Here is a 144,179-nt window from a genome sequence, read left to right as displayed (position 1 = left end):
GTGCTCTCCTGTTATCGTTGAGCTTTGGTTGCTATTGGCACATCGGTAGGGGGGGGGATTGACCCTTAGGCTGATTGGCTTGGGGTTTGGCCACGTCCATAGATTTCAGGCTGCTGTGTGGGGGGCTTACCCCATTGAGTGGGATTCAATCCCATTGGCTGTGGTGCCTGTTGAGACCGCCCTTTGTGTGTGCCGCTTGTGGGGCTAATTGGGCGGGAGCTCTGCTGTGGTTTGAGGCCAACCTCCAAGTATGTTGATTCTGGGGCCTTGGCCTCTAGGGCACACCCAGGTGACTGTTTGGGAACTACCTGGTAGGAACTACAAAGTGATCTGTGGTTGTTTACTGCCTGTGTTAAACCTGGAGGCACGTCAGAGAGGCCACTTTGCAAACTGAGGACGTCTGCCACCAGTACCAGGCCTCGGGTAACTCTGCAAAATGCGAGGACACTCCAAGGCCTGCTGCCACCTGCCAGCTCCCTTAAGGTTCGCCACTAATAAAGCCTCATGTGGTATGCAAGTTAGGGGAGATAAGGTCTTAGGGATTCACTAGAGTGAGAAGAGTTGTGGTCACTAGGTTAATGTAAATTCTGGTTTGGTGCCAGTGCTAAGCCTGAAGCTTCTCAGCAAAGTCCCACAGCACACTGAGGCCAGTTGCCACCCACCTTTGGTCTATCAGACTGGGATAGTTTTCCAAGACAGAGTGCAATGCAGGTGGGCCTGGCTGCTTGCAGAGAAAGTGCCTCCGGCATTTGAGGAGTTGGTTAGGGCGGAGTCCCAGTGAGTTAGCAGATAGGAGCTGGAGAGCTCACCAGACCAATCAGATTCAGATTTGGCCATGTGGGGGTGGGCTCAACACAAGAAAGATGGAGCCCACCTGCTGGCTTCACGAGAGAAGGATCCCACACAGGGAAAATGCTGATTGTTCTCCAGACCTTCTCTCGAAGCCACACAACTCAGTCAGCTCCCCGTATGTCACAGACACCTCAGAAGTGTCCTTCCACTGGAGCACAAGGTGAGTGCCTGGAAGTGAGAGAATCTGTGTGTGGGCTGTTTAAGAGGACGTCTGGGTTTCCTGCCACCTTTTGTCCCGCCTGGATGGTCGGAATTTCTACTGTTTTTCACAGGCAGATGTAGGTGCTCCTCTTCCTGGCATGAGTACTCTGGGCTTGAGAGCCTGATGTGGAAACCTCCGCGGCCGATATCCTTCCCAGTTCTCAACCTCCACACAGACGTTTGGAGTTAGCCAGTTTTGTGTCTTCACCTCTCCTACAATTCTCAATAGGCTTTTTCTTTATATCCTTAGTTATAAAACTTCTGTTTCAGCCAGACTTCAGGTGATTATCCAGGTTGATTGTTCTATAATTTAGTTGTAATTTTAATGTGTTCATGGAAGGAAGGAAGGAAGGAAGGAAGGAAGCACAATATTTATCTATTCTGCCATCTTGAATCTCAGTCCAATTTGTACTTTTTAATCCCTTCACCTTTTTCACCCTGTCCCCCAACCTTTCTCCCATCTTCCACCCCAATGAATCTAGTACCCATCTGACTCCATACATAGTTATTACAATATTATTTACTATATTCCTTATGTTATACCCTACATCCCCATGACTACTTTGTAACAACCAATTTGTGCTTCTTAATCCCTTCACCTTTTTCACTCATTCCTAACAACCCTCCCATCTAGCAACCATCAAAATGTTCTCTGTCTCTATGAGTTTGTTTCATTTTGTTTGTTTATTTTGTTCTTTAGATTCCACATATAAGTAAAATCACATTGCATTTGTCTTTCACTGTCTGACATACCCCACTCAGCAAAGTACCCTTCAGGTCCATCCATGCCACTGCAGATGGCAAGAACACATTCCCTTCTAGGGCAGAGCAATATTCCACTGTATATATGTACCACCTACTCTTTATCCATTCAACCATCAACAGACACCCATGCTTCCTCCACATCTTGGCCATTGTAAACAATGTTGCAATGAATATATGGACGCACACATCCTCTTGAAGTAGCATTTTGAGTTTCTTCAGATAATTACCCAAAAGTGGGATTACTGGGTCCTTCTTTGTCACTTGTTATAGCCTTTGTTTTAAAGTCTACTTTGGTATAAGTATTGCTACCCCAGCTTTTTTTTTTTCTTTTTCTTCATTTTCATGAAATATCTATTTCCCATTCCTTTACTTTCAGTCTGTGTGTGTCTTTTGATTAGAAGTGAGTCTCTGGTAGGCAGCACATGTGATAGTCTTGCTTTCTTATCCATTCAACCACTATTCTTTTGATTGGAGCATTTAATCCATTTAGATTTAAAGTAATTGTTGAGATTATATATATATATGTATATATATATATATATATATATATATATATATCCATTTTATTATTCATTATTTGATCTTTTTTTGTCTTAAAGAAGTCCCTCTAACATTCCTTGTAATACTGATTTGGTGGTGAGGAACTCCTGTAGCTTTTTCTTGTCTGGGAAGCTGTTTATCTAGCCTTTGATTCTAAATGATAGCTTTGCTAGGTAGAGTAATCTTGGTTTTAGGTCCTTGCTTTTCATCACTTTGAATTTGTTGCCAATCCCTTCTGGCCTGCAAAGTTTCTGTTGAGAAATCAGCTGATAGACTTATGGAATCTCTCTTGTAGGTAAATAACTGCTTTTTCTCTTGCTCCTTTTAGGATTCTCTGTTTGTGTTTAACCTTTGGTATTTTAATTATGATGTGGCTTGGTGTGGGGCCTCTTTGAGTTCATCTTGTTTGCGACTCTCTGCACTCCCTCGATTTGTATGTCTATTTCCTTTGCTATGTTAGGGAAATTTTCAGTCATTATTTCTTCAGATAGGTTCTCAAACACTTGCTCTCTCTCTTCTCCTTCTGGTATCACTATGATGGGAATGTTTTTATATTTGATGTAGTCCCAGAGGTCCCTTAAATTATCCTCATTTTAAAAAATTTGTTTTTTCTTTTTGCTATTCTGATTGGGTGTTTTCTCCTCCCTTGTCTTCCAAATCACTGATTCCATCCTCTGCTTCATATAATCTGCTGTTGATTCCTTCTTGTGTATTTTTCATTTCAGTTATTGTATTTCTCATTTCTGAATGGTTCTTTTTTTATGGTTTCTATGTCCTTTTTTAGGACTACTTTCTCTTTGTTGAAGTTCTCACTAAGTTCCTTGATTATTCTATAATTAGTGTTTTGAACTCTATATCTGGTAAGTCACTGTACTCCATTTCATTTAGTTCTTTTATTCTGGATTTTTCCCCTGTTCTTTGGGACATGTGTCTTTGTTTTCTCATTTTGGCTGCCTTTCTGTGTCTGTTTTGTTTCTATGTATTAGGTAGTTCTACTACTTCTCCCAGTCTTGGCTGGGTGGCCTTACATAGTAGATACCCTGTGGGGCCCACTGGCACAGTATCCCTGGTCACCTGTACTGGCAGGCATGTCCTTTGTGTGGGTTGTGTGTGCCCTCTTGTAGTTGAGGCTTTCTTGCTGTTGGCATGTCAGTGGGTAGAATTGACCCTCAGGCTGTTTGGCCATACCCACAGTGTATGAGCTTCTGTGTGGGAACCGACACCATGGAGTGGGATTTGTCTCAGTGGGCTCTGGTGTCTGATGAGACCACCTTTTCGGTGTGCCACTTGTGGGGCTAATTGAGTGGTGCTCTGTTGTGGTCTCAAGCCTGCCTCTGGCTGTATTGGTTCTGGGGCCTCTTGGGAGGTACTCCTGTTCAGGCGAACATCAGCCACTGCCTGTGATTGACCTGGGGCTACCTGGTAATTGCAACAAAGTGATCCACAGCTGGTTGCTGCCTGTGCTGGACTTAGAGGCTCATGGGAGAGGCCACGCTGGGAACTCAGGCTGACTGCTACCAGTACTGGGCCTGAGACAACTCAGTAAAAGGCCCAGGGCACCCTGAGGCTTGCCTCTGCCTGCTGGCTTCCCGTACAGCTCAACTGCTTAAAGAACCTTTGCTGTATGCAAGTTGGGGGAAGCAGGGTCTCAGGGAGTCACCAGAGTGGGACAAGTGGTGTTCAGAAGGCTAATGCAGATTCGGGGTGGGTTCCAGTGCTGAGGGGCCCTCAGCAAAAGGCTCAGAGCACAATGAGCCAGCCACCACCCACATGAGACTTACAGACCCCTGAGAGTTGTCCAAGAGAGACTACATCATGGGTGGGGCTGGCTGCCTGCCAATGAAAGTGCCTCCCACAGTGTACAAGCTGAGGCCAGCTGCCTGCTTCTGAAAGAGCCTCCTGTAGTGAGTGGGGCAGGGTTGTCTGCCCACCACTGAAAGTGCCCCTGGCAGTGTGTGAATTAGGTGGGGTGAGGTCCCAGGAAGACACCAGGGTGGAGTGAGTGGTTTTCACGAGGCCAATGCAAATTTAGCTTTGGCCGTGTGCAGGAGGGCTCAACACAGGAAACTTGGTGCCCACCCATAGGCTGCATGGGAGGAGGGCTCAACAGAGGGACACCGCGGCTGTCTCTTCAGACCTTGTCCTGACGCCACACAATTTTGTCTCTCCCTGTGTGTCTCTGGCTCCTCCAAAGTTGCTGTCCCTCCGGCAGAGCCCAGGTGAGTGCCTGTAAGTGAGTGAGTCTATGTGTGAGTCCTATAAGGGACACCTGGGTTTCCAGCAGCCTTCTGTCTCACCCATTATTTTTCTCCACGGATCCCTACTGTTCTTCACAGCCAAATGTTGTGGGAGCTCCTCTTCTTGGCAATGGTGCTCCAGGCTGGGGAGCACAGTCTGGGGCTGGGGTCCCACCTTCCTCAGGGGGGACCTCTGCAACTGAAATATTCCTCCCAATTTTCAACCATCACATGTGTGTGTGGAGCTGCCCATTCTGTGTCTCCGCCCCTCCTGCCAGTAGTGGCAAGGCTTCTTCTTTATATCCTTAATGATAGGGGTTCTGTTCAGCTAGTCTTCAGTTGGCTCTCCAGGTTAATTGTTCTGTAATTGAGTTGTGTAATTTAGTTCTACAATTTGGATGTGGGCATAGAGTGAGGCAAGCAGTGTTTCCATACTCTGTCCTCTTGTCCAGGCTCTGGAATGTTCAGTTTCCTGATCCAGTGATGGCTGCACTGCAATTTTAAATCTGTGAAAATTTACTAAGTTGTATACATACAATATGTACACTTTTAATTTTCTATGTGTATGTATAAAAGAAACCTCACTTCTCATGTGTTTCTCTGTTGATGATGAACATCCAGATATCCAAAGCTGGAAAGACTTTTTATAACAGTTTATTTAAGCCCAAACTGACAGCAGTGGCCAGGAAGAAAGATCTCAAATGCTTTGGAGAATAACAGTTTTGCAGTTTCTTTTATGCATTTGAAAGTAAGGTGGGAATGTAAAGAAGATTACATGAATGGGGGAGAAGGCAAGGTGGGGATCAGATTATAGCATAGTTAAGATTATACACTCTCTTGAGGGTGATCACAGTCTTAGAAGGAGTCTAAAAAGAGGGTAAAGGGGATCCAATATGTAGTGATGGAAGGAGAACTGACTCTGGGTGGTGAACGCACAATGTGATATATAGATGATGTATTACAGAATTGTACACCTGAAATCTATGTAACTTTACTAACAATTGTCACCCCAATAAACTTTAATTTAAAAAAGAGGCATTTCAAAATTGTGTTAACCTAGATGCATAGAAACAATGGACAGGGCTTGCTTAAGGCAAAGATAAGCCTTTTACTAAAGAAGTTATATGCCTTGGGTGTGACTACCCCCCATGACCTACCCAGTTAGGAATTTATGATTTATTATAGCACCGCTTTTCATTCATAAAACTAACCCCCCATATGTGCAGCACAGGTTAAAAGCCCTTTACCAAGCTACAGAAATTGTAAATGTTTCCTCTGGCTGTGTTTACTATGTGTTTTTTTCTTATGAAAGCCAATAGTAAATAACTTGATAAAGAGCAACTCAGAAGTGAAATTTGCTTTGTGTAAAAATAATCTCACTTGTTTAGAGGGTTTAATATGCTGTATGTGGGTCTAGTTGCTGCTGAATATCACTCATCCTTTTGTCCTTCTAGCCCCCAGTGGCATTTCTTGTTCATATGTCCAATACAGTGTAAATAAGATAACATTGGGAACGGGCTGTAATTTTATCTTCCTTCTTGAAGTCTTTTATAATGTGGAGATAATTAATAGATCTGTGGTTAAACTCATTACCAGGAACAGTCAATATTTGTTTTCCTGTGGAGCATTTGGTGATTACATTAAGTGAATAGAGTTTCCTTTAACTGCAAATCTTTCAATAGATTAACAGTTTTAAGGTTAGAGATCTCTAACCTGTAAAGATGTTAAAATTATTTTTCTTTTAATGTTCCATTTCTACAAATAAACGAGAAAATTCCAACTTAAAATAGAAGATTAAATCAATTGCTCAATTACATGTTTTAAATTAACCAGATAACTCTAACAGGTGAAACTCTCTTAATACTATAAGTACATAAAGTATCAAATATGAAAATTTAATACAAAAACATTAATATGATGCAGTTTATTCTTTTCAACATTTTATGTTTAATTTAATTTAATTTTATTAATTTTATTTTTTATTAGTTTCAGGTATACAAAACAATGCAATAGACATTTCACCCCTCACAAAGTGGTAAGCCCCCTCCCCCAATCTATTGCCTCTCTGACATCCTACGTGTTTATTACAATTCCATTTACTCTATTCCTTATACTATATTCCATAGCCCATGACCATATATATATATGTATATATATATAGATGTAGAATTATATATTTATATGTAAAATTATAGTTCTATATATACAACTTATAAAATTATATACATCTTATAAAATTATAGATGTATATATAAATATATAGATGTAGAATTATATATTTATATATAAAATTATAGTTGACATACAATATCATTCAGCTTCAGCTTCGGGTGTATAGTGCAGTGGTCAAGCCTCTACACCGTCCATGAAGTGGTCTCCCTAATAAGACATGTGCCCATCTGACACCTTACAAAATGTTTACAACATTATTGATTTTGAAGGCAGCTACAGGCCAAACTGTCCTTCATATCCCCATGGCAATATTGTAGTTACCAATTTATGCTGTCTAATCCTTTCCCCTTCTCCCTCACCTCCACCCTCCTCCCATCTAGCATCCATCAGGTTTTCCTCTGTATCTCTGAGACTATTTCTGTTTAGCTTATTTATTCAGTTCTTTAGATTCCACATATAAGTGAGATCATGTGGTATTTGTCTTTTTCCGACTGACTTATTTCACTTTATGCTTAATTTTAAATATTTCTGAAGATAAAGTTGTTTTCCAACTTAAAAAAAAAGATGCCATCTCAAGTAATTTGGGGAGATATTATTTAGCCAAACAGGATTTCATAATGACCAGAGATATTAGCCGAGGCTCTGACTGTATTCTTGTCTGAGGCACCAATGAATCTTTTTACTTGGTTAAATACTTAGAAGCAAGTTTTCTGGGTTGAACGGTAAATGTGTGTTTAACTTTGCAATAAACTGTCATTTTGTTTTTCAAAGTAGCTGTACCATATTACATTCCCATCAGTGATGTATGAGTGTCTCAGTTCTGCAGCCTCATTAGTACAAGAAATTGTCAGGTTTTAAATTTTAGCCATTCTAGTAGGCATGCAGTAGTTTTAGTATGCATTTTCCTAATGAATAATGATGTTGAGAATCTTTTTATATACTTATTTATTATCTCTATATCTTTAGTTCTGTCGGTGTATATTTTTGGCCCATTTCTTCTTTAAGTTGTTTGATTTCTTAATATTAAATTTTGAAAGCTCTTATATATTCTTGATGCAAGGCTTTATCATTTATGTGATCTGAAAATATTTTATCTAGTCCATGGCTTGTCTTTTCATTTACTTAACAGTGCCTTTGGAAGAGCAGAAGTTTTAAATTTTGATTAAGTTTAATTTACCAGTTATTTTCTTTGATGGATCATGCTTTTGCTATCATCTTAAAAGTCATTGCCTAATCTAAAGTCGTCAGATTGTTCTCTTATGTTTTCTTCTAGAAGTTTGATCGTTTTAGTTTTAGATTTAGGTTTATGGTCCAGTTGAGTTAATTTTTCTCATAGAGTATGAATTATGAATCAAGATTTGTTTTTGCATACGAATATCCAATTGTTCCAGCATTACCAGTTGTAAACACTATCTTTCTCCTTAAATTTTCTTTGCATTTTTATCAAAAGTAAATTTACATATATGTGTAGGTCTGTTTTTTGTGTAGGTGTGTTCTATAATCTGTTCCCATTGATTTTTTAAGACGACCATTTCTCCAGTGCTATACTCTCTTGACTAATGTACCTCTATCTTTAATAAGTCTAGAAATCAGATAACACATTGGGTTTCACAAAAAATCCTTCTGGGATTTTGATTGGAATTGCGTTGAACCTGTGGATCAGTTTGGGGAGAATTGACATCTTAACAATATCGAGTGTTCCAATCTATCAACAATCCATTCGTTTAGGTCTTTTTTTATTTCTTTCACTAGTGTTTTGTTGCTTTCATAACTCAAAACTTGCACATATTGTATTTATTCTTAAGTATTTTGTATTTTTTATACTCTCATAATTAAAAAATATCAATTTCTAATTGTTCGTTGCTGGTATATAGAAATAGAATTGATTTTTAAAAAATTTTTTGACATTCATGAGTTTGATTATACTCCATGACTCCATTGTAGTATTCCCCATGTCTCCATGATTATACTCAGGTTGAATAATTCACTAGAAGGACTGAGAGAACTCAGCAGTGTTCACAGTTATGTTTTATTATAACAAAAGGATACAGATTAAATTCAACAACGGTAAAAGGAACATAGGGCAGGGTCCAGAGATCACGCTGAACTTCAGGTTGTCTTCTCCCACTGTTGCTGTGTGGAGAGAATTTATTTTTCCCAGACACAATGTGTGAAAATATACAGAGTATTGCCAACCAGGGAAGCTCACCCAAGCCTTGGCATTCAGAGTTTTTATTAGAAACTGGCCACAAATCCACAGCTGACCATCTGTGTGGCAGACTTTAGTCTCTAACCCCTCCAGAGGTTGAGCTGAATATTGGGTGGCCAAGACTCCCGTCATGCATCACATTGTTAACACAGACCACCAAGTATGTCTACGTAACAGGTTCCCACCCTAAGTGACACAATTAACCTAGACTATCTGGCTACTTCTTCAACCTTATTGGTCTGCTACTCTGCCTGCTTTACATAGCTCCAGCTGTTCTGTTACGTGAACACTTCAAGCTCATCTTACCTTAGAGCCTTTGCTATATCCCATACTTGGAGCAATCTCCCCTTATACTTTGGTATAACTTGGTCTCTATTACCATGTTTCCCCAAAAATAAGACCTAACTGGAAAATAAGCCCTAGCATGATTTTTAAGGAAGACATTCCCTGAACATAAGCCCTAATGCGTCTTTTGGAGCAAAAATTAATATAAGACCCGGTCTTATTTTCAAGGAAGCAGGGTAATATTTGGGCTTTGTTAAATGTCACCTCCTCATACGGGTTTTCTTGACCACATAATCTACAGGAGAGTTCAAATGTCTCTAATACACTCTGCTGTTTTTCTGTTTAGTTTCTTCATAGTACTTACCCACTGTTATATTATTTTTTCTTTACTATGTTCCTTTGTCCCGTGACCACATACTATAAGCCAAACGAGAGTAGGACCCTGATCCATATCACATACCAGCAAGAAGTGTGCCTGGCATGTAGTAAGTGCTCAAAAAATATTTGTTGAATGAATGACTGACCTTCACAGCTGAAAACACCGAGGCTCAAAGAGATAAAGCGACTTCCCCAAAAACATATCCAACAAATGCTGGAGTCAGGATTCGTCTCATGTTTGCCTGATAGGATCTTGAGAACAGAAAAAGAACATTAGGTAAAAGCTGAAAAATCTGAATAAAATGTGGATTTTAGTTAATAATTATGTATTAATATTGGTTTGTAATCCTCACAAATGAACTATAGTAATGTAAGATGTTACTAACAGAGAAAATTGAATATGGGGTATATGGGAACAATCTTAGCAAATTTTATTAGCAAATTTTCTGTGAATACTTTCTATAACTATTCTAAAATAAAAAACTTACTAAAGTAATGTGTGGCTGAATGGGAGTAAATAGTCTTGTGTTGCAACCTTGGGAAAAAGAGCAAAATTCATATAGGCCTAAGACCTGTATTCCTCTCTGGTATGGGAGGAAGGACATGGCATTTGGTAGGGAGAAGGGCTGAGCCAAGTAAGGGTGTCCAGCTTGTTTCTGCCCTACTGTCTCATGGCTCTTCCTGGAAAGAGCGATGGCTCTGTAGAGCCATGTGTACTAGAAGATAAGATTTGACCTTTCCTTGGTGTGGGGAAGGGGGTGGTGCGCAAATGACCACAGCATCCAGTTATGTGGTCTAAATGAGTAAAACAAGTTAGGTGTAAGGAACACGGAGCTCTGGGAATGATAGCAAATGGCAGAGACCAGCCTCAAGTGAAAGAACAGCTACTACTGAGTGCTGGATGATTTCTGCTGCACAGGACTGTAAGCTCAGATGCCGTATTTTCTGATATTCCAAAAGAAACTAGAAATGCAGATTTTAAAAAGTAATATGGAACAGTCTACTTTTTAAACATTGGCAATTATTTCAGAAAGCTTTTGTTAAACATTAAGCATAGCCAACCTGAATCAAAGGAGATACTTATGTGGACATGTTCCTTACATTGCCAGGTTGCAACTACTCTCTGTAAACCTGGGCTCTGCCAAGAAGGTGAGCCAATCTCGGGGAGCCAGACCTTTATGTAAAGCATGGGGTTACTCAGTGTGCCCTGGTGTATGACAGCTTCGATCTGTGAGAATAAATGTCTGAGCTCCTTCTAGAAAGTTCTGGACAATGTAGAGAAGAGAGAGGGAATCAGTGGTGAGTGGCGTGAGCAAAGATTGAGAGTTAGAACATCCCAGGATGTGTTTAGGTGACTGGATGATTAAAGTAAGGATTTACAAAGAGGAGAGTTTGTTGGGCTAGAAAGTTAGGTTGGAGCTAGATTATGACGGGCCTGGGCATGTGGACTTTATATGGTTTGTAGCAGATGACTAATCCCCAGGTTCTCTTGAAGAAACATAGGAAAGAAGTCAGGGGCTGTACTGAGAAATCTGGCATTAATCCTGGACTTACAGCCAGACAGAGAGAGGCAGAATAAGTTAATATACTGAGCCTAGTTAGAATAATTGGGTTCAGGTGAGAGTGACCATTAATGATTAGCCAAAGAGTATGTATGCATATACCTTAGTGTAGTTATTTGATGCGTACATAACTTTTCTAACTGGCCTACGTTGACTTATCTGGCCCCAGTCAAACCAGCTCCCACTGGCACCCCAGATTTACACCAGTAAGCAAACGCTATGTTCTTTCTCATTCTCATTCCTGTCTTAGTATCTCTTGACTCCCAAGGATTATAGCACTGATGCAGAGCTGCTGAAACGGAGAGACCCATGCCTGACCTGTGCACACAGCATACAGCAGTGATATTTAATGTGAGATTAGGTCACAGCCAGCTAGGAAGCTTTCTTAAGTGTAGCATACAGCCAACAAAACAAAAAATGCTTGTTTGGTGTGTGTGGAGGGTTTTTCCATCTCTTTCTGGCTGTCCCTTCTTACCCTCCTTCAGTCATCCTTTCCCCTAAATTCTAGTTCATAATTTTTATTTGAAATTTTTCTAATTCCTTTGGGCCACTAGCTAGCTGAGCATGTACCTCCCTAAACAATAATATTATATTTCAAACTCTTACTGTTGTAATGCTGGTATTTTAATAGCCCAAGAGAGACTGAGATAACTACCCCCACCTCACCACCATCACCAAGGAGATCAAATACCATTTTTAGCATTTCTGATAAGCCCCTTGTGGTGAAAACATAAAAACTAGAGACCAAAAAACTGGCAACTACATATTTTCAGTAAGATATTGCTAAGGTTGGCTGGTCCTTTCTAATAATGAATTAAAATTGGTGTTTGGAAGGTTCTCTTATATTAACTGCCTAAGAGTCCTGCTTTAAGAAGCAACAACTTTCATCTTCCTCTCAGCCATCTGCCCAGCAGCTACAAAGCAGCAACCATGCATAAGTGCATCTCCACGCACATTGGCTAGGCTGGTGTCCAGATTGGCAATGCCTGCTGGGAGCTCTTCTGCCTGGAACACTGGCATTCAGCCCCATGGCTAGCTGCCAAGTGACAAGACGATTGGGGGAGGAGATGACTCCTTCAACACCTTCTTCACAGAGACAGGCGCTGGCAAGCATATGTCCAGGGCAGTGTTTGTAGAACTAGAACCCACGGTCACTAATGAAGTTTGCACTGGCACCTATTACCAGCTATTCTACCCTGAGCAGCTCATCACAAGCAAGGAAGCGGCTGCCCGTAACTATGCCCCCAAGGGCACCACAGCATGGGAAAGGAGATCACTGACCTTGTCTTGGACCGAATTGGGAAACTGACCGACCAGTGCACAGGTCTTCAGGGCTTCATGGTTTCCCACAGTTTTGGTAGGGGAACTGGTTCATCTCCCTGCTGCATATCTCTCTGTTGATTATGGCAAGAAGTCCAAGCTGGACTTCTCCATCTACCCAGCCCGCCTGGGTTTCCACAGCTGCAGTTGAGCCCTATAGCTCCATCCTCACCACCCACACCACTCTGGAGCACTCTGATTGTGCCTTCATGGTTGACCCCAAGGCCATGTACGACATCTGTCATAGAAACCTCCATATTGAGCACCCAACCTATACTAACATGAATAGGTTCATAGGTCAAATTGCATCCTCCATCACTGCTTCTCTCAGATTTGATGGAATTTTGACCTGACCAAATTCCAGACCAACCAGGCACCCTATCTTCACATCCACTTCCCTCTGGCCACATATGCCACTGTCATCTCTGCTGAGAAAGCCTACCATGAGCAGCTTTCTGTAGCAGAGATCACCAATGCGTGCTTTGAGCCAGCCAACCAGATGGTGAAATGTGACCCTCGCCATGGTAAATATGTGGCTTACTGCCTGTGGTACCATGGTGACGTGGTTCCCAAAGATGTCAATGCCTCCATTGCCACCATCAAGACCAAGTGTACCATCCAGTTTGTGGACTGGTGCCCCCCTGGCTTCAAAGTTGGCATTAATTACCAGCCTCCCACTGTGGTACCCGGTGGAGACTTGGCCAAAGTACAGAGAGCTGTGTGTGCAGAGCAGCACCACAGCTATTGTGAGCTTGTCTGGGCCACAAGTATCACCTAATGTGTGCCAAGCATGCCTTTGTTCACTGGTATGTGGATGAGGGAATAGAGGCAGGAGTGTTTTTTGAGGCCCGTGAGGACATGGCTGACCTTGAGATGTATTATGAAGAGGTTGGTGTGAATTATGTTGAAGGAGAGGGTGAGGAAGAAGGAGAGGACTACTAAAGTTAACATGTCACAAAAGTGCTGCTTTTACAGGGAAGCTTATTCTGTTTTAAACATTGAAAAGTTGTGGTCTGATCAGTTAATTTGTATGTAGCAGTATATATACTCTAGTATATAATTACTGGCATATGCGTTAAAGCATGATACTTTGTTACAGACCCAAACTGTGCATTTCAATGATCGGTTTGAATAAAGTATTCCCTATCTTAAAAAATAAATAAAGTTGGTGTTTTCATTGTTTCCTACCATTTGTTCTACCATCTTTCCCCGAAAATAAGACCTAGCTGGACAATCAGCTCTAATGTGTCTTTTGAAGCAAAAATTAATATAAGACCCGGTCTTATTTTACTGTAATATAAGACCGGGTCTTATATAACATAACATAACATAACATAACATAACATAACATAACAACACATAACATAAAACATAACATAGCATAACACCGGGCCTTATATTAATTATTGCTCCAAAAGACACATTAGAGCTGATAGTCCAGCTAGGTCTTATTTTCGGGAAAACAGGGTAGTTCTGCCTAGTGAGGCAACTCAGAGCAGTTCTAATCTCATTTCCATTCTATGAAAGAACATTTATTAATAACAGCAACTATTAGCAAACTTGATAAAGTTGTAAATGAATAGTGTAAATCCCAAGTGGGGTCCTTTCCAATCACTTGCTAACTTCCCAAATAAGTAAACTGAGGGAGACGTCTGATTTTAATCATGATGATGTACCACTGATAACCCAAAGTTACTTATGACTTTGCCATTAGGATTTATAATGGAAACTGTTTTTTTGTTTAAAAGGTTAAAATTATCTTTTATTTTATAACCTTGAATTTTTAAAAAAATTAGTTTCAGGTGTACAAAGCAACATAATATTTAGACATTTACACCCCTTGCAAAGTGGTAACCCCTCCCTCACAATGAAAACTTTCTTATGTATGTATGATAGAAATTAAACTTTATGTGAAAATTTACATAATGAACATTTTTGATATCCAAATGAATGTTTTCTCTAACCAAGGCATGGGAAAAGGGTCCTACCCTTATTTCAAAACTGTCCAAAATATTTTGTGATAATTAAATAATTTTAAATACTTATCGAGGACTATTTGAAGTCATATGGTGAATAAAGTGGATGATAGAGACATCTGATAATCACTTCGGGGCAGTAAGCAAGGTACCAGTAAAAATTGAGAGAGTTTTTCTTTTTTTCTTTTTTTTATATATCATTGTTTTTTTATTAGTTTCAGGTGCACAAAACAATGTAATACTTAGACATTTATCATTTATATCCCTCACACAGTGACAACCTCCCTTCCCCATCTACTACCCCTCTGACATCACACACAGCTATTACATTTCCACTGTCTCTATTCCTAAGGCTGTACTCCGCTTCTTGTAGCCATATATATATATATATATTTATATATATATAAAATTGTAGTTGACATTCATTATTGTTCATCTTCAGCTTCAGATATACAGTGCAGTGATCAGGCATCTACATCATCCCTGAGGTGGTCTCCCTAATGAGACAAGGAGACAGTTTTTCTTAATGTGACTCAAAGGGTGCTTCAGAAGGCAATTCACACAGAGGAGCTCCAAAGGTGTTCTTGTAAGTGGCAGTAAAGACAATACTCACGATGATTGGTAACCAAGAAATGCTGGCTTAAAGAGTAACCTAGTTTACAATCAAGCTTCCCCCTGCTGATATAAAAGTTTCTATTTGTTTATTGTTTTGATCACCCTTAATTTGCCTCTGCAAAGAGAACCATACTTTCAGTAGGATCCATCATTTCACTCAATTATTGTTTATTGGGCACCTTCTCTATGCCAGGCATGAAGGGTAAGATGAGCACATGGACTTGATGCCTGCCTCACTGATTTATGGTCACAGTGGGGTTATGAGGTCAGAGTATGGGAAAAACAAAAAGCAGATCTTTGACGGAAACTGATTGGAAACCGCTGGCATTAGTTAAATATGCCCACATTTTGAGTTAAAGTTTTACTTTTTCCCAAACATTGTCTTGACAACATTAGAGTCCCAGGAGGTATTAGGACATGCGGTAATGAAAATATGGCAGGCCTTGTGACTTTATTAATGTTTACATTGCTCATGACCTTTGTGCATAAATGCTTTTTGCACACTTGGCAACTCAAAACGTGACCTGGTTGACGTGTTTTTCCAAAAGAACTTGGACAGAATCTTTGATGGACAAACAGAGAGACATGCCTTCATGAAGGATCTACTTACAAATGAAATGCTATAGTGTCATACTTTTAAAGCAAGAAATATGTACCAAAGTTGAAAAAACAAGCAGTAATGAGGGACTAAGTTAAGCTTTTAACTTATAGAGGAAAACGACCATATTAGGAATTTAACATTGAGTTATTTTTCTTTGATGTAATGTCATAAAAAGTTAGAATGCACTCATTCATTCAACAAGTATTTATTGACCACCTACCGTATGCCAACCACTTGCTAAGTATTGAGGTGCGATAGAAAAGAAGATAGAACTGGAATGTTATAATGCAATAAGTAACTACAAATTTTGAGGAGCTACAGAAGAAAAATGGAAGAGTGCTGTGAAAGCAGGGGACATAGAACACTAATGCAAAGTAGACAGGGAAGGCTCTATGAGGAAGTGATATCTTTAAACAGAGACCTAAAGGATGAGTAGAAAATGGTACGATCAAGATTGGGGAAGAGATTTCCAGGCAGGAGGAGCAGCGTGTGGGACAGAATATATTTTGACTTTAACAAATTTCATATTGTGAAAATTTTCCGAAGCCCGAAATAGAAATTCAGCATCCCGTGATATTTACAAAACCTCATCACTTTACTTTAGACTGGCCAGAAATGTGTCAAGAAGAAAACTTGAAAGAGGTGGATTTCATCTCTCTGGCTTGTAAACAAAATGCACAAAACACTCGAGGTCAGTTTGTAATTGCCCTTTTTCATCATCCCAGATGAATGTCCAGACTTTAGTAACCTAGTAAAACTTTTTTTTGCCTTTGTAAATAAATATGCTACTGTGAAATCTGGTTCAAAAGATCAAGCAAAGAGCAACTCTGGTCTTTAAAACATCATGTAATATGAGGTATTACCTAACATTCATTTTAAAAAAAGAAAAGAATAAAATCAATTCACCAATGGCATGCTAGTGTGAGGTAGTAAAATGAAGCAACTCAGCCCAGATGCTGCAATTCATAAACAGAGCTGTTATTTGGGAGAAAGGGCAAAGGAAGGCAGTAGCAAAAGAAGTTAACATGGACAGGGTCGTGCAGTCTTTCCTTTTCCATTTTCCTCCATTCAACTATAATAACTATGCTGCTGGGTCATTTGGCTGTGGCAAGACTGATGCCAAAGTCATTTACTTAACGATATGAAGAGTACCCATCAACCTGGGATTACAAATAGTCCTTTACCTTGCCAGACTTTTGGAAAGGCTGCACCCTGGAGCCCAGTGGGGAGTGGGTGAGATGGTGAAGGTGTCTCTGTGCACTCTCGACCCACTGCTGGTTGGTCAGCATGTTTTGTAGATGGAAGAAAGCACATTTCTTCTTATTCAAAATCTCAATTCTGAAAGATATTTAATCCCAAAACTCATCTAAGGCAGTGCAATATTCCCCGAAAGGAAATACATAAATAGACTAAGTGCCCCTAAGGACAGACGTTCACTATCTCCTGAGGCAGCTAATTCTCTTTCTGATAGCTGCCATTTAAAAAAGTTCTTGCTCTCCTTCTGTCAACATATATTTTATCCCTTTTACCCTCATCTACCATCCCTTTTCCTCTTACCCTCTGGTAACCACTAAACTATTGTCTGTGTCTATGAGTTTCTGTTTTTTCTTTTGTTTGTCTTGTTCCTTTGTTGCTTTCAGTTTTATATACCAGATATCAGTGAAACCATATGGTTCTCAACGTTTTCTGTCTGACTTATTTTGCTTAGCATAATAATCTGAAGATTCATCCATGTTGTTGCAAATGGCAGTATTTCATCTTTTCTTATGGCAGAATAGTATTCCATTGTGTATATATACCACATCTTCTTTATCCATGCATCTATCAAAGGACACTTTGGTTGTTTCCATGTCTTGGCCAGTATAAATAAATCTGCAATGAACATTGGAGCACATATATCTTTACGGATAAATGTTTTTAGATTTTGGGGTAGATACCCAGGAAAGGGATTGCTGAGTAATATGGTAATTCCATTCTAAATTTTTTGAGGAACTTCCACACTGGCTTCCATAGCGGTTGCACCAATCTGCATTCCCACCAACAGTATATGAGGGTTCCTTTTTCTCCACAGACTCTCCAACACTTGTTATTATTTGCTTGTTGGTGATAACCATTCTAACTGGGATGAGGTGATATCTCTAGATGGTGAACACACAATGTGATATATAGATGATATATTATAGAATTCTACACCTGAAACCTATGTAACTCTACTACGAGTTGGCATCCCAATAAACTTTAATTTTAAAAAAGCCTATTATGCATAAGATTCTTCCTGTACATCATCTTATTTAATCCCTCCAATAACCCCATTAAATAAACATTATCATGTCTATTAAAACAAAAAAAAGTTCTCTCTCATATCAAGATCAAGTTCATTTTTCTTTAATTTCCACAAAAAGCAGTAATAAAACTATCTCTTGAGCACTTCTATGTACTAGAGCTATGCCAAGGAGCTTTACACGGATGGTTTGTAGTGCTCCCAACAATAGTGCCAGAAAAGGATCATTGTGTGCATTTTAAGAATGAAGAAACTTATTCAAGGTCACACAACTAAGAGGGGTGGATCCAGTCTGGCTAAATCTAACATCTAGGCCTCAACACCATGCATAATTCTTTTTTTAAATTTGTGTGCTTGAAGGCATCTCTTAACCTCTTCCTCTCAGTTTCCTCATTCATATCTCATATGGCATGCTTTCCAATGCTCTCAGGATAAACTGTGACCATATTTCTATAAAAGGTATCTATAGATCAATATAAAAGTTACTGATCCCCAGAAAACTGCATACAATACTCCAATTGGAATGTGAGCATTGCAAAGAGACTTCCTTAAGTTTTTTATTGATATGGTACTTGTTTTTAAACAATAACAGTAGCATAATCGGTTAAGATATGGGTTTAGGTAGATTTCAACCCTGACAAGCTGTTGACTGTGGGTATTTTACTTGCCAAATTATTAGATTTCTCACCTATAACATGGGATGATGATGATAATGCCTACTTTTTAAAACTGTTGTGAGAATTGACATAATACATGTAAAGAAAGAACTTAGAGCACTCTGTTCAATAAATGGGATATATTATCTCTCTCTATATATGTATATATGTATGTATACATATATATATATACATATATATATATATATATATGTATATATATATATATATATATATATATATATATATAAAATTCAGCCATAAAAAAACAAGGAAATTTTGCTATTTGTGACAACATTGATGAATCTTGATGGCATTAGGAAAGACAAATACTGTATGATCTCACTTATATGTGGAATCTAAAAAGGAAAAACCCAAACTCATGGGAAATGATTTGTAGTTAGCAGAGGCAGAGGGTGGGGGTGGGAAAGGGAATTGGAGGAAGGTGGTCAAAAGGTACAAACTTCAGGTATGAGATAAGTATTAGGGATGTAATGTACAACACGATGGCTGTAGCTAACACTGCTGTAGGATATATGGGAAAGCTGTTAGGGGCATAAATCCAAAGAGCTCTCCTCACAAAAAGAAAATTATTTAATTATTTTCCTCTTTCTGTTTTTATTTTCTTTTCATTATACATATATATACATATATATATACATATATATATATGAAGATGAATGTTAGCTGAACCTATTGTGGTAATCATTCTACAATATATATAAATCAAGCTATCATACTGTACATCTTAAACTTATACAGTGATGTTTGTTAATTATTTCTCAATAAAACTGTAAAAAACTAATTATAAAAGAACACTGTGTTCTTAAAAAATTGCAGCATACCATTTACAGAGAAATTCTTCATCTAGTCCCTATCTAATGAGCTAAACAGCTAAACATTGGCAAGCGAAGTCTGTGAGCAACAATGTAGATGACACCAAGTCTATGCATTTGTCACCTGAATTCTACTCATAGACCCATACTCATCTAAAGCCTTATTATATACACATGTCTATCAGCTTGGTTCTTTCATTACCAAGTCCATAGGCAAGTACAGGAGGTAGATCAACTGAAAGTAGCAAGATGAAAAGACCAAAGGTAGGCAAATTGAAAATAGCAAGAAACAAATGATCATTTAAAAAAAAAGAGAGAGAGACTAAAGCATTACAAAAATTAGAAACTCAGAAGGTATAGAAGTGTGAGACACCAACTAGCCTTGAATAGCCAAGTAGGTTCCAAGAATATCACTGGATTATAACCTAGCACTATAATTGAGCAGTTTTCATCCTGCGCTCTTTTGGAAGCAGCACTGTGATTTTCCTTTGGAAAACTACCCTTCCCAAATTGTACTTAGTTCCAGTGGAACCATCACTTAAAGTGTCCTTTCCTCTCCCGAACAAGGTTAACACATGGTACAAACCAGCTCAGTTGCTTTCTTGTAGAAATTTGCGTGTTGAGCAGAATGACACAAAGGTGATGGGCCTGCTTCATCCTGGTGGTGGTACCCTGAATAGATATTCCATTCTTTCCTTCTATATAGACCCTTGGAACTGCATGGTCCCTAAGCTTTTCAAGAATGGTTGTCCAATTTTCCTTTCCTGTCCAATTTTCCTTGGGGGACTTCTCTAAAACACTCCAATAAAATACTTTATTTGTTTACTTAAGTTATCCAAAGGTGTTTTGGGCTGTTCACAACCTGTGATTTATAACTGACACGGATTCCATAGAGGAAAGCCTTATGTTTTTGGTTTTTTTCGGTTGTTGTTTTTTTTTGTGTTTTTTTTATATGCAGTCTTTAAAAAACTACAGGTATTTTTAATAAAAATTTAAAATAGTTCCATCTAACTTTGTTAAAATAAAATTGAAAAATTTTAGCATTACAAGGATATTTCCATGCTAAAGAATTTACTAATTTTTCTAACCACCTTAGATAAATGTGTTGTTATTGCGTACAAATCCAACAAATGATTGCATTTTACTTTTATTGCTGAAATGTGTCTTGGTTAACTCCTTCTCTCAGCGTGGCTCTGGTTAGCTCCTTATGAAAGTGACGAGTGATTTTGTAGAACCTGTTCAAGGACACATCTGAAAGAGATACCTTTTAGCTGTGGTCAAAATACTTTGTACATTCTACAAATATCTACATCTCTTTTGTGTGTCGCGCTGTGCAAAGTTTTGGGATAAAGCAGTGTGGTGGATGTAGTCCCAGCACTCGTGGAGCTCATGGTCTAATAGCCCAGGACATGTGCACGGAATGGAAGGAAAAGTTGCCTTTGCTCATGATGAGATAATTCCCCATGACCTTGACTATGCAGATCCTTTGCTTAGAAAATCCAGTGTCTGACCTTTATCCACATCCTTTACCTTTTACCATATTCCATTTCTTTTCCATGGTTCAGGTCAGATATCTTGTTCTCCGTTAAGCATCTCACAAATAATAGCATTTTTTGGAGCAGGATGCTAACCTCTTTAGTTGGATTACATCTTTCATTTCTCACAAGCCACTATGAAATATTTATGTAGGACTCAAATAATCTAACTGATGGGACTTTCAGGAAGATTGACAATATTTATAATTTGAAATATTGAATTCAATATGACCAGAATTATTGGGATCTTTTTTACCATAGAATCTAAAATATAAGTTGGGAAAGGAACAGTTTTATAGCTGACTGTGCATCAGAATTGCCTGGGGGAGCTTTTTAAAAAAATAGAGATGCTTGAGTACATTCTCAAAAATTCCAATTAATTAAAAACATACAAGCACACACATACAGAACACAGCACACAAAAAATGACCCCAAATGATATCTTCTAAAGATAATCACAAATAGCACTTGGTGAGTTTCCATTCAGTCTTTCTTGCTTTGTAGCTATAAACTTTTAAACATAATTTTGGCATAAATGTGGCCTTTTCATTGAGATCTTCCCTGACTATCTCATTTAAAACTATAACCTACCTCCATTCCCTGTCCCCATTATAGCTTAAGTTTTTCCCATAGAATTTCTCATCTTTTATTTATTAAAAATTACATTTTAATTAATTTGTTTTCTTTTCCCAGGTAAACTTGTCTTCCTCTTCACCTTCCTGCACCAAACACTCACTAGACTGTCAGCTTCAAAAGCGCAGAGCTTTTTGTCTACTTCGTTCACTGAAGCATGTATAGCTCCAAGAAGATTGTGTGACACAGAGAGGTGGCATAATACTTCTTTGCTGAATGATGAATAAACAAATGAATGAAATTGCCAAAATGCCCTCCAAATATACTGTATTAATCCCACTCCTACAAGAAGTGAAAGTCAGTATCCATTGCAGAGAAGTATTATTGACGAGTAGGACTTTGAGACATTGCTTGAATCCTAGGTTCTCTTTTGAGGGCACTGAGAGTCAGAAGCCTCGCAATAGTAAAGCAGCTCCCTGAGGTCATTTGGCTAATAGCAGGTGCTACAAATGAGGGCAATGCCATACTGAAGAGACCACCTACCCCCTAACAGGTTCAATAGGAATATTTTTAAAAACATGCCCAGCTACTAGTTTTGGAACTTGAGCACATAACTTGTCCATGCTATAAATTCTGGGACTTTTTCAGAGCTATGTCCTCTAGTGCACATATTCCTACCACCTAGATTGCCTAATTTTTGAACTTTTTAACAGCTGAGTATTGCTTTTAGGGCTATTTAGTCATTTCCCACAGCACTCTATACCTTTAGAGTAGCTTTTAAAGTTACTTGGGCCATTTGGGGTAGAGGACATTGGATGACTATTTTTGTGCCACTAAATAAATGGAAAGCTTCTTAGTATTATTAATGTTCAAAACATGCAACCCACACTTGTCTGTTATTCAACTAGAGATTGCTTTGAAGTCGTTCTTTAATTATAGAATTTCCAAATCAGAAAGTATATCTGAAAATAGAAATTTAGAACTAAATACATGGAAGGGCATGAAGGGCCCTTTATAAAAATTAAGAGGGTAGTAAAATTTAGTGGAGTAGTTCCAGGGCTAGGACTCAGGAGATTTGGATCCCATCTGCATCTCTGCCCATTATTAGCCCTGCAAGTCCCCCATTTGGTTGGGAAATGGGGCTGCTCATCCTAACTCACAAGCTTTGTTGTGTAGAACTATAAATATGTGAATCACAATGAAAACTGTAAAATTATATCAGATTGATAAAGCTGCACTAATTTTCTTAAACATTGGAGAATGACGGCAGGTTGGTAGAAAGAGGGATTTCAAAGGACTCTAGAGCTTGTACACATGTAATACATGGTTATACATAAACATGTAGTGTGGGTACCTGGCAAAAATTACGTAAGTAGTGTCAGAATATACTGTATTTCTACAAATCAATAAGACAAAGACAAACAAAACCATGAAAATGTACTCAAACTCATTAGTAATCTTGGAAATACAAATTAAAACCACAATGAGAGACCATTTCAGATAGAAGCTTAATATTAAAGATGCCAGACAGAGAGAATACGCTTGAAGTGGAACTATATTCAGTAGTTAGAAACTACTGGGGCTTAAATTCTTGATTTAAAACTGCTTGGGTTGAAATTTTAGCTCTGCCACTTGCTGTTTAACTTCTTAAACAATTAATTCCTCTAAGTCTCAATTTTCTTATCTATAAAATAGGAAAGAGTAATGAGAAAATCCATGGAAAGCAGTCAGCACGTTACCTGGCACTTAAGAGAACACTCACTGCATTGTTCATTGTTATGTAAATTTTTGTAACTAGTGAATGTTGCCTGCTTATTATGGGCCAGTCACTGCACTGGGCTGAGTGCCTTATGCATATTATTAACTCTAATCTTATGTGTTGTGATTATATCCGTTGTACAAATGAGGACACAGGTATCATAGAAATGAGGGAGCCAGGACTCAAAGCTACGTCAGGTGGACTCTGTAGTCTGCATGTAAAACTCCTGGTTTTATTGCCTCTCACTGTTGCCATGGAGAGCATTGCATCTTAGAAAGATACAGATGATCTTCAAGGTCACTTACATAAGTCCTTTATCTCCATCACATGCACACACGCACAAGCACACGCACATGCACACACATTCAGAGAGACCAGCCTATTTCTCTTTCTGGTTAGAAGTTGTGTCATTTTTCAGTATTGTTCCGAAAACAGATTAGTAACGATAGAGTCTGTCATGCTTCTATTACCAATTTTTACAGCCAGCCTATAACATTACTTATAAAAATGTTCTTTTGGAGCCCCTGTGGGTCTCTTTGAACATTTCTGCAGCATCATCTGTACAGAGAGTACATCTGGGAAGAATGAGGATGGGGAATAATATAATCAAGCCTGTTAAGAAGCCCTCTCTCTGAAGTAAACTGGAGAGTCAGATGTGGATATGATGTTTCTGAACTCCATTCTCTGCAGCTCCATTCTGGAATTTTAGAATTAAAAGAGACTTTAGCAAATACCCTAGTTTAACTTTCTCTCCCCTGCCAGATTCACTTTGACAATATTCCTTACCGCTTGACATAGCTGGGGAGGGAGGGATTTTTCATTTAACTTCTGGACTCCACTAATGCTTACATAGTTCATTCTTTCTTTCTTTCTGTAACATTCGTTCTCTGATCTGTGTTCTGCCTTCTAAAGCAGCATAGACTAAATATATACTTTACACATGACAAACCTTTGAAGTCTGAAGACGGCAATTGGGTTTCCTTTGTAAGACAGGTTTCTCTCGTGAAAAAACTGGGTCTCATTTTGTGCTCCATTATAACCATAGCCTCTAGAACAGCGTACAGTACAGTCTCGTGAAATTTCTCGGTGGGTGATTGAGTTTTCTCTTTTCTACAGTTACAGCTTCAATGTCCTGATCAATTCTTCATGAGACATGGCTTCTGAATTTCTCGTGCACTAAGTGATCCTTCTGTGAACACGGTCTAGTTTCTTCATATCTTTCATAAAGTGGCTGAAACAAAATATTTTATTCCTTTACATGTGAAACGTGAAATGTGACCATTAACTCGTCTCAGATGTGCGCCCCATGTCGTCAGGGACCACATATTATACGTAAATGGATAAATGAATGGCTGTATGAATATATGCCTAAGGGCTGCTCTGGGCAGTTATGGGTGTAACATTTGACCCCGCTGTGGTTGGCCACAACTAGTTGAACTTAGGGTAAATATCTGATTTTGGGAGGCCAATCAGAATCCTGTCCTGGGAATTTGGAATTAAGACCTATCTCTAGGGCGAAAGGAGCTTAAAGGTCCAGCACAGAGGCTAGAAGTAGAGATATAACTCGTGACAGCTTCATGGAGCAGAAGTAAGAGGCACAGGGTAGTGACAGAGAGAAACAGGAGACACACAGCCCTCAAGAGGAAAGGAGATAGACTACTTGGCTGCCTACGAAACCCATGACTTCCCAGTGCCTGGCTCCAGGTTCCATGAGGGACCAGCTGTTCTTCATTTTGTGAGCGCTCTCCTTGCAATAATCACTGTCCCACCATCCCAGATGGACAGACACACAGATATGCACACATATGCCTGTTCTGAAGCTTGCTTAGGTTAGTTCTATTTCTTGCAATCACACTATCTCTGTATAGAATAATTTATCCAACCTAAGAGAACACTAATTCTTGACTCATATTCTACACATAGATAAGTAAACTATTCAAGACTTTTCACGTGAACTGCTGTTAAACCAACCTTGTCACAGGTTTTTTTGTAAGTTTGCTCATTCAAACATTCATTCAACAACAGTATATTAAGCAACTGCTATACGTGAAAGTACTTTTTATAAACTATTTGCCTGTCAGCTGTTGCTTTTTGTTGCTAAAAGGACCATTGTCTCAATAATCTTCCCTTTCCATTTACTTATCAGCAGTGGAATGAAAAACAAATGGGTTACCAAATACTGAGCTTGTGAGCAATAACGAGTAAAATAAAAGTTCTTAAGCTCTGAGTGTGGGCATGTGCAGGGATGTTGCAGTGCATGATGTTTACATCTACTTTGGGTGCTTTGAGAACATTTTGCCTATTCTGTTTTATTCTTAGATTCTGGGTTGTTGAAGGTATAGTAAAGAAATATTGGATAACTGAAATGTTATTGTGGTTTTATGCATACATATATGCACACCTATGTCATACAACTTTCTATCTAAATATATATTCCATGTTTCCCTGAAAATAAGACCTAGCCGGACTATCAGCTCTATTGTGTCTCTTGGAGCAAAAATTAATATTAGACCTGGTCTCGTGTTATGTTACATTATATAAGACCTGGTCTTATAGTATAGTAATATAAGACTGCATCTTATATTAATTTTTGCTTCAGAAGACGCATTAGAGATGATGGTCTGGCTAGGTCTTGTTTTCAGGGAAACACAGTACATAGCGAGTGGAAAAACAGTAAGGTTTCTACCAGAATGCAACAGTGAGGAAGATTCAATCACAATTAGATAAATAAAACTGGTTGCATTTATAGACCATCAGATGTGCTTGGGACTTTTTCCTTCTGGTTATACATCTTGAATAAAACTGAAGGTTAAACTTGGCCATTCATTGGACCTTTTAATTTATCTCCTCCATCTTACTATTTACTTCAACCAAATCAGCCAACATTTAAATACCCATTTCCAAGCCGCTTTTCTGCAATCCCAATTTGTATGGGACCCCCGAGCCCTCATCACTTGTGAGTTCAGTTTTAGGGGTGAGAGGGAATATGAGAAAGAAGACACGTTTATTTTTTCATAGTCCAAATGCCAATGCAGTAGTCAAGTTTATACTTGCTCTATCGTCCATTTTCACTAGCGATAAAAGCAGAATGGCACAAAGAAAAAGGGATTTGAATTCTGGCTCTGCTACCTCTCAACCATACAACCTTTTTGCAATTCTCATAATTTCTTTGTATCTAAAATGAGGTTAATACTACCAACTTATAGGAATTGCTGTGAAGGTTAAGAGATTTAATGTCTGTAAAATACTTAGCATAGTGCCTGGCACCTGGTAAGTGTTCAACTGATAAGAGCTTTTATTGTTATTTTTATTATTGTGAGATTCTTCTGTCCATGCCTCCAAAGAGAAATATAGAAAATAACATGCAAGGTAGAGGAGTGAGGAAGCATTTTGTAAGAACAAAGTACATTTTCTGGTAGTCCTGATATTAGTTATAAACACCTTAAAAATTTGTTAGTGGTAACACAATTGTTTAGAGGCCTGTCCTGGGGATACTATGAATTTTCCTATGAGGATTATTCCAGGCTTCATTTTCTATGAGAAGAAATTCCCTTATGCTTCTTAAATTTCTATTTTCTTGGTAGAGAGTCTGTTTCCCCTAATGTACTGTGGGTTTTCTCAACTTTTCCCCTTTCAATCCTAGTAGGTTCAATCTGGGCCGCGGCAAATGGTATTTAGAAGAAACAGGCATGAGAAAAGGCCATTCTTCACAATGAATACTATGTTTTAATACCCCCAGATAATTCTACAATAATATTCATCCCTACTTAGACATTTTATGGAAAATGGCCTATCCTGTGTATTTTTAATCTTTGGATCTAAGAAAAAGTTCCTACTAGCCAGCTCCACATCTTTGAAGGCTGAAGTGCTGGTGTTTTGGTCTCCACCCTCTTGGATGACTTGTGGAAGTATCTTCTAACTTCCTTCCTGAGGGAGTTTCCTCAGACTTAAACTAAGGTTGGAAAGGACTGTGACCACGTAGTTGATTCCAGAAATGTAATTGATCGAGTTCATGGAACACTAGACCAAACTTGCAGGGGAGGCCGAAGAGTCCGAATGCCGGTTGATTTTAATAATAGGATAGAATACTATTCGGAAATCAGGGGATTGGATTAACCAAATGACCACAAAGTAGTGACTCCAAGATAAAAAACTGTTAGCTGAGCAATATACAATTGTACATATTGTTGTATAATGTACTTTCATGTCCTTACCCTAAAACGCTCCTGTTGCTGGCAGGTAGATTGGCCGGGTCTGAAAATTTTTCTGCTGTTAGTTCCGATGTGAAGTTGTTAATATTTGTCATATATTTAAGCTCTCTTTATGGTAAGTGGTAGAGGCAATTATTTTCCTATATACACAGGATGTATTGAGGGAGTCAAAGCACTCTAAGAAGAGGCTCCATTTCAAGGTAACAGATTTGTGTCTATTTGTGCTTAGATTACGAAACTTAGAAAAATCTCAAATACTTATGTGACTCTGAAGAAAGAAATGAATAACTCAGTAACTCACTACTGCTAAGAAACAAACTACTAAGCTGACCAAATATCATCCTTTCCCTGTGTTTCAGTTTAAGATTTCAGAGAGAGGTGTGGTCAGATTTATCAATATGATTCACTCTCTACCATTTTTCTCTTCTAGGAGAGAGCCCCTTTCTGCTATGATTGATTGCCTAGGGGAGCCTCAGGATATCTCTGGTGTAAAGAGCAAACATCCTTTTTAGCAAATAGCCAGATATTACAGTAGGGGGGATGTAGATTATCTTGCTTATTTTGCCATCTCTCAGCGCAGAGATGGAAACATTGTGAACTGGGAACATTGAGTTTCGTTCTACCAGTATCCTTGCCTTTTAGAAGGTACCTGTTACGAACAGTAAAAGTAAAGTGGATTGCTTCTGAAATTGTGAGATGAGCTAAGGGCAGCATTTCTATTTCATTAGCTGTTTTTTCTTTTTATATTTTCTGCTGAGAGAAAGAGTGGAACCTAAGCTCTTCATTCATTGAAGAATCCAGGTTGCTTGGAATCCTTTTAGGTAGCTACGAACACCTTACAGCCATTCCAAATAGTATAGCTAAGTAATTTGTAAATTCAATTTTGTGTCAATTATAATCCATTTATTGTGCTCCTTTCTGTACTGTGGGTATTTACCAAGCTCAGCTGTAGTTTATATCGCTAATGAAAAAGATTAACAGTAAAAAATCTTTTCTATGCACAGGTGGGGATGGAAGACTTATTATCCTCTCCCTCCACTTCCAAATCACCCAGGCTTCAAGCTTCAAAATCATATATTTTTCTTCTTCTTCTAATCTAATATTAAATCATATTGATTTTGTCTTAGTATTTTTTCCTATTCCCCATTTTTGCATTATGATTGTTTTTATTTTATTCCAGGCTTTCTTATTTCATTCATTAAGTGTTTCTTTGTTATGCATTAATTAATTCATTCAAAAAACATTTATTATTCACCTACTATGTACTAGGTATTAGCAGCTGGGAGTTTACACTCCACTCCTAATAATAATTAATACGTAATAATAATCAAGATGAAACCTCATGTTGGGTTCAATCTTACCTGTCACTACGAAAGCCTCTAATAAGTCTTTTATATATTCTCTCTCCCTATATCACATTAAAATTACTATTGCCAGGCTAATTTTGTTTAACGCTTCATTTTGGCTTCCATGATCCTAGTTGTGCGGCTCTAGTCTTTTTCCTAGGGTTATCTCACATTATTCTTTTAATTTTCCAATATTTTAGATAAATTCATCTGCTAGGTGTGTTACTATGATCCCTGGCCTTTCCCAGCTTCAGTGGTTATGCTATTCTTTTCATGTGGAAATGGTTTTTTTCCCCACCATCTCATACGACAAAAATCCACCCATCTTCGAAAGCTCACTTTAATGGTCACTTTTTTCAGGAAGATTTTCCTAATCTCCTTCCTCCTTCCTCTTTGGCAGTTCCTTGGCATATGTTCTCCAGCATTATCCCTTACTATCCAGCTATCCAGACTCTGTCCCTACACATTCTGAATTACTTGCTTAACAATCTAGCAAGGAACATTGAAATGCCTAATGCAGTTGTTGGCAATTGCTCCAGTATTTTTTCTATTTCCGGTATGCTCTCCTACGTACATGTCAGTTCTTGGATTCTGGCAGTCTTTTGCCTTTCTTTGGTCTCTTTTCTCTGCACCTCTACATCAATTTTTAAAAAATACATGTATATTTTTATTGTTCTCTTAGCATTTGATCATTGATTCTCTAAAGTGGATTTTGAACTTACTTGTGTGTTTTTTTTCTAAAGTGGAAATTCTTGGATAAGATCTTGCTTTTGTTCCATTCTCTAAAGAATTCAGTCTTGCCTGGGGCCAAACTAATGCCAACCGGTCCCTTTCTATTCTCCCAAAGGATGGGGGTGGGGGTGGGTGGCCAACCAATTATCTTTATTTATATTTAAAATTTTTTTTTAATTAAAAAAATGTAATTGTAGGAAAATACACATAAGAAAATTTACCATCTTACCATTTGAATTGGTCAGGTCAGTAGTGTTACATATTTTCACATTATTGTGCAACCAATCTCCAGAACTTTTTAAAGCATGCAATCTGTTTGTACATTTTTAAATGGTCATTTATTTGCTTGCTTTACCTTGCCTATAGACAGAAAGTTTCTTGAGGATAGGGCTGTGTTACTGATTTTTGTATCCTTAATCAAACTGGTTCACAATTGCTTCATGAAGTTGAATTAGCCCTAGTTTTTCCTATATTTTCATTTAATGTGTTCTCCACAGGATCCCTACTTTGTTAACAGACCGAGAACCTGTTATCAATGAAATAGTGTGCATCTTGAAAACATTTCCACTTACGTAAGCGAGGGAGATGAATGTCAAGAGAGTTAGTAGTTGGTCTATAGGGTTGATGGCAGCTACTTTGGAGGTTTGGGTTTTTGGCTCATTACATGGTACTTGCTGGTTTTTTGTTGTTGGGAGGTGGGACAGTGCTGTTGTATTTATTTTAAGAAGGCAGAAAGCCAGGAAAACATAATTGAAAGGAAGTTTCTGTGCTGGCATATTATGATTCTAACTGGAATGGTAACAAATGAATTGCAACTTCCTTTTATTTGAAATGGTCCATGTGAACTGGAGGTTAACATTTTATACTCATGGTATTGCCAACTGCCAAATACTTTCATGATTCTTGTTTTAATAGAGGCCTATAAATTTACACTGTACTGGTAATTTGTATCTTTACATAATAGCTTCACAGAATTACACGTACACGTTCTCCAGATTTAGGGGAAACCAATTATCTCTCCCACCCTCGTATTTCTGAAGGTTCTCAGAGGGTTTACAAAGGTTTGGGTAAGTACACTTTGATGTTTGCACAACAATGAAAGTGCCTAATGACGCATTTCTCAGAACACATCTTCGTCATTAAGTGCTACACGCCTGTATCTATGTCATTTCCTTTTTTTCCTGAAGAACTTACTTTAACATTTCTTGCACCTCCAGTTCTTCTGAAATAAATTCATTCAGTTTTGTTTGTTGGAGAAAGTCTTTATTGCTCTTTCACTTTTGAAGACTAATTCCACAGGACATAGAATTCTAGGAATTCTAGTGTTTTCTTTTTCTTTCAACAATGAAATACTTCATTCCACTCTTTTATGGCTTGCACTGTTTCTTATTAGAAGTTCTTTGCAATTTTTGTCCTTGGTCCTCTATAGTTAGTTGTTATTTTTCCCCTTTGGCTTTTTTTTTTCAAGATGTTATCTTTTTTTCTTTTGGTGACCTGCAGTTTGAATATGATATGCTTAAATTTAAAAAAATATATTCGGATTCTCTGAACTTCCATGATTTGTGGTTTAATGTCTTTCATTGATTTTCAAAATTTTTCATTCTTCATATATTTCTTCTGCTTCATTATCTTTCTGTTCCTACTTCCATTATAATTACACATACATTACCTTTTAGAAATTGTCCCACAGATCTTAGATGTTCTGCTTTCTATTTTCATTCTTTTAGTTCTTTGAATTTCAAATTCAGGAGTTTCTCTTGACCTTTCTTCCAGCTTATTCTTTTCCTGGCTTTTTCTAGTGTCTACTGATATACGCTTTGAAGGTATTCTTTATTTCTGTTACAGTTTTTTTGATTTCTAGTCTCTTTTTGATTCTTTCTTCAAGTTTTCATATCTCTAATTGTATTACCAATCTCGTGTGTTGTCTGTTTTTTCCATTATAGTCCTTAATATATTATTCAGAGTTATTTTAAATTCCCTGTCTGATAATTTTAACATTTGTGTCATATTTGAATCTGGTTCTGCTCATAGCTTTCTCTTTTTAGACTGTTTTTTTCTTGCTATTTGTCATGTCTTATAATTTTTTGTTGAAAGCTGGACATGTTATATACAGCAATAAGAACTGAAGTAAATAGGCTTTCAGGGTGAAAATTTATATTAATTTGGCTAAGGGTTGGGCTGTTTTTGGTATATGCTGTAGCAATATATATCAGAGACTTCAAATTTCTATAGTATTCTTGTTTTTGTCTCCTCTCCTGACTTTGGGCTTTCTTAACTTCTTTTCCACATAAAGAATGTGTTTCACAGCCATGTGTCTGGGAGACTAACCAGTCACTTGAAGTCAAGTTGATTATCTTGAACTTCTTTCACCCTGGAAGAAGGGAAAACAATTATATATTTACAGCAATTGACTCACCATCCAGGTATTGGTTTGCTTCTCCTACCCATAGTGTGTCAATCAGCACCATTCTGCGAGAGCTTAGAGTGTTTGATCTACTGACACAACATTTGATAAAACATTGCATTGGATTAAGATACCCATTCTACACCAAAGATGTGGCTGTGGGTACATGACCATGAGATTATTGATTCTTTGACTTATTGTACCATCCAGAAGATGCTGGCCTGATGGACTGATGAAATGGCCTTTGAGAGGGCAACTATGGTCACAGGTTAGAGATGGTGTCCTGAAAGAATGGAATGCTAGCCTCCAAGAGGCAGCACATACCCTAAACCAGCACATACCCTAAACCATAAACCTATAGTCCTGTGCCCCAATCACAGATAGAAGTACGGATTTCCCTCTTCACTATCACTCTCAGTGATCCATTTTTGTGCTTTTATAGGGCTAGAATTCCTGGATTGTAAAAGGCGAACAATCCCATTAAGCCTTATGTTTCAGTTAACAGCAGTCACTTTAACACCAGTCACTTTAGGCTCCTCATACCAAAGACATGCAGCAAAAAGGAGGTGCCATCTTGGCATGGATGATTAACTCCTGGAAGTGGTACAGTTGCTGTTACATGGTGACATCAGGGAAAAATACATTTAGCATGCAGATAATCCACTGGGTTTTCTTTTTGATACTTACCTGCCTAAGTCGATAGTAAATGTACAAGTAAAGTAGCCATGGCCTGAGAAGAAGGGCATGGTAATCAGGGACTCATATGTCTCAAGAATGTAAGTGTAGATCACCTACCAGTTAAGCTATCTAGATTAGCAGAGATGCTAGCTGAGTAAAGGGGATTTAGAATAAGTAGAGGACAGTGATGATGGAATGAACTATGATCCAGAGACCAGCCATAGTGGTGGAAGCTACAGTTTGTCTCACCAACTTTCATCTTAAAGGCTTTTCCAAGAGAAAAGACCAACCAGAATTCTGGAAGAACACTTCCCAGATGAGGTGAATTTCTTATACAAAGAAAACAGATTCAAGAAGCTCAAGAGGTGGATTGTAGGAGATGCTGTAATATGCTACTCAACTTATGCCTTATGAATTGAGAATCTTCATTTCTTCAGCTCCCACGAGTGCTGACATCTCATAGTCCAACCCTAAAAGTAGCCATTGGAGAAAGAGAGCCAACTCATTCAAGATTTCACCTCTACTCCAGGAGCAACCCACATCCTATGATTGATCATTATAGGTAGTATAAACCCTTTTTCCCTAGCCGCACTTAGGGAGACGTCATTAGGGCCATTGCAGCTTTAGAGTTCCTTGTGAAGTTGTCTTAAGCATCTGTGGAAGTTGTATTGCCTTTCTTCTTTCCCACTCTTTCTCTCACTCCCTTGCAGCTGGTATTCTATGGATCACTCCTCAATAAATGACCTGCATGCAAAGCTCCATCTCAGAACACCCAACATTTGCCACACAATGAGGAAACTTTAGAACATATAAAGATACTTCAGCTTATCTCAATTTTCTCTATGATATATGAGCTTAAACTTTAAATGGGAAGAGTGGTGGGTTGAGTTGAAGGAAAGAAAATAAAGATAGTATAGAGAAATGATTAAAAGATTGGAACCTTATATATAGTAACAGAGACAAAAGTCAAAGGACATTAATTCGTATTGGGCTTAGTAGTACACTGAGTTGTAGAAAGACATAAAATATGATGGAGACCATCCATGGAATTATTGAAGGGTTGGAAAGAAAGTAATAGTGAGGTGGTGTGTGGACTTCATTTTTGAGGAAAGAAAGAAGTTCCTGGGTCAACTTTACACCAAAACTGAACACACAAGTGCTAATCAGCCTGCAATATCTTGGTGGGTTTTTATTTCCGCTGATGTTTCAGCCTGACTTTTTTGCAATATAAAGGATTCTAAAAGGTCTAAAAAGAACTGTTCTGTCCCATCCTCCAAAGTTGGGGTTGGGAAGGGTAGACCATTTGGCAGTGAAGAGAGTAGATGAAATTTTCAGAGTTTTTGTTTTGTTTATAGGGTAGGATGATTTAACCTTTATCCATATCATACATCCTTGGAGTAAGGTAAAAAGTTGTCTTGTCAAAGTGCTAGAGTCATGCTGTCCATCCTAAAGCAGTGCTTTTCTCTGGCACATAACACTTCAAATGATAGATTCTCTGTCTCTGGGTCTCACTATCATTGTAATCAGTTTTTCCTAATCCTTGAGTCTTTGACAATACAGTGTGCTCATAGCAAATGAGGTTTATCACAAAGTTATGTTGTATGCTATTCAGGTAGACTGTGATGTTTGGGGGACAGGGACCATGTCTGTTTTGCTCATTGCTGAATGTCCAGCCCTGTGTGAGGTCTCGGCTAAGAGTAGGTGCTCAATAAATTCATTGTATGACACACTGAATTTGGGGCAAGTCACTTAATGTCTAAAATCCTCTGTTTCCACATCTATTGAAATAAAAAGAAAAATCTCACTCTACTTTCTTCATTACCTATGTGCTAGTATTTTAATACTTCAAAGAAGCAATCCCATGTGAAATTAATTGTCTTCTAAAAAACCCTAACTCAAACCATGTAGATTTGAAAGGGAGCATCTAGCCCATTCTCACATGCAGTACAGAAATCCTTTCTGTTGCATTCCTGATGAATAGTTATTCAGCTTCTGCTTAAGTCGTGACTGGCAACCCAGTATATCCTAGTGAGCCTATTGTCAGGTAACTCAAGAGCAGTGATACGTGAGATGTAGTCTGAGGACCAATAGCATCAGCACAACCTAGGGTCTTGTTAGAAATGAAGCAGCCCAGGCACCAATACAGAGCGTGAATCAGAATCTGCATTTAACAAGATGACAAGATCCCCCAGTAATTCATATGCTCATTAGTGTTGGTCTAGAGTTTTGTTTTTTTTGAAAGCTTATTCTTTATAGTATCCAGTCATTAGTCTTAATTCAGTTTCTTGCAACTTTATATAAGTCTAGTGTATTCCTTGTTCCACGCGAGAACTGTTCAAGTATTTGAAGGCAGAATCCATGCTGTTCATTGGCTTGACGCTTCCTAGATTGTTCCAGGTGGGAACCCTTTCTGTTCTGAGCATTCCCGTAGTACCTTTGTCCTGTAGGATTGTTTTAACAAGAACATCAGAGTCTGCAACTCAAGGATTTATGAAAGGAAAGGCTACCTCATCTCTTTGCCCTCACGATTGCTGGAATGGCAATAAAAGAAAGGACATTTGAGCTGATTGTTTATACACTGAAGCCTTAGGGCATATAAACAGGATGAAATCACTTATCTCACCCTTACTAATTGTTTCCTACAGATTGTGGCAGTTTCCTGCATTTGCCATCTTTTCAGGGACAGTTCTCCAAACTCAGCCTTCTCTTTTCTAAACTAAAAGCACCCTGTCCATTCAACTGTATGGCACGGTTGGAATGTGAATTTTTTTAGAGAAGAGGATAAAGTTTTACTTATGTTTGTTTTTAACTTCAAGGTAATCAGTGCTTAGCACATAACATGCTCTTAATAAGTATTTTTGAATATACAAACGAATTAATGAGTGGAGAAATATGGTTTCAAGACCTAGGTTTCCATCTTTTGAAAACACATTAGTGTGTTACTATCCTGACAAAATGTGGTATCATAAAAGGGGCAGAATACTCCATAGGTTGTATGACCATTTTAGAGCAGTGGTATTATGAGTTCTCCTAATTGAGACTTGATGCTTTGAGCTCAGCCTAATAAAGACAAAAGACAATATGACTGCCATCATTATGGTTATCTGTGTTTATAAAGCCAACATAGATCTTTACAAAGTTGAGTTAGCTTATCAACAAGGTGGAATTTGTTTTAAATGGCATTTTTAAGGTTTTTTTATTTTGGATCTGAGGGTCTTTCCAAGATTAGAAAAGCTCACTTGGCTGAACTTCTGAGGTCTTTTCTCCTCACCTCCTTTCTGTCATTCTTTGCTTCCTTATTCCTCTAACTATATCTGAAACCATTTCCCTCACCTGAAATTACCTTTTCTTTAAGTATTACTATGAAAAAGACTTTGGGGAGAATAGTAAATGCAGAGTAGATGGAAAAACATAATGATTCAAGAAAGATGATGGTAAAATATGACATTTTCTGGTGTTGGATATAATAATAGGTAGAAACGGAGGAATGGGAAAAACAGACTGGCTTCTTTTCCATGGCAACATTAAGTGCATTTATTATATAAACAGAAGGAGGAAAAGCAATTATTTGGTCTCTGTGCTTTTTTCCCTAATCCTCTGGGTCTCCTGTTTTTAGTTCAGTTTAGATTCTCAAAAGACGGCCCAGTTACCTTGCAATGACATCGATCATTTCCTTAAATGCCCAAGATGTGCAGGTATACACTTGACTTCACTATATTTTACTATTGAAAAATAAATACATCAACGATTTCTTTAAAAGTTAACACTAGCTTGTGTCCTTTTTCGTCAAGCACAGAAGAGTGCCGCCTTTAAAAGTTCATATCTTTATTTTGATACAATAAACTTACAAGCAGAAATCAAGGTACCATTTTCTTTACAATTCAGTATCATTAGAAAATTGATGCATTCATGTATGTCTCAAGGATAAATGGTCATCATCGAATGTCTGACAGAAAAACACTAAGTGATTCTAGTTTAAAAGGAAAGCCAATGTGCACCGAGTAACAGCACTTCATAGATAGTTTGAAAGGGTACTTTCCTTCACTATGTCAAAATGCACCTGATGTCCTTGGGTACCAGTGAGAAAGGAAAGCTATTAACTGCTAATGGTAGTGAAATATTGTATTTTAAGAGAGGAAAGGTAGGGGAAACTATATGGCAAACCAATTGCAAGTCAAGAACACAGTAGGTTTCCCAAAGAGACTTTCTGTGTTTTCATGATATTCTTTCCATTTTCAAGGGGATAATGCAAAATTAAAAAGTGTCTAGTATCATTTAATAAATTTTCCAAATAATCCAAAATTACAATGTAAGCTGCAGGATGGGTTGGGGTAAGTTGATGAGGCAAGAGCTTATTAATATACCAAATTTCTGGGTCCATGCATTAGTTCTGTGACTTTGGGCAAGATACCTAATGTCTCCGAGTTGTAGTTTCTACAAGTGTCCAATTAGGATAACAGGTTCTACCACAGAGAGGGGTTGTCAGGTTTAGTGCAGTAACATGTAGAATGCAGCCAGTAGGGGACTTGGCATATGGTTGGGCTTCAAAAATAGGAACTACATTTCCATTCTCTCTGTCACTTTAGTTCAGATCTTAAGAATCTCTCCTGTGGGCACAAATAACTTCCAGTTTTCCTTGTCTGCAGTCTCCCACTGTGTGTCCATTTTGTTTACTTACCAGTATTTATACAACATCTTCCACACAATCTTCCTAACTTAATATTGTACCATTTTCAAACTTCTTATCATAGCATTTAAGGACATTCACGATCTGACCCCAAATAACATCTCCTTTATAAAGACCTTGTTTACTGTTCTCATTTCCTCAATGTGTCCTTTTTTTCTTTCCATAATTCCACTGAATTCTTCCCTGCCTCTAAGTGCAATACTTTCCATTTCTGCATATTGAAGTCCTACTTATGCTCTATTTTTTCTTTATGTAAATTTTTAATGTAAGCATTTTTAAAGATTTTTATTAAAAATATAGCCAACATACAACATTATGTTAGTTTCAGGTGTACACCACAGTTGTTATATACCTAAAGAAGTGACCAACATGATAAGTCCAGCAACCATCTGACACCATACCACGCTATCACAATATTATTGATTACGTTCCCCATGCTGTACGTTACATCCCCATTATTTGTTTTATACCTGGAAATTTTGGCCACTTATTGCCCTTTACCTTTTCCCCACATTTTTTATTTTTCAATTACAGTGACATTCAATATTATTTTGTATTAATTTCAGGTGTACAGTATAGTGGTTAGACATTTGTCTATTTCAGAGGTGATCCCCCTGACTAGTCTAGTACCCACCTGGCTCTATACATAGTTATTACCATATTATTGACTACATTCCCTATGCTTTACTTTATATCCCTATGATGATTTTGTAACTACCAATTTGTAGTTCTTAATCCCTTCACAAACTCCCTCCCATCTATCACCCTGATAAGTCTAGTTTCCATCTTACACCATACATAGTTATTACAATATCATTGACTATATTTCTTATGATATACCCCACATCCCCATAACTACGTTGTAATGACCAATTGTACTTCTTAATCCCTTCCCCCTTTTCACCGACCTCCTTATTCCCCTTCCATTTAGCAACCATCAAAATGTTCTCTGTATCTATGAGTTTGTTTCTCTTTTGTTTGTTTATTTTGTTCTTTAGATCCCACATATAAGCAAAATCACATTGCATTTGTCTTTCACTGTCTGACATGCTCCATTCAGCACAATACCCTTCAGGTCCATCCATGCCACTGCAGAGGGTAAGAACCCATTCCATTGTATATAGGAACCACCTACTCTTTATCCATTCATCCATCGACGGACACCCAGGCTGCCTCCACATCTTGGCCATTGTAAACAATGCTGCAAGGAACATATACATACACATGTCCCCTCAAAGTAGCAGTTTGGGTTTCTGTGGATAAATACCTGGCAGTGTGATTACTGGGTTCTTTTTGTCACTTGTTATAGCCTTTGTTTTAAAGTCTATTTTGTCTGGTATAAGTATTGCTACCCCAGATTTTTTTCATTTGTTTCCATTTTCCATCACTGTACTTTCACTTTGTGCGTGTCTTTTAATCTGAAGTGAATCTCTTGTAGGCAGCATATGTAAGGCTTTTGTTTTCTTATCCATTCAGCTACCCTAATGTTTTTGATTGTAGCATTTAATATGTTTACATTGAAAGTAATTGTTGATAGATATGTAGTTATTTCCATTTTATTATTTATATTTTGATCTTTTTTCATCTTAAAGAAGTCCCTCTAAGATTCCTTTTAATACTAGCGTGGTGGTGATGAACTCCTTTAGCTTTTTCTTATCAGAGAAGCTCTTTATCTGTCCTTCAATTTTAAATGACAGTCTTGCCGGTTCCTGCCTTTTCATCACTTTGAATATTTTTGTGCCAATCCTTTCTGGCAGACAAAGCTTTTGTTGAGAAATCAGTTGAAAGACTTATTGGAGCTCCCTTAAAAGTTACTATTTGCTTTTCTCTTGCTGCTTTTAGGATTCTCTTTGTCTTTAAACTTTGCCATTTTAATTATAATGTGTCTAGGTGTGGGCCTGTTTGGGTTCATCTTGTTTGGAATTCTCTGCACTTCCTGGGCTTGTATGTCTATTTCCTGTGCCAGGTTAGGAAAATTTTCAGTCATTATTTCTCAAAATAAGTTCTCAGTCCCTCAGTCTCTTCTTCTTCTGGTACCCCTATGATGTGAATATTGTTATGCTTGATGTTGTCCCAAAGGTCTCTTAAACTATTCTCATTTTTTTTTGATTCTTTTTTCTTTTTGCTAGGTGTTTTCTGCTACCTGTCTTACAAATTGCTGATTTGATTCTTTGCTTTATTTAGTCTGCTGGTGATTCCTTTTAGTGCATTCTTCATTTCAGTTATTGTATTGTTCAATTCTGACTGTTTCTTTTTATGGTTTCTATGTCCTTTTTTATGCTTGCTGTCTCTTTGTTGAAGTTCTCACTAAGTTCCCTGAGCATCCTTAAAACCAGTGTTTTGAATTCTGTCTCTGGTAGGTTGCTCGACTCCATTTTATTTAGTTCTTTTCGTGGAGTTATCTCCTATTCTTTCACTTGGGATGTGTATCTTTGTTTCCTCATTTTGACTGCCTCTCTGTGTTTGTTTCTATGTTTTAGGTAGATCTGCTATGTTTCCCAGTCTTTGCTGGGTAGCCTTATGTAGTAGGTGCCCTGTGGGGTCCTGGCACAGTCTCCCTGGTCATCTGCGTTGGGTGCTCCAGGAGTGTCCCTTGCGTGAGTAGTATGTGCCCTCCTGTTATATTTGAACGCTGATTGCTATTGCCATGTCATTGGGTGCAATTGACCCCCAAGCTGACTAGTTGTGGAGTTTGGCCAGGTGCACAGCTTAGAGGCTGCTTTCTTTTTTTTTTTTTTAAATCCTTACATATCTGCTTTATTAGTTTCTGAGTGGGATATGTTAAAATTTTTCCTCTAGGAGTAAGGATTTGCCAGTTTTTTTTTCCTGTTCTTATGTCAAATTGCTTCATCTTTCAGAGTCACAGTTTCTTTGTCTTGTCTTTCACAACATTGGCCTCTATCTTTTGTGGGCTCCAAGTCAAACCTCACTGATGGGCTCACTTGCTCTGAGCTCCAGTACTGAGGCAGCAGCTCAAAATCTGCCAGGGACATATGGAGGTCTTACATATGGAGGGCATGTAGAGGACATAAGGAGTGGGATTCACCCCAGTGGGCTCTGGTGCCTGTTGAGACTGACCTTCTGGTGTGCCACTTAGGGGGCTAATTGGGTGGTGCTCTGTGGTGGTCTGAAGCCAACCTCCAAGTATCTTGGTTCTGGGGCCTCTTGGGAGGAGCTCCAGTGCAGGCTTACCTCAGCCACTGCCTGTGACTGGCCAGGGACTACATGGCAGGTGCTACAAAGTGATCTGTGGTTGATTGCTGCCTGCTTTGGACATAGAGGTGTGTCGGAGAGGCCGCACTGGGAACTGAGGACAGTGGCCACCATTCCCGGGTCTGGAGTAGCTCTGCAAAAAGCCAGGACACTCTGAGGCATGCTGCCAGCTATGTGCTGCTGTAAAGTTCAGCCCCTGATAAAGCCTCCTGTGGTACACCAGGGTAGAGTAAGCAGAGCTCACTAGACCAATTCAGATTCAGATTTGGCCATGGGCACGGGGGAGAGTTCAACACAGGAAAGATGGTACCCACCCACTGGCTGCATAGGATAAGGACCCCACACAGGGAAAATGGCAATTGTCCCTCTAGTCCTTTCCTTGAAGCCACACAACTCAGTCTTTCCCCATATGTCTCTGATGCTTCCTGAGTCACTCTCCCTCTGCTGGAGCCCAGGGTGAGTGCCTGTGACTGAGTGAGTCTGTGTGTAGACATCTGGGTTTACTGCAGCCTATCCAGATGGCCAGGATCTTCACTGTTTTTTACAGCCAGATGTGGGGACTCCTCTTCCTGGCACCAGTACTCCAGGCTGGGGATCTTGGTGTGGGGCTAGTGTCCCTCACTCCTCCATGGAGAACCTCTGTGGCTGAGATATCCCTTCAAATTTTCAACCACCTCGCAGAGGCTGGGGCCAAACTGTTTCTTGTCTCCACCTCTCCTATGAGTCTCATAACTATATCATTAATTATGAAACTTCTGTTAAGCTAGGCTTTAGATGGTTCTCCAAATTGATTGTTCTATAATTTAGTTTTAATTCTGATGTGTTCATGGGATGAGGCAAGCACAGCGTTTGTCTACTCTGCCATCTTTGATCTCTTCCATACTTATGCTTTAAATTCCAGCTTCAACACCATGCTCTCCATGAAATATTCCTTAATCCTTTAGACAGAAGTGATCTCTACCTCTAACTGCCTAACAATTCCTTACAATATTGATAATACATATTTATGCATTTGTATAATGCTAAACTCAAGGATAAGGATACAGTTTGGATATTACGTAACTTGTCTAGAGTAGTTGACAATACAGAAATCTCTGCATCCATTTTCTCTATCTGACTTGTGAAACTCTGGACTTCTTACTACCTATCTGGCTTTCTCTTCTCAGTCTTCTCAATGGGTGTATTAATTTCCTAGGGTTGCCTTAAAAATGTATGACAAACTGGATGGCTTAAAACAACTTAATTTTACTGCCTCAAAAACCTGCATATGAAAGCTTTGCTCGTAATCACCCAAAATCTGGGAATAACTAATATGTCTTCCAATAGGTGAGTGGATAATCAAACTGTGGTACATGCATGCAATGAAATAGTATTTAGCAGTAAAACAAAACAAAACAAACAAAAAAACCCACCACCACCACCACTAACAACAACAAAGAGCTATTAAATCACAAAAGATATGGATAAATGGTAAATTTATATTTTTAGGTGGAAGAAGCCAGTCTAAAAAGACTACCTACTGTATGACTGTATTTACAGGATATTCTGGAAAGATCAAATTATAGAGACAATAAATAGATTAGTCATTTCTGGAGTTTTTAGGGGGGAAGTTTGAATAGGTGAAACACAGAGGATAATGGTTGTGAAAAAAGTCTGTAATGGTAGGTACCCTGACCATATGCATTTGTCAAAACCCATTAAACTCCACAGCACAAAGAATAAGTCTTAATGTATGCAAATAAAAAATCATTTAGGAGGTATAAGGATTCCAGGGTGGAACACAATTTGACAAAACAATCTAACTATGTTACAAATGTATGAAAACAAAACAAAACAGTGCAGGGATTAGGGGAAAATTTGACTGACCAAAATAACTGGAAATGAGTGGAGACTGTGAGAGTTAAGGAAAAAGGAATTGTACATAAACACTGTATTCTAGTTGATAAAGTCTTCCATGGGGGAATGGACAAACTATTCTGAAACCACAATACGTGTATACTGGAATTAAACAAATAAGTAAGTGGATGTCAGATAGTGGGAGCCAGGGTTCTTACTGTTGAAGTGGGAGCTTACAGGTAAGCAAGTGGGGAGGATGCCAGCGTGATCCCTATGGTTATGGATTAGAGTTGGAGACATCAGTATGAACTCATGCTTACAGCAGGTGTTTACATATAAAAATATTTATAGATATGTGTATATACAGGTATTAGTTATGTATTGTATTATAATCCAGAATACAAAACAGATATCTGTTTTGTATTTTGGATTAATGATGTAAATAAATTATTGAATTAGTAAACAATTTTGGGAGAATAGACAAATTTCCCATGCAGAAGAATTTAAAATAATTTGTGTAGAATTTGTGTAATTCTCAAGGAAGTGGAACATAACTCTCCACTCCTTAAATGTGAGCTGTGCATAATAACTTCCTTCCAAAGAGTACAGTATGGAAAGGGGAAAAAAAGAGCAACTCTACAGGGGAGAAACCTTATAAATGTTACCTCAGCCAGGAGATCAAGGCCAATACTATAGTGATGTCACATTGATAGTATGTATATAGTATGATACTATGTGATGGGAGTAGCATTTTAACTCTGTGGTCTTTCTCTCCGCATAACATAACCACAGACTAATCATGAGGTAAACATTGGACAGACTCCAATTGAGGGATGTTGTATGAAATACTCGACTAGTACTCCTCAGTACAGTCAAGGCCATCAAAAACAAAAAAAATTCTGAGAAACGATCAGAGCCAAGAGGAGCCTAAGGAAACATGCTGACTAAATGTAATGTGCTATTCTGGATGGGATACTGGAACAGAAAAAGGACCTTAGATAAAAACTAATGAAATCTGAATAAGTTATGGAATTTAGTTAAAAATTATATATCAATATTGGTTCACTGATTGTGATCAATTAACCATACTGATGTAAAATGTTAATGGTAGGGAGACTGGGTATATGGTATATGATGGGAACTCTACTATTTTTATAATGTTTCTTTAAATCGAAAACTTCTAAAATTAAAAACTTTATCAAATAGTTTCTACTCCAAGTTTTACCCATGCCAATTAAATCAGAATGTCTGGAGTGTGAGGTAGGCATCATTATTTTTTTAAACGTCCCAGATGATGTCTTTATGCAGCAAAATTTTGGAGCCTCTGGGGTAGGAAAAGTCTCTGAGGCATGGAGGCTGTTATATTTTGGCATTCTTTACTTCACTCAAAATGTTCCAAACTAATTGAATATGTTGAGTGTTGCTTCTATTTTATACCTGTGTGAAGTTGAAGGCTTAATAATGAGTGTGATAAAAATAAAGTACTGGAACAAGTTGCCCGTTTGAGCACCACTTGATGTTACATTATTGAATATTGAGCCACTGACAAATATATCAAGCATATAATTACAAACAATATTACATCTTAAAATTTCTCTTGTAATTTTCCCTTGATTGAAATGAAAAACCACATTTATGTGCACACTCTTTCCTTTGGTCCCAGTTGCCCTCACCAGAGTATATCAATATGCTCTCGTAGACCCCCACCCTGGGTTCATTTTTCACCCTTTTTTGACTTTTTCTGTGCTGTAGAAGGCTGACTCTATGGACAGCAACACCCCACCCCTTTTGCCCTCTGATTTCCAATTCGGTTCAGGCAGGATGGAAGCGATAGATATGGTATTTTTAGCCCCACTGTGGCCCTTCCTCATCATGGTTCTGGCAGTGGCTGCATTTGTCCCAGCTCCAGCTACTGTCAACTCCAGCTTTCGCTTGGCTCTAAAAACACTGTTCCCTTTCCTGGCCCCTTCAGGCCCAGGAGAAGTAATAGCTTCCTGTTGTGGCTAGTCTCCGGTAACTCACCATCCTTTGTTGGATTTTTTAAAATTTTAACCTCTAAAAATAGTCTCCTCACTGAAATATTTTGTAGTTTAACCCTTGAGGGTGCCATCTGATCCCTGTCAGAATTCTGACTGATACAATCAGTGTATAGTTGTCTGATCTCTGTTCTTGGGAATCATGACCTCCCCCTTTCTTTAAAACTTGAGATAATGTCCTGCCTACTTCTTTGGCTTTAAAAATGTCCTCTATTTTGTGAAATGATGCTGAAAGTAGAGAACATTATTTTCTTTAAATCTTTACTTGGCAAAGGAAAATGTTGGCAAACCTATGCTGGTTCACCCCACATTTTTTAAAATTTTATTTTTGAAAACCAGAGTCTGGAAACCATTGATCTAAATGAGTATTTGACTTTGAAACATCAAGGGAATTCAGCTGTAATTCATTTTACCACAAGAATCTTACAAATTTGGTGAAAGTTGCCACTGTGAAAGTTGTCACAGCAGGCACTCAAGTTACTAGGGTTCACTTGTTTGCTTAACTTATTGTCCCACTCCTGGTAAAGAGGAAAATAGTATTGGGGAAAATAGAAGGAACTATAAAAATTGAAGTGGTATTTTTTGCACTCTTCAGTGTTACATTTCTTTGGAGATCTGATGGGGGAAAAGGATAGAGGAAGAGGATAAGAGTGCATCCAGAAGATTTTTTTTGTTTTTTAAGTTTCAAGTGTAGAAAACAACATAATGATTAGACATTTACGCCCCTCGCAAAGTGATAAACCCCGAAGTCTACTACCCCTCTGATATCTTACATAGCTATTAAAATACCATTGACCATATTCCCTATGCTGTATTTTACATCCCGTTTATCTATCTATCTATCTATCTATCTATCTATCTATCTATCTATCTATCTATCTATCTATCTATCTATCTATCTATCTATCTATCATCTATCTATCTATATCTAGTCACGGGATACACACACACACACTGGAGGTGCCAAAAAATGTATACAAGTGGACACTTTGTCAACATTGCTCAAGCAATAGTTCGCCATAATCAGAAGTGTCTGGATGCTGATGGTAACCACTCTGAGCACCTCTTGTAATCGCAGAAGTCAAACGTGACTTGTACTCATCTTTTGTTATCGCCATAGATCGAGTACAATTTTCATAGTTTTTTTCTTTCTTAAAATGTGTATACATATTTTTGGGTTATACATATAAAATTACAGTTGACATTCAATATTATATTAGTTTCAGGTGTACAGTGTAGTGGATAGGCATTTATGTAATCAATGAAGTAATACCCCCGATAAGTCCAGTACCCATCTGACACCCTACATAGTCCTTACAACATTATTGATTATGTTCTCCACACCATATTTCACATCCAGTGATTTTTGTGACTACCAGTTTGTATTTTCTAATCCCTTCACTTCTCCCCCATCCCTCAACCCCCCTCCCATCTAGCAGCCATCAGTTTTTTCTCTGTATCTATGAGTCTATTTCTGTTTTGTTGGCTCATTTATTCTGTTCTTTAAATTCCACATATAAGTGAGATCATATGGTATTTATTTTTCTCAGTCTGACTTATTTCACTTAACATAATATCATCTAGTCCATCCATGTTGTTGCAAATGGCGAGATTTCATTCTTTTTTATGGCAGAATAATACTCTATTGTGTAAACATTCGCAATTTCTTTATCCAATTGTCTATTGATTGGCATTTCTGTTGTTTCCATATCTTGGCTATTGTGAATAGTGCTACAATAAACATGGGGGTGCATATACTTTTTTGAATTAGTGTCTTGGATTTCTTTGGATAAATACCCAGGAGTGGAATTGATGGAAGAGTGCACCCAGAAGTTTTTGCAAGAAGTTGAAAGAACTCTTCTACAAAGTGCGGATGTTTGATGATAGTAACTTAGAACTTCCATGTTCACAGGTCCAGAAATGTTAGTATTTTTACTGTTCCAAGTATGTTTTATTTTAAATTATTATAGAACCTTATTTATAGATGACTTCATCACTAAACAATACCCATCAAGCATTTGTGTTTATTGATGTTTGAAATTGAATGTGTTTCATAATGGTAAGTACAGCCAATCTATAATTGAAATAAAAATTTTGAAGTGTCCTGTGCATGGCAGGGTAGAGAACACAGGGTCTATATTTATCATGTTCAGTCTCCTTGACTTTAAAATTCTTCTTTGTTGGAAATGTAATATCCTTTTTTGTTGTGTCATATCACATTTAATTTTGATTGCAAAGGCATTAACACATGATTGTTTTTTAGTTTTCATCTATTTAAGACATTTTTTGTTGGTTTTATTCTCGTAACTTTCCATTTAGCTTAAGAAAACACACATAGCAGTCTTTTAAAATTTATTCTTTCCCTTATATATTTTTAAAAGGGAACTTTAGAGGGGCCAAATAGCTTAGTTCCCAAGTAGACAAGAATTGTTTTACATAATGATAATCCAAACACAGGCTATTGTCTACATAGCATGGAAGAAGAATTAGTGAACTCAAGAATGTTCTTCCTCTTTATATTTCTAATATTGAAATAAATTAATAGAAACTTTAAACACTGATTTATTTTTCTCTTTTATCTGGTGGTAGGAGCCAATTGATGGAAAACCTGGAAATTATCAGTAGCCATGTTTCCCATGACGTGGAGAGAGTTAGTAAGAAGGAATGAAACCCACTCATGTTGAGAAGCAGAGATAAGAGATTCAGAAGATTATTGCTGTGTTTCAGATACCTTAAGACCAGTCTCATGTCTGTTCTTTCCGTTATTTGGTTGTTTAAATCTTCCTGACTCCAAGAAATAAAAATTTTCCTTTTTGGCTAAGCTATTACATTGAGTTAGCTATACTTAGCTTGAATTAGTTTAAATAAAAAGAGGAAATTGAGAAAAGAGTTGTTGATCAACTCAGTTTCAGGAATGCAGAAGCAGGCATTCTAAGAAGGTCTCAGAGCCTAGGACCAAGAGTTAGGTACCATCAGAACTCACTCTGTGGAGAAGTATTTTGATATACTGCCTGCTATGTTTTTCTTCAGTACTTTCATTTACTTACCCAATAACCTGCTTCCATTCCTGGGCATTTTTGTGTCCACTGCCAGAGAAGAAGATGTTATAGCAGACTGTGTTTTAAGTCTCAAAAACACAGACCAGAAGTGAATTCAATCTTTGAAGACAAACAGAGCCATCCCAAGTTAGGGGGAAAATAAGAAAGCCCCGAGAGAAACAAAGGAGCCAAGGTGGTGTACCATTGATAAAGAGGTCCTATATCCAGTAGGTAACTCCATCTCTAAGCAACAGTGGACATCTGTGTTTAAAGTGGTGTTTTAAATTGAATGTGTTTCATAATATCAAGTGTAGTAGTCCCTCCTTATCTGCTATTTTGTGTTCTGTCATTTCTGTTACCTATGGTCAACTGTGGTCCAAAAATGTTAAATGGAAAATTCCAGAAATAAACAATTTTTAACTTTTAAAATGAGCACAGTTCTGAGTAGCATGATGAAATCTTGCATCATCGCACTCTGTCCTGCCTGGGCATGAGTCAGCCCTTTGCCCGGTGTATCCATGCTGTATCCGCTATCTGACCATTAGTCACTTAGTAGTGGTCTTTGTTATCAAATGGACTGTCATGATATCACAGTGCATGTGTTCAAGTAACCTTTACAGTAGCCTAACGCTACATGTCACAAGGCCAACATCATTCACCTCACTTCATCTCATCACGTAGGCATTGTATCATCTCACATCATCACAGGAAGACTGAGTAGAGTACAATAAGCTGTTTTGAGAGAGAGAGACATTCACATAACTCTAATTACAGTATATTGTTATAATAGTTTTATTTTATTAATGATTGTTGTTAATGTCTTACTGTGCTTAATTTATAAATTAAACTTTATCGTAGGTATGCATATGTGGAAAAAAATATGAGGTCTGATGACAAGTTCGTGAACTTTTTGCAACACTGTTGCTAACCTTTTTTGATATCAGAGGGATTATTCATTATGAACTTGTACCAACTGGGCAAACAGTTAACCAAGCTTACTATTTGGAAGTGCTGAGAACGCTGTGTGAAAAAGTTAGGCGACCTGAACTTTTCACCAACAATTCATGGCTCTTGCATCATGACAATGCACCAGCTCACACGGCACTGTCTGTGAGGGAGTTTTTAGCCAGTAAACAAATAAGTGTATTGGAACATCCTCCCTACTCACCTGATCTGGCCCCCAATGACTTCTTTCTTTACCCTAAGATAAAGGAAATATTGAAAGGAAGACATTTTGTTGACATTCAGGACATCAAGGGTAATACGACGAGAGCTCTGATGGCCATTCCAGAGAAACAGTTCCCAAATTGCTTTGATGAGTGGACTAGGCACTGGCATCGGTGCATAGCTTCCTAAAGGAAGTACTTGGAGGGTAACCATAGTGATATTCAGCATTGAGGTATATAGCACTTTTTCTAGGATGAGTTCGCAAACTTAATTTGCAGACCTTGTATATAGGGTTTGGTACTATCCACGGTTTCTGGCATCTACTGGGGGAGGTCTTAGAATGTATCCCCACAGATAAGGATGGACTACTGTAAAACTAATCTATAATTGAAACAACAGTTTTGATGTAAACTATGAAGTTTATATCCGAGAAGTAAATGTTATAGGAGATCAGCAACAGACACTCCTGAAGAGTTTGGGAGGAATCCAAGACCTGAGAGAATCACAGAGTAGAAAGAGCCATTGCCCCTTACCCTAGAGCTAGGGGTAGAGCTAGGTAGAAGACCCTAGTGTTCTGGGCAATTTGGGGTGGTGTGGGGCAGTATGTAGGAATGAATGTTTGATGAAGGCAGTCAAATCTGAACCAGCTTCAAAGAGTTCCAGCTTGACTCAGTAAGATGAAGAAGCAGTACAATAATTCCTGAGAGTAGCATAGATATGGTTCTGGGCCTTGGAAAGCCTTGCCAAGCTGCCTGTAGCTCAGAGTGGTATTTGGAGAACATTCTTGCGTTTCAGAAAAGAATCAGGAGCAAGCAAGGGGATTCATTTATCTTGAAGTGACCTTTGGCATGGACCTATGTAGATCAACACCTGAAAAACAGACGCGATGGAGTCAGATGACAAATTCAACAGATGACCAAGGGTCAGAAACTTCGCTTATCATGGGTCCTGCCTGCCTTCTTGTCCCACTGACCCCTGCTTAGAAGTTAGGAGTGAACTTAAGGAAAGAAATACAAGTCTGAATTCATTGAGGTTTCGTTTCTATGCATTGGTAAAACAGGATCTCACTGAAGAAATTAAGTTCCGTTGCATAAGAACATCGTCATGTTTTCTGAACACCTGCTTATACGGCCTGAAGTTCAAATTCTGTTTTCTACTACAGACTATGTTCTTCCACGTGACAGAGAACCTGACCACTGACAGCTGCAGCTCACAACTTCATATATTCACCATCTGAGGGGGGAAAACTCTTTATTCCTTTTCCTTCCGCCCCTTGGTCCCTCCACCCCAATTCCTGTTTGAAAAGACTCAGAAAACAATCTTGACTGGCCTTCTAGTCATGTTCCCACCCCCTGGGCCAATTACAGAGCCAGAAGTATGAGACATTATGATAGCTCCAGCTTGGACCACGTGCTATGTGGCCTCTGAAGCCAGGATGCTGTAACTAACTGGCTGTCTCCACTAGACTCATGTGCTTGGTTTTGGAGGAGGAGCCGTTTCTCTGCCAAAAAGGAAATACTTTGACCAGAGGAAGAAGAGAAGGAAAAGTGACTGAGAAAATAATATTGTCCTTCACAATCTGTTTGAATTAGGTATCTATCTAGTAGGACCACTACGAATAAATGTTTCCTTAATGTCACATTGATATGATCAAAGCAAGTAACTAAAATAATTAACAGGATATTCACTATGTCTTATATGACCCATTAGTTTAGAACTAGAACCCAGACTCTGAAAAAAAAAACCACAAAAAACAAAACCAACACAAAAAACACTTAGCCTTTACATTGTTCGTTTGTAAATTTTGCAGCATATTAACTATGAGACTTGGCTTAAAGGCCAGTGAATAGCCCGGTGCTTTTTGCTCTCAAATCCCATTGTACTCCTGCAGAGAACAAAGTGTTTTGTGCTATGTGAAAATTGGTTTATGGTGTATGTGTACCAATCAGCAGGATTATCAGAAATATTGGCCACTTTCCTTTAAGGTCCATTGCGACTTAAATCTGAAATGCATTTTTGTGAAAACTTCACTTAGCTGCATAATTCTGAAATGATTCTCACCAACTGTTTATTCATAGCAGCCTTCTCTGTAAACAAACAATTCAATTGGCTTGCCTTTCAACTCCAAGCAGCTTCATGATCTCAGTTTAAATAGCTGCTTTGAGTTTCATTGCTGTTATATAGCTCTTTAGGCAGCCGGAATAATACATGTCTCCCACATTCATGCCAGTAGCATTCTACAGAGCAAGACAAGACGTTCCCGCAGATTAGGATCCTAAATGAGTTGCGTTGGGGCAGGTCGCACGTGGCAAGTGAACCCAGCTCAATAGTAAGCGGGCTGCCCCAGGCCTTAAGGAGCATCAGAATGGCTCTAGTTTCCAGGAATAGTTTCCAAAGAACGCCTGATATCAGATAGATATTTTCAATTAACTCTTTATTTTCTGACTATAAAAGTAACATGATCATTGTAGGTAACTTGGAAAGGTAAAAATGAATGACTAAACAATTCCCCAAACCAAAAATAGCCACTGTTAACATTTTGGTGTATTTCTTATCATTGTTTTGTGTGTGTATATAGTTTTAAAATCCATTGAGATTATGTTACATATAGAATTCCTATAATATATATTCTATGGAAATTTAGAATAAAAATATCTCTTTGATATGTGAATTTTAAACAGTGCTATAGGTAAGTAATCACTGTAATTATTCATAAAATAAAGCATTTTTGTTTTTGTTCTTTTGAATTATATAAATGGAAAACGACAAGACTTGCCTTTTATACTTCAGTCCAATGCATATTAACTGAGCAATGTCTACATCCAAGATACTGTGATAAACACTTTAGAGGATTAGAAAACAGTTGATAAGACACAACTTTTGTCCCCAGGGTATTTATATAGATACATACACAACTAATCACTAGATGAATAAGAAAGTGTTTTATGATAAAATGGTTACAAAACAAATTTCCAAATGATCATAGCCTATAAGTAGCGTAGCTCCAATTTGGCAGATTACGAAAAAGGGTCAATTTAGTTATATCTTGGCATTTTGGCTTGGAATTCGACCATTAGATGATGGTGATGGGTGATGGTTGAAGGAGGGTTGTTGTGGAATGGAGGAAGAATGTTGAGGATTGAATAGCATGCTGAACAATGCTGAACAAAAACAAGAAGTGAAAAAGAAAAGAAAGCAAAGGTGTGTTTAGGTAACTACAAGCTGCCCTTTGCATTGAAAGAACACACTGGTAAAGTCACTCTCAGATAATATACTGCGAATGAATCTGAATGTCAGACTGATTTAAATCTTATTTTGTAGGCAGTGGAGAAACATAGATACTTTTGAGTAGCAGCATAAAATGATCAGGGCTGTACCTTAAGGGTATTATATGAGACCTAAAATTCTTAAAAGGAATGATATACCCATTTGTATGTAGGTAGGCGCTCATATAACTGTTTTCTAAATATACTTTTTAAATAGAAATGGTAGATAAATTTTCATTTTTCTTTCTGTACTCCAAGAATATTTTTTTAGAACTTTTTAGAAGAACATGAGAATTTCATGAAATATTTTAATGTCTAAACTTCCTTGTCATTGGTATTTTAGAAATGATTTGTAACTTGACAATGAAGTAAGTATTCACTTGTTGTATACATATTTGTTTCTTTTGTGTTTCTTTCATAAAATGCTTCATTCACTCAAAAAGGATTTATGGGGCTGGCCTGGTGGCTCAGGCGGTTAGAGCTCCATGCTCCTAACTCCGAAGGATGCTGGTTTGATTCCCACGTGGGCCAGTAGGCTCTCAACCACAAGGTTGCCAGTTCAATTTCTCGACTCCTGCAAGGGATGGTGGGCAGCGCCCCCTGCAACTAAGATTGAACATGGCACCTTGAGCTGAGCTGCCTCCCGAATGGCTCAGTTGGTTGGAGAGCGTCCTCTCAACCACAAGTTGCCCGTTCGACTCCCGCAAGGGATGGTGAGCTGCGCCGCCTGCAACTAGCAACAGCAACTGGACCTGGAGCTGAGCTGAGCCCTTCACAACTAAGATTGAAAGGACAACAACTTGACTTGGAAAAAAGGATTTATGGAGCAACTATATGAATAAAATATTATATAAAGAGTATTATAGGAACGATGTCTCTTGGATAATTTGGATTAAATTCTGGGCCTGGAGATAGAATTTTAGTAAGAAGAGTTTTGAATAAAATTCTTAAAATTTAAGAAAAACTATTAGCACTTAAGATAGTCAAACATTCTATTGATAGTAATAATCTTGCTTTTAAATATTTGGAAACTCAGATTTTCTACATTTGTTGTTCAATTTATTTTCCAAATTTTCAAAGTGTTTTTCTTTCACTGCTTTTTAACAACTACATTAACTTTGAATTACTAAAAACCTTTGAAAAAATGAAATGTGTTTTAAGGGTACTGTTTGTGTTCAATGTAGAAAATTGATTTTAGGCTTTCATAAAATCAGCTTTTACATTATCTGCTCTAAACTTTCTGTTGATAAATATATTTCTCGTGTAGACAGTGGTACTGGCTACCATTTACTCAAATAAGTTCGTCTACTAATTATCTAAAAATGGCATGTTAAGTGACTCCAAAGTTCAAACATCCAATGTTTACTTTGGTTTCAGAATCCATTACTTAATTAAGCACTATATTCTTTATAATGCAGTTCAGTACAATTAAATATAAAAAGACATTTACTCAAGTCTAAGAATATACTTGAATATTTATGGTAATTAATTGTATTAATGAATAATTTTTTTTACCATAGCACCTTTTAAGTTTGCAAATACAGCTCTTATTTTAGATCCAAATGCCTTTGTATCCATTTCACAAAGCCTCATGACATATTCTGAGATTCCATTTTTGCTACTCTATCACTCTTTTCCCTTCCAAAGGAAAGAATAAATTAGAGCGATTGTAGCAACACAGAAGTCACAAAATGAAGGCCAACTTTAGTGATGCTTTTCAGGATCAGGATAAATAAATAGTCTCAAATTACTCTCATGAAATTTTAACATTTGGGGAATCTCCCATAGTTGGTGCCTCAGACTTAAAGAATTAATACATAATCAATCTGGAAGTCACAGCAGAGCATATGCATATAAACTGTCAAATTACTTCGTGGTTTTTTGGCTGCTTGACTGAATTGGTTAAAATCAAAGCCTGTGTACCTAAGTTTAAATAAAAGCCCTTGTCAACTAATTTTCCTGTTTCAGATGTACTGATTCACCCCAACTCTCTCGAAAATAAAATGTGTGTATGTTGTAACACACACACACAGACACACGCACATATTATTTATTTATTTATTTGTTTATTTATTTATTTATTCATTTATTTATTTATTATAATGGAGAATAGAGGCAAGCAAAGTAAGTAAAGCAATCATAACCTTTGGAGGGACGAAATTGTTCATGCTTTATGAATGGTGAATTAACCGCACTGTGAATAGTAGGTAACATTTTTACTATAGAACTTGTCATTTGCACCCCAAAACTTGATCATATAAACACTCTGAAGTTGCAGCTCCAAATCATAGATTCTTTGATGCAGTGGGGACATTAATTACCATCATTCTAGTCTAACCTCTTTTCCACCCAATGTTGTCCTACAATATCCCTGAAGTACAGTCCTTTAGTCTCTAATTAAAAATATCTAGTGCTGAAGAGCTCATTTTGTCTCACCAGGTAGCCCATTCCACTTCTAATGGCTGTGAGAACTAGAAAGTTATTCTTTTGATTTGGTTTAAATTTGGCTACCTATGTTTTCTGCTTGCTGATTTTAGTTTGGTTTACAGGAGCTATCCAGAGAAATCTACCACTTCTTTATGTTTGTCTTTCCAGTGTTTGAAATAAACTACCATTCTTGCCTTCCACCAAAACTAATTTTCTCCAATTACATTTGGCATGCCTATTAAAATACAGATTTCTCTTTCCTCACTGCCAGAGGCCTTTATTCCTTAGATCTATGATGGGCCCCAGGATTTTTGTCTGTTTTGTAGTGTGAGTTGTGTTTGTTGCTATGTATTTTTATCAGCCTGTTTTCTGTATGTAGAATTTTGGGGGTCCAATGGTTTTCTTCCATTTTGTACTCTATCCCTTTCATTCTAAGCTTGCAGTGTTTCTACTGATATAAAATTCTCAGAACCTTGTAGGTATCCTGTGTATGTTAAAGAAATTCACTCCGGAAGAAAAGAGGCTTGTCCATAGATCTTCCCTATACAAATTCCCATCTTTATTTTGGGGCTCTGAAGAGATCTGTGAGTTACTTACTTAATCTCTTCAAAGAACCTTTTGTGTGACTGTGTACTCTGATTTTTTAGTCTTTTTGAAGTATTAGCAAAAGATTGACCAGCAACGCGCTTGGCTTTTTCTCTACAGCATGCTTTCCTGGCAGTGAATAGCTTACTTTCTGCATCTTTTGGAAACTGGATAAGCTGAAAATTTCCCAAATCATTAAGTCCTGGTTCCTTTGTGTTTAAGAATTCTTTCCTCAATTTATCTCTCTCTCCTTGTGTTTTACTCTAGGCAGCAAGCAGCCAGGACGCATCTTCGACACCTTGCTTGGAAATCTCCTCAGATGTGTATCCAATTTCATTATACCAGTATACAAGTTCTGCTTTCTGTATAACTGCAGGACACAAATCTACAAAGCTTTCTGCCACTCTATATAACAAAGATCCTCCTCCCTCAAATTTCCAATATCATGTTCCTCACTTACTTCTATCCTCACCACCAGTCACTTTAATATCCATGTTTCTACCAACAGTTTCTTCATAATGATTTAAATATTCTCTAAGGTGATATATATTTTTCTACCATGTTCCTCACTTCCTTCTGAGTCCTCACTAGCAGCATGAACAGTCTGTTTAAGGCAAGATAGACTTTTTCCATCATGCTCCACAAAAATTCTTCCAGTTTCTGCCCACTTCCCAATTCCAGAGCCATTCCCACATTTTCAGGTCTTTGTTATAGCAGTACCTCATTTTCACTTACAAAAAAATACTAGGGTTCAACCACAGAAACAGAACCAGTAGGAGACACATAGTCAGATACTCATTGCAAGGCTGAGGTGATTGTAGGGACTGGCTAGGCTAGTCCCTACATAGAGCAGACTGTTAAGAAAGGCAAGCTGGGAATTCTCGGTTATGGGCGGAAGGGTCTGTGGAGTTTCTTTTTCTTGAGGGAAGCCTCAGCTCTACTTTTACCGCCTTTCAACTTACTGAACCAGGTCCAACCTGATTATTTAGGATAATTTCTCTCATTTGCAGTCTACTGATGATGGACTTTAATCACGTCTACAAAATCTCTTCATAGCCACGCTTACATTAGTGTTTGATTGCATAACTGGGGACCATAGCTTAGCTAAGTTAGCACACCAAGACCATCGCAATCTCCTATATTACACTTCTTCTACTAACCACAGCTGCGGTTAACACATAACGCATAACCTAGTTATTTTCATTTGAATGTTCAGGGTTTAAAGGGATTTATTCTCAGAGATATCTTCAGAATCAAGATAAGATGTTTTCATCTTATTGGCTTATTGTACACAATAGTTCTTCAATTAGCAGTTACACCTTCACAGGGGGCAAATTATATCTCCATGAGGACTTAGAAGATTGATGTACATTAAATATCAATTTCTTTTGGTTGGAAATGGCATTGATAGTATTTAAATAGTCTATACCCTTGCTGGGGACCAGCAGCATTGATATCACCTGGGAGCTTATTAGAAATGCAGACACCAGGGCCCTACCCCAGAACTCCTGAAGCAGAATCTGTGCTTTCAATATCCCTGGTTTGATTCAGTTGCACCTTGAAGTTTGAGAAGCACTGGTCTACTACAATTGCCTACTTTCTTCTGTTACCCTTGCTTGAGGCTCGTCTTTTTCTTTTTCTGCCATACTTTATATATATGCAGGATGTGCTGCCCTTCCTCCAAATTTGAAAACACAATTCTTGAGTCTAAAAGTTTGCAACATTTCATCATGAATAGAGGTTAAAATCCAAATCACCTTCCAAATCCCATGTAACTTTCCATGTTCTTCCTAATAGATCTCTATGTATTTTTCCAGGTACATTTTTCTGAACATATCACGAGCTCTAGCTACACAACTTGCTGTCCCCTAGGGTACCGTGCCTTTTCCCCTCTGTGCCTTTCCTTCCACACTCTGTTTCTCTGCGGGGAGTGCCCTACACGACTTGGTTGAACTATGAGAACCCTCACTTGACTCCTCTTGGATATAAAGGACCTGTGTTGTTCGTGTTGTTCGTCTGTGTTGTTCGTCTTGGTCGTCTTGCTCATATGTAATAGCTACTGATTATCTATTAAGGGAACAATAAAAGAGCAAAATATGATTACCCAAAATGGTTTCCAGAGATGTGAAGAGTAAATGAGATGATGATAAGCAAACATAATTGAGTACTAGGTAAAATTACTATTGTAAAGGCATTATCTCATTACTTTTCATGACATTTCAGAGAGGTCATTATTACTATCACCTCCATTTTACATAAAGAGAAACTGAGACAGAAAGAGGGAACTCATACAAGATCTCATCATAAGTGTGCATAAAAACTCAGCAATACGGCCTCTGATAGATATCAAAGCATCTTGCAAAGTCCTTCACAAATGCAAAATTTGAGATTTGTGTGGTAATTAGACATATAATCAATAGTTATAATTATCATTTTATGTTAAAAGACTTTTGAGAAAACATTTAGAACACCACAGACAAGGTAAAGTGCCGTTTTAATCAAACTGTATTCCAACAAACCTTTCTGAGTGTGTACACATATTGTAGTGGATATCTGTGCTTTTTTGTTGACTTCTTTAGTAAGAGCATCCTAATTTTATTTTGGGGTACCACTTTTCCCCTGCTAAGATATTTGGTTAGGGTGAGATCAACTCTCCTCCCTGTCTCTGTTTTCCCGAAGTGTACAGGTTACTCACACCTGGACAGTCATCGTATTCCAACTCATTGGCCATCATGACCCAAGTAAGTTAATAAATAAGACTTGGTTTGGTAGTTGTTAACATATTGGTTAATTGTTTCAAATTGTAAGAGTGGAAGAGTGAGAAGGAAAGTCAAAGAGAGAAGAGGTGAACCAGGAGAGAGTCATGAAAATCGTTGTAAACAGTTTCAAGGAGTGCTGTATCAATATTATGAAATTAATAATTGAATAAGGTTTATGTATTTTGAAACTAACAACCAAAATACTTGGACAAACTCTTTTATTCATTGTAAGTAACTGAAACTTCAGTCAGGATTGATTGCTCTTCGCAGGATCTGTATCTGTGTAAATAGGCATATTATTGATTTTTTTTTAAATAAGAGAAGATAGCGGATCTCATTATTTTCTTTTTTAAATCAAATGTTTCCTTTTAGTGATTTTTTTTTCCTCACTCAAGAATGAGTTAAGGTGTTAATCCTTTCTTGTTATCATGGAGAAGTTTTTCAATGTGGTAATAATTGCCTAATTGGTAGTGATTTATTTTTACTCATCTAGTTAGCCAACAGCTCTTTATTGGCCTTCAGATATACAGCAGGCTTTGTGCCTGAGGGAATGAAATTCAAAGGTGTCCCTTAGCCTAGAATGTAACCTCCATAGGAGTTCCTGACTCAGAGCCTGATGCCTAGTAGACATTCAAGATTTGATCATGTTATCAGAAATCCATACACGTGGATGTGGGGGTGTATTTCTGTATTAATTTAACAATGGTAGCTTCGAGGAGCCATGCTTGGTCTTTAAGTATTGCCTATGACTCAAACATGAATTGAAGGCTTGGGCCTTTGTAATTTTTTTCCTTGTGGCAGTTATTCCTCATAATACTCGGGTTTAATGATCCTTATTTTAAGTAGTTCACAATGAAATAATTTATGACAATGATGCTGGAATGACACCCTGATACTATAGTAGGTAATTTTGGTCCCTAATAGTTTACTAGCTTTAGGATTGAATGGTGGCTCCCCCTGCCAAGCCCCCCCCCAAAAAAAAACTGTCCACATCCTAAACTCCAGAATCTGTGAATGGGACATTATTTGGGTCTTTGCAGACGTAATTAAGTAAGAATCTCCAGTTGAGATCCTCTTGGATTATCTGGATGGTCCCTACATCCATTGACAAGTGTCCTTATAAGAGACAGAAGAGAAGAAGACACAGACACAGAGAAGGCCATGTGAAGATGGAGGCAGAAATTGGAGTGATGCAACCACCAGCCAATGAATTCCTGAAGCTACTAAAAACTGGGTGGGGCAAGGAAAGATTCTCCCCTTAGAGCCTTGGGAGGGAATACAGACCTGAGGACACCTTGAGGTTGGACTTCTGGTCTCCAACATAGTGAAAGAATAAATTTCAGTTGTTATAAGTGTTAAGTTCGTGGTCATTTGTTAAAGCAAGCTTTATGCTTTAATGAACATGCTAGTTTATACCAATTATCTAATTAAGGATTCTGCTGTGTTGTTTTATTTCATAATAATTTGGGAAAGTCAGTATCTCTATTCCACTTCCTGTCTCCACTCACTGGAGACATTGGTCTGTTTTTTGAGGTTTGAATGAAAACTCAAAGGTTAGTGCTTCTGGGTTATTTTTGCCTTTCAAAGATGACCCAGAAAGTTCATTCAGTGCACAAATATGAAATTTCTGAATGAAGTGACCTCAATGGATGGTCTGGAGATCCAAATGCTATTCAGAAAAGTGACACTGGCCCTGGGAGGAAATTTCTGTAGGGGAAAAGTTCCATTTACAAAGCCCCACAAGTTGGCAGAGTGGCTGGGTCAGGGAGCTAGGAGACCTTGCTTAACACCATACCCATCTCTGGGTTATTTCTCTCTGTGCCTCTGATGCCTCTTCCTATGAGGGTATTAGGTAAGTTATTTCTAGAGACTTTTTAAAATTAACCATTCATCCAACCTAGAGTATGTCCACTCCCCTTTATTCATTCTTCCTCACGCTGTTGGTTTCCTTCATCTCACCAATCACAGTTGGTAGTTATATGAATACTTGTGTGTCTGACTATTACAACTCCAAGTTCAAGGAACATTATAACTGCCCCTAGCAAATTGTCTGGCACACAGTATGTCCTCAACAAATCCATGAGTGAACATTTTGAGTGGAGAGCAAGAAAATGTCTAATTACTTTGGGTTTGGAATCAGGCTGTTGAAGGATTTTTGTTTCCTACATCAAAAGCCATTGAATTTCAAGGTTGAAAGATAAATGGTCATTTAGTCTAACCCCCACTTGGTGCATGAGTGGCCTGCTCAGCCTTCCTGACAGCGTGCCCAAAATGCTTGGCTGAAACATCCTTGGTGATAGGAAGCTCACTAGCTCACTACTTCGGGTCTTTCCCGTTCGTTCTCCTTTCCCACTCCTCCAAATCGTTGCAATCTTTATGGTATCATTTCCCACACCTGATGGAGCAGAGGCATGGAAGTCCACAGGTGGGAGGAACAGAGGGAACCCTAGCCTAATTCCGAGTCTGAGAACCACTGGCTCACGGTGGGCGCGCTGTAGCTGACTGCAGGATGAAGTAGCGGTGCCCCTTCCTGCTGGGTTCGTCTCTGCTCTCGGACTCCGGGGGCGGGGGCGGGGGCGGGCAGGGGGTCCTCCTTCTCAACACCTCCGCTTCTCCTCCTCCCGGCCCGCGGCCACGCGCCCCGGTGCTCCCTGCTCTCGCCCCTCGGGGTCCCTTCTGCGGCTCCGAGCTGCCGCGGAGTGCGCGGGCACGCGGGCGGCCACCTGCTCTCTCGCCCTTCTCGCCAGCCCACAGGCCACCCCCCACCCCCTCCCGCCCCCCCGCCCCAACCTCCCCGCCAGCTCCTCCTCCGCACACACTCTGCTGCCCTTCTCTCTCCTGAGAGTTGCTTGGCATCTTCGGCGAGGAGTTGGGAGCGCCCCACCGCAGAGACCACGCCGGCTGAGCGCGAGCCACGCAGGTGCCATCTCTGCCTTCCCTCTGGGTGGGATCCCGGCATCCAGGTGGGACCCGCTTCTCTCTCCTCCACCCCCTAACGCCACCTCTTCCCGCTCCTGGGCCACTTGGGGACCAGGAGTTCGGACCGGCCTGGAGGCGCCACTAGAGGGGCGCCGGGGGTCTCTGGGCTCCCCCGGGGCTGGGGATCGGGGGGACCCGGGGCGAGGGGGTCGGCGAGCACAGCTGAGTGAAGCCCGCCGAGTCTCGGCTCGCACCTGCCGGGCACGTCCCGAAAGGACGTGCCACCCGGCCCACTTCTTTTCCAGGTCTCCTTCCTACTGTGGACACTGAAGGGACTCGTAAACCAGTAAGCCCTGGGGCCCGGGGGAGGGATTTATTGGTTTGGACGCAGAAGAAGAAAAAAATTGTACACCCGAGCCTCTGTTTTCCACTGTCTCTTGCTCTCCTAAAGCACATTAAAAAACAAAACAAAGGAGAAAACCCAGTCCTAACCAAAGCACTTATTTAAAGGGATTTGTAGAGGCGAGAAAAAGAGACCTAACTGAAGAATCACTTTGGAAACCCCAGGTACGGCGAGGCAGTCTAAGAAAATGGTTATTGTGGGTGCCATTTCTAGGACTTGTGTTTGCAAACGGAAGATGGCACAGGCTCTTGTAAGCCTGACGGAGTTCCTTACAGTGAGGGGTGGTTCCGAGTGTCTTCTGTTAACGTTTATTTCCATAAGTATTAAAGTACTTTGAAACAAATACTCTTTCAGAGCTTCGGAGGTGGAGTCAGAATTTTGGTATGATTACCATTTATCTGTGACTTTGCTGTTAGCTTGACTTCTCTGGGCCTCAGTTTCCTCATCTGTCAAATTAGAGGGTTGAATTAAGATTCTGAGGGCCTTTTAATAATATCTAAGATGTTTCCCAACTTAAAAATTTATAATTCTTTAACATGCTACAAACATTGCTAGATTCATAATTTCACGACATTTAAAAAATCTATATTGATCTTGGCATTTTGTTTATATGCATTTAGGAATTGTGCTTTTAGGGTTTTCCAACCAAAAATTAAAGAGAAAAACACTTATAAAAGGATTCAGAAATACATAGTTTATATGTAAATATTTAGATCATCTCTCCCTCTACCTCAAAGAATCCTGTTCAACTTTAAGTTAGTATTTACAACACTGCAACAAAAACAGGTGACTTTAGCAAAGTACTTATTCTCTTTCAGTATTGTATATTTGGAGGACATAAAAATTGTTTGGGAAGAAAACAAAAATTGCACCTTTCCTAGCAATTACTGCTCTTGAAAAGTCTTTGCTACTTTTTAGCATAAAGTTGTGTGCAAATATTTTAAAAAATGGTTTCAGGCCACTTCAGAGCCTCTCAGAAATGAGCTCAGGAGCAGAGATGCCAATTTTAGTAAAGCATTTTTGTTGTCTTGGATTGAATCCCAGAAAATAGCAGAGGTTAACCAAACAGGTAAATAAGAAATTAGGTTTTGACACACACAAAAAGTTTTGTAAGAAGTGGGTGCTATAAGTGTCAGCTAACCTTTCATTTCCTTTTGATAAAAAAAGGACAACAAACAACTTTTGGCTTAAGCAGATAGAGAATGTTAGAATGGCTTTTGTTGTTACTTGTAATTCAAAATTATTTGAGACTTAGTCATCAGACTTAGTCATCAGTCATTAGGATAGCTTTAGAAGTGTTTTTGGCTCTTTTTGGTGGCTTTGATCTAAAGTAATGTGTTTGTACCAGCATGTACTTTGTATGCAGTTTGGGATAATGGAGTGGATTTGAAATACTCTTTTATGAACACATTTTAACTTAGTTTCAGTGCCTTTTCATTTTGGGGCTGACAGTGTCATGAATCATTCAGGCATTTGTCTTCCCTCATATTCTCTGGTGAAGTAGATGGTCATCTCCTTAGAAACAGGTGCTTGAAATGTTCAGCAAATTGGTTTTTGAATGAACAGAGTAGTAGTAGAACTTAAATACCCTGGCTTCTCATTGCTGGTTGGAAAACAACTGAAAACAGTGGATGGGTCTGACTGCTCAAGGTCCACAGCCAACTCATTCATGGCTTAGAAGCCATGGTTGGCAGAAGCTCTATTTCTCTTTTGTAATATGGGGACTTTACTCTCATGAATTTACCAAGAAAAAACAGTCATGTCTTCACACTTAGATCATTATTATATAACTAAATGATTTGTATTTGTGAAGTACAATATCTCAGGGGGTCTTGGAATAAAACTAAAATGTCCAGGAAAAAAAAAGAATTGTCTTGGCCATACTGTACTGCATTTTTCATATTGAGAGCCAAACACACATGCACTACTAAAACACATGTCCTGTGGAGTTAAAAATGAAGAAAAGGGCTTATAGTCTGCTCTAATTCTTAAGATTTTCTGTGATTTACAAATTCCGCATTTAATTAAATCAGAAAATCACAAATGTTCACCTCCTGGCTCACTCTAGTACATATAACCTTTTAGTTTAAATTCAAATTTGGTCTGCTTATTATTTGGAATATTCCTTCTCAAATACTTCTTAAGACTTTTGTGACAACTGTGACATTATCTGTTGTCTTTTCCCACACACGATCTTATTAATTAATTTTTTTAACACTTTGAACTATAATATTTATAGGGAGAAGTACGTAAAATAAATGTGCTGGTCAACAAATAGTATAATAAATCATTATAGCAGATAATTGTAAGGCAAATACCTGACTATTCATCTAAAAAATAGAACATTGTTAATACTCTGAAATCTCTTACTTATTCTTTCCTCCTCACAAGTTAGTTTCAACTATGTTTTTGGAATTTTATATGACGATAGGAGGCATTCTTTCACGGATTCTTTTGCTGAACATTATGTTTATAAGATTAAGCCATTTCTTTGTTCCGCTTTAAAGCAAAAACTTTTAAAAAGAGATGTTTATATTCCCTGTCTCAAATTCATTTCTTTACATTCTGTCTTAAACCCATTCCCATCAATCTTTTGTTTTTAGTACCCAGCCAAAACTACTCTTGTGATAGTCAGCAATGAAATCACCTTTCCTAAATCCAGTAGTCAGTTGTCAGTGTTGATTTTACTTCACCCATTGGTACGTTGTCACAGTTATCACCCTCCGCTCCTTGTAATATTTCCTGATTGATTTTCAGGATACTGTGTGCTCTTGATGTTCCTCCATCACTGGCCACTCCTTTCTGTTTAGTTTGCTGGTCTCTCCTCTCAGAGGGTTCAACCGTAGAATGCCTTAAGGTTTAGTTCTTGGGATAGTCTTTGATGACTTCATGCAGTCTCTCTCTCTTTTTTTTTCTGCAATGTCTATGTTTGTATACTGATGACTCCAAAATGATAGCTGAAGCCTTGGCTTCTCTCCCCAAACTTCGGCCCCCTGTGACCTCTATTCAGCTGCCTACTCAGCATTTCCATTTGGATGTCTAGTAGACATCTCCAGTTCAACAGACTCCAAATGGAATCTTCATCTTGCCCAAGTCTACTTTACCTGCAGTCTTCCCCATCTTCATCTTTCACATTGCTTCGTGCCCAACCTTGGAGTCATCTTTGATTTTTCCCATTCCCTCAGATCTCAGATATAATGTGTCAGGAGATTTTTTTGCTCTATCTTCAAAGTAAATCCAGAATATAATTGCTTCTTATCATCTCCACACTGCCACCTTGGTCTGAGCTGCCATAATGCCTAACATGGATTATTGCAAGGCCCTCCTAACTGGTCTGCATGCTTTTACCCTTTGCTTTCCAGAATCCGTTTTCAAAATTGCAATTAGAGCTCGTTTTTACAACATATGTCCGATCATGTCACCTTTCTGCTTCAAACTCTCCAATGGATTTCCAGTGTATATGGAGTAGGAACCAAAGTCCTTAAGGTGACCTGCAAAGCCCTGCCTGATATTTCCTTCTCTCCTTTACCTATCTGATCTCATTTCCTACTTTTTTTCTCACTCAGTTCCAGCCACACTGGTCTCCTGCTGTTCCTTGCCTATATTGGAGATCATCTTTGCACTTTAGCTTCCTCTGCCCGGAATGCTTTTACCCCAGACATCCACATGGCTTACTACTTTGTTACCATCACTTCCTTTAAGTCTTTGCTCAGTGGTCTCCTTTTCAGTGAGGCTTATCCTGAATATCATATTTAAAATTGCACATCTTCTTACCTTGCAATACACTCTTTCCATAGTACTTACCACCTTTTAAAATACTGTATGACTTCTTATTTATCGTTTTTTGTCCTGTTTATTTCTAGTAGAATTTAAACCCCAGGAAGGCAGATTTTTTTTTCCGTTTTGTTCACTATTGTATTCCTAGTACCTGAAATAGGCTGAGACTATAAGAGACGCTCAGTAATTTTTTTGTTGATTGAATGCTGTTACTGACAGTGGCTATTACTTGTTTATTTTCATTGCTGGATATATTTCATTGTATGAATATAATATCTTTATTGTTTACTGATTCTGATTACAGATAATCGGGTCACATCACTCTCTCTCTTGCTCCTTCTTTTCCTCCCCCTCTCCCTCTTGTAGTGTGGATCAGTACTTCAATCCTTTTTATGGTCAGATAATATTCCATTATATGGATATACCACTTTTTGTTTATTCATTCATCAGTTGGTGGACATTTATGTAGTTTCCACTTGTAGGCTATTTTGAATAATATTGCCACTAACATTTATGAACAAGTTTTTGTGTGAATGTACATTGGGTACATACCTAGTAGTGGAATTACTGAGTCATAAGGTAACACTGTGTTTAACATTTGAAAATCTGCCAAACTGCTTTCCAAAGCAGCTTCCATCATTTTACATTCCCACCAGCAATGTACAAGGGTTCCAGTTTCTCCACATCCTTCTTAACACTTGCTATTGTTTGTACTTTTGAATATAGTTGTCCTAGTGGATGTGAAGTGGTATTACATTACGGTTTTGATTTACATTTCCTGATGACTAATGATGTTGAGACTCTTTTCACATGTTTATTGGACATTTGTATATCTTTTTTTGGAGAAATGTTCTTTGCCGATTTTTAATTGGGTTATTTGTCATTTTACTGTTGTGTTGTAGGAGTTCTTTATATACAGATACAAATCTGTTGTAAGGTATATGATTTGCAAATATTTTCACCTTCTATGAGTTAACAAATGTCTTCTTCTTTTCCAATGTCTAGGCATCTTGTCAAAAATCAGTTTGTGAAAAATGTAAGAGTTTATTCCTGGAATCTCAATTCTAATCCATTGATATATATTTCTATCCTTGTACCAATACCACACCGTCTTTACTACTGGAGCTTTGAAGCACGTTTTGAAATCAGAAGTGTGAATCACCTAACTTTGTTCTTTTTCAATATTGTTTTGGCTATTTCCTCCATGTCCTTATGAATTTCAGAATCAGCTTGTCAAGTTCTGCACAAAATGTAGTTAGGATTTTGAGGGGATTGCACTGAATCTGAGATCAGTTTAGGGAGTACCCTGTTTCCCTGAAAATAAGACCTAGCTGGACAATTAGTTCTAATGCGTCTTTTGGAGCAAAAATTAATATAAAACCCGGTCTTGTATTATACTACATTATATTGTATTGTATCGTATTATAAGACCCGGTCTTATAGTAAAATAATTAAAATAAGTAAAATAGTAAGATAATATAATATATTATAGTAAAATAAGACCGGGTCTTATATTAATTTTTGCTCCAAAAGACGCATTAGAGCTAATTGTCCGGCTAGGTCTTTTTTTGGGGGAAACACAGTAGTATCACATTAATAAAATCAAGTCTTTTAATCCATGAACATGGGGTGTTTTCCCATTAATATAGATATTCTTTAATTTCTTTTAGTGAAGTTTTATAGTATTCAATATACAAATCTTGCACTTCTTTTCTTGAATTTATTACTAAGTAGTTTATTCTTTCTGAAGCTATTGAAATGAAATTACTTTAAAAATTTTATTTTGTTCATTGCTAGTGTATAGAAATACAAATGATTTTCATATATTATCTTGTATTCTGCAACCCTGCTGAACTTATTTATTAATTGTAATATGTTTTTTGTTACTTCATTGTATTTTCTATATACAAGATCATATCACCTGAGAACAGAGATAGTTTTACTTCTTTCTTTCCAATCTGGATAACTTTTATTTCTTTTTCTTGCCTAATTGCCCTAGACAGAATCTCCAGTTCAATACTGAATAAGAAGTGAAAGTGAGTATCTTTTGTCTTATTCCTGATCTCAGCAGGGAAATATCTAGTCTTTCACCATTACATATTACCTCGGTTGTGTGTCATTCATATGTAGCTGTTATAAGGTTGAGGAAGTTCTCTTTTATTTCAGTTTGTTGAATGTTTTTATCATTAAGTGGTGTTGGAGTTTGTCAAATGCTTTTTCTATTGATATAATCATGCCTTTTATTTTATTATTATGATTCATTAATTCATACATTGATTGATTTTCATATTTTATACCAAACTTGCATTCCTGAGATAAATCATATTTGGTCATAGTGTCTTACTTTTATTTTTTTAGAATTAATTAATTAGTTTCAGGTGTACAAAACAATGTAATAGTTAGACATTTCACCCCGCACAAGGTGATAACCCCCCTCCCCAATCTCTTGCCCCTCTGATATCATATATATCTATTACAATTCCATTGACTATTCATTATGCTGTACTCCATATCCCGTGACTATATATATGTTAAATTATAGTTGAAATACAATATTATTCAGCTTCAGCTTCAGGTATACAGTGCAGTGGTCAGGTAGGTTGAATAATACTTTTTATACATAGTTGGATTTGGTTTGCTAGTATATTTTCATAAGGGATGTTGGTCTGTAGTTTTTTACTGTGATGTTTTTGTCTGGTTTTGGTATCAGTAATACTGGCCTCAGAATAAGTTGGGAAGTATTTAAAATTCTTGGTTTCATATTTTTCGCCAGCAACCTTGCTAAATTTTATAATTAAGTCAAACAATTTACATATAGGTACTTTCGGATTTTCTTCTTTTCCTGTCTCTTATGAATAATGACTGTTTTGTTTCTTCCTTCATAATCTTTAAACTCCCCCACCCCTTCTCTTACTGTGCTGACTAGGACCTCAAGTATAATGTTAATTTGAAGTACTGACAGAGGGAATCATTTCACCATTGAGAATGGTGTTTGCTTTGGGTTTTGGTAGGTAGCCTTTTTCAGACTTAACAAATTCCTTCTATTTCTAGCTTGCAAATAGTTTTGTTTTTGTTTTTTTGTTGTTTTTGGTCATGAATAGATGCTGACTGTTATCAAATGCTTTTTTATAGTTGCTGATATAATCAGATGCTTTTCCTCCTCCAATTTATTAATGGGGTACATTATACCGATTTTTAAAATACTAAATCATAGTAGTCCCCTGTTCCACTACCGTACTCTTGCTATATGAGCTTTTTATGCATTGCAGAATTCCATTTGCTAATATATTACCAAGGATTTTTAAAAGTCTGTATTCATGTGTAAGATTGGCTATAATCTTTCTTTTTCAAATTCTTCTTGTGTTTTGGTATTAAGGTTATGTTAACTATAAATTTGAGTTATCAGTGTTGACCTCTTTTTAGTCTCTGGAAGAGTTTTTGCTGATTTAAAATTATTTTTTCCACTGTAACAATCTTTGGTGAAACCAGAGTTTCTACCATGGATTGAACTTTTAACTGATTATAGGAACATTCAGCTTTTCCTTCCTTCCTTCCTTCCTTCCTTCCTTCCTTCCTTCCTTCCTTCCTTCCTTCCTTCCTTCCTTCCTTCCTTCCTTCCTTCCTTCATTTCTTCCTTCCTTCCCTCCCCATTTTTTTTCTTTCTCCTTTTGTGTCAGCTTTGGTAAATTATATTCTAAGAGTTTGTCCATTTCATCTAAAATTTCAAAGTTAACTGGCATAAAGTTTGTCTAATTAATTCTGTGTTTGTGTCCCCCTTTCATTGCTAACATTGGTTATTTGTACCTCATTTCTTCAGTCTCATCACAAAATTTTATTAGTTTTACTTGTCTTTTAAAACACCAGTTTTATGTTTGTTGATTCTTATTTTTGCATGTTTGCTTTTTATTTCACCAACTTCAACTCTTATCTTTATTATTTCCTCCATTTTACTTTTTTTTGATATTCTCTTTTTGTTGTTCTAACTCCCTAAAATGAATGATAGCTCATTAATTTTCAGTCTTTCTTTGATTTGAAATGTTGTTTATGACTCTGAATTTCCCTCTAAGTACCCTTTTGTCTGCATGAAATAAGTTTTGAGATGCTTTATACACTATCATCTGTTAAAAATATATTTTGATTTTTGTTAAACTTTTTTTGCTCAGTGGTTTGTTTAAAAGTATTTTTCTTAACGTTCTAATATATAGCATTTGTACAACTATATTTTTGCTATTTATTTCTGCCTTAAAAACTCTATGGTCAGAGAATGTGGTCTAATTTTAGTCCTTTGTTTGTAACACGCTTTATGTCTTTGTGTATGGTCAGTTTTTGTAAATGTACCACTGGTGCTTGAAAATAATGTGTAATCTGCATTTTTGGGGAGCAGAGTTTAATGTATGTGAAATTGGTTAATGTTGTTCCAACGTGATTTGTTAATGTTCCAGTCTCATATATCCTCATGTATTTTGTATTTGCTTATTCTATTACTTTTTTGAAGAGTGGGTTAAAATCTTCTACCATATGTGTGGATTTCTGTCTTTTTCTTAGTTCTCTGAATTTTCACTTTATGTATTTTGAAGCTACATTTTAATTTGCATATGCTATTTTGAGGTTATATTGTATATATATATATATATATATATATATATATATATATATACATATATATGTATATACACACGCACGTTTTAAATTATTATATATTCCTGGAAGCCTTTATCAATTTGGAGTGACTTTATTGAGTTATATTTCTGCTTTTATAGGGTTTTATTGGGGGGATATTATTTATATATATGTGTGTATATATATATTATATCTATCTATATATATATATCAACCTTTTTCATTAGTTCTGAGTTATGATTATCTTCATACTTCCTGGTGGCTTCAACATTAAAACCATATATCTCTATTCTTGTATCCACATTGAACCCTTGGATCTACATTGCTGACGTGCCAAGCTTAAAGATGTGATTAATGTCATTATAATATTTTCAAGTGAATTTTAGTAAATATTCATAAAAATATCATACAGAGAAATGCTGGATATATAGTAAAAATCATTGTCAAATTTAAGTGCCATGAACTTGGAATTTTAAAATGTTTTTCAGAATTGTCAATACTTAATATGTTTCAAGTAGGCTCTCTGAAATTTTGGGAAATATTGATTCTCACCAAATAAAAGCCAGCAAGTCACTTATTCTTTCATAAACTTAGTAGGCTAGATTCTTCCCTCTTATACAATTTTAGGGTACCAAATAAAATCTTCCAAACGTAAATACAGTCCACTTTCAGTTAGGCCGTTGAAATGATTAGGTAGTCTATTCAGCTGGGTCCCAGTTGTGGCTGTGCTTTGCAATGCATGGAGACTTGCTGAGGAAGAATACAGCTGTGGGGAGCCATTGCCTGGTGCACTGTAAATGATTTGGAAGGAGAGAATCATTCATTTGAGAACTATTTGAGAAAAATTTTGTGGTACCCTGTGGATCTCTTTATATCCAACTAGAGCTCTATGGACTAGCCACTGAAAATGACCTCACTGGAGACTGTTAAGGGGCGTTACGGTAGTAATATTAGTTTTAAAGTCTTTGTCAATTAGTGGGGAAAAATCCAGAAATGATATAGATTTACAAACATGTATATATATATGTGTATAATAGTGAATGAGAAAGAGAGAAAGAGGAAGGGAGAGGCTCTACTTTTGTGCCAATAATTTCTATAAAGTTTGTGGGTGCATATACGTATTTTATCTGTTTGTACTAGATAATAGCTAAAAGTTTGAGCCAACAGATTCTCAGAAGCTTCTATAACGGTGTTATAATAGGCTATAAAAATGTGGACTCATGTTGAAGAACAGCTTTTACCAAATATCTGTCTTGTGAAGGCATAGAACAACTTAGTTTTTGTCAGAATTATATTTTCCCATTTCACTTTAACTAGCAGCTATTATTTGGGTGTTTAAATCTATGAAAATTAAGAAACGATAAACATGAAGATAATAAAACAATTAGTTTTCTGTATGCACCAACAACATTTCTGAACCAAACTGGCCAATGTTTAAGAGATGAAAAAGAAAATAAGTTATAAACACGGATAAACCCACACACATATAGTAAACAGAGAGAATAAATTCTAAACACATGGAAAAAGAAAAGTTATAAACACACATAGATAAACAGAAAGCATATTGGCACATACATAATAAGCACCCAATAACTGTAGTTGCTGTTATGTTACTAGGATGTTACCTCTTAGAGTTATGACGTACTTATCATACTAGACCTATCTAGGAGGTAGCTGGGTGACCTGGGTGTCTGGCAATAACACTGCTAGTTACAGGTTTGATTTGGGGGAGAAAAGGTTTTTGTACAGAACAAACAGTACGTAAATTGTTCTTTCTATAAAAAGCAGTCATCTGGGCAAGTGGCTTCTTGGTATTTTGATTCTAAGTTTGCAAATCAGTACTCTCACAGGAGTTCCTTTCATCTTTTTTGATACCCTTTGGTTGATCTTTGTTTTCACTGACCATAAGTTCTGTGGGAATCTCTTTTGTAATACTTACAATATGCTTCATATCTTCTTCATTTTTCAAAGGGGCAGTTAAATTTTCACTCCTCGAGGGGATATGTTATGATTCCCCCAAACTAGAAGTAACTCTGATTTCTACTAGTTACCACTCTTTCTAGGTAGTTGTGATTCTTTTAATCTAGACATCATGGATTTTTAAGATAAGCCACCATTTTTGTACTAATAAGAAAGAAAAATCTCTGCCTATTTAACTATTTTACAATGCTTTCTCATCCTTCAGAATTTTTGTTTTGTACCTACTAAGAGAGGCTTTTAAGAATTATTTAAATAAAGCTTTTGTTGAACACCTATCCCCCTCATAAGGAAAGTATAAGTCAAATAAATTGGTTAAGAAATTCTTTTCCATATTCAGAATCTGGTTTTTCTTGAATCATTCTTCAACTTAATGCTGTTGATGTCAATATTTTCCCAAACAATATCATACTATGGTTATCAAGAATATTGTGACGTAACACTTAATAAAAGAACACTTCACTATTGTTCTTGAGATCTTCTAGGTTGGCCGATTTTGCACATTTTATTAAAGCTGGCTGTTTATTGATCTTACCATAAGATATCAACATAAGGTTTCTAGACAACACTCAGGGCTCATATTCCTTCATCAAATGTTCTTTAAATAGTTTGTTGACCAAAATATTGATGGGTTAAAATTTTACAGTCTGTCATGAGGAAAGTGCCAGTTTGTATGTATACAATCAATGACTACTACATCGCAGCTGCTACCAGGCCACTGGTAATTGTCAGATGTCATCGATTTTAACAAAGATCCTGATGTCAGAGGTGTTAAAATATTGTGAACCTTAAAATAGACGAAATAAAACACTATTCTCTTCCTTTGTATTTCCTTGGAGTTCAACTAAAATTTCACTTCTCCTCTCCTCTCCTCTCCTCTCCTCTCCTCTCCTCTCCTCTCCTCTCCTCTCCCCTCCCCTCCCCTCCCCTCCCCTCCCCTCCCCTCCCCTCCCCTCCCCTCCCCTCCTCTCCTCTCCGTTTAACAACTGTAAACAGATACTGTGGTAGAAGAGAAATTAGCTTACTGATTTAGCCTTCTTTTTCCCTCTTCCACATATAATTATATTAATTTTCTAACCTCTTTTATTGGTTACCTTTGTAATGCCCACCACTATTTCTTATTCTGTTCACTACAGTTTCTCTTGGCCCCTTACTTTAGAAGGTTGGTATATTTTACCTTTTGACTTCTCACTATCTCTCCTTACATAATTATATTACCTCAATTTTGACAACTATCTAGTGGAGAATGTTGATAACATTTTATGTTTAGTATTTTAATTAATTAAATCTTTCATTTTGTCTATTGGTTGAGCCCAAAAGTTGAAAAATCAGTAAATTGGGGTGTGTTGCAAATAAGTCATTTTTTTTGTTGTTGTTGATGTTAAATAATGGATTTTCTTTCAACTGTATTCTTTAGTTCCAGCATTTGCTCAGAATTATTCCACGTTTTATTTTTGTTCATATTTAGATCAGGACTTTTTGTAGAGCTTTTTTCAATTAATTTTATTTCTTCTTAGTGGGAGAAAATATGTGGGCCTTCTTCTTTATATCTTTAATTTTCCGTTTTTTTAACTCGTTCTCTTTACTTTTTGGAATCTATTTCATTCTTCTTTTTAAAGACCACTGAATTCATATTCATATTTGGACTAGTGGCTTCAATTTTGAACTATAACTTCCTTATCTCCTTTGTGCTATTCTGGGTTTTGTTTTATTTTCTGCAGCTTCAGAATCATATTATGTATCATGTTGACTCCATTCCCACCTTCCTCCTAGCTATTTCTTTTTGGGAACCTTTGTATTCAGCTGTTGTCTGGACTGGTCATTCTCAAGTCTGCAGAGCAATCAGCTGGGCTGCAGACATGCTTTCCTGAATCCACGTTTTCCTTTTTCTTGGTTTACTCATTTTGCTGGAATTTCTTGTTAATGTAGTTCTGAGAGAGAGATTCATAAGATATAAATTTCCTAAGTCACGGTGTTATTGAAGATATATTTTTGCTCTGATACTTACTTGACTGGTTAATAGAATTTTAAACTGTAGATAATTTTCCAGCAGGAATTATTGCATTGTTCTCTAGCATTCAGTGTTTTGGTATGAAACTCTTATTTCCATTGTTTCTCATTTCTTTAGTGAGTCTTTTCCCCCTTGGGAGAATTTTTCTGTCTTCTCTTCTTTTTTGCACTTCTGCAATTTCTTAATGATATGTTTGGAAATGAATTGGATTTTTCCCTATTCCTCCTCCTTGGAAATTGGTAGACTTTTATTTTTTCCAGTTTGAAGACTTATGTCTCTTATTAGCTCTGGGAAATTTTCTCATGTTATTTCACTGATCATTTTTTCTTTATTCTCTTTTTCTGGAAGTACTGTTGGTTGGATATGGATCTCTTGACCTTTTTTTTTTTAAGCATCTTTTCTCAGTTGGTCCCCCCACCCCGCCCCCTAGCCTTTAGGAGGAATTAATTATGCAAATGTGCTTTCTAAACTTTCCATTGAAAAATTTTTTATAACTATGCATTTAATTTTCCGAAGCTCTTTCTTCCTCTGATTATTCCTTTGTTAGAACAATCTTTGAATTTATGGATTCAAAGTCTTCTGAAATGTCTCTGAAGATACTGCTAACATTTGTTAAAGATATTTTTTCTTTGATTTATTTTTATGTTCCTTGTGGTAGGTTTCCTTTTTTCTCATAAAATTTTCCATTATATTGAAGACTTTCTTCAAGTTTTAGTTAATGTCTCCATTCAGCCAGGCTGTTAGTGAAGAAATAGGAAGAATGTGAATTCTGTGCATATCGGCAGTGTTTGCCTGAAGCTTCATTTCAGGCACTTAGTCAGGAGCTGCCATTTATGCTGAAGGTCTATCCTCCTAAATGTCTGAAAGTTTAAGGTTTTTGCCATGTTGGTGCTACGTGTATAGTTAAAGCCCCAAATTCTCCTTCAATAACAGTCTACATTTTACTCCTTAACATATAAGAGTATATAGGACAATTTTTTATTGTCTTTGGCTATTTGACATCTTTGAATATTTTTTTTATGTTTGGGGAATAGACCATACTTTATAAATCAGTGTCTTCTCAAGTTTCCTGGCTGCTTGCATGTAGACTGTGAATCAGGCTTTAAAATTAGAGGCATTCATGCCAGGTTTTACATCAGAAGTGTGGCATATGAAAGAGCAGATGAGTTCCCAGGAACTCAAAGGTAATAGACGTTGAGGTTTCAGTCATAACATGCTGTGTCTTGGGAAGGGGGGGTAGGGCTGTCCTTTCCAGACCAACCTACATGGAATTTTGGGTGTTGTTTTCAGCTGTGTGCTTTATTAGTCAAGTTCTCTAGTCCTTGCTGAGGTACGCCCAAATCTTTAGTAAATTCCTTTGTACTTAAACTAGCTAGAGTTATTTTCAGTTGTTTGTAAACCACTTGCCGGACTGTTACAGGGAGCTAAGTTTGGCTGCTGTGAATTGTCTGTAAGTCAGATATTACATACAGAGAGTAAAATATCCTCTTCTTTCACCTGCACTGCATATCGCCCTTCTGCCCTTTACCATTCAGAATATCTCCAAAGGTTTGCCAAGTAAATTTGTTTTCTCATTGATGACAGTTCCTTCCCCAAATATTCTAAGTAGTTACTTCCTTCATTCTATTTCATTAGTCTTTGCTTCATCTTTCAGAAATTTGTTTAAATCTCTCTTTTGCTGCTGGTTCCCTCTCATTCTCTCTGTTCTAATGGATTGATATGATTTACTTTACTCTGACTCTCAGTGCATCTCAGAAGGAAGAGAAGATCCATTTATTCATTCAGTTTGCCATGTTGAATATGAAGAGCCATGATACTTTATTCATGTTGGTATTGTAGTACTTTGCAATGTAAAAGGCATAAAATAATGTTACTTCTTAAAGTAAATTATGATTAAGTAAATTATTAATTTATGTATTTCTAGCACCCTGGGTGGTAACTTACATTTTACTAAATACTCAATTAATATTTAAATGAATTGATTTATGTACCTAGTTCTAAATTACTTTGTAGGTAAGATGCCTATACTGACTCAACTTTCTTGCTTTATGGCACCTAAGTTTATGAATCATAGTTTATCCCTCTGCATTTTTAAGCAGTTAATTTGTGACAAGGTCACACATTAGAGTCATATCAGGAATTAAAGTACTTGAAATTATGTTTTCAAAGTGACAAATGCTTATGACAGGACGGTGGGAAAAATATATATATTTGTAATTTCAAAAATAATTTAGGTCTTTAACAAGTATGTGATGGGAATAACGAGACCAATTTCTATCCTAAGTGAAGAAATAAAAGTAAACATACTTAAAATAACATGGTTACTAGAGATAGACCAGACTATATTTATTTTGTTAAATTTTTCACACTTGAAGAAATAGTGTTTTTCATTTATATTTAAACAAAATGCTTAAATGTTGCTATGTAAGTGACAGACAGATGGCTATTTCTCCAGCAGAAAGGAAAAGCAAAAATTAGTGGCAGATGGAGCTTATTGAGTTTATTCGTCAAGGCAACAGAACTGTCAGAATTGCTTCTCTTACAAACCTTTCTACAAACCTAGAGACCTTTTGTGATCATTGGAGCAAGTTGTAAGTAATTTCCTTCTTGCCTAATCACTCATTCAAACACTGATTGAGACTGTTCTGCTTTATATTTAAGCAGAATTTGATGCATAAAAATAACACAAAGAATTCTCTCTGATAGAAATGAAGCAGTCTGGTTTTCTTCTGAAAACCCGCAGTATAATTCAGTAGAATATAGATTTTGATTTTCCTTTTGTCTAAAGTTTATAGTAATAACGAAAGAGTGAGTGATATGTTGCATGTGCCGTGAAGGGTTAGTGTGTCTGGTGTGTTACGCACATGAAATTATTGCCTGCACATCTAGGTGTCATGGCCGCATCATTTAGATCAGACTGTGCACGAGTCTTTGTATATTTCATAAAGATTTCTTTAACTATTTCAAATAAGACACATTACTTCTTTTAACTGTCAGCATAGAAGGACCACATTCCAGGGGAATGTTAGACAGTCTTATCTCAAACTCCTCCAGGCTTGGTGTGCATCAATGGCTCAATTCAGGGAGCTATACTTGCGGAGGGCTGCCTGAGGAATGAGCACTCCATTTGTTTATCTACGTCAGGACTTCTTCATCTGGGAGTTTGGGATAAATTTCAGAGAGTTTGTCAATCCCCTGAAATAATTGCCCTAATTTTGGGTATATGTGCCTCTTCCTGGCAGTTGGTACATTGTTCTCCCCCAATTCTCAACAAGGTCCATATCCAAAAATGGTGAAAAATCACGATTTTGAAATTCCGTCTGGTGTGAAGCCAGATTCCCAAAGAGCTGTATATGGATGATATTAGAAAGCCTCTTTTAAAGATTGCTTTTATTCAATTTTGTCTTGTTGTGATGCCACCAGCCTATTTTGAAGAGTATTTTAAGAAAGGGTCATCTTTGCCATTCACTCATCCATTCAGTTCATATATATGGAGTATCTATTATGTGACAGGCAGGCTACTATGTGTGAAGGATATAATGATGAAAAGGAAACATTAAAAAAAATCCCTGCGTCTGGTGTAGTTTACATTCTAGTGGAGAGAATTAGACAATAAGCAAGAAACTTAACAAATCATATTCACGTTAGTGTATAGTAATAAGCAGAAAAAGATTAAGCAGAACAGCAGATATGACATGTAGGGGTTGAGCAGGTGTTGAAATTTTAGATAGGCTGGATAGGGAAAGCTCCTCTGAGAATGTGACTTGAGCAAAAGGGAGAGCAGTGGTTGATGAGGTCAGAGAGGCCTGGAACAGAGATCCAGGACCTTGTAGTTCTGCAGAGGACTTGGACTTTTAGTCCGAGTATAAATGGGAGTACTGCCGTGTTTTGGGAATGTGAGACAAGATCACTTGTCTGTGTGTTATCCAAATAACACTGTGTGTTATCCAGATCACTCTGGCTGTTGCATTGGGAATAGACTGAATTAGGGTCGCAGTAGGGAGACAAGTTAGGAAGCTCTTCTTATCTTCCAGGGAAGAGATAATGGTGGCTTAGAATGGGGTATTGGCAAAGCCGGGGTTGAGAAGTTATTGAATTTTGAAATTCCCATGAAACTCTACTACTCTTAGGATGCTCATGAGAATGGTACCTGTTATAGAGTTAGTAAGGCAAAATTTCTTTCTGTTCTTAGTGTTAGGATTATTTGTACATTTCCCTTAAGGAGTTGGTTTTAAGTACTCTGAATTTATAATTGGATAATTTCACCATGAGAAAGCTTAAAGCAAATTAATAGCTCATCCTTAGGAAGTGAATTCAAATTAATGGCATTTTGTGTATTAGACCATTTTGGTCACCTTACCATTACTTTCCACTTTGCATAATTTTTTTCCCCTCACAGTTTAAAATTTTCTGTCATGTTTCTTCTGTATTATTTCTGTTTTTGTAAACCTCCTTATGTTCTTTTTTATACAAGTCAGTGTGCATATAAATATTTCTCTCTTTGAAGCTATGGAAAGTACCACCTTTCACATTCTCCTCAAGGTTGCATCTATGCCCTTTTCATACTTGTGGTTGTTTTTTTTTTGTTATACAGAACAAAACCTGACTGCAAGATTTCAAACCATAAAAATAGTTTGTGTTTTTCATGGAACATTAAATAAAAGAATGGTTGTCTTATGTAAGGAAAAACAACTGATCTGTTTTGTCACTTAGCTAAGTGGATAATCATTTGAGTGAAAAGTGAGTCAAATCAATTGTTGGATTAAATGAGTAGTCACTAGTCAGTTCATCTGAAACACTTAGTCTACGAATATGTTGTATCTATGACACATCTTGATTATGAAACTTGCCCTTGGGTTTATTTCATGAGAAAATTCTGTATCAGAAACAGGTAGCATAAAAAGCTAGAAGAAATTTGTACACATTTCATATGATTAGATAATGAGGATTCCAAACTGAACCAATTTTTAGAAATCCTAAAGAAACATTGAGATGTCAGTATTAAAGAACCAAATTCTGATGAAAAACTGATAGTCTCAGAAACAAATTTACCAGACTACACAATGTTTATACGCATCCATTTTCTTCCCAAGAGTTATTAAGTTGTGAAATAAACAAACTCGTTTTTTTGTTTGCTGATCACGTGGTACCAATTCTCAGATATGACTTTTGAGACCTTTTACGTACTTAATATTTTATAACATTCTTTGTCGTAAAGATGTAACTTCTAATTTCAAATAAAATAACCTAGAATCATGGACAGTTCTGAAAGGGATGGTAGAGATCATCCATCAGTCTGACTTGTAGATGAGGAACCTGAGGTCTAGAATGTTGATGTCCCAAGTCATACAGTGATTAGTAAAAAAAGTCTAGATTGGCACCCTGGACTCCTGACACCTAATTCAGGGTCTTTTTTTTTTTTTTTTAGCCTCAGATGAACTTGCATGTAGTAAACCTAATCGCCCATTTGAGATAATAAAAAAGCTTGGAATATGAAAAGCCTTTAGTGTTTCATTGTAAACCTAAGCCCAATAGATTAAAATAATAGTAGCATTCTAATTCATGACATATTGGTACAAATAATCTTGTTCATGATGTGTTTCAAATTGAATAGAATTCATGGGAAAGCTTGTCTCTAAAATCACCCTATCGTTTGGCTATATTAAGCCATTGAACTTTCCTTAAATTACTCTGATAACTCTCCAAAGTGAATATTGTCTCATCTGCAAATGTACAGTGGGTTTCGAAAAGCATATTGGGAAATTTCCTCCTTTTTATTGGAAATAAATATGCAGTCATTACCTATGTTCTAACCATTTGGCTTTGTAATATCATAGGAAGGACAGAGACAATTTTTTGATTATGTCATATGAATATACGGCTGATTTTAACTATGTAAGACAACAAGTGCATGAGAATAAGTCTATAACATAATTATACTTTAATGTGAGATACTTCTCTGATATTGATCCAGAGTGTTATAGATAATCCAAATTTAAGAACTTAATTATAATCCTTTTCCTTTTATATTTTCTATGGACAGCTTGTATATATGTCAGGGTTTTTAGTTTTTTAGATTTACTGTTTTTCAGGTGTACTTCTCTGAAGTAAGATGACGTGTCGAAAATTTTTTGTGGCTTTGTTACACTGGGGTAAGTCATTTGCCTTTTATCTGTCTATAAATAAGGTAAAACATTTTCCCTTGGAGTTGCTGTTTACTTTATTGGCTAACAGAATTTCCCATCTCCAGTTAGGAATTCTCATGCTCATGCTCACTAAACAAAAATTTAAGTGTGAAAATCCCTTCTAACTCTTTGAAAAAGTGAGAATGAAAACCATTTCCGACTTCCTGGAAACAACCTGATGTGTATCCTTCCAGAACTATAACACTAACACACATACAGACACACACACACACACACACACACACACACACACACACTTCAGCTTTTCAATTTATCATGACAACTTTTTTCAGTATTTACTGATGTACTTATTTGTTTAATGATTACACGTCAGTTAACTGTATGAATGTACCTTAATTTATTAATTTATTTGATGTTTCCCATTGGTAGATATTTCTTTTTCTGTAACAAATCATGCTGCATTGAAATCCACATACATATATCTTTGTATATTTGGGAGAATATTTCTGTAGATTAATTCCTAAAGAGAGATTCTGATGTAGAATATATGCACATTTTTGAATTTGATAGGTACTGTGAAATCTTTTCCATAAAGCTTTGTACCATTTGCAGTCTGAACGTAAGTATCTCAATGCTATTCCATTGCATTTCTGATGCATATGCATTTAAGATACATATGATCATTCTTTTACCTTTTTGACCTGTCAGATAAGCAAAATATGGAATCTCATTTCAGTTTTATTTATTTATTTGTGAGGTTGAACCCTGTTCATTGACCATTTATATTTGTTATATGATTTTCTAATTCATATACTTTGACCATTTTTCTTGTTGGATTTTATTGGTCTTAGTTGATTTTTAGAAATTTCTAAAATGTAATAGAAAATTAGCTTTGCAGTATTAGTCAGTGCTCTCCACAGAAACAGAATATATATATATATATATATATATATATATACACACATATGTATATGTATATGTATATATGTGTATATATATATATATATATATATGAAGAAGTTTTAAATTTATTATAAGGAATTGTTACATAATTTTATGGAGGCTGAGATGTCCCCAAGATATGCAGTTGGCAAGCTGGAGACCTAGAAGAGCTGATAGTATAAGTTCCAACCTGAACACTGGCAGGTTTGAGACTCAAGAAGGATGGATGTTTCAGTTTGAGTCTAAAGAAAGGAAAAGACTGATGTTAGTCAGGCAATAGGAGTTCCCTGTAACTCAGACTTTTTGTTCTTTTCAGCTCTCCAATTGATGGGATGAGGCCCACCCACGTTAGTGAAGGCAATCAGCTTTACTTGGTCTGCTGATTCAAATGTTAAATTAATCTAGAAGCATCCTCACAGATATACCCAGAACAATATTTGCCCAAATGTCTGAGTACCCTGTGGGCCTTGACAAGTTGCCTCATAACATTAACCATCATAGCCCTAAACAATTTCTTATGTTTTACACATTTTTTCTTTTTGCCCATCATTTTCTTTTAACTTTGTTTTCTTTTATAGTACAGAAAATTTATATATACACATTAACACCCTTATACACACTTAGAAACAAGATACAATGACCCTTGAATATTTTATTTAGCAAATGTAGCACTATTAAGTTACACATATAAGTATATGGTGCCAAAAAATTGTGTACACATTTTTAGAAAGGAAAAACTATTAAAATTGTAATACTCAATATATACTGATAACAACAGATGAATACGAGTCATGTTTGACTTCTGCTATTACAAGAGGTGCTCAAAGAGGTTACCATCAGCGTCCAGACACTTCTGATTATGGCGAACTACTGCTTGAGCAACGTTGACCAAAGTGTCCACTTGTATATACTTTTTTGGCACCCTCAGTGTGTATCTATCTGTCTATCTATCTATCTATCTATCTATCTATCTATCTATCTATCTATCATCTATCTATCTATCTATCATCTATCTATATCTGTCTATATAGATATAGCTCTATATATCTATATATAGATATATATATAGATATACAGCATATATATCAGATTGATTCTAGTCCAAAGTGCATGTGCCCAATGCTTCGAAAGGCCAAAACTCAAAACTTCAGAGTTTGGAGTAAAGAAAGTTTTATTGATTGAGAAGGAGCCTACAGAGAAGACAGGAGACCTAATCCTCAAATCCACCTTAAGAAAGTACAAAGTTCAGGCTTCTTTTATGTCAAGGGAAGGAGAAATGGGAGGGGCTGTTTTAGTAAAACTCAAGCTGCAAGCAGAATTCTTCTAATGATTGGCATGTATATATGCAAGACTAAGCAGGCGCTATTAGCCTGAAGGCCATGGGAACAACCCAGGCTTGAACAAGATGGAGTCAGAGAGACCGAATATTTCACTCTGTTACAAGATAATAGTCAAATCTTTAATTCTCTGTGTCAAGGAGAAATTTACTCGGTGATCGTATTTAAAATAAATGACTATGACACAAAATGATGGGTTTATTCTCATATGGGAAAGAGATGTCATTTGAAATGCTAGTTTGCATTATAACTCTGATAAATAATAACAAATATGTTATAAGGGACTATTATCAAGGGATGATGCAAACCTTGGAAATTTCCATCTTGAATACCACCAGAAGAATGCTTTCAGAAATTATATGTGTATTAATCTTTCTCCTTCCCATTGCAGGAATATCCTTAAGAGAAAGCTTACAGATGTTTTTCTTTTTTTAATGTCTTCTTATTTTTAACTGCCTTAAACTATAGCAGAAATCTGTTTGAAGTTAATCATACATTGCTGATGACTTTGAATTCTCCAAAGTCATTGCTAATGACTTTGGAGTGTACTATTCTCATTTGTTTCTTACCATGTTCTAGTTTTATTCTGATTAAACAAAACAAAACAAAACTTCAAATCATCTAATTTGTTCTGTGTTCCAAGTTTTTGAAATTAAAGTCAGGCTATCTTTAACAAAATCCACTTTATCTGTCAACCATTACCTCTGTATTTAACTAGTTCTGAGCATCTCCTTGGCTACTCCAATCTAAAGGTGCTCTTATGAGCTTCTCTACCAGTCTTGTGGTACACACTGTTCATTCTCATTTGCAGACATGTATATATTTACAGAAAATACCCAACAAAACTCCACTGTTAACCAATTTCAACAAAACAAAACAAAACACTATGCCATAAGGGATCAAAAAGTAATAACATACTTATCTCTCTTATATTATCTATCTAATTTTTATTAGGCTCCAACTCTCAAATGTTTCACATTGGCTTTCCAAGAGGTTTGTGGTTTGATCAAGTTTTGTGAATCAGAAGAGTTCTCAGGATATTGTTATCCTGATAATATATGCTTTCAGATGCAAATACTAGACTCCTTGCTATTTAGGGTTCATTTGGAGGGAAAGAAGTATCATTTGCAAAGGAAGCATGTAAACAAAATAGAATCATCATTTAATTAAGCTGATTCAATAGTTACTGTTTCTATGACATTCATGATTACATTTCAAATTTCAAATACTTCTTTGAGGAATTTAGGCTAATTTCAGTTCAGCCAACTGAATCCTTCCTCCATGTACAGCCTGAAAATATAATATTTTTAATTAGTAACATTACATATTCACGGTTTTGTAAAACAAAAGAAATAACTTAGTCTCTTTTCATGGAGATATTCTGATTTTAGAAATGTGTTAGGAAGATTGAAGTACAAAGGAACACAGTTGCAATGAGAATTCACTTTTGGCTAATTGTTATCACTGTGGGCAAAATCATATCAGTCATGTTAATTATTTTTGTCTTAAGTTTTGCATCTGATACATATTTATATTTATAGAAAGATTTAGAAACCAAACTGCGAACAGTCATTACTTACATATTGTTTGAATATTTTTACATATATTATTTTTATAATTAGAATGATGATGAGTTGATTTTTTAAAAATTTCTATTTTCTTACAATTTTACATTTACCTTAATCCTTCAAAATATTTATTCCATATAAATCCATGTAAAATTCTCAGAATTCTCATTCTCCATTAGTTTGTATATGAGGGAACACAGCTATTGGGTTATTTGCATAATTTGTAAAAGAAAGAATTATGGAGAATTGTGATTTTATTTTCAAAGAATTAGTTATTAAAACACAAGTGTCACTTTTGAGGATTCTTTTTGTACAGAATTATATAATTGTTCTTAGTTTTTATATGTCTAAAAAGTGATAATTGTCTTTAAACAACAGTGGAAGTCTGTGTAAGAAGTCTGTCAATGTGCATCAATTATTGCAGAACGCATTAAGGACATGTCTTATGTGATGTCCTATATCTGGAAGATTATGGGCAGAGTTAGGAGATCATTTAGTTGTCCTGATGTTGAAAACAAAATCTTTCTAAAAGCACTCAGTGAAAGTACTGTTAATATTTTGGTGTTATTCTCTTTAAGAAATATTGAAACAACACTTTACTATTTGTTTATATAATTACACATCCAGATATTTCTTATTTCTGCTGAAGTTCATTAGAATTCTTTTTAAGAAAGGAGATTGAAATATTTAACTATAATTCCCTTTCATTAAAATATAAATGTTAGATTAATGAAGAAAATTAAGCATAAATTTCCAAAAAGGGGTGCTAGAGAGTGATGTTTTCTCTATAAATAAATGCACCCTCTTAAGTATAACACCCTGTACAGTCAAAGCAAAGAGCTGTGTAGTAGGCGCTGATTGAGCACTTGAAAAGTTAATTCATTACTACTGAGTACTGTATGGTTTAATCTTAGATACTTCCTATGTATGTTTTAGTCAAAATGATTAATTATTTTCCTATGTGTCTTTTTAATGTCCTAGCAGAATTTATTTATGTGATAACAGCGTTTAACTTCTCATATCCAATTACTCCCTGGAGATTTAAGTTGTTTTGCATGCCACCAAATACAACCCATGACGTTGTCTTGCCTCCTGGAATCTCAAAGAATACTTCAGATTTGAATGGACAATATGAGGCAGCTGTTGAGGCTAAATTTAATTCAAGTGGTACCTACTTTTCTAACTCATCCAAACCAACTGTCCACTGTTGCTTTTGGAGTGAGGAAGATAAAAACTGCTCTGTACATGCAGACAACATTGAAGGGAAGGAATTTGTTTCAACAGTAAACTCTGTAGTTTTTCAACAAATAGGTAAGTATTTTAACGTTCCAAGATTTATTTAATTGTATTGAACCAAATCTTTTCATTCTCTGGAACCTGTATGAAATAGATGTCTTATGGATGGGATTCTTATCACATATCATCATTTTATATGAGTAATAAAATCAGGATTCATCATGTGACCAAACTAATAAGCCCCGAATTATTTTATATCCTATAAAACTAAAATAAAAATGTAATGAAGGAACTCTTTTTATCTATAAAAACATTTGGTGTAGACTTTTAATTTTGCTTTAAAATAGAAAAGGCACACCTAATTTTGTTAAATAGATAAAATACTTAAAATATTAAACTGTTAAATTAGTTCAATTTTAAAGCATTTGTGAATAATATTCGTTCAAGCAAAGAATCGCTCTGCAACCAATATATATTTGAAATCTTGCATGTAGCTAGTGTAGTTAATAATGCTGCATCTGGCAATCTAAACAAAAAAATTATTTCCAAGCCTTCTGGAAGAGCTAATGGAGCCAAGTCAGTTGTCTCAGCAATCTGAAGAAATCTTTGGTATGGAAATAAAGACACACATAGTATAGCACTCCTTTGTAGGGTTAATCAGGATTTCTCAACCTCAATACTACTGACATGTTAGACCAGATAATTCTTGGTTATGGGGAGTTGTTCTGTGCCTTGTAGGAGATTTAGCAGCATCTCTGGCTTCTATATACTATCAATAGATGGCTATACCACTCTCTCCCCAGTTGTAACAATGAAGACGTGTCTCCAGACTTTGCCAGCTAAAAAGTCGGGCCACCAAATCCCCCCTGCTTGTACACCACTGATTAGATGGAAGAAACACTCCAGTGTGTTGAAATCAGTTTAGGAATAAGGATAAAGCATAAATATGCAATAAATATCAGAGTTCTAAAACAAGGTAGACTAGCTCCCAGTGTCTCCAATTGAGTCTAGTCATGTAATTTAATTTTAAATGAAGTACTTTTTGTTTTTTTCAATTTGTAAGGGAAATTAACTTAGCCATTCCAGTGATTATTAAATGTACCAAGAATGAACTTAAGAAGTCAGGGTCCTTGGGATAAGCCTTGAAATGATCAAAAAATGTTAACACTTTCTTCACTTAAGAGGCATGATCATGACGCTGTAGGTTTTAATTTTATGTACTGTATAAATAAGGGCTAATACCTAGTTACTTCTAAGTGAGTTTACATTTTTGTAACTAAAATTACTAGTTTAAATGGTGGTTACTGTGGATTTCTATTTAGTATTCTGCCAAGTAAGCGGTTTATTTCATTGGGATCAAGAGGGCTGCTAAGCTAGAAATCTTCTAGGTTTGGGAAAATGTGTTAGTGTTGCCTTAAGATAGTTTTAGTCTCGTCTGAAGTTAGACATAATTTTGAGTTGTTGCTATTCTTGGCTTTCTAAATTAAAAATCACCTGTAGTTTATATTTCGTTATCAGGTACGTTTTTCAATGTGCAGTGAAATAAACTTTCATCAGTTGTGTTTGGAGCCTGTAATATTACAATAACAAGAGTTTAAGACATACATCATAGTTCAAATGTGAATCACCATGCTTTTATTGCTAAAGTAGACACATAAATACTGCTCCAAATTTGCTTGTACTTTGATATTTAATGTTCTTTTTTCTCTTGGAAAGTGAGCATTAACCGAGCTATGTGAGTTTTGAGGATTTGTCCTTCTTAATTGGTTCAGGATAAAAAAGTTTGAGAAGGAATAATTGAATTTAATTCTCTTACTTTACAAAAAAGAAAACTGAAGGCCAAAGGAACTGAATGACTTGGGCAAACACATACCACTAGGTAGAGTCTGTTTTCTTTTTCTCTCAGAATGGGCAGTAGAAGTTGTATCAGAACACTGGTAAATTTAATTTAGCTCTTCTCTTTCACTGAGTTGTTCAGAATGTTTTTCAGATTTAATGTAGCTTATTTTTAATTCAGGCGCAAACTGGAACATACAGTGCTGGATGAAAGAGGACTTGAAATTATTCATCTGTTATATGGAGTCATTATTTAAGAATTCTGTCAAGAAGTATGACCTTAAGGTCCATCTTTTATATGTTCTGTAAGTACCAAGTAAATTAATTTGGACATTTCAATTTTTTTTAATTTAAATGCAAGAGCTTCCATATGTAGAAGTGGACTGTGAAACCTCTCTTATTCCTACATTTCCTTTCATATCTCAGTATATTTCTAGGAGGATATATATATATATGTATATATTTATAACATATAGTATATATACATATATAGTATATATACATGTATATTTTATATATATGTATACATATATATATATATATGTATATATATATATAAATTTTTATACAACTTTCTTTTCCATTAGGTTTCTTCTTTTCTTTTTCTGTTGATTTAGGTAGAGAGACATTGTAGGTATGAATGGGCATATATTCTGAAAAAATTTGAGGTGAGCCTCACCTCAGCTTCTGAGTATTGAGAGAAGAAAGGAAGCACTGTTGTTCATAAAGGAATATTTGAAGTTTGGGGCAGAAATAGATTTTATTGAGCAAAATAGATTTTAGCTCAGAGAAACGAATTCTTTTGCAATGCAGTACATTCCTACAATGACCTAAATACTTGGGATGGTGATCAAAAACTCTCTGGGTGCCTATTCAAGAGAATTTCAAATATTAGTAGCAGGTAAGAGCAATGTGCTCAGTTTTAAAACTCTGTGTGAAGACTTAAGTTTTAATGTGTATAGACTGTAGTTATGTCTTGAGTTTTGCACTTTCTGAAAAAGGTATTATATATATACATATATATGTATATTTATATGTATATGTATATTTATATATATGTATATATATGTATACATATATATGTATATTATGTATATATATATAGTAGCATAGTAACTTAGCTACTACAGCTGAGACTGTAGTTAGCTGAGTAATCACTGGTCTATTCATCTAAATGGTAGAACACAGAAAAAAGAGAAAATTATGATAAATTAGCTAGATTTTTAAACTTGATCATAGGATTAATTTTGCAGATTCTTTTGACCTGCTTTTATTTTTAACTCAGGTTTCTAAAATTATTAGTACAGGAAAACCTGTTACAAGTGCATGCAATTTGAGAAACATTCTCTCTTTTTTTGCCACATTAATTGTTCTATCCTTTGTATGATTTGGTTAATATGTATATTTTACCTTGTACTTTTACCAAGTTCTGCCTTGAATTACTATTTTTGTGCATATCTTTGGGCAATGTATCTCCAAGTAATTTAAATAAGACTCCAGATCAGGAGGAAGAGCTGGCCAGTATAACAAATGAGACTTCCATGGGAGAGAAAATCCATAATGGTGGTTACTCCACAAAAGTTTTTAATCAAAATCACCCTCTCTGGACATTAGGGAATTCACAAGAGAAATCTTTCAAATGCTTCCGTGTGTAAATAATTACATTTTTAAAAGGAACTAAACCCTAATGTTTATAAGGGATTTAAAGCCCTATAAATATGTCCCTTAAGGGAAAGCATTATTTGAGCTCAGATATTAATGTTTATCAGAGGATTTGAAGGAGAGGTAGCATAGAAACGTGCTATTCTGTAACAGCTTTAGACATTTTATCTTAGACCTAGGAAGGAAATCTTCTTCCTTCCTAAGGTGCAGACTGTGTGTACCAGGCACTGAGCTGAGTGTGGGAAACACTGTGAAACAACTGAGACTCAGCCCTTCCCCTGGAGCTAACAGTAAAGACAAAGAGCAAAACAACAAAGTTTGAAAAGACTGTGATGTAATAAACACAGGGACTTGGGGATCATATGCCAGAAATATCTGCCTAGATGATGAGGGGCACAGAAGAACGAGCCAGATCGAGTGAAGAGCATTTGCAAAGGTCCGTAGTCACATATAGACACTTGAGGACTTGAAACATTGTGTGGTTGGGTTGGAAAGGAGGGGAATGATGAGAAGTCAGTGTGGATGAACAAGCAAGGATCATCCAGGGAGTTTGGACATTTGTAATTGCTAACACCTAGTTGACTTTGTTTCTTCACTATTAGCCCTATCTGCGTTTTTAGTGATTCCAATATCCACATGGATGATATTCAATTTCTTGAGTGCTTTATTTTTATTCTTATTTTTTTCACTCCACTTGGTTCACCCATTCTCATGAACATACTCTAAACCTTGTCGTTACTGATAAGCATGTTCTTTATATAATCTCAGTTCAAGGATCCCACACTTTGACCATCTCTTCTCCTACTCCTTTTGTTAGTCTTATTTCCTCTATTACCTCAACCTCAGAAGTAATTCTACATGTTTCTTGGCTCTGTGATCTGGGCATGTGGTTCTGCCCTCTTCATCACCCTTCCTTTTTCATGAAAAGGTGAACAACTTTGCAGCTGAGTATTTTTGTCAGTATGCTTCCAGTCAGCATGGTTTTGGAGTCCAATGGCTTTAGTTTCATTTTGTATTCTTTTAGTCTAAGCTATTGTGCTTCTGCTATTCTAATTCTCTCATAAGACCACACGGCCTCCTGTGAATCTTACTCGGGTTCACTCCATTAGACAAAAGCTCACAGATTTCTTAGAGATAAGCCCTTCTCTTTGATCTTTGCTTAGAAGCCATTTCTTAATTTTAACATCCTTTGCCATCTGGAGAGGCTGGGTATTTCATACGTAGCCCTAAAGTCCTGGTTTCTTTTGTTTCACAGCTCTTTCCTCAATGTATACCTCTCCTCTTGCAGCAAGAAGAAACCAAGAGGCACCTTCAACACTTGTTTAAAAATCTCTCGAAGTAGGTGACTTAGTAGGCACTTAGCTTTCTGCCACTACATAAGAAAGATCCCCTTTCCTCCAGTTTCTATTAGGTTGGTGCAAAAGTAATTGTGTTTTTTTGGAATTATTTTTAACCTGTTAAACCGCAGTTACTTTTGCACAAACCTAATAATATGTTCCTCACTTTCTTTTGTTCCCTTACTTGCAGTGTCCTCAAAATCCAGATTTCTACCAGCAGTCTGTTCAAGGCAATTTAGGCATTCTCTATATAATGCTTTTCTAAATCTTTCTAGCCTCTGCCCATTGCTTGGTTCCAAAGCCACTGTCACATTTTTAGGTGTTTATTATGGCAGTATCTCATTTCCAGGTACCAACATCTGCCTTGGTTATCTATGCTATATAATAAATTACACAATATTTAGTGGCTTAAAACAACAAACATTTATCATCTCTCAGTTTCTATGGATCAGGGATCCCAGTGCAGCTTAACTGGGGAACATCTGCCTCAAGGTCTTTCACAAGGTTACAATGAAGACGTCAGCTAGGATTGCAGTTATTTCAAGGTTCAACTTCAGGAAGATCTGTTTCCAAGCTCACTTCCTGGACTTCCAAGGTCCTCATAGTTCATTGGACTGAGTTCCTTCCTGCCTGTAACTGGAGGCCTCCTTCAGGTGCTTGTCACGTGAATTTCTCCATAGAGCATGTTACAACATTGCAGCTGGCTTCCCTTAGAGAGAGCCAGACAGACCCGCTGATGACCTCGTTTTTGAGTTTCACTAGGAAAAAAGGAGCAGTGGGAGGTTCTCCTATGATTGCTCTTCTCCCCAAATCTGTCAGCCTACTCATGCCAGTGCCTATGCAATTTCCTTTGCTTCTTTTTTTGTAGATGAAGTCTCTGTGTTCCAGTCTAAAGTGAACCCTTTCTCATGGGTTTTGAGTCCCATCCCCTGTTGCCTATTCAAGAACTTTGTTTTTGCAGTGATCCCTCTCTTTCCTGCATCTTCAAGTTTTTCTCTCAGATGACAGACGTGCTGGAATAACTCCCACTTAAAACATGGATTTTCTTGATCACACATTTTCATCAAATAACTACCCCCATTTCACTACTCCCTTTAAAGAAAACACAGTTTTGGACTGTGCGAATACATTATATCTTCAGAAATTAATATACAAAGTCAACAAAAGTGACTTCTGGCCATGAGGGAATGATAGGGTCTAGGATTGCTCTTCCATCATAAACAATTAGGAAACTTGATAAAATGTAGGAAGCATCCATTTTCAGATATTGGACAAAGACAGAACAGAACTGCAATTCCTGAGAGAAGGAAACAAAATGAGTCCTCTATCACTCAGGGTGTCTGGAGTGGCGATTTCCAGAACATGGCACAGGGTTGCGGAACTCAAGCAGAGTCCAGAAATATTGCCAAATCAAGGAAACATAGATAGAAATTAAGAAAGCGTAAGAGGGCTTGAATTCATGAATCTGGGAGGTACATAGGGGGTCCCCTTGACTCTTTAGCGGAATACCATTCTGCCCAAGATATTGGGTAAGAAAAACTTCTAGGAAGATAACAATTACCAGGAGCTATAAGCTAAACAATTCCCAGAAGTCACACAGGGCCAGGAATAATTAGTTTCCATCAAACAGTTTGGTGAGACCTTGTTAAATATCAATGACATTTTTAGAAACCCCATAATAGCTATACTTTAAAAGTGGGGCCTAATTAGCCCTAGAGTCAAGGCTACACTATGCTATCCCAAAAAGAACTTAAAAGAAGCTTAAAGGTTCAAACTGGTGCCCAAGTTACTAACAGACTGCCAGAATTTTTTTTTTTTTACCATTCTTTAAAGCAAAATAATACAATACAACACTCAAAAATGTAATATTCACAATCTTGCATCCAGTAAAAAAAATTACATATGAATATTTGTAAGAAGGAACAGGAAAATGTAACCGATAATCAGGAGAAAAAGGAAAATCAATCAATAGAAACAGACCCAGAAATGACAAAGGTGATAGAATTAGCAGACAAGGACAGTTATTAATATGCTGTACATATGCAATGATATAAAGGAAAACATGGATATAATGAGGAGAGAAATTAATGATGTAAAAAGGAGTGACTGAAATTTTTAGAAAAAATTTGTGAAGTAAACAAAAGTACTGAATGTCAATTGTGACATTTTAGGAATAGTGTTCTTCCATCACCACAAAATGTTCCAGGTTGATTTTATATTTTGCCTGCTGTAATGTTGGAATCAGCAATTGGTCCAAGGAGCCTTGATTCCTTTTGATTGGAGAATAGTATTTTTACAAAGCAGTATGTCGGGGCTAGGTGCTCATTGTTACTTGAATTGCTTTGTTTCTAGGCGCTCTCAGCACAGAGTTAATTATACTAATGTACACACATAATATACATATGTACACACATAATATATACATGATGTGTATATATTAATATACACAATTTATATCTCTCCATATAAACAAATATTAAAAGCATGTGTTCATACTAAAAATATCTCCCATTCTAGTCCAAAACAACAGAATTCATTCTAGCCTTCCCTTCCCTTCCCTTCCCTTCCCTTCCCTTCCCTTCCCTTCCCTTCCCTTCCCTTCCCTTCCCTTCCCTTCCCTTCCCTTCCGTTCCCTTCCTTTCCCTTCCTTTCCCTTCCCTCCTTTCTCCAGCAGTGAGAAACTTGGCTTCCCTTTCCTGCAATATATTACTCATTTGCTCAGTCCTAGAATACATGTAGTTTTGAAATTGCTAATTCATAGCACTGTGAAAAACAAACATGGTAGCTAGAGTATAATATTTGTTTAGACTTATTTTGTCTTTGCTAAGGCTAAAGGTTATGGTCAAAATACTATGTTCCAAAGTTAATTAGGATTTCCTCCCCTCTGCCCGTGTAGTGATATTGTTAACTTGATGTACATTAAGGGCCATTCGTTCTTGTTTCATTCCTCTTTTTTTTCTCCTTTTCTTCCTCTTTCCTATCCTTGTTGATTTTCCATGTGTGGTAATACCTTATATGTGAAGAGTACTTTGTGTTTTACAAAATGCTTCTTAAATTTGTCTCCTTGATAAGATTTATCTAGGTCAATACTTCTCACCTGGACTTGACTCTCAAGATCTGGGGTGGAGCTAGTAATTTGCATTTCTGTCAAGTTCCAGATGATGATGATGGTTACTGGTTTGATAACTAGGTTTTCAGAACCACTGATTTATGACACTTATTAAAAACAGATTCCTTAGCCCCAGACCTACTGAGTTCTTCCTGGAGAGTCTAGGAATCTATTTTTTTAAACAAGTCTCTAGGTAATTTTTATGAAGAAACTAGTCTGGGATACTAATCTGGTCTTTGAAATTGTTTGGGATTGGCAAAGTAGATTTTTTTGGGTAACATTTACACAGATAATCACTCTGAGATTTAAAATAATTGACTTGATGAAGTGACATAGAAACCTATGCTAAATTTTCTAATTCCTGTTAACCGGTTTGTCTATTATGTTTTGCTCTTCATTTGTGTCACAATCAGAAATTTGGATGGTACCCATTTGGTGTTACTCCTGTAATAACTTAGTATAAATCTCTTAGAGAAGTTTTAACATCTTCATAGAAAAATGTTCTGGGAACAAATAGCTTGACCAAAGGTCACAGGACAGAATGTGTTTTCTATAAACCACTGTGTCTACCGAAAATGAAATTTCAATACTAAATACTTACACATCTAATTTCTGTGTAGTAAAATTGACCAAATGGTGAAATTTGTAAAGAAGCCATTGAAAATTTATTTGACAATTTTTTTTTTACTATCTTCACTTTCAAGTAAAGTTTACTCATATATAGAGAAATTAAATAAATAGTGGCAGAAAGAGAGAGAGAGAGAGAATTGGGAAGGCATAAAATATTTTGCTGCATAAAAATTTTTGAATTTCAAAAATTCTTGTTTTGGTTATGTTAAACCAATGTATCTCTTTCTTATTTGTAAAACTTGATTATCACTTTAATCCTTATATTTTAAAATGATCAATTTTTTAGGGTACATTTGATGTTCATAAATACTTAAAACTTTTAAAAGTCTTTTGGAAGTAAAAAGTTCTTGTTCTGACTTTGGCAAGTAACAAGGCTTCACACAAACTTGGAAAAACTGCTGTCATAAACATGAGCAATATCTAATGTTTTCCTAAAGGAAAAATATACTTTGAAATAATTCTATCATTCTCTAATGTTCCTATTTATAGAACTAGTAACATGACACAGTTAAAATATTGTTTAATTGGAGCTACTAATGTCTTTATCAATCTCCTACATAAAATGACAATGGTAACAGTAAAATTTATTATATGATAATAAGACATGTTGGATGTAATGAAAAGAGCACTGAACATGGAAACACAAGACTTCAGATGAGTTCCAGGTCTACATTTTTGGACTATTGCTGGGATTGGAAATTGCATGACTATATTTATGGATACCAAAATGTGAATTTCATTTAATTTCTATTTGTCATAGAACATTCTTCCTTTTTTTTTTCTTTTTAAAAAGCAGTTGAAAATGTAACAAACCAATCTTAACTTACAAGCTGTACAAAACAGATATATTTGGTTTATTGGGTTGTAGTTTCCTAACTCCTGCTTAGAACATCCAAAAATTAGTTTTAGATTGATTCTTAGAGTTTCATGATGGAGTTATTTGTTGTGGTGGTTTGGAAAATTTTAGAATGGAGATGCTTCAGGAAAAACAAATTTTGAATTACTGTTATATATATTATATAGTACATGTTATATATAGATAGTCATTATATAATTATGGATATATGCTATATGTTTTATTTTCTTTGTGTATATTGAAATTATAAAGAAAATGAAGATGGATTAAATAGTGAAATTGACTAACAGTGAAATGTTAGAGAAACCACAGAGTTAATCTAATTGGTAATCAAATTTATTCTACAAATGTCCACTGTGTTTAGAACAGGATGGCATTGGCAAGATCATCTCAATTAACACAGTGTAATTCTACCTTTTTTTTGTTTTAAAAAAGAAAAATATCACTAGAATTTCTTATCCTTTAAAAAGTAGCAGTTGAGAATATATGTCTTATTTTCTCTTCAGTTCTATTTTTGCCTTAAAATTTGGGAGTTCCTCAGTCAAATCTTCTGACATAAAATACCACAATTGATTCAATTTACTTTATACCCTTTTGATAAAAGCTTTTATTTGAATATTTGAAAAACTCATAAAAGGCATGGTCTGACATTTTTTAAAACTGTATTTTATTGGCTTTGTTTAAACATTTAGATAAAATTGAAAATGCTAAGTCATTTCACCATTGCACCTCTGATTAAAAAAAGTATTTTATGGGTGTACTGGACTTAAAGTTTACAAAAATACTTCCATATAATTTCCTTTGATATTCATAACCACCTTGTAAAATAGATGGTGCAGGTATGTTCTTTATTTTATTGATTAAGGAAATGGGGGTTCACAAAATGCCCATACATGTCTGTGGTCTTATGGCTCATAACAAAACGGAAGAACTTCAGTTTAAATCTCAGTGTTAATTTAGTGTGCTTTTCTCATTATCCCTTACACAGTACCTAGTAGACAGCTTTGCACATTAAAAGGTCTGTAAATATTTTCTGATCGATCTTTTTAGGACTAAATTAATGCCAGGATCTATGATAAATTATGAAAGTGTATCATAATTCAAAATATTTAATACTAGTGAGATGTGTATGGAAAGATTAGGGCCCATTTCTCTCATTTGTGTTTATATATGAATGCTCATGTATATGCTAGTTAGCACAATTTCTAAAGCAACACTTCCTCCACACTGAATTTTTAATTAGTATATCTATCACTTACAGTTTTTTCCCCTAAAGAATTGCAAGATATCTGAAGGCAGTGATCATGCTTAAATATTAATACTCTCTCCCTATCTCTAAGTTCTTTAAAAAGCATAGAGTGGTTTGAATAGAAAGCAAAAGGTATTTATGGATAGAATGGGGCTAGCTCAAACAAGACAGGGGAATTTGAGGCATTGTATTCCCCCTTCCCTACTCCCACCCTGAAGTCTTCTCATTTGCAGCAAGTCTTAGACTAGGGGACCAAACAGATTAAAGAAAACACTAAAAATCAGAAATAACAACTCTCTGTGTCTTGGTTGCATGCTATTATTCTTCATGTCTTGAGTTAGGTAACTTTACCCAGCTAATTACAATTATTTTTTAAAGTTAACCCATTCGTTTGTAGGTTTACAATGATTGGCAAAGTACTGCTTAAGTTTCTTTTGCTAGATTTTTGTTGTTGTAAACAACTTTAGAGAAATAATTAACACACAATAAACTGTATATATTTAAAGTATAAAGATAGTTTTTGATAAATGAAACCAGTCGTAAAATCATCACTATAATAAAGAAAATGAATATATTGCCAATCACAAAATTCCTTCCTGCCTCTTTTTAATCTCACCCTCCACCCCTACCTGTGGCACCCTATCACTATCATGCCTGCCCCCCACTGTCCTCAAGCAATGTCTGATCTGCTTTCTGTCACCACAGGTTCCTTTGCATTTTCTAGAATTTTTTTTTAAATAAATTCTTCTTTCTTTCTTTTCTTTTTTAAAACTTTTATTTATTTAAGTGTGTTTTTCCAGGACCCTTTAGCTCCAAGTCAAGTAGTTGTTTCAATCTAGTTGTGGAGGGTGCAGCTCACAGTGGCCTATGTGGGGATTGAACTGGCAACCTTGTTGTTAAGAGCACCACCCTCTAACCAACTGAGCTATCTGGCTGCCCCTAGAATTTTTTATAAATGCAATCATACACTACTTTTGTCATGATTTTATATGGCATGATTTTGAGATTCATTCATGTTGTGTGTATTTACTGGTAGTTCATTCTTACTTGCTGAGTAGTATTCCGTTATATGGATATACCACAATTTGTTTATCCGTTTACCTGTTGATAAACATTTTAGTTGTTTACAGTTTTTGGCTATTACAAATAAAGGTGCTGCAAGTCTCTTTACTTATTTGTATACAAATCTCTAAGGAAATATGCTTTCATTTCTCTTGGATGAAAACCTGGGAGTGGAATGTGTAAATCATATGGAAGGTGTATGTTTAACAACTTAGGAAATTGCCAAACTGGTTTCCAAAGTTGTATCATTGTACTTTCCCACCAGCATTGCGTTAGAATTCCAATTCCACTACATCCTGTTCAATACTTTGTATGATTAATCTTTTTCATGTTAGCCATTATAATATGTGAATACTGGTATATTATTGTGGTTTTAATTTGTGTTTCCTGAATAACTAATGATATTGGGTTCTTTTCACGTGCTTATTTTCATTCTTGTATCTTTTATGGTGAAGTGACTGTTGAAATCTTTGCCTATTTTTTAATTGGATTTTTAATTTTAGTATTAGTGAGTTTTTAGAATTCTTTGTATCTTCTGGATACAAGTGCTTTATGGGATAGATGACTGGTGTATTCTCTCAATCTATGGCTTGTCTTTTTGTTATCTGTATCTTTCAAAGAACAGAAGTTTTCAATCTTGACAAAAGTCCAATTTGTCTGTTTTTTTATGGATCAAGCGTTTGATGTTGCAACTAAGAATTTTTACCTAACCCAAGGTCTCAAAAATTTTTCCATGCTGTCTTCTGGAAGTTTCATAGCTTTAGGTATTAAATTTGAATTGATAATCCGTTTTGAATTAATTTTTGAATCTGGTGTGAGGTATGGCTTGAAAGTTGTTCTCTCCCCACCCCCACCGCCCCCGGCATATAGCTAACCCATTGTACCAGCACAATTTATTAAAAAGACTACCCTTTTTCTACAGAACTGCTTTTGAACCTTTGTAAAAAATTGGTCTCTATTCTGTTTTCCATGTAAGTGTTGGTCTCTATTCTTTTCCAGTAATCTTATTTTTTCTACCTTTACACTAGTTGTCCACTGGCTTGAATATTGTAGCTTATTAATTATAACTTCTTGCATTATTATGTTAGTCGTTGCTTTAGGATTTATAATATAGGTTTTTAACTTAATCTAGCCTGATATTATACCTCGAAGTGATATTATACCACTTCACTGCATGCTGACTGCTGACGTATCTTCCTCCTCCCCAAGCTTGGTGCTAATGTCATACATTTTACTTCTACCTATGTTAAAAACCACACACTACATGGTTTTTATTTTTGTGTTAAACAGTAAGTAAATATTTACCCTCTTCGTTAAATTTTATTTTCTTTGTGTGGAATCAGACTTCATCTGCTATCATTTTCTTTTTGCCTGAAGGTTTTCCTGTAGCATTTTTTATAATGCACGCCTCATAGTGATGAATCATTTCAGTTTTGACATGTCTGAAAAAAGCCTTTATTTCATGTTTATTTTGAAAGATATGTTCTCTGGATATAGGGTTTTAGGATAGCAATTTTCCTTGCCTCTCAGTTCGTCCTCATTGCTACTATCGTCTTGCTTATATTATTTCTGATGGCTAACCTGCTTTAACCCTTATCTTTGTTTCCCTGATATAATGTATCTTTTTGCCAGATCCCCTTTAAGGTGGGTGTCCAGAGCAGTTTATCTCAATTTGGATTTTGTGTCCTACATTTTCAATATGTCCAGTACCTTCACAACTATATTAATATTTAGTTCTTCTTTCTTCATATAGGCCGGAAGTGTTAGAAGAGTCGCCCCTGATCCCCCAGAAAGGCAGTTTTCAGCTTGTTCAGTGCAACTGCAGTGTTCATGAGTGTTATGAATGTCGTGTGCCGGTGCCAACAGCCAAACTCAACTACACTCTTTTTATGTATTTGAAAATTACATCTGCTGGAGTCGTTTTTCAGTCACCTCTCATGTCAGTTCAGCCTATAAATATCGGTAAGTTGTGCGTAGGAAAGATCATAGCTCTAAACAGGAGTCATCCAAACAGGTTAAAGATTGATGGAAAGTTTGTCACTAGCTTACCTTGCTTTAACCAACACTGTAATGGTGGTAACTGTAGTGCTGGGGTGGGGGTGGGGTGTATCAGGAGCAGATTCTGGAATGATTTAACAGTGGTATTGTTATCTCTGCAGTTATAACTAAATTCTTATAAACAGTGTGATTTCTTGAAATCCTGGATCTGTCTAATGGATATGTATTGTTGGGTTGTTATTTTTTCACATCTCAGACAACTATTTATGAAAATAATTAGAAGCCTTGTTTTGGCCTGAATTTATTCCCTCAATAAATATTTCTTAGACTCTCATGATTTAGGGTCTGGGGAAACAGTGGAGAATGAGACAAAGCTCTTGCCTCATAGGGCAGGGACAAATAATAACAGGCAGAGATAAATAGCAAAAAAGTAAATAAGGAGTAATTTACTATACAAACTATATAACTTGTTAACTATATAACTATATAACTCGTATACAAACTATATAACTCGTATTCTCGTTACTATATAACGAGAAAAACTCAAATAACAGGCAATGCCCCACATTTTTAGTAAAAGGATGCCCCAAATTTCTTTTGATCAACTTGAATATATAACTACAAATGTGAATAGAACAGGTACATGTTAACTTAAAGTATTTGACCCATTAATTCAGTTTTGTGTACATATGTTAAATTCGATATTACATATAACATATAATTTTTTAAAAATTTATTGGGGTGACAATTGTTAGTGAAATTACGTAGATTTTAGGTATACAATTTATAATATATAATTTAACAGTGTTACTATTCTGCACTTACATTTCCTGAAATAATTGTATATAAATGCTTTATATGCAACTTTTCATCATTGTTTTTGACATCACTAGAGCCATTTTTTAAGGTATCTGACATAATTTTCCACACAATTTCTTTTCTGCTTTTTTCTAAGTTACCAGGGATGTGACAATATTTGAATCTGCATATAGCATTATATTTTAACATTAGGGATTTCAAATAATTTCAAATAATTTGTCATAGGGACATGTTTATGATATTCACGACATAATTACAATGATATCCCAGCAATTCAGTCACGAAGTTCTACCTCAGGAAAAAAGATGCAAAATGTGTGTTAAATATCATCATCATCTCTTTTTAAAACCAAATCTATCAGGTGATTTTCAGAAGCATTTGGAGCCATCATTGAATTGAATTTTTTTTAAAATTTTTTTTTTTTAAATAAAGAGAACGTGCTGTGATAGACTTTATTAAAAACTTTAAAAAGAATTTTATCTTTTTCAGGGACAATTTTGGGGAATTTTTTTCTTGTATTTAGGTGTTATTATAAAGTATACTATAAAGTCCAAAAATTGTTAAGTGCCATGAAAGAAATGGTGTGATGCAGAGTATTAGGGGTAAGGGTTGTAATTTCAGCTATGGAAGTCACAGATAACCTCTTTTAGGAGATAACATTTGAGTTGAATAAAGAGGTAGCCATGCAAAAATCCAGAGCAAAAGGTACTACAAGCAGAAAAAATAGTGTTCACAAAACCCTTGAGATGAAATAAGCTTGGTTGTTAAAGGAACCAAAGAGAAGATCCTTGTGTTTGGAGTGAATGAGGTAGGAGAATATTTGGAGGTGTGGTCAGAGTTATCCATATCCAGATTGTATCATAGGCTACGGTTTTGGAGCATGGATTTTTTCTAGTTGCAATGGAAGCTTTTGAACCAGGAGAGTTATATGATCAGGTGTATGTGTGTGTCTGTGTGTGTGTGCGTGCACATACATGTGCATATTTAATAGTTACTCTGCATGGGAAGAAGAAATTGATGGGGAAGTGGGGAATGATAGTTGCAAGGGTGCAAGGGTGGAAGCAGAGGGTCCAGATAGGAGGCTGTTGGAGTTGTCCAGGTGGCTTAGGGTTAAATCAGTGGAGAAGTAATGATTAGACTTAGGATCTATTTGGGAGATGGTGCTGACTGAACTCCCTAGTGGATTGAGTGTGGTGTGTGAAGGACAGAGAGAAATCATGGATAACACTTAGGCTTGGACCTGAGCATGCCAGTGAATGGTGGTACTAGATACTGAGATGGGAAAATTTGGCGGGGATTAGGTGAGTGACACATTATGTTTGACACGCTTTTTAGAAACGGAAGAAATGTTGAGTAGGCAGTGGGATATATGATCCTAGAGTTCAGAGGAGATAAATGTTTGGGAGTCTCTATCATGTAGATGTCTATGGGATTGTATAAATCACCCATTTAGAGTTCAGTGAGAGAAAGACTGGGGAATGATCAGAAAAAGTGAGGAGTAAAGAAGTGTGGTGATCTGGAAGCCAAGTGGAAAAAAACATTAAAGCTTTTCTTTTTCCCCCCACAATGAGCAGGTTTGTGGGCTGCTTCTGAGAGGTGGGGTAAAATGAATCAGATAATTGACATTGGATGTGGCAAACGGTAGTGAGCTTGATAAGAGCAGTTTCGGGGGATAGTTAAGGAGGGAGACATGATCAGAGTAAGTTGATTAGGGAAAGGGATTCAAAGTGGAGAGAGTAATGCCAACTTTTTTGAGGAATATTGCTCCGAAATAAGCTGATAGATGGGAGTGTATCTGGGACTGTGTATATAGGATGGCCTGGGAAAAAAATATTTTTAGATTTCTAATATTAAGGAATATTAAGGCAGGTAGGTAGTGTACAGTAGTTTATATTTTATGATTTGGGTTTTTGATTTGCTTTTTAGTCATTGAAACTCAGTGTATTTCAACTGTGTTTTTTAGACTTTAATGTTTAGCTGTCCCTTCTTTAAAGTAACTAAAATTTGTAATATGTCACATAAAGTAAAAACTATTAATTTTGACTCAAGGAAAAGAGAAAAACTATATCCAAATTTCTGAAAATATAGAATGTGAAAAATATTTATGTACCATTTTATTTCTTGAAAATAAAATTCAAGTCAGTCAGTGTTTCAAGTTATGATTATTTCTATGTGCATGAGTAATTCCTATTCATTGTAAAAATCTTGAAATAGAAATGCACTAAGAAGAAAAATGCATCATCTATTTTCTATCCTTTGGCATTTTTTTCTATTTTAATACATATTTATACTTATGCTTTTTATTTTTTAGTTTTTACAAATCAGGAATGCAAGTATACTATTGTTTAATAAACTGTTTTTCAAATTAAAGTTTATTGGGGTTAATAAACTTTTAAAACTAACAATATTAAACATTTTCAATATTCTTCTCAATATGATTTTTAATGGCTGTATAGATTTCCCTTGTAGGGATTTCCTTTGTAGGGATAAATTTATTCAATCAATCCTTTATTGTAAGATGTTTATGTTGTTTCTACAAATAATTTAAATGTTTTGTTAGTTTAAATCTATATACATAGCCACATATCTCCATGTTTATATACACAAATGCATATGCATACATAAACACATATGTATGTATACATATGGACTCAGAAATCATTTACCAGGTTAAACACGCCATTAGGCTCAGAAATTTCATCCCCATTTCTGGTGACAAGTTATTTGAGTAGGTGTGTCTGGATTGTTGTATTTCAAAATTAAATGATTTGCTGAATTTTGCATGCATATTTGCATTAATTCACATTCATATTTGCATTAAGTTTTGCATGCAAAATCTGTATACATTTTTCAAATAGTGCTCTGCAAAATTCTTTCTTGTTACCCACTAAAACAAATGGGTAGGTGTAGTGGGGAAAAGCTTCAAATAAGTTTGGGAAATGCTAGGTTAAGTAAAGTTAAGCAGACATTTTTAACAGCAGGGATTCACGTTTATCAAAATAACCTCGTTTGGTGATTTATGATTTTTATCACTTAGGGAGAAGGAAATGAGATTGCTATGATAAGGTACAAGAGAAGACCCAATATTTTGTTTATATAATTAGCCCTTGAATAAGGTCATCCTTTAAATACTTGAAAGACCAGGATATGCTAAAAAATTCGATTTGACTTCATTTTATGATTATCATAAAAATTGCTTGACTTAAAAGTGTTCTCTTTTTTCCTTAAGTGAAACCTGATCCACCACTAGATTTGCGTATGGAAATCACAGATAGTGGTCATTTAAAGATTTCTTGGTCCAGCCCAACATTGCTACCATTTCAGCTTCAATATCAAGTGAAATATTCAGAGAATTCTACAACAAATATGAGAGAAGTAAGTACACTTTACTAAATAGAAGGAAACGTTGAGATGTAACTAAAGTAAATGTGAGATCCCCAGGTCCTATAGAAAGTGCTTCCCCTGCCCCCCTCACCCCCCGCACTGCCCCCTGCTTACCAAGTGTGCACATTCTTTGTACAGCAGAATCAGTTATAATTTAATATTATATTTCTGGCTTTTATTGAAGATCAGCATAGGAAATGGCCATATAAACAGCATTTCTGCATCTTCTGTAAAACGCTTTTAGAAAATTGTTTGAGATTACACAATATCTCTTATGGATCCATGTTATACATTGAGGAGCATGACTAATTCCTCCAGAATTTAGTGCCAGAAAAAGTTCCTCCTCCGAAAAAAGGTTATATATATTTGATTGTGATCTTGCTTTCCTCTTTCTTCTCCCCTCTTCCCTTTCCCCTCTTTTCTCTCCCATTTATACACACACACACACACACACACACACACACACACACACACACACACAGTTAAATGTCTACAGGAAGTCCGGTTATAGAAACTCGAATTCATAATTATAATTTTTTCCCCCTACGGATATCCTCTGGTTTCTGGTTTTACATTTAATCTTTTTTTTATTACTCAATATACATGTTTACATGCAGTGAATGCATTTGTACTGTTAATTGCATTAAATCCTTTTCTCATTCTTTTGGTAAATATTTATTGAGCACCTACTAGATGTCAGGAACTATTCTGCTCTCATCAGGATACACTGGGATAGTAGAACAGGATCAGAGGAGTTTGGTCATGCCGGTGGGACACATGCTGGTGGGTTGTAATAGTAAATGGAGGTGGGGAAGATCTCATTGAGAAGGTGACATTAGAGGGGGAATGGGGTGCCAAATAGAGAAAACAACAATTCAGAGGCCCTAAGTTGGATGAGAAGCTGGAGGAGCCAGGGGAGTGAGTGAGAGTAAAAATAATAGTAGATGCATCAAAAAAGAGTAGGGGAGAGTAGTCTAGTTTCATTGTGTTTGCATGTAGCTGTCCAGTTTTCCCAACACTATAGAATGTTATTAATGTTATCCCAGTAAAAATAAATAAATGTGCAATTAAAAAAAAGTGGGGCAAGGGAGGAGAAGGAGGAGATTTTAATGAACCTCCTGGGTCATGCAAGGACTTTGGCACTTTATGAAACTAATTGTTATGTCATTTAGAGGTAAACAACTGTTTTTTTCTTAGATATAGGCTGACTTTGTTAAGAATTTATTTTCATAAAGAGCAGGATAGGTATCTTTTATGTTGAGCATGGTAAAGCAGAGTGAAGACTTCCCTGGCCTTCAGCTTTCTCATCTGTGAAATGGAGAAAATAAGACTTTAAATACTACCCGTATAGGTGATCTGATACTGTTTAATGCGTTCCTCATCCTTGTACCATTTTCAGTCTGTGGCACCCCACAGTCTCAGAGGCCGGCGCGTTTTGGAGTATATCATTTGAAAACTGAATTTATTTGCTAAGCACTTTTTAGCTAGTGGTTGTTTTATGCAGAGTTAGGTGTCTTAGATATTTTCCCTCTAGTTTGTAAACTGTATTTTGATTCACTGTATCTTATCATCAGGCCCACATTCTTAATATTATTCATGCCCTTCCTCTGTGATGTGTTTCTCTAGGAACATTTATAGTTCTGTTTACCTTGCACATCATTTTCTAACATGCGTGTTACACTTGTCAGCAGTGGCTTGAAGCTTCCCAGCAACATTAGGTATATGTCTCAAAATTTGAAAGGTCAATATTCATTATCATCCAGTTAAAAATATTTGCGGTTATCATTGTGATTGTTTTCTTTGACTTACGCACTATTTAAAAAATTTTTGGCTAATGCGACAACATATGTTCTTTGGTTATTGATTTCTGTTTAATTCCACTGTGGCCAGCTAACTACTCTATAAGATTTTAATTCTTTGAAGTTTGTTGAGACCTGCTTATGATCAGTTTTGGTAAAGGTTCCACGTTGACTTGATGCTCTCGTGTGTTTTTTCCAATAATACTGAACAGACTGATGAGATTGTTTCAGCTACATCTCTGCTGGTTGGCAGTGTGCTTCCTGGGTCTTCGTATGAGGTTCAAGTGAGGGGTAAGAGATTGGATGGCCCCGGCGTCTGGAGTGACTGGAGTAGTCCTCTGGTTTTTACTACACAAGGTAGGTTTTATGATAGTCCCTGCTATTAAGAAGGAAATGTATTTATAAAGTTACTTTTGGCATATCACAAGCATCTTAAATTTTGTGGTACTAAGAAACCAAAAGGAGGAACACAATATTAATTCTCTATTTAAATTCTGAACAAGTTCCTATGGTAATGAAAACTAGGATAAGAGCTCCCAGGTTTATGTACATCCATAGCGGTATCTTGTTGAATTACTTTCTTATTAAAAAGATAGAGTTAATAGAAACGTTCCAAATCCACACATTCAGAATACCACTTGTGTTGATGTTTTTTTAATTTACAGTTTGAAAATCAGACATATGTATTTATTTGACATTAATTTTAAATCTTACGATTTTATGTGAATAGTACGTGTCGTATAATAAAATAATCCTTTTGCTCCCGGTACTTGGTTTTGAGAGTTTTCACTTTTGTTTTTCATATTTTTTAAGTTATCTTTAGCATCAGAAACATTGAGCTTATTCACAAATTCCTTAGAAGGTGAGGTGCAGTGTTTTCCATAGAGGCTTAGGGGCCTTAGAACAGTCCTCGCCCTGTCACATGCTCAGCTGTTACTGTAGGATGACACTTCATGGTCCCTTGATAAGTTATCTGATCTGTCACATGGGCAAAACTATTCCTACTCAAACTCACTCGGGTTGATTATGGACATATGGAGATACCAAGTACTGTGTCAAACACAAAGCAGATATTCAACACATTTAACTAAATACGTTTAGTTTTTGATTACTTAGTATTTAGAAAGCAAGGATTAGTCAAAAAGTAAGTAGCATGAGTGGTTTCAGAGATCTGACAGAATTTTATAGAAATCCTGGCCCCCTCACTTATTTGGAATGTTTCTTAACCTTTCTATGCCTCAGTTTCCTCATATGTAAAATAGGAATGTTTTTATATGGATAGAATGAAATAATGCCCATAAATAACAAACTGCAGTGGCTTACTTACCCTTAGTAACCACTCAGGAAATAGTAGATACTATGATAGTTTATAAATCCCCAATCTCAGTATTCAAAATCTCAAAGTCTAATGAAGGTGAGAGATTGACAAGGTCCATAACCAATTGCTTAGCACCAGTAAGACTGTGAGAAGGGCTTGACAAACTGCTAAACAAAGGGAGTGATCAATTCTCATTGGGAAAGTCCTGGGCCCTGCGTGAACAGATTTAGAAGACATGCATTTCTCATTTCTATTCCTCAAATAATTATTGGGTATCGTAATGTGTGTAATGTGATGCTGTCAAGCTTTTGGAAGGAAGATGAAAATTTTATACCATTGATTAATGGGCCTTAGTGATCAGCTGTGAATGAATTAACAGGAATGGATAGACAGGAATGAATTAGCATCAAATTTCAAAGCATGTCCCATGGTGGTTTTTATACAGTGGGATGTGGGAGAGGCAAAGAAGGAGAGGCAACAGTCCCTACCCCCAATCTGAGTGGCCTGTGGCTTGCCCTTTTATTTAATCATCGGGTGAAATGTTTCTCATCCACAAGAAAATGGATTTATTCTTTACTGTTTTACTTCTTAATTAGATCTGAAAACCTACCCTCTCTGCAGAAGAGGGAAATTCTAAAAGACTCATTGTTTTCAAAGTTTGCTAATATTCAAATTATACCTTTTTAAAATAATGGTTCTTAGCAATGTTATGTATTTAGTCGGATTAAGATGAATATTTTGATTCAGTATAATAGTTATTTATGTTACATTTCACATAAGATTTTGTTTTGCTTTTAGACCTTTGGATAGATATATTTTTATTTCTATTTTACTTTATATAAAAACCCTTTTATACTTTTTTTCTTCCCTAGTTTATGTCAATGTCCATAGGGTTAAATTTGCTTGGTTTCTTAACATGTTGGACCATATTTTTATGTTTTCATACATAATAAAATCAACTTTATTAATATATACTATAAAGCACATAGACATATATGCCTTTCCATATGCAAATATTTAGTGTTTGTGTACATGAAGGGAATAAAGATATGTTTTGCTGCAGAGAAAATTTGTCAATTTGTTTGCTTGTACAATATCCAACAATATTACCATTAATAGCTAGCCTTTTATTTATTAACTACAAGTGTCCCTTTAGTGACTTTAGACATCCCAAACAGAAAAATCTGAAAATACGTGGGAAAAAAAATCTGGACAGTGAGTAAATAGCTGCTCCAAAGGGTGGAGTTTATTGACTTAGCAATGAGCATAAAGTTAGGTTTATTAATTCCACAATCTTGGATAGGTTAGATGCCACTGAATGGAAACAGATGAATGTTAAGGAAAAGATAGAAACTTGCCAAAAGAAAGCATGCTAAGGGCTCCAAGAGTGGGGATAAAAGTTTACACACTTTCGTAGCTCCCAAGCGCGTTTGTCTATTACAACATCATCTACTGTAATTGCTGTGTGCTGAATTGCAAATAAAATATACAATTAGGTTCATAATTCCCTATTGAATAATAGCAATGATGATGGTAATGATGAGAGTTATAGGGTACTTCCTGTGTTTCCGGCACAGTTCTAAGTACTTTATATATACGTATTATCTTTCTATTCTTTCAACAATCCTTTGTGATTGTTGTTCCTCTTTTATAGACAAAGAAATTGAGATTTAGAGAGGTTAAGTAACTTCTAAAAGTTGATACAATTAGAAAGTGGTAGAGCTGCTGGCAATCTAATTCCAAAGTTTATGTTTGTAACCACTAATACGGTAATGAGGGGGTTAAGTGCATAATGTAATTATGCAAGATTTTCAGTGGCACTAAAAATTGATACTCAAAGCTAATAAGCAGTAAGCTTAGTTACATAAAGTATTTTAGTGTAACACCTCATTTCCTTCATGATTCCTGTAAATGAGGTTTCGGTGTTTGCTTAGGATTTTAAGATTTCGTTTTACTGAATTACCGTCGCATCAATTTCCATACTTCACAGTGCTTACCACACTTGAGCCTTGTCCCCGGAATGGTGTGCATCAGCAAGGACGTTTTTCCAAACTTGGGTCCTTGCCTTTCTTTGCGCAAAGGGATTTGAATCTTTCTCCCTTAAATCTAGGTATTTAATATTATTAGCTTCTCCTCCATCGTTCACTGATAATTGCTATAATACCATCTACCAAACAGAAGCATTTTGTATGATTGAGGCATTGATTTATTTAGAATGAATCAGAACACCTGCTTTATCATTTCCAAATGCTTTGGATTTTACTTTTTTTTTTTTTTGAACAGAGGTTACCTGGTGTATTGCTGCCATAGCAAAAAGAATGCTAAGTATCAGTTACTGTATAGCTACTACTTTGTATTCATTGATATTAGTGATATTAAAGCTGTACCTACCAAGTACGGTTAAGGAAGCATTGACTATTCCTAATCAAAGAATTCTTATGGATTCCTATAAAATGAATTGGCTAAGTTCTTTCTCTGTAGTTGTTGGGAGGTCTTGACTTTTAGAGGAAAACCCAGGACTCTAGCAGAACTTATGAAGTCCAACAATATTGCATCGCGGTTGTTATGCTACACACTAAAAACAACTTTAGAAGTGCTGAATGCTTGTAATACCTTTATTAACATACTCTTCTTGTTATGAAAGAAAAGGATAAATATTATACATTGTAGATAATTTCTGCATTTCACACTTGGCAGCTCTTATAGTGGGTTAGAGGAAATATTTTCCCCTTAAAAAAATTAGGTAATCTCCAAGAATTAAAAAATCTATTTATGGAGCTATAATAAAGAAATACATTTTAGAATAACTATCTAAAATGTTTTGATTTATGTTTTTTCGAGTAATTCACTAATATTTATCAATAGAATTTCCTCTTTTAATAAAGTTCATTAATGTAGATTCTGCAAAGGTATTGCTACTTGGCCATAAGGAGAAAATCATTATTGTTTCTTATCTTACAAATTAAATATTGTAGAGTATCTCATGTGAGATTAAAATATATGTATTATTTTAAAACTTAAATATTCAACAGTTACCTCATCAATTTCAATACATTTGTTCAAAGTAAGTTTTATAAATTGTCAGGTTTTTAATAAATTGTTTTTCTTATTTTTAAGCTAATATTTCAGCATTTAATAATGCCAGAATACTTTGACTTTAATCTTATTCCTTAATTAAGCCTTAACTATATGCATTCGATTTTGAAGTGAAATACTTTGAGTTTTTGTTATCTTTAAAACTAAAAGCTTCAACTTCATTTCTGAAAGCTCATTTGTGCTCTTTTAAAAAGTGGATTACTCTGAGACTTTTGAAGCACTTCAGTAATGAGGTGGGGAGCATATTCAAGGTAGGTTAATCATCTCTCATGTCAGTGCTAGGTACTTGTGCGCAGCATGTAATGTACCAGTGAGGCTCGAGTGCCATCCTAGACTAGCTTATAAAGCTAATGGACTGGCTTCTGTCCAGTAATTTCATGCTATTAAGTTTTCCTCCTATTTCTGTTTCACTGTAGACATACAAAATGCCAATATCTTATGTGGATTACAAATACAAAGACATTGGAGCTCAGCATGTTATTACAGAAAATAATAAAAACCAACATAGATTTTTAATTCTGTTTTTGGAGGTAATGCAGATGTTATGTATGGAAACAGCCATTCGTATTCTATCAGCCAAAAACAAACAAACAAAAAAACGGGTTACCTTAAATTGTACAATCGAAATACACTGATTGTATAATGACTCTGGCAGAAATAATTTCTTCCTATGTTAACAGTCATTTACTGTTATTCTGTTTCTAATTTAAAATATAGGCAAACCGTGTGTCCAGCAATAAGGAACTGAAAAAATAGTATCGAATCGTGTATAGGCATTAAAAATAATATTTTAGAAAAATACTTGTTCCCTTGTTCTCAGCCACCGGAGACTGGCATTAAGTAACTCAAAATGATACTACAGACCGGTAATATACAGACTTGCTTTGTATATTGATGCATTATTAATTTTACATTTCCTAATTAGTTTTCTTATTTAAAGTTTATTTCTCTACTTTACCTGCTAATTTGAAATTTTCATATATCCAAAGGCGACATAGCAACCACCATTTTTCTTTTTTTTTCTCTCCAGGATTTTGTCTTATAGTGATTTAAAAACTTGTTCTAAGCTTCACTGATTTCTTTTTTTGACTTTATGAAAATACATTTTTATTAAAACCAGTAGAGTCTGAGCAGGAGATAGCACAAAGGGTGTAAACAATGAAAACACTACATTCAGCTCAGTCTGATTGAATGCTGCAAGACAACTCTAAATGCTCTATGTGGCCTTACTGGCAAGATACATTAATTGTATTGTACACAGAAGACACACTCATTGTGAATAGAGAAAATATTTTATCGAAGTCAGTCCCAAAGCCAAATACTGGCATCGTCACAAACAGCTATACGAAGGCTGCTATCCCTGCTAAAACTGGTTTGTTGAATCACAGCACCACATTATGATGAGTCAGTGTGGTACATTTGGCTTTATGAGCATCTTCTGCTTCTAAATCCCAAACGTAAAGTTTGCCAACCTGATTACCCACTGAAAGCATCTTTTGCCAGGAATCCATAGAAAATCTCATGTACCAAATGTCACACTGGCTGTAATCAAATTGCCCAAGAATAGTCACATTAGACTCACTGGGCTTAATTTTATCTACATCATATTCCATTTTATCAGCTTTCCAGCACACAATGTTGTTTTCACAAATCACCTAACTAACACACACAATCGATGTAATGCCTATGTATGTCTCTGGTAGAAAAGTCAGGAAAGTGAGTTTTCTGTTTGTTTCATTTGCATTATAATAATAAGATCCCTTAATCACATTAATCATCCTCTGACTTCATCCTCCAAAGTTTAAGGAAGTGATCCGCACCACAGGTTGTTATTATTTTTCACCCAAAGGAACACAATCAGCACTTAGAACTTCATCTCTGTGCCCTTCTGCACCTCCAGATATTGCCACGAGAGTGTCCGTTGGCATGTTCCATACTCGTAAAGCACGATCTTTACTGACTGACAGGAGAAGATGTGGGTCTCTCGGGTGGAATTTCAACTCATTGATAGCATTCCCACGGCTAACACAGTGCTTTATGTACTGCACTGTTATGGGATTAGTTATCCTAATTATGCCTCTAGATTTAGCTATAGCCCGCAGAGGATGGCTTGGATTGCTGTCATGTCCATGCACAAGTGTAAACGTTTTCATTAGCACGAGCATCCACATAGGATTGCAACAGCTGGATTTCTCCTTGTGAGTGACTTTCGTATAAAATAAATCTACAGTTGCAAACTGCTAGTGGAAATATTTTTTTAATACATTTGAAAGAATATTTGCATTGCTTTGACTTCCATTTTCCCTTCCCCCAACTTTTCCTTCCAGGTCCACTTGGTATGTTTGTACCACTTTCTATATTGACATCATCATCATTCTCATCTCCGGAGAGGTCTGGGTGGCTCTAAGCTTCACTGATTCTGAAAGCAGAGTCTGATGGAAGACATGCCATTGTGGAATTAGACTGTGTTTCATTTTCATTAATTTTCTACCTATCAGCTAGCAAGTGACCATTACTCTCTAAAACATATTTTATAATAAATGTCTCTATGTTTAGAAAATATGGAAGACATTTGTGCAAGCTCAGGTCATTGGGAATGGGAGTGCTTGGGACTCTAACTGTACACAAACAATTACAGTTTTGCAGTATCTTACTTAGCACACTCATTTTATTTTGGCCGTGTAATCCTGAATGTGTTGTGAATCTTTTTTACATATAAATTGCTTACATGATGATTTCTGCCTTCATCTGACATTCTACCTTTCTTCCTTTATTACAGACGTCATATACTTTCCACCCAAAATTCTGACAACTGTTGGGTCTAACGTTTCTTTTCACTGCATCTATAAAAATGAAAACAAGATTGTTTCCTCAAAAAAGATTGTTTGGTGGATGAATTTAGCTGAGAAAATTCCTCAAAGCCAGTATAATGTTGTGGGTGACCATGTTGGTAAAGTTACTTTTCCCAATGTGAATGCAACCAAACCTCGAGGAAAGTTCACCTACGATGCAGTGTACTGCTGCAATGAGCATGAATGCCACCATCGCTATGCTGAGTTATATGTGATTGGTAAGAATACTGAGGTCTTAGTCGTTTTGTTCCACAAGATCAATTTTTATTATGGACCCTGTGTGAGGGTCCCATTGAAGATATAAAGAAATTTTGTTTTTATTAACATTTTTTTGGTGTTTTTTGCTTTGTATTAATATTGTAATGTGTTTTAAATAGATGTCAATATCAATATATCATGTGAAACTGATGGGTACTTAACTAAAATGACTTGCAGATGGTCAACCAACACAATCCAATCACTCGTGGGAAGTACTTTGCAGATGAGGTATCATAGGTATGTATTATTATTATTTTTTATTATTTTTTTATTTTTTTTAATTAAATTTATTGGGGTGACAATTGTTAGTAAATTTACATAGATTTCAGGTGTACAATTCTGTATTACATCGTCTATAAATCCCATTGTGTGTCCACCACCCAGAGTCAGTTCTCCTTCCATCACCATATATTTGATCCCCTTTACCCTCATCACCCCCCCCACCCCCTTACCCTCTGGTAACCACTAAATTATTGTCTGTGTCTATGAGTTTTTGTTTCTCATTTGTTTGTCTTGTTCTTTTTGGTTTATATACCACATATCAGTGAAATCATAGGGTTCTCTGCTTTTTCTGTCTGACTTATTTCACTTAGAATTATACTCTCAAGATCCATCCATGTTGTCACAAATGCTCCTATATCATCTTTCCTTAACGCCTGTTTTATTTTTCTGCGGATATGGTGAAATAACAACTTCCCATAGAACTATCGCCATAACAGTCATTTTGTAGATTTTCTTCTTGAAAGAGAAAGGTAGAATATACTTAATTAGGAAACAGTAACTGCAGCCATGTAAATGCCATATTAAGAGCAAATAGCGGCAGAAGGGCTATTTTAAAGAGGAGGAGAAATGCTTTATGTATTCTGATATGGAGTGTTGGTTTATAGGGACTCATTTATAAAAAAAGGTATTTTCTTCTCTGAGAAAATGAATGATGTATTTGATATGTGATTCATATAGGAACCAATAATTGGTATTTTAAAAACTATATTGCTTTGAACTAGAAAATATCGACACTGTAATTAAGCTGTAATTTACTATCAACTATATTGTCAGTTTGTCATGGAATTTAATCCGTAATGCAAGTGTAAGGAATTTACCTTCCTTCTCATCTTTGAATGCCCATTACTACTTTTTATCTATCCTTTTTAAATTGCATCGCTTTTTAAATAATAGCTTAGTTTTCAAAGTGTTATAGGTTCTCTCATTGGGTCATGATATCCTTGCTATAGCAATGTTACTTATTTCATTTGCATTCCCACTTACTGTTTAATGAAATATTTAACATGGATTAATGTCTGTTTTTATGGAAAGACAAGATTGTGATGTAGCTGGGAATTAAAAAATAACTGTCTAATAAGAAAATCTGTTTTCAGATGAAGCAAAAAATGTACCTTTTAACATCAAAGAAGAATTCTCAGATATCTTACTGCTTTCATCAACGTTGCGTATTAATTGACTGTTTTCATATCTTTTAAGGAGCAGCCTTTACTGTTCTGATGTTCCATCTATTCATCCCATCTCTGAACCCAAAGATTGCAATTTGCAGAGAGATGGTTTTTACGAATGCGTATTTCAGCCAATTTTTCTATTTTCCGGCTATACAATGTGGATTAGGATCAATCATTCTTTGGGTTCACTTGCTTCTCCCCCAACGTGTGTTGTTCCTGATTCTGTGGGTACGTTAAACTGTGTGGTGTGTCTTCATTTTTATTAGCAGATTTGAATTTAGGTTGATACAAGGTAACTGTTCTATTTTACCATTTTCTAATCACATTGGATTTAAATTTTTCCCTGTTTGCAGTGGAATTAAAAAGACAATCAGCCTTAGAAAGTTTTACAGTTTTGATATTATTTTAAATTATATATAGCACCATTTTGTAGCAATAGGAATATTTTCAGCATCCTATTTGATGAATTATATTGGTCACTGGGAATGAAATTTAGTAATATCATTCTGAATAATGCACTGCTTTGTGTTTTTCTCCCAATGTACTTATGAAAACATTTGGTATTTTTAATCTGGAAGTTTAATTTGGGTATTCTGATGGTTTTTCTAACCTGAGTAGTAATCACCCAAGGCATTCTTTTATGAGGCTGTGTAGAGAGAAGAATTCAAAATAACTAAAGTGACATGAAGAAGAGAAAACAGACAAACATGATGACATCCATTATGATATTTTAAACATTCTTTTTAAAAGATATTTTGATTTCAAAGGATTAACAGAACCCTGGGGAAACTTGATATATCCTTCTGGTATCACTGTGAAATCTTTGAGAACCCTGGGGAAACTTGATATATCCTTCTGGTATCACTGTGAAATCACTGTGAAACCATTTATGATTGTGCAGCAGTGGTAAAAGAATATGTTTTGGTGCTACATACTATTTTGTTGAGAGATTATGCCAAAAATCAATATTTGGTTCATTATACTTTCAAATAATTAGTACACATCTGAATTAAAAATTGCATTTCATTAAATATAAGATAGCATTGTCATAATTTTTGGATTTTTTAAATTTTAGTTTTTGTTATTAATTTCAGGTGTACAAAACAACATAATGATTAGATATTTACACACATCACGAAATGATAAACCCACCAAGTCTACTACCTGTCTGACATTGTACATAGCTATTATAATACCATTGAGTATATTCCCTATGCTGTACTTTACTAGATTTTTTAAACATAAAGTCCCAATTAACACACACACACATGCACACACACACACTATTTAGTTTGATTCCATTTTAAGTGATTATACTATAAGAGGTACATATCTGGTACTAAATATCCTTGTACAGGAAAGAACCCTACTACCTCCCCACCCCACATACATGCACAGATGTACCCTCACATGTAGTATATGACAAATGCAACATGTATTCAGTTCTATATCTGACTAACCTCAATGTTACTCTTTTTAGTACTTAAATAAGGAGTTTAAATTCGGTTCATATTGCCTACTTAGTACCAGAAAACAATGTGGAAATTAAACTAATCCAAATGCCAGCTCCACGTCTTACTAGCTTTATAAAATTGAGCTAGACACATAAGCAGTTGTGACTATTTTATCACCCATTAAATGTGGAAAGCTCTTCATACCTCCCCAGTGTGGGTTTTATGGGGACCAGGTAAACTATTGTACTTTAAAGCATCCTTTCTGCAAACTGAATATTCATGGAGTCGTGGTATCCATGGAATGGAATCACATGATATCCATATAATTCAGTCAAGTACGATGACAGATTTAATGTCTTAAGGTCTCTCAAACATTCATACTTCCTTTCTTGAGAAGGAATTATCTTTTCCAGAGATGAAATATACGTCATCTTACTGGTTGTTGAAGAATGCCTTCTTGGTATCTGTAGAATTGAATATTCGTGAGAAACTGTACTAATGAAAAAGTTTAGTTTTGGTTATCAACAGTTTAAGGTATTATTGCTGATGAAATGTGGAGCTTCAGAGGCTCACACTGTTGTGCTTGGGCGTTGGGACTTTTTGTTTCCAAATGCATTGCATTTCCATACTATCCTTTACTATTTTTTTAAAATGCTCTTGCCATGCTGGGCATCTTTGCTTCTGTTTCTGCCCTTTAAAAGCCTGTTTTCTTTAGATTATGGAGAACCGAGGCTTTACTCTGCAACACTGACTCTGAACTTGGCCTAGAAATACTTAATAAGAGATAGCAGGAGAAAAATTTGAAACTTACACATATGGAAATGGATACAGTGCCTATTTTTGCCTTTAATTAAAGTTCTAAGTAGAACAGAGTTTGCTGTTGGTATTTATCATGTGTTCAGTATGATATCTTTTGCAGGCAGAACCAATAGCTCAATTTCTAATTAGGTCTTACTACTAACTTGCAGGGTGGCATGGATGATGTATTGTTTTATTATTATTTTTAAATCAACCTCTCTAGTTGCAAAATAGAGCTTAAACCCTTTCATATGTATCACATAAAATTGTAGGGGATTAAATGAGATGAGGAATGAGAAAGTTTTGAAAAAGAAATCTTGCTTTATACATTTAAGGTATAAAGAGTATAACATAATAATGGCTTTTCAACATTATCACTGTCATATCATACCGGTTTTTAAATTTCTAGTGAAACCATTGCCTCCACCCAGTGTGAAAGCAGAAATTACTGTAAAAATTGGACTATTGAAAATATCTTGGGAAAAACCAATTTTTCCAGAGAATAATCTTCAGTTCCAGATTCGTTATGGTTTAAGTGGAAAAGAAGTACAATGGAAGGTACTTTTTACCTAGAAATTTCTTTAGCTTGCTTTACTAAATGTATTTCTTATATTGTTTAAGAATTTTATTGCATAAGATTTATTTTATTGGCATAAAAAGACATCCTTCTGTATTCTGTAGTTATTTTTGTTAAATAGATTGCTCTAAGTTTAACCCTTTTAAGGAATGAAATGTCCTGCAATCCACCATTTCCAAAATTGAGTTTTATAGAACGTTGGCCTCATAAAATGTTCCTTGCAAAGAGAACATATGGCTCAATAAGTTTAGGAATTCCTATATGTCCCTAGTGTAGAGGCACAGTACGTTACATATTAAAGGTTTAGGGAGGTCCTACATTAAAGAAACATTTGTGACTTTATTTCATCCTGTTTCTCAAACTTATTTTACCAAGGAACCCTTTTTCCTCTAACATCTAATAATATTCCTTAGTACACATATGTTCAATGGAATGCATTTTGGAAGAAGCTGGTTTTATGAAAAAAGCAGAATCATACCCATAGTGGCAAGTGTGCACATGACAACTTGCCATGTCAGTTTTCTGATGGCAGCCTGCAAAGACCTAGAAAGATCAGGAACCCTAACTTTGTCATTAGATCATGATTTCAACTGAAAAGAATGTGCTTGTTTACCTGCCTATTCAGGAGACTATCAGAGATGCCCTTTATATAGCAGGCCCTACTAGCAACTAAATTAAAATTCTTAAAAGTTTTTATGGATAGAGGATTAGGGGACAGAGGTTAGCAACAGAGTTAAGAGAGCAAGTGGGAAGTGAAGTTGTAAGGGAACCAGGCCAAATATTGTTATGAGAAGGAAATAACTAGAGGACTAAAACAACCCTTAACTCGAAGGGGCTCACTAGCCTAGTCTAATGTGATTATTTCCAAAGCCAGAAGAAACGAAGTCAATTACCTCTTAATTTTGGAATAGTGTAGTGTTAAGGTTTAACATGAAATGCACTTCAGGGCCTGCTTAGCTAGATACGGGGGTGTGTCAGTCATGGTCAGTCTAATGCTTTGACTTACGTTGCAGATACATGAGGTGTATGACGCAAAGTCAAGATCTGCCAGCTTCCCAGTACCAGACCTGTGTACCGTCTATGCTGCTCAGGTGCGCTGTAAGAGGCTGGATGGACTGGGATATTGGAGTAATTGGAGTAGTCCAGCCTACACAGTTGTCATGGATATAAAAGGTCTGTAGAGGTTTTGTAAACATGCTTTAAAAATGCATAAGTGTGTTTTTCAAATATGACTAAAATATAGTCCTCCCAAGAACACATGTACAACTTGGGCTCCTTGTTGTTTTGCAGTTCCTGTCAGAGGACCTGAATTTTGGAGAATGATTGATGAAAACACCACTAAAAAAGAGAGAAATGTCACTTTACTTTGGAAGGTATTCCTGCTTTTTATGTTATTCTTAAAATTTATCTTTCTGCCCTTGAAAGATTTACTTCATGGTTCATAATTCTGTCATTTTTATGCTCTTCAATCTCATATTTCATTTATATTTTGAGACATTGTTACAGAGAGCTAAGATCCATAGTGGAGGGAACACCAGGACAGCGTTAGGATAATTTAATTCTGATCTCAGCTGAACACATTATACAGAGGGTGCCAAAAAAATGTATATACACTTTAAGAAAGGAGGAAACTATTAAAATTGTAATACTCAATATATACCAATTACAAAAGTTGAATACAAGTCATGTTTGACTTCTCCAGTTACAAGAGGTGCTCAAACTGGTTACCATCAGCATCCAGACACTTCTGATTATGGTGAGCTACTGCTTGAGCAGCACTGACCAAAGTGGGCACTTGTATACATTTTTTTTTTGCATCCCTGGGAGTTATGTCTGTATTTTTTTGGCAAAGTATTTCACCTAGACTCTTTAGCCTCAGTTTCCTCATCTGTAAAAATGTAGGATTGGAGTAGATGATATTTAGTGTTCCTTTCAATCCCAAAATTCTATTTATATTTAATCCTAAACAAAGCACATGTGGACTTCCCTACATACCTCAAGGGCATCTAAAACAATAGATATTCTTTTTGTACGATGGCATATGAACAATGGATATTTCCATAAACAATGGCATATTCAGCCTGGCAATTTTCAAGGCATTCTCTCTCCCAAGTGAATTGACTTCTATCCCAAGTGAGTGGATTTCTTTGGTCAGAATTTTGGGGACACACAAATATTCAGTCTGTAGCAAACATCCTATGTCATTAGGAAATTACAAATTAAAACAACAAGGAAATGCCACTACATACTTAGACTGATTACAATACATGTAACTGACAAATTAATGCAAGGACGCAAAGCAATAGGGACTTCTATTCTTTGCTGGTAGGACTGCAAAATGATACAGGTACTTTGGAAGTGTTACAAAGTTAAACATAGTCTTACCATATAATCCAGTATTATATTATTAGTTATGTACCCAACTGATCTGAAAACTTGTGTCTGCATAGAAATTTGCACGTACATGTCCATAGCAGCTTTATTCATAATCAACCAAAACTGGAAGCAACCAAGGTATTCTTCTATAGGTGAGTGAATAAACAAACTATAGTACTTCCGTACAATGGAATGTCATTCAGTGTTAAAAAAAGAAATTGCTATAAAGCCACAGAAAGACCTAGATGGATCTTAAATGCAGGTAGCTTAGTACTAGAAGCTCATCTGAAAGGGCTGCATAGTGATTCCATTTACATGACATTTTGGAAAAGCACAGCTATAAAGATGATAAAAAGAGTAGTGGTTTCTAGGGGTTTGGCTAATGGGGAATAAGGTGAAGTATAGGGGATTTTTTATGGTGGTGAAACTATTCTGTATCATATTGTCATGGTGAGTACATAGCACTATGTATTTGCCAAAACCCATAGAACTTTATAGCACAGAGAGCAAACCTTAATGTATGCAAATTAAAAATAAATCATTTAGGAGGTTGGAGAATCCCGGGATGGAATCCAGACTGTGACAAAAGAATCTCTAACTGTACTACAAGTGTATGAAAAACCTCACTGTAGGAGGAGGGAGGAAAAGGTACAGGCCTAAGTCACTGTAAATGAGTGGATTCTTTAAAGGCAAAAGAAACGGTACATATGCACTGGGTTCTAGTTGATAAAGTTCTTTATCATGGGGTATGGGTTAACAATTCTTGTACCACTATACATATAAACTGGAATTGAATAATTAAGGAAATGGATGTGGATGGTGGGATCCAGATTTCTCACTGTTGGACTAATTATAGAGGAGCAAGGGGGAGAAGACCAGAATAATCCATGTGGTAATGGGTTAGAGTTGAAGACATCATATGAACTCCTGTTTACCTTAATATGGCTATAGATGGATTCATTTAGAACTATTTATAGATATGTATAATACAGTTAGTATACACACATATATTTCCTTGATTTATAAGCTGGGAGGGCCTTGAAGTAACAGCACTCCAGTAGAAGGAGCATACCCAGATTTCTAATACCAATCTCTAATAAAAGGAACTAAGGTTCCTTGAAAAATGGCTAGAGCACTTTATAGTACCAAAAAGTAAGGAGTTTATCCTAATTTATTTTTAATTAAAGTTTATTGGGGTGACAATTTTTAGTAAAGTTATATAGGTTTCAGGTGTACAGTTCTGTAATAAATCATCTGTATATCACATTATGTGTTCACCACCCAGAGTCAGTTCTCCTTCCATCACCATATATTTGATCCCATTTACCCTCATTTTTAATTGATAGTTGCAAAAGTAAATATCTGTATATAAAAAGTGATATAGATTTTTAAAAACAAAAAGCAAAATTTGCATGACTTTTCAGACATTTCTTTCTTGAAATGGCTGAAAAAAATCTCATCCCCATTTACTCAGATTATTCCAAACACCACAGAGATACATGTCTATGTGTTTGTGTTTCTTTTTTTCTGATATTTCTGACTTATAGGAATCTCAATTACAAAAAAAGAAAGGAAGGAAGAAATTGAGTAGCACTGTTTTAGTCTATTGCATAGAGTCAAGCTTTCTATTGGTTTACAAGGGATTGGCAGCACTTATTCTTACCTGAAACAGGTGAAGGTGACTGAGGAAGTGGTGTATTCTGTAGAATGGAATAATAGAAGTGGAATAAATACAAGATAATTAAGTTGGGGAACTCATCCTAAAAAAAGTGCTACATACCTCCTCGTTGAATATCACTACTGTCACCTTCAAAGTACTCCCCTTGGCAAGCTATGTATCGATGACAGCACCTCATCCGCCCTTCAAAGCAATTTTTGGAACTCTTTCTAGAATGGCCATCAGACCTGTCGTATTACCCTTGATGTCCTGAATGTCATCAAAATGTCTTCCTTTCAATATTTCCTTTATCTTCAGGTAAAGAAAGAAGTCATTGGGGGCCAGATCAAGTGAGTAGGGAGGGTATTTCACTATACTTATTTGTTTACTGGCTAAAAACTCTCTCACAGACAATGCCATGTGAGCTGGTGCATTGTTGTGATGCAAGAGCCAGGAATTGTTGGTGAAAAGTTCAGGTTGTCTAACTTTTTCATGCAGCCTTTTCAGCACTTCCAAATAGTAAACTTGGTTAACTGTTTGTCCAGTTGGTACAAGTTCATAATGAATAATCCTCTGATATAAAAAAAGGTTAGCAACATTATTGCAACAAGTTTGCCAACTTAATTGTCTGACCTTAGCATGTATTTTACACTGGAATTGTCTGTGATCTTGTATGATTCTTTTTTAACTTATAAGGACCGAAATTCTGGGGTACCATATACACTATCCTGATAGCCTGTGTTACGTTAAGTGGCAGCATATCAAGGGAAGGGAAAATGAGTGACAAATCTTACGAGGTTTGACAATTAAGTTTACGAACTTGTTGCAACAATGTTGCCTTCAACAATTCATGGTTCTTGTATCACCACAATGCACCAGCTCACATGGCACTGTCTGCGAGGGAGTTTTCAGCCAGTAAACAAATAACTGTATTGGAACACCCTCCCTACTCACCTGGCCCCCAATGACTTCTTTCTTTACCTGAAGATAAAAGAAATATTGAAAGGAAGACATTTTGATGACATTCAGGAAATGAAGGATAATATGACAACATCTCTGATGACCATTCCAGAAAGAGTTCCCAAATTGCTAGGTGCATAGCTTCCCAAGGAGAGTACTTTGAAGGTGACCGTAGTGATCTTCAGCAATGAGGTATGCAGCACTTTTTCTAGGATGAGTTCGCACACTTAATTGTCAGACCTCATATGTGATGATTAACATCTTTCAGCTTTCTTGTTTCTGTACAGAACCAGAGAGCGTTATCCTTTTCCCTCTCTCTCTCTCTCTCTTTAGAAAAAAAAAAATCTTTCTTTTCTTAGAGTGAAACTTCTTGGTAGAAAAGCATTCTGTTTGTACCCATACTTCATTATTTTCCAATGATTTATTCTCTAAATCTTAAGGATAAAAACACCCTGAAGGGAGAAAATAAGTTTCCTATGCTCCATACTCATTCAGACACCTTCACTGAGGCTATATTCAGAGGCAGACCCTCTGAATATACCACAGCCTGCCTGGAAATAGGCAGTGCTTGCTCTAGTTTCCCAATGGGAAATGAATGGTAAGAGCTCCATGAGGTCAGTTGGTATAAAAAGCACCGTAGCCTTTAAACTAATCAGTTTTTATATTTACTACAGCCCCTGATGAAAAATGACTCATTGTGCAGTGTGAGAAGATATGTGGTAAAACATCACACTTCCCGAAATGGAACATGGTCAGAAGATGTGGGAAATCACACTAAGTTCACTTTCCTGTGGACAGAGCAAGCACATACTATTACAGTTCTGGCTGTCAATTCAATTGGTGCCTCTCTTGCAAATTTTAATTTAACGTTCTCATGGCCTATGAGCAAAGGTAAGAAAAGGTACAGGCCAGTAAACCAATGTCCCTTTTAATATTTAATCTTTGCAAACTCCTTCCCTTCTAAATGTCTTCCAAGAAGCCTGTGACTCTCTGAATCAGAAAGTCTCTCTTTCACCTTTGTTTCTTCTTTGTCTGAAAATAATAAACTACATTATACCCTGATTATGTAATATGGTCGTTGGGTTCTCATGTGGTAGAGCATGGTTGAACATGGTTGAAATGGTATTATAATAAGAGAATATTCTAATAAATCTAATATTTAAATCTTTTGGACCAGTGGGAGAGAAGAGTTTGGAGGGAATTAAGATGACCTATAGGCTAGTGGAGAACACCTTTCTGACTATATCCAAAAATTACTTTTTTATATTTTAGATAGAATCTTGTTTCTCCTCAATAGCGTGTATTCCCACATCTTTCTGCTTATGATATAGGACTCTTATAATATTATACAAAAATAATTGTCATGTGTTACATCTATTTGTGTATATGTCTGCCTTGTTTTCCTTCTCCCCTTTTCCAGTAGGTTATATGTTCTTCAAAGGTATTAGGAGGTTTTCATTAATTTTGATTTTAAAAATAAATTTCCTTCTTTTCCCCTCAGTAAATATCGTGCAGTCACTCAGTGCTTATCCTTTAAACAGTAGTTGTATGATTCTTTCATGGACATTGTCACCCAGTGATTATAATCTGATGTATTTTATTCTTGAGTGGAAAATTCTTAGTGAAGACAATGAAATTAAGTGGCTTAGAATCCCTTCATCTGTTAAAAAGTATTACATCCATGGTAAGTTTCCTGTACTTTACTATGTTTCTCTTATGGATTAGTATGATACTACAGATTATTAATTTAATTAATAAGCCAGTTAATTTAAACTTCAAAAATATGGATGATATTCCATATCTTAATACATGCAATTTTGTTTCTTTACCACAAACATTTCATTCTATTTCATTTGATCCTTTTCCATTTAAATATTTTACAGTTGTCAACATTTCACATCATATACCACTTTCCTCCTAATTTGTTCCTATGATATATCACAAGCATGTTTCTATTTTCTCCCCAGTCCCTTTAACCATCATTTTAGATGATCATATAGCATTGTATCCCGAAATCTACTTAAACTATTTATTTGAGAACATTTATGTGGCTTCCAGCTTTACCTTTTCCTTTAAACCAATTTGTAATGGTTTTTGATATCTATTGCCAAATTTTCCCAAACTGTGTACAATTTATAAATCCCACTCGCGGTGAGTGGGAATGCCAGGCTGAAGGCCCGAGGCTCTAGGACTTGGTGGCCCAGGCCAGTGTAAACTCCCAAAAGTAGACCAGTTGCCCCAGGAGGTGTACAAAGTACAAAGTGTAAGTGTACAGTACAGCATCTCCAAGTCTGAGTAAGGTTTAAGTATAGGAAAGCTAAGGATTGTCATGATTTTGTTATACAGCATCTTCCCAAAGACTCATACTTGTATTTTACTTCAAAGACCTAGAACTTAGCATTAGGGTAAATAGAAACAAATTATTGATAGAGAACTAAATTCATTTCATTACCACTGTTGTCCAGATGCTTTTCTTTAACCCATGTGGATATAGAATTTAGGCTTTGAAGAGATTTATCTCTTATGGAATAATATTTATATGGTAATAGCATGTAAAAATGATAGATCACTGATAGATTCGTTTTGAGCTTTTCTATGGCGATGGTCATCCTCCAGGAATCTAAACTCCTCGATATTGAAAGGAGATTTCTGGTCCTTACCCCATCTTCTTTGTATAGAATTTTGCAAGACTTTAGTCTCTCAGCTGCCTTGAATGGAGAAACTAAGTAAGCTAAATTCCTATGTAAGGGGAATATTGCTGGCTTTGGGGATATAGGAGAGGAGGTAAAATATATTGTCCTAGACAGTAAATAAGACAACTCATTTACCCTGAACTTGAATAAAGTGGCTATCACTGAAACATGCCTTTGAAAAATTACTGTATTCTATCACTGGGTTAGATTTTTAAAAGTTATTTGTAAAATTATTGTCAGTTCTAGGAGAATTTGGAGTGCTTAAGTTGTTTCTGAAGCTCCCTTAATCATAAGTATCAATCTATAACTAAAAAGTAATTTCTATGTTTGGGAAAATAGGAGGGTCAGTTAAAATTTTTTTACATAGATTTCTCTCATTTATATTAATTCAGTAGGAATGACCCTTTAATATGTTTTTATCCTCAGATCATTTTATCCCCATTGAGAAGTATCAGTTCAGTCTTTATCCAATATTTGTAGAAGGAGTGGGGAAACCGAAGACAATTAATAGTTTTACCCAAGGTAAAAATGTTAACTTTTAGTTTCTTTTTATACAGATTTGTGGTTTTCTACTTAGCAGTAATGGTGCCATCTGATTATTCTCCTTCTGATGGAATCATGGAAGAGTCCAGAATCTTATGTAGTAGATGTGTCAAGGGGTGCATGCAATAATGATACGTGGTTCCATGGTGGTAGTAAGAAGGAGAATAATCAGTCATGGTATTGAATTCTTGTATTGGTAAGTAAAATTTTCAGTCTCAAATTGGGTAAAAAGTAGATGGAAGCAAAATAAAGGGAAATCCACAGCTATATAATAAAATACATCTTCATAAAGATTAATTAGAAACATTAATATTCTGCACAATTCATATAAATGCACTTTCCTGAAACATTATGTTTTGGAGCATATATTTGTGAGTCCACAAATTTTAATCAGTCTTCTAAAGGAAATATTTTTTTCTTCTAAAAATAAAACTGAAGAGATAATATAGACATAAGTTCCCTGGGCCTCTTATAGTTCTGATTCCTCTTATCATATTTGACGCATCAACATTTTGCTATTACTTTTCAAACTGTCTTCTAATCCAAGCACCCCAATAATGAAGTTTCAAGAGAAATATTTTACCTGGTTTCAGAATTAAAATAATTATAAAAATTCATTTATGTATTATTAAACAAACATATATCGAGCACTCTTCTAAGCACTGGGGATTGAAGAGTAAAATAAGAGTCTGCCTTTACGGAGCTTAACCTCCAGTACGCTAATGGGAGTGACAGCCAAAAAACAAATCATGTATAAAATAATGTCAGATAAAAATGAGTGCCATGAAGCAAAATAAAAGTGAGATGAAGGGATAGACTTAAAATGTGGTGCTTCAGTTAAGATGGCCAAAATTGTTGTTTTCTCTGTGCAGGTGATATTTGAGTAGAGCCCTGCAAGTTCAAAGGGGAAGAACATTTCAGCAAAGGGATAGCATGTGCAAAGGCTCTGATGAGTAAGCATGCTTGGTACCAAATTCAAGAAACAGCAAGGAGGTCAATATGTCTGGAGTGAACAATATAGAGACTGGCAGGTGTTGTAGGCTGGCTTGAGACAGAGAGTCATCATAGTAACTTTCATTGGTACTTTGACTCAGACAGCCTAAAAGTGATCAGATGGAGAGAACTGACAAGTCGTTTTGAAAAAAATGTTTTGCTAAATTAAGCATAATTCTGAACAAAATAATTATTATATTAATGGGATCACGACTATACCTTTTATCTTTTTATTTTTATATTTTAGAGGTAATACAGATTTGTGATGAAATCAGAAAAAAAGCCTATGATAATTTTTGATACAGAAAGATACTATTTCTTCAAGCTTCTGAATTGTGTGAATTGTATTTCTTTTTCAGATGATATTGAAAAACGCCAGAATGACTCAGGTCTATATGTACTTGTGCCAATAATTATTTCCTCTTCAACCTTGTTGCTTGGAACATTGTTAATATCACATCAAAGGTACTGTAGGTGTTGTTAAGAATCTTCAGCATATTTAAACCTTGATTTAAAATACAAATCAGAAACATTAAAGTATTCTAAATATTTTTTTTGTACAATTTAAGATGGCATAAAAATAAAAGGACTGTTTTCAGAGAGCCAAATTCCATTGTGCTAGCACGGCATAAACCTCATGGGAGAAATTCGTCTTTCTGTGTATATACATTCAGGAAATGACCAGCCTACAACAGGAAATCCTAGGCAGTATGTTCTTGGAGATGGCAAAAATGGCTTTCAGAGTTGTGCAATACAGGTTGAGGACTTTAGTGGTGAAAATTTACCTGGAACAGTCAGTTTACTTAGGATCAGTAAGCATTCTGCTTTTTGAAAATCAGAGCTGCAGGGCTCCAGACTGGTTTGGCAAATGGCCTTGACTTTCTTACGGTTCTATGGGAGCCATGTTACTCTGTGCTGAGAGGTGTGGACCAAGGAGTTTATTTCACAGATGATGAATCTCTACAGAAACTTGTGTCTTCTAGCAAAAAAGAGGGAGAGTAGATTTGGTGATCTGAATTTATCTGTCAGTCAGTGGAGCTCATGGGGACATATCAAGTAGAATTGTTTCTGAAACTCCATTGATGACCGTTTTTAATATTTTATTTTTTCTGAGAAAAGCCTATGCACAGTGCCTGGCACCCAGCTTTCAGTAAGTGTTGGCTAGTTTTATTATTATAATGATTATTAACTTTGGTCTAGAAAGCTTGTTGGTGGAAATCTTCATGTAATAGCATATGAAAATGAATCTGACCCTACTGAGGCATTAATTTCTAGTTTATACATTTGTTAACTGTTAACATTTTCAATATGAGTGTTTTCCTCTAATTCTAATTCCATATTTATCCTTTGTAGAATGAAAAAGCTGTTTTGGGAAGATGTTCCAAACCCCAAGAATTGTTCCTGGGCACAAGGACTTAATTTTCAGAAGGTCCTTTTTTCACTTTTCTTAATCTCAAATATATAAGATTGCATTTTACATGCCATATGCCTTCTAGAGCGTGAAACATTTTTAAGGTTTAAAAGTTCTTATTTTATTCAATTCATTTTAATATGTCTGTTTAATCTACCATATATTTTTAAGAGTAGCAGGATTTAAGGATTTGAAATCAGGGGAAACAAAACTCAATAGGTAGTTTTTCATATGAAAGTTAATAATACGCATATCTTTTCTGTGTCACAATATATAATAAAACAAATATTAGAATATTAATGATCAAATCTGATGGAGAATGGATATTTGGATACCTTTTAAAAATAGATTGTCCTTAGGCTTGAATCAATATTTTTCATACCCATAATTATTTCTGTAATTATTTAAATGAATTCAAAAACTATGTAAATAATTCCATCCTCAAACACTGCAATATATGAAAAATGCAATTTTATCATAATCAATCTTACACTTATACAAATAGTTTCTTTCAAGCTGAAGTACTTAATGAAATAATTAGTCAACTATAATAACTTAATTTGTACCTGTGTCTACAACAGAATTCTTTAGAAAGCTCTAGAGATTAGCAAATGTTTTATTAACTCTCAAAATTTGAAGTAAGATTGTTTTTCTACCCATAAAACTGGAAAAATAAGGATTTAGTTTCCATGTCAAAATATCTACACGATGGTTTAAAATATCTACACAAAGTTAATCAAAGTTATCAATGCAGTCTTAATATCTTAACTGTCGTATTTATCACATAGCAGTGTTTAGTTTCCGTGTTGTACATTACGTCCCTAGTGCTTGTTTATCTTATAAGTGGAAGTTCGTGCCTTTTGACCAACCGCACTCAATTCCCTCTCCCCCCCTACCACAAATCTGATCTTTTTTCTATGAGTTTGATATTTTTTAGATTCCACATGTAAGTGAGATCATACAGTATTTGTCTTTCTCTGTCTGACTTATTTCACGTAACATAATGCTCTCAAAGTCCATCCATGTTGTTTACAAATGGCAGGATTTTCTCCTTTTTATGACTGAATAATATTCCATCGTATAGATGTATATTCCACTATTTCTTTACCTGTTAGTCTGTTGATGGACACTTAGGTTGTTTCCATGTCATGACTATTGCCAATAATGCTGGGAAAGCAACATTGGAGCCACAGTGTGGAAGATGACTAGTCATTAACTGGGTTTTATAGTGGAGGGGAACACAGGCAAAGCCTCCTGCGAATAAATACAAAGCCATATGGCCGGAAGGACCGTAGCACACTCACAAATGGAACATGGGGAGAATAGAAGACAAAGAGTAAGGAGGAGATATTTCTTCTTAAATGTGAGGGTTTTTTTCCTTTTAACCTGAGAGGTTTTTGGTCAAAAATATCTAAATATCTATTTCAAAGAAAGATGTAAAGCTTCACTATCTAAGTACATATTCATGCAGGGACTAACCACTTACTGTCTCTTTCAAAGAAGCTAAACACTTTCTCTCTCTGAAATTTCCCCTATAAACCACCATGAAAATGGTTTCTCAGTGTTTACCAGGGCCTGGAAATGATCGGGTTCACCTCAGCCCCATGCAGTTTGAGCCTGCAGCAAATGATCTTTCCCTTTCCCAGACAATGCCTCACACAAAGGAACCAGTTGGTAGATGTAGGTGGAGTCAGTGAATGCTTGTCCACTACGTGCTACCCCACTGTCTCACATACGCTCCCTGAAGATGAGCATTGTACCACAGCACGTCATCTGACAGACATTGTATACAAGCAGACTAAAATATCACCATTTCCCACCAGGTTCTGGTAAACTAACGAAGTGTGAAGAATTTTTAAGTTACCTGCAGTGGATGTGTGAATGCCCTGATTTGTAAGACAGATATGTTAAACCACAGCAAATATTTGACTTTCTATAATCCTACGAAGATATCCTTTAGGCACAAACAGCCCTTAAGGTAAAGCTTCGTTTGGCACTGGGGCTTAACATGTACACAAATAACCACGTTTTATATGTATATTTGTGTACATATAACCACGTACACAATACATAAGTTTTAGGAATCTAACAGGAATATTTGTAGAATGGAAAAGAATATAATTCCAAAGATCTTACTAATGATAAAAATCTTCTAAAATTCAGTATCTTTTTTTGCTTCTCGCTGTTTTAATCTAAATAACTAAAATTTACTTTTTTAGGGAAAAATAATACTGTACGAAACATGTTATATAAATAAAGAGTACAAGGGAAATTTACTGACCGCTCTATGCTTTCACATTCATATTGTTTTGTTCAATTCTGTCACAAGCCTCATAGCCTTATATTTTCTGATGACAAAACTGAGGCTCACAGTGGTTCCATAGTGTGTCTTGATCATCCCGCCTGTACCTGTAGAAACCTTGGGTCACACCCAGGTCCATCAGGCTCAAACTGATACTCTTACCATCAATTCCATATTAATAATTATTTGCTTAATATACTTAGTGCTGCTAAATTGGACACTTAAATACAATTGAAATGGTAAATTTTATATTATACGAGTATATGTTTTAGTGCAATAAAAACAAAACAAAACCAGGCAATGGATTTGAATAGACATTTTTCCAAATGGCCAATAAGTAAGTGAAAATATGCTCAACATCATTAGCCATTAGATAAAGCAAATAAAAAATACAAGATATCACTTATTATTAGCTAGGGAGACTATAATAAAAAACACAGATAATAAGTGGTGGTGGAGAAACTGGAACTTTCATACACTGCCTATGGGAATGTAAAGTGGTGTAGCCCTTTTGGAAAATAGTCTAGCAGTTCAGTAGTTAAACGTGGAATTACCATATGACCCAACATTCCACTTCTACATATATATCCAATAGAAGTGAAATCATATGTCCACACAGAAACTTGTACATGAAAGTTCATTATAGTCAAAATGTGGAAACAACCTACATGTCCTTCAAATGATGAACGATAGGCAAATTGTGCTATATACAATTCTAAAACGGAAGGAAACAAACAAACAGTTCAGTGATGGGTCTAGGGAGGGTCTTTTTAATTTACTTGGTCATCATTTAAAGACAATTTCAATTCTGTCTTCTGTAAATTCTAAGAAATTATGTTATTTCTTTGATAATTTCTTCTCCTCTTGTTTCTTTGGTGCTCTCTTTCTAGAATCTGTATTCATTGGCTTTTGGACCTCCTGCATAGATCCTGTATATTTCATTATCTCATCTCTGTTCTTTGTCTTTTTGTTTTATACATTGAGACCTTGCCATAACCTACTCTTTCAGTGCTTCTGTTGAACTTTAATTTGCTATTATATTTGTACATTTCCAAGTATTCTTTTTCAGAGTATTCTGTTCTGGTTTTGTACATGCAATGTTTTCTTAAATCTTACTAGAAATATCAATTAGAGGATCGTTGTTTGTTTGTTTTAAAAATTCTCTTTTCTTTTATTCCCTGATAGGATTTTCCTTTTCTGCTAGGATCCCGTTTTCTTATTTATCTTGGCCTTTCTTTTTCTTTATCTCTGACTTTCCCCTAATATCTGGTAGTAATCCTTTGTTTTCCTTTCATGTTTAAGAATGAAAAAATAGACAGGCTGACTGGGAGCACATTGCATATATATAGGCAGGGATTGTTGTCCTGGTTGGATAGACAGGGCTCTGGCTGGATGAGGAAAGATGTGCTCACAGACACTAATAACTAACACCCCATGGCTGCTTGGTTCCTCCCCAGATAGCTCCTTGGTTGCTTTTGAAAACAAAATCTGAATTTGGTTGTGGAAGGTGGTTTGACTATGAAAGCTCTTCCATGTGCAGCTATGGAGTAGAAGAGCCCCCTTCTATATGCAGAATTTCCAATTCTCAGCCTCAGCTCTCATTTTATCCTGTGTTTTTACCTGCCATCTTGTCATCCACCATCTCTAGTGTATTTAACTTGACAAACTGGCTTTCTCTTCAGCTACAGCCCGCTCTGTAAATATTCTGGTCTGCAGCTGCCATTCTGGTTTGCTCATCTGAGGTCTACACTCATCCAGTTGTTTTCCATTTTTAAAAAATGAAGTAAAAATCTTAGTCTATTTTAGCCTTCTCTAATTACCTTCTTTGTTGTGGGTGTATATTTAATTTATTCATGTAGTTTCATTCTAATAGTCTCTACAGAAATGAGAAAGAAACATATATGCTCAATCTGCCATCTTGGATTATATCACTCTTCTACACTATCTTTCTTGATATTTTAAAAATAAAAATCTTTAAAAAATAATAAAATGAAATAAAAATAAAAATCAGAATCTTAGATTGAATTTTTGTTGTAGGAAAATGTACTGTAGCCTTGCTTTTGTTCTAATTCAAATTTCACAGTGTTTAAAAAACTGTGTCCATTTTTTTTTACCCTTTTCTTTAGCATTTTTGCCTAATCTGTGATTTTCTTCCTCTAATTCCAAATCATCTGTATTTAAAAAAATCTAACCCTGCTCTTTTGTTGTCTAAATTTATGCCAATTTTTACAAGAGTGTACTCCACTTAACATCCTACTTTAGGAGTGTTAAAGCTAGAACAAAATGGGTTTTTACTTGTGACACAAAGACTATCCTAGATTCCTCAGCCTGCTCTTGGCCTCCAAAAAAGAAGCTCAACCACCTATGGAAGAACACCATCCTCACAGATCTGAGACAGAACTTCCTGGCGTTCCTATAAGTGTTGAAGAGTTGGTGCAGTTTTGAGTTAAAGGTTCTATTTAGAAGTGTTCATGACTGGGCTTAGAAGTGTATCTTTCAGTTCCCTAAAATATGGCTTCAGTTTTATTTATTTTTTTGTTCTTAATATTTATGCATATGCCCTTGAGTTATAAAGAACCAGAAGAGGTGATGAATTACTCAGCTCAATTCTATCTCAGCAAGTAGGAAAAGCAAAACAGAACATCTTCTACCTATTTGTGTTTGGGGTGTCTTTTCATCTGCCATTGTGTTATGGAAAGATTGTTGGACTGGGAAAAACAAAAAGCAAAACCAAGTCAGGGTTCTCACTCTGCTCTAATTAGCTATGTAACTTTAAGCCTCAATTGTTTTGTCTAAAAAAGGTGAGAGACATAGACCAGATGATATCTCTCTCTCTCTCTCTCTCTCTCTCTCTCTCTCTCTCTCTCTCTCTTTCTCTCCCCCCGTGAGTGTGTTTGGAATAGTTGTATATAGCAGAATAGTTGAATGGTTGTGTATAGTTGTATATATAGTTCAACAGTTGTATACAGCTATATATGTGGTTGAATAGTTGTATATAGTTAGACATATAATTGAATAGTTGTATACAAGGTCTGAAAATTAAGTTCATGAACTTGTTGCAACAATGTTGCTAGCCTTTTTTTATATCAGAGGGATTATTCATTGTGAATTTGTACCAACTGGATACAGTTAACCAAGTTTACTATTTGGAAGTACTGAAAAGGCTGTGTGAAAAAGTTAGACGACCTGAACTTTTCGCCAACAATTCATGGCTCTTGCATCACGACAATGCACCAGCTCACACGGCACTGTCTGTGAGGGAGTTTTTAGCCAGTAAACAAATAACTGTATTGGAACACCCTCCCTACTCACCTGATCTGGCCCCCAATGACTTCTTTCTTTACCCAAATATAAAGGAAATATTGAAAGGAAGACATTTTGGTGATATTCAGGATACCAAGGGTAATATGATGACAGCTCTGATGGCCATTCCAGAAAAAGAGTTCTAAAATTGCTTTGAAGGGTGGAGTAGGCGCTGGAGTCGGTGCATAGCTTCCCAAAGGGAGTACTTCAAAGGTGACCATAGTGATATTCAACAATGAGATGTGTAGCATTTTTCCTAGGGTGAGTTTGCGAACTTAATTGGCAGACCTCGTATAGTTGTGGTATACTTAGTTGAATAGTTGTACATAGCTGCATCTGTAGTTGAATAGTTGTATTATACATATTATACATTATATATATACATATTATTGAATAGTTGCATATAGCTATATATGTAGTTGAATAGTTGTATCTAATGATTTCTTAGATCTTTTTTCTAACTAAAAAAATCATGATAATGATTCTGTGATTCTATTCTTCACTATTTCAGCTCTTCTTTCTGTTAATTTTTAAATTTTTGTTTTCACTGTTCTACTCTCACTTTTTCTTGTTCCAAACTATCTAATATTGCTATTGTTCCCCACACCTCTTTTTATTTTTACAGTTCTTTGTTTTTGTCTCCTTTTACTTAGTCTGTTATTCCTCTATAGTTTTTCCTTTTCTGGGGTAAGACTGTCCTTAGAGTGTGATATTAAGACATGCATTAAAGAAGTGGAAGAGGCCAATTTAATTAAAAATTTTACCCTTTCCTAAAAAAGATGCATTACTGTAATATAATTTAAGAATTTATAGTCCAGAACTCATGTCTGACAGAATATGTTTTGAAATCTTTCATCTTTTGTTTTCTGAGTGATTTTTTATTTTGCTTTCTTATTTTGTTTTATTTTATCTAAACAGAAAATGGACATTCTTTGAAGTCTAATCATGATCACTACAGATGAACCCAATGTATCAACTTCCCAACATCTAATACTTCTATAGAGTATTAGAAGATTTTTACATTTGGAAGAAGGGGAGAAAAATTAAAAAAAAAAATTGGTTGAACTATTGAGAACTAAAATATGATGGATTATGTTGATTTAAAACTAAAAAGAGACAAGTAAATTTGGGGCTAAGATATAGATCTGAGCTCAATTCAGTTTGAATATATGATTACTTTTCAAGTCATCTAAAGTTAAAAAAGTAATATTCATGATATCTGGCTTTTGATTTATCATTTCGTCATAAAACATTAAAAATTTTTGACTGTTGCTCTTACCACATATCTATTAGATATCATCAAATATATAGTAAACAATGCTGTAACTGGGTGAAAACTACAACTTCTGGGTTGTACAGAAAACTTCAACTTCTGGGTGAAAACTACAACTTCTGACACATAGCTTTGCAAATATAATGACTCTAATTACATAATGCAGTAAAGGTATTTAGTTTATATTTTTATGTCCAAAATTTTCTGTTTTATAATCCTTTATAGACACTTCAGTCTACAAACTGACCCATTTGGGTGTTCTTTTGAATCTCTTGTAGTTTTTATAGCTAACTTTGCTCAATCTGGGAATTTCTATTTTCAATAGCCTCAAAAATGGCTCAAGTGCTAACTTCTATTTCATTTCAAAGAAAGCCACAAGTTACAGTCTGTCCTGGTCACAGGCCAATGGAAATTATAGTTCATATCAGGATGCCCTGACATACCTAGGGCAAGTTGACCACATCAGAAAACACATTGGCCTCCAATTCAACCTCTTTGTGGAATTCTTGCCTAAATGTAATTTATATACACTGAGCCTCCCAAAGCTTCTGGCAGGTGGGGAAGTGAACACTGATGCAACAAGGGAGACTTTTTGGAGCTTTTACAAATATTTCATGATGAAGTTAGGACTTTTCTCTCTGAAAAAGACCACTTGCTGTTTCTAGGAATCAGGCATACTAACTGTGTTGCTCACATTCATAATGAACCAAAGCCTTTGTTTGATGAGCCCAAATAATCAAATTTAGGCTACATATGGATCACTTGTATTTAGATTTCATTCATAGTTTTATTTGAATGTTTAAAAAAACACACTAAAAATCAGGAGAAGCATGTCCCTTGCCCCCTTCATTGGTTTTTAATAGATGTCATTGGAATCTAAAATCTAAGTGTGAAATTAGGCAGAAGTTCTTTAATTCCTACCACCTGAATACATATTTAATGTGTTCCCAGACTGTTCTAAAGTCTCAAACATTAGATATAAATAGTAATTGAAATGATTTTTGATGAATACACTTTTAATAAATGTTTGTGACCCATCCATAAAATATGCTTCAATAATATATGTGGGCATGTGATTTCTCTTTGATAATTAGTGAAGTCTTCCATCTGAATGCATTTCAAGACATGTAAATTATTTAGTATCAATAAATAGTTACCAATTATGAAGTGTTAGAGGGCATGAAATATGCCAAATGTCATTTGAAGAAGATACGTGAGTGCATTCTATAGATTTCTATCAGAAAGAAAATAGGTACGGGAACAGTTTTTTCTTCATATATATGTTTATAGAATAAGAAAAAAGGTTATATTAACATGGCATTTGTCACTATGTAGTATTTTAATATCTATATAAGTGTATTCCATTATTATTACATTTAATGTTTGGTATATTTATTTTATGGTTATAATCACCAATATATTTCATTTAAGAATTCAAAACTATGCTAAATGATTTATAGTTTTATATGGAATATGTTTGCCATTATGAAGAATAGCTGGGTATATTGTTATTTCAGGCAATAAATCTGAATTCATTTTATTAGTTTAAAAATTATAATATTCAAAAGTTCAATTATGTGAATGATATACAAATTGAACACATTTTCTATAGCACTTCATTTACCTGTTAATTTTTCAATGTGATGTGTCCACAGTATTCTTTACTTTGCATTTATTTTTTTCAGTATGTTTACATTGTATGAATTGAGCATTTTGCACACAGATTCTTGATTTGTAGCTGCTTGACAGGATTTTTTGTTGTGCTGTAACCACCATTCTTATAAAAAATATGATGTGCATTTGTTTTTGTCTTTGTCTTCATTCCACATGTCCCATAGTATGTATTTTTACATTGTTATTCATAAGGAACAGTAATTTTATTTTAAAAGTTTGTTATCATCTTTTTCACCTTCATTGTTTTCAATAAATAGGTATTCTACATTCTTATTTTCTGATAGTCTAAAACAGATTCTCAGTATGATGTAAGGCAGATAAGTTCTTAACAGGCAGTCACAAATATTTTACCTTCATATCACATCTTATGTCATGGAGTAGTTATTTTAATTATCTTTGGAGAAGTTTTTGCTCATTTGATTTTATTTCAATTTACTTTTTTTAGTAGAGGTTTAAATTTTTCGCTTGGGGAAATCTAACTTGCTATAAAATATTACAAATTCTTTAGAAGATAGAACTTTCTAGTTACAATAATCACTCTTTATTGAGAGCTAAGCACTTTCAAACACTATTAATTTATTCCTCGTCACAACAATGAAGTAAGTATTGAACGCACCTTTACAGATGAAGAAACTAAAAGGCATGAGGTTAATGTACTTGTCCATGGCTGTAGAAGTAGGACTCAAAACTAAATCAGTCTCATCCAACTTTTCAACACTATCTTATACTGCTTCTCATTTATAAGTTTTGATATATCTGTTTCAGTCCCAAACTAGTTATTTGTGGTTGACTTATGTCCTTTAGCATTAACCTTTCACACTTCCATTTCTGCAAACATGTCATAGTGAAGCAAAAAAAGAAAAAAAAAATTAACACAATTGAACATTAAAATGTGTCTTTTCTTTTAGCCAGAAACATTTGAGCATCTTTTTATCAAGCATACAGAGTCAGTGACGTTTGGTCCTCTTCTTTTGGAGCCTGAGACCATTTCAGAAGATATCAGTGTTGATACATCATGGAAAACTAAAGATGAGAAGGCACCAACAGCTATGGTCTCTCTACTTTTGACAACTCCGGATCTTGAAAAGGGTTCTGTTTGTGTTACTGACCAGTGCAATAGTGCTACCTTCTCTGAGGCCGAGAGCACCAAGATAACCTGTGAGGAGGAAAGCAGCCGAGAACCCTCTGTTAAATATGCTACCCTGCTCAGCAGCTCCAAATCAATTGAAATCGACGAAGAGCCAGGGCTTATAAATAGCTCAGTCAGCAAGTGCTTCTCTGACAGAAATTCTCTGTCGAAGGATTCTTTCTCTAATAGCTCATGGGAGATAGAAACACAGGCATTCTTTATGTTATCGGATCAACATCCCAATATAATTCCACCACACCTTACATTCTCAGAAGGACTGGATAAACTTTTGAAACTTGAGGGAAATTTCCTTGAAGAAAATGATGATGAAAAATCTGTCTATTATTTAGGGGTCACCTCAATCAAAAAAAGAGAGAGTGGTGTGTTTTTGACCGATGAGTCAAGTGTGTTGTACCCATTTCCAGCCCACTGTTTATTCACTGGCTATAGAATCCTCCAGGACAGTTGCTCTCACCTTGTAGAAAATACCTTCAACTTAGGAACTTCCGGTCAGAAGACTTTTGTATCTTACCTGCCTCAGTTTCAGACTTGTTCCACTCAGACTCAGAAGATAATGGAAAACAAGATGTGTGATCTAACTGTCTAACTTCAAGCAAGAAACATCTCAGATTCTGTTATAATGAGTCATATAAAGTGTAACATATTCCACTATAGTTATGGATAGGGGACAGAAAAGAAGACTGAGTCAAATTTGAAAATGATTGTTCTAAAATTAAAGGTATCTGTCCTCATTCAGTAATACAAGCCAAAAAAAAAAAAAAATGAGAACGCCTTCATGAGCCTAGCCATCTAGACTGACTTCTCTAATGATTCTATGAACAGCTACAGTGGGAATGTCTCCAGTGACTTGTTTCTAGCTAGAAACAAGCCCAACAAATATCATTTGTGAACATTACACCTGTGTAGCAAAAGCTAGTCTGAAGTACACCTACACCTGAAAGAAGACTTCAAAGTGACACTTGTGAGATATAACTTTTTCAAGAGTGTGATTGTTTTACCTTGAGTTGTGTTTGTTTTGCTCTAATTTACACACACAGACACACACATACCTATTAGGCATCCTTGTGCATTTTTTAAATATGTGATGTACTTGTATTTTGTGCTACTAGACTGTGTTATTTGAAGGTTTTTCAATTTAACAAACTTGCCTTGAGCACTTACTCTGTATTAGGCACTCCATTAAATGTTGCAGATAGTGGATTTAGCCCTGGACATACTTGTGAAGACTGACAAGTCAATCTTTATGTTTCAAATCTAAGATATGTACCATAGTATGAAACCGCTTACTAGAATGGCAATACCCACAACCAGTATTTTGATGACAGCACAAGCACTTTTGACAAAACACAATGTCTGTCTTAATTCTTCTCTATAAAACATGTTGAAATGGCTACTTTCTGATCCAGACAGATTTCTGATACAGTTAGATTGCTAAATGTTCCTGTGTGTCACTGGAATCATTGTCTTCCCCCATCCCCACTTGCATGTACACAATTTTTTTCTCACTGAGCATTCTCTCTATATGTAAACCCACCACTGTGCTAATACTTTCCATATTTTAACTCAATTTATTATTAAAATAATTGTATGAAACATGTACTACTATTAGAACCCTTTCAAAGGTTAGGAGATTAAGTAATTTGCCCAAAGTTGTAGGGTTAGTGGAAGATGGAACCAGAATTCAGGTTTAAACCCAGATTTTTTCAATGTTAGTGATTATGTTTTTATCCTATACCTTACACTGCCATTGGTAAACACACACACACCTGTGCGTGTGTAATCAAATAAAATGTGTAATCAAATAAAGTGTATTAAGTAGAAATATAATACTGCATGAAAATTAAGTGAGAATTACACAGGTGCTGTCTGTACCTTTAAAAACTTTAAAGTTTATTGTTTATTTCAGCTTTTTGGTGTGGCAAAAAACCTAGAATGACAGCATATTGGGCAACAAACTAAATTAAGAAACCTGCACAAATAGACGTTTAATGGCAATAAGTAAGAATTTGAATACTATGAACATCATCAAAAGAAATGCTTTAGTCCTCAAAAATATGCCTATGGGTTGTTAAATATTACCAGTTTTGTACTTCCAGAGGGGATTCTGCTGATTTTACTGTTGCCTGAAATAACGTCCCACGGGCCATCTCCATTCCAGTTGTAGCCGTATGAAATGAGCAGTTCTAAACAATAACAAAGATCTCAGACCCTACCTGACAGATATCTCTTCACACTTCCTGATCACTTGCCACTTAGAAATCAATCCATCCATCCATTTCGTGTCTCAGAATCTCACATACTCCAATTGATAACCCTCTTAGAAGAGAAAGATGGAGGGCCCATATCAACTCACGGAATAATTAGTGTGGTATGAAAGCCTTAGTTCTATACAAACACAAATTGAGGGGAAAAAATATTTTTCTCACTGATTTTTAAGTGGTTTGCAGATTCAGAAGAAGAAATATTGTTACATATATGGAAGTTTTGGTAAAATGGACCATTATTTTTAATGTCGCTCATAGAATGTAGACATTTAATTTAGTGTACACTATAGAAGTGTTTGAAAATTACATTTTTCCCCATTCTGCATATCATTAGAGACTAAAGACCGAGCATGTCCACCATGTAAGACACAACATCTGCCTGTGGTCTGGGACCCAGAACAACGTGGAAGAGAAACTGACATGTGCAGTTAGCACAAGGCTTCACCATGCTCTGTGGATGCTGTAGTAAATTCAGAAGTCCCAGGACCACTGGAGTGCTGCAGGTCTGAGTTAAAGGAATTTAGTGACAACACATTACCCTGAGATTATTGAAACCATCTTGGTGCAGCTTCAGTTCCAAAAACAAAGCATTTCAGAAATAATGAAATTCCAAGGGGCTTTCTTTCATGGAGAGGGCTGAAGTGGTACAGTTTAGCCTATTGGTACAGATAGATTTAGATCATATTTATTGTCAGTGTGCTAGGACTCTGATTTTCACTTTTGAAAGTTCATTTCACTGTATATTACTATATATTATTGAGTCTTTATGAAAATTATGTGCCATTAAATAGTAGATTTTCATAAAAACTTAGGTAACATTTAGAATGTTTTTGTTTTATACTTCACAATGGTCAGATACTCTCCATTTCTTCCCGGAGATTCTGGAAAATAAATTTTAAGGGAGAGAGGATCTGAACTATGGCTTTGGGTTTTTAAATTTAGGGTAATTTGGGAATTTTGAATATTTTATTTAAAGGCCTTAAATTGCAACACAAGCTACTAATCAGTCTCTATAAATGTGAACTTCATGAAAAGAAACTCAGAAATTAATAATTTGAACTACGGCTTCATGTCTAAACAGATTATTTGAAGGTAAATCATTTTTAAGGGTTAATGAGATTATAGGTTCCCTAGGTTAAGCCCCCCAAGAACAAAGATGAAAAAAAATCAAGGTACACTTATCAATAAGAATAGAGGTCTTATTTTGGAGCTCTATATTCCCATTTAGAGATGAGCTACATATTGACAAGAGGAATAGGAACAGACATTATTTTTAAGCACAGTCTCAAGTAATAAAAGGTCATGGATAAAATTCTCAAACCAATGCGTCATCCTGGCCCTAGAATAAGGTTTTATGACCCCAATTGTGGCATTCTTTTACCTCTGCTCATCCCTGTCCAATAAAATCAATTTCCTCTTTCCAAATATCAAACATGTGGTCATATTCCCTTAGGAATATCCATCTTAGGTAGCCAAAAGCAAAGGAAAGATATATTTCTCCCCCAAATTGATACCAGATTCCAAAGCGACTTTGGTTGGTACAGTGTACAGACTAGACTGTAAGAGTTGTGTGTAGGTGTTCGTGTGGATTTGGACAGTGTGCTAAAGGGATCATGACGTACTGCAACCATGTGTCACATGGACAAGGGATGAAAAAAAGACCACTCTCCAAATTATTTATTGTCATTTAAAGAAAAAGTTTGTTCTACTTTTTATCTTTCAAGTGTCATCTTGATGGTTACAAACTCTTCTAAAGTTTCCATTATTGAGAAAACACATTCTCAAAATTTCAAACACAAAATTAAAATTATCCACGCTAGTATGATTAGAAGTTGCATTTGAGAAAAAAATTAAACATAGTTACCAAAAAAAAAAAAAATAGGAAGAACTATTGCTGAAAGGAAACTAGACAGTCAATAGTTTTACTCTTTCTTGAGCAACATGTTTAAAACAGTCAAGCACTCCTGTACCTATTCATGATGTTGGAAGAACAACTGACAACACAAAGGTCTGTACTGGAACTGAGACATTGTTGCATGCGTTTGTATGAGCATCAAGAAGTGGTTTCCATGGGTTTTTATACTGAATGAATTATTTTGATACAAAGTTTATCAATTAATTTTTATTTTGGAAAGCTGCTGATATCTAATTTTCTAAGTTAATTATGCTGAAGATCTGTGGCATTAAATTCAATTTCGTGAGGATCACTGACAGGATGTTTTAAATGATATTCATTCAAAAACCCAGAACTGAGAAAAACTTGGAAGATATTTAATTTTGTAGTGAAACACTTATATTGTAGATATTGTACTTTTAAAGCTTGTCATTAAGTAGTTGGCATGCAGTTAACACTTTCTTTTTAGTCACGATTGGTATGTTAATAAATGTTATAAACAAATGCTGAGATATGTATCACTAATTGTTCTATAAAACGTAATTATCCTAATTCTTCTTTATGCTCCTAAAGTAATAAAGTATAAATTATGATAGTTAATATTTTTATTTTTATAATTATGAATCATAAGCAACGTCAGAATTTTGAGACATAGAAAGTCCAAATAGAATCATTATGCATTTAAGTTATTTTAGGATTATTTTATTTACTGTGTGATAACTACTTTCAGCAAAGATTTGAAAATATAAAGAAGTAATCCTTGTAGTTTATGTAAATAGTTTATCCATTGTTAGCCTTTGTATCTTCAAAAGTTCTTACAAACCTAACACCTTGCCTTTGGAAGGAATTTTAAAATATTTTAGATGCAGTTCTCTCCCTCTTACTCTTACTCTCTCTGGTACTTAATACATCACCCCACACAAATTCTTTCTAGAATTGTAGCTACTTGAGATGAAAAATTACTCAGTTTAAACATCAAGAGCTCTTAAGCATAATTCTTTAGTTTCTTAAGGGATCTTGATTTACAGTGATTTGCAAACATGTGCTTTGTCACTTAGGTTTCTAGCAATTTGAGTTTTTAACTACTCCGTGTGTATTCAACTACATTCTCTTTCTTGCTCGTTTATTTATTTATTTTTATTTTTAAAAGGTAAATAAAACAAATACACACAGGAAACATTTCAAACAGTACAGAGAAATATAAAATAAAAAGTGCAAGTTAGTGCATGTGAGTACGGGGAAGCAGAGGCCGCCGTTTCAGGGAGCCTGCGGACGTTGTCGCAGGGTTGGGTCCTGAGGGGCCGGCAGCCGTAGCAGCAGCAGCCCTCCTCTTTCCGAATACGAGTATTGCAGGGGCCCGGAAGCCCTCACGGGCGTTTAGAGAAAATGGCAGACGATATTGATATTGAAGCAATGCTTGAGGCTCCTTACAAGAAGGATGAGAACAAGTCGAGCAGTGCTAATGGCCATGAAGAACGGAGCAAAAAGAGGAAAAAAAGCAAGAGCAGAAGTCGTAGTCATGAACGAAAAAGAAGTAAAAGGAAGGAACGGAAGCGAAGCAGAGAGAGAGAAAGGAAAAAGAACAAAAGCCGTGCAAGGAAGCGAAGTAGAAGCAAAGAAAGGAGACGGAGTCGCTCAAGAAGTCCAGATCGCAGATTCAGAGGCCGCTGCAGAAGTCCTTACTCCGGACCAAAATTTAACAGTGCCATCCGAGGGAAGATTGGGTTGCCTCATAGCATCAAATTAAGCAGACGACGCTCCCGAAGCATAAGTCCATTCAGAAAAGACATGAGCCCTGTGAGGGAACCTATTGATAATCTAACTCCTGAGGAAAGAGATGCTAGGACAGTTTTCTGCTTGCAGCTGGCAGCAAGAATTCGGCCAAGGGATCTGGAAGAGTTTTTCTCCACAGTAGGAAAGGTTCGAGATGTGAGGATGATATCTGATAGAAATTCAAGATGTTCCAAGGGAATTGCTTACGTGGAGTTTGTTGATGTAAGCTCAGTGCCTCTAGCAATAGGATTAACTGGCCAACGTGTTTTAGGAGTGCCAATCATAGTACAGGCATCACAGGCAGAAAAAAACAGAGCTGCAGCAATGGCAAACAATCTGCAAAAGGGAAGTGCTGGACCTATGAGGCTTTATGTGGGCTCATTACACTTTAACATAACTGAAGATATGCTTCGGGGAATCTTTGAGCCATTTGGAAGGATTGAAAGTATACAGCTCATGATGGATAGTGAAACAGGTCGATCCAAGGGATACGGATTTATTATGTTTTCTGATTCAGAATGTGCCAAGAAGGCTTTGGAACAACTTAATGGATTTGAGCTAGCAGCAAGGCCAATGAAAGTTGGCCATGTTACTGAACGTACTGATGCTTCCAGTGCTAGCTCATTTTTGGACAGTGATGAACTGGAAAGGACTGGAATTGATTTGGGAACAACTGGTCGTCTCCAATTAATGGCAAGACTTGCAGAGGGTACGGGTTTGCAGATCCCACCAGCAGCACAGCAAGCTCTACAAATGAGTGGCTCTTTGGCATTTGGTGCTGTGGCAGAATTCTCTTTTGTCATAGATTTGCAAACAAGACTTTCCCAACAGACTGAAGCTTCAGCTTTAGCTGCAGCTGCCTCTGTTCAACCTCTCGCAACACAATGTTTTCAACTCTCTAACTCTTTAACCCTCAAACAGAAGAAGAAGTTGGGTGGGATACAGACATTAAGGATGATGTGATTGAAGAATGTAATAAACATGGAGGAGTTATTCATATTTACATTGACAAAAATTCAGCTCAGGGCAATGTGTATGTGAAGTGCCCATCAATTGCTGCAGCCATTGCTGCTGTCAATGCATTGCATGGCAGGTGGTTTGCTGGTAAAATGATAACAGCAGCATATGTACCTCTTCCAACTTATCACAACCTCTTTCCTGATTCTATGACAGCAACACAACTACTGGTTCCAAGTAGACGATGAAGGAAGATATAGCCCCTTATGTACATAGCTTTTTTTCTTTCTTGAGAATTCATCTTGAGTTATCTTTTATTTAGATAAAAATAAAGAGGCAAGGGTTACTGTCATTTGTATACAATTCCTGTTATTTTGAAAAAATAAAAATGTTAACAGGAAAAAAAAATAAATAAATAAAAAGTGCCTGTCTCCCTCCACTCCTTTAGTTCCTATTCTCCAAAATAACCTCTGGTATTAATATGCCACATACTTTAAAAAAAATTCATATAGTTGAGATCGTATTCCACTTGCTGTTATAAAATTATTCCTTTCCCTTAATATATCTTGGTGATATTCTAGATAAATCCAAATTACCTACTTCATTATTTTTAATGGTTGCCTCGTATACCATTGTATCAAAATACAATAATTTGTGTAATAGTTCACAACTGGTGAATATTTATGTTGTTTCCAATCTATATTGTGGGCAATATTGAAGTGAGAGCATTCTCGTAT

At 36.0% G+C, this 144,179-nt stretch overlaps 2 protein-coding genes and 2 pseudogenes across 10 annotated transcripts; 3 read left to right on the top strand and 1 right to left on the bottom strand.

Annotated features, from left to right (window-relative positions):
• Window positions 1-12,131: 12,131 nt before the first annotated feature.
• On the top strand, window positions 12,132-13,463 carry LOC308500728 (tubulin alpha-1A chain-like; annotated as a pseudogene). The gene has a single exon. The product of its transcript is annotated as a tubulin alpha-1A chain-like (transcript).
• A 47,140-nt stretch (window positions 13,464-60,603) lies between these two features.
• LEPR (leptin receptor) lies at window positions 60,604-137,945 on the top strand. Of its 7 annotated transcripts, XM_081057876.1 has the most exons (21): window positions 60,604-60,701; window positions 65,843-65,873; window positions 66,841-66,873; window positions 79,538-79,597; window positions 84,423-84,749; window positions 86,692-86,815; window positions 98,169-98,377; window positions 102,462-102,607; window positions 104,628-104,772; window positions 111,609-111,899; window positions 112,059-112,176; window positions 113,419-113,618; window positions 116,052-116,200; window positions 117,233-117,392; window positions 117,510-117,592; window positions 121,887-122,103; window positions 122,714-122,896; window positions 124,332-124,427; window positions 125,801-125,906; window positions 126,795-126,870; window positions 136,313-137,945. In XM_081057876.1, the coding sequence occupies exons 4-21, from the start codon at window positions 79,558-79,560 to the stop codon at window positions 137,138-137,140; spliced, it is 3,498 nt and encodes a 1,165-aa protein (XP_080914002.1). In that variant the 5' UTR covers window positions 60,604-60,701; window positions 65,843-65,873; window positions 66,841-66,873; window positions 79,538-79,557; the 3' UTR covers window positions 137,141-137,945. The 7 variants fall into 7 exon arrangements, with proteins under 7 accessions (XP_080914002.1, XP_080914001.1, XP_080913998.1 ...); XM_081057875.1 differs by lacking the exon at window positions 65,843-65,873 and having other exon boundaries at window positions 60,607-60,701; window positions 66,837-66,873; XM_081057872.1 differs by lacking the exon at window positions 65,843-65,873 and having other exon boundaries at window positions 60,607-60,701; window positions 66,837-66,873; window positions 84,420-84,749.
• On the bottom strand, window positions 110,132-111,584 carry LOC308500917 (polycomb protein EED-like; annotated as a pseudogene). The gene is made up of 3 exons: window positions 111,558-111,584; window positions 110,683-111,232; window positions 110,132-110,475 (listed from the first exon to the last, which is right to left on the bottom strand). The product of its transcript is annotated as a polycomb protein EED-like (transcript).
• Window positions 137,946-142,056: 4,111 nt separating the features above from the next.
• LOC308501271 (RNA-binding protein 39-like) lies at window positions 142,057-143,805 on the top strand. Its single transcript, XM_081057364.1, is given in 2 exon segments — window positions 142,057-143,386; window positions 143,389-143,805. Coding segments are annotated over 2 exon segments (1,590 nt in total). The 5' UTR covers window positions 142,057-142,098; the 3' UTR covers window positions 143,691-143,805.
• Window positions 143,806-144,179: the final 374 nt, after the last annotated feature.

The sequence above is a fragment of the Rhinolophus hipposideros genome (assembly GCF_964194185.1).
Source record: "Rhinolophus hipposideros genome assembly, chromosome: 8".
Classification (NCBI taxonomy): domain Eukaryota; kingdom Metazoa; phylum Chordata; class Mammalia; order Chiroptera; family Rhinolophidae; genus Rhinolophus; species Rhinolophus hipposideros.
This window is presented reverse-complemented; position numbering and strand designations above follow the sequence as displayed.

Bases quoted from the DNA above. Each gene is read 5' to 3' on its own strand.
- LEPR (XM_081057872.1), top strand. From the start codon at position 79,558: ATGACGTGTCGAAAATTTTTTGTGGCTTTGTTACACTGGG. The intron at 98,378-102,461 runs GTAAGTTGTGCG...TTTTTCCTTAAG, and splicing joins AGTTCAGCCTATAAATATCG to TGAAACCTGATCCACCACTA. The intron at 111,900-112,058 runs GTAAGAATACTG...TGTTTTAAATAG, and splicing joins TGCTGAGTTATATGTGATTG to ATGTCAATATCAATATATCA.